The sequence below is a fragment of the Pelodiscus sinensis genome, chromosome 6 (assembly GCF_052426305.1).
Source record: "Pelodiscus sinensis isolate ZL-2025 chromosome 6, ASM5242630v1, whole genome shotgun sequence".
NCBI lineage: Eukaryota > Metazoa > Chordata > Testudines > Trionychidae > Pelodiscus > Pelodiscus sinensis.
Window position 1 is genome coordinate 53,337,880 of NC_143057.1, and position 144,179 is coordinate 53,482,058.

The following is a 144,179-nucleotide window of genomic DNA, read 5'->3' on the forward strand; positions in this document are numbered from 1 at the left end:
CTGTGGGAAGTGGCACTGGCTGGGCTACCACTTCCTGCAGTTCTTATTGGCAGGAATGGCAAACAGCAGCCAACGGGAGCTGCAAGCAGCTGTACCGGTAGACACTCAGTTAAATAAAGCATTTGGTGGCCTGCCAGGGGCTAATCCTTGCAAATTGTATCTAGTCTGCGGACAACTTATTGCCCACCCCGTCTTACAATAAGTATTTTGCATAAAATATTTTCAGTTATGCATATTCAGAAGCATATTCCAGAAGGCATATGAACAGACCCATGATAATACCTAATACTGGTAGGAGGGGGAGGGTCAGGTAATTGGACTGATTGCATGTAGGCCCCTTCTGTGTAAGTATTAGAGCAGTTATCTCAGCAAGATGCTTACAAAAAGTCTGAAAAAATTGTTTGGCTTATTCTAGAACCCCGAAATCCTGAGCCTGTATGTGGTATTTCTTTGAATCCCTGTTCATTTATGTCTATTTCTAACTATAAATTAGGCCCCAAGTTGCTCTGCTACCAGAGAAACAAGAAACAAAAATAAAAAAGTGTTACAGAAACCACAGATCTGAATAGCTTCAGAAGAGAATACCCAGTGTTTCTAAACAGGAAAAAAATAATATTCTGGATTTTTTTGAGGAGTGTGAATTAGTATTGTGCAAAAGAAAGGACCCTTTTTTTCTTCTCTCTCTGGCTATCTAGCAGGCAGTGGCTCAGGGAAGGAAGGGGAAATAAGTAGAAAAAAGCAAAACATAAAACAGCTTCTCAAAGTTTTGAAAACACAGATGTCCTTTTTTGTACAGACTCTTCTGGGCTTGGTGGGCTATCTTTGAGCTGGATTTTACTTTAAGTATTTTAGCTCAGCACAGCAATTATTGTAAAGCTCATTTTGTATTCTCTCTGTAGACCAAGAGGACACAGTTCTTTTCTTAGCTTACATTACATCTTTTACAACTTTCTGCTGAGACTGAGTGTGCTTTCAAAATGTTATGAGGAAAGAAAATTTTTTAAAAAGTTTTGAAGTATTCAGAGCTACACTAGTCATGTAGTTGGTCTGACACACCATGTATAAATGAGGGAGAAAGCAGACTATGGAAAAACATGCTTCAATCAAGAGTTGCAGATATCAACCTAGACTTGAAAGGTCTCTTCATAAGTAAATTATGTGAGCAGAGGAGGCAAGCGATGACTTTATGTACCATTCAATCATTATAACAAGCATCTCTATAGAATTCAAGTTAGACAGTAGGGATCAAGTAAATACATTGCTACAGGGTGTTTATGATAAATCAGCCTTACATGATCCACTAGAAAAAAATCCAAAGAGCATTGAGGGCTTATGGGGTGTTAAAATAGAGTTACTAGGAAGAAGAAGCTTACAGTGCCTGATGCTCTAGAAATTGTCTTTTATTTTTAAATCACCTATCTTAATCACCTCCCTAATAGGAAAAAAACTAGAAGGACAGGCCAGCTTCAAAAGTTTACAGAAGGATGGTTTTGTCTAATGCCCTATAATCTTATATCGTTAATTCAGGTTTGCTTTTTATCTATATATTTTATGGCCCCAATAATCACAGCATTTGAACACCTGATTGTAAAATGGGGCTAATACTATTTACCTTCCAGGAGTGTTGTAGGGATAATTTCTTTCATATTTGTGCAGTGAGTACCTACAGAGGGTTAGTCGGAAAATTATTCCAAGATTCACCTGTTTTCTTATTCTCTTTCCATTTCTTATTTTGAATACCTTCAGTCTGTTCTCTGCATTCACTTCCTCTCAATCAATTTATGGAATGGCTTTGGTTCAAGAAGCCCTTGGCTTTTTATTTTTTTCATTTTGTTCCTCAACTGGTTAACTTTTCCTTGGAATAAACACCAGTAAAAAGTTGAAGCTACTCAAATAAATAGTCCTTTTTGACACAGGCAATTGTAGATAAACATTTTTTGTAGCTGTGTTCATATATAAAATGGAAATGCGCACTGAGGTGATGTGACTGTACCACTCATAGTACAGTCTAATGAAGAAAGCCCATTCAACTGTCTGTAAATGCTCAAACAAAGTTGTGCTAAGCAAACATCAGAAAGTTAGCTGATTCAGTTTAGACCAGCATCTGAAAGTTCAGATAGTGCTCTATGTTTTAATAACAAAAGTATAGTCCAAAAATTGACTAAATTAATTAATCAAAGAAAAAGATCTCTATGGGTTTTCTCTGTGCCCTCCTTTGGACTAAAAGCTTTACTCTGGAGCAGCAGTCTACCTTCCATACTGCTCCCTCTCCACCCCTGTGCCCTTCTACAGTATAACTGGGACCCCATCTCCCATTTAGGAATATGGACTGGGCAGTAAGGTCAGGATCTCAGTACTAACATTGAGATCCAATGCTCTAGAATATTTATTTTTGGCCCAAATTGTACAATGTTTGCTCATTATTTCTATTTTCAGGACTGCTACAATTTCTTAGTAAACAATGGAGCATCCTTTGGTTTTCCTGTCCCTGTTCTGTTTGCTTCTTGATCTTTCTGGGCTTCTGATTACCCAGGACTACAGAGCAAAGTCTTCTCACATTACTGTGACTGTAGCCCTAAAGTTCTTGTTCCATCCCTGGTTACAGCACTTCTAAGCCCTTCTCCTCCCCTTACATGCACACACTCCTCGCCACAGAATTATCAATAGTATGACACCAAAAATCTTCTCCCAAGCAAAAGTGAAAAGTGGCCTGTTTAATGTTAACAAGGACTTTTTTCCCCTTAATAGTTCATCTGCTCTAGATGCTTTATTCCATAGATACAGACTCATTAACCAGTAAACATTTTGATCTTTTGGTTTATATAACATTTTACTATAAAAAAGAAACTAGCTATAAACAAAATATGGGAAGCTCAGAAACAGGCCTTCTTTCAAGATGGATTTTGAATATCCCAGTTTTGGCAGAGTATGAACTACACAAGAACAGCTTTTCTTGCAGTATGTTGCTATCTGTGCTTCTGGTACTGGATAAACCAGGAAGTGAAGAGAAACATGGAAATGTATTATTAGCAAACAGCATTAGCACTGGCTGTGTCTAGACTACAATGATCTATCGGAAAAAGGTACACAAAATGCGCTCTGCAATTTCCCTGTCTACACTGGGCCAAATTTTGGAAAATCCTCCTCTTTCAGAACAGCCCTTCTTCCTCGTGGGAGGAGGAAGATAGGGCTTCCAAAAGAGTATATCTACTCTTCCACCAAAAAAACCAAAAAAAGTGGAAGAGCAGACATTCCCTGGATGTGGCTGAGTTTTTTGGGATACCTGTGGTAAAAACCCATAGTTTAGATGTAGCCACTGTGGTGGTATCTCCATAGTGAAGGCTTCCAGGGTGCTAAAAGCTGCACACATTCAGTGAAACTGACAAATGTTAGTCATATGTTTTGAACATCAAAAAGCTCCTGTTTTATTCAAGTCTGTATTTGACTGGAGCTGAATTAGTTTATTCATCCTTAATTAAAAGGTTCATTGGTGCACGTGAAAGAATATCTGCTTGGTACTTGTGCAAAAAAAGTCAAAACATAAACAAAAAGAAAATATGAAAGTAATGAATTTTGTTACATTTATTTCATTTCTGTTGTACACAAATTAAAACAATATTTAGGTTCCAATCCTGAAAGCTTTTACTCGTGTAAGTAGCAAGCACCGTTCAAAGACTAACGTTCTTCCTTGGCAAATCCTAATTTAGGTGAAGAGTCTGCAAATCAATTATTGTAGAGGACTACAAGAAGTCCCATCAATATCAGTGTTTTCATGTATGCACGGTAGTCTGCCTACATAACAGATACAATAGCAGAACTTATACCTTAAGTACATTTTTGACTAAATTTCATCTGAATTTCTTTAATTACATTTTATAAGTATAGCTCTTAAAATTTGTGACTATTAACATTAATGTAACTTTAACATACGGTATGAATTTGAAGAGTCACTGGGATATTATATTTAGGCTAGAAAAGAATCAGACTCGCAGTAAAGTTAACCTTTCAGCTCACATTCCCTTCAAGTCCAGCTCTCAATTATGAATAAGAGATGGTTGTTTTTCAGAGTATTTGACATTAACTTGCTAATATTTAATTCCAGTTCCCTGAAAGTTGAAGGAAAGTCCATCATCTACACTCTAGCTCCTGTGGTGGCATCCAGAGGTCAGAAAAGCCCTTCAGAGGACTGGGAGAGGATTACCCACTTTCAGGCATTATGTTGGAGGACCCATCTCCAGCTTCAGAGCAAGGACATATGATGACAGAGTCTAGAGCTGGAGGGGGCAACCTGAGTTTCTCAGTCTTGGAGGGAGAACTGTAAGTTGGTGCCCATAACGGGGAGAGCACAAAGGTAGCTTAGTCCATCTCCCTAAGGTCTGCTAATTATATGCTGTACCTCCAAGTGGCTCAGCATAGCAGCTTTACTTTTTGGTTTGTGGTTTTATTTTTTTTCTGCTGCTCAAAGAATCATTACTGTATTTACTGGCAGTTTTCAGAGTACCTTAAGGACCTTTTTGACCAGACTGTTCCAGATCCATTAACTGTAACCCTCAGCTGATATTTAAATATTCTCCTTTCTCCTTCCCTGACATGTGCTTGCCAAAGACGAATGGAAAAATGAAAAACTGCAACCAAAACAAATGCCAAGTGTTGGACAAGCACGGAATATATTTAAAGTTCTACATGTGACATTTTAATAACCTACGCTTTCTCTTAACTAGAGAATTAAAAAGATAGACTAATGCTTAAAATGACACTAGGCAATAATAGAATTATTTTAATAGACTTTTATATTTAGCAGAAATCATCTGTACCTTCTCAGCAGTGTGTAGCTACTTTACATAAAGTCACAGATCTCCACCAAGTCCTGATACTCATTAGAAAACTTAAATGACCCATGAAAACATCTTCAGACTTTCAGGGCTTTCTACTGGAATGTGTGTTATACCCAGAAAACCCTACTTAAAGGGAGGCATGAGACCCAGATTCTGACATTTATATTCCCTGCTGGTAAAATGGTTCAATTTTTTTCCATGTAATGACATAGTTTTCTACTGTTCCAGTTCAGTAGAGCATAAATATGCCATTAATCAGCATTCTATTGATTGATATTGAGCCCTATTGGAAGAAAATATACCCACACCAGGTTAGTAGCAAGCATGTTGAAGTCGAGTGACGTGAAGAGAGTTCCATATATACCATGGTCATTGTCTGGAGGTGGGTGTTACTGGTTCTGCACTAGGAAGCTGAGGAAAGCTGGTTGATGGTGGTGCAGCAGCCTTTGACAAAGCAGTCAGTAGCTAGGAAGGCAGGAGATGTTGCATCAGGATTAGGCTCTGTGTGTACCCAGCCTCAGAACTCTGTGTGCTTCCATGGCTGGCAGGTGTGGAAATTCAATTTCTGTTGAATGGGGCCATTAATGAGTAATAAAAGGGCTACGTGCCTCAGCTAATATTAACAGCAGAGCTCCAACTGGGTGTCTAGAGATGCAAAAGTCATGGTAAATTAAGGCACATTTAATTCATAGCAGCATTTATTGCAATTGGTTAGAAATCCCACATGATTTCCATTTTAAGCAGTAGGATGTTTAAATTCTGGCAGACAGTGAATTTCTGGGATGCTGTCCATTTTCTGTCAAGAATACAAACAGTTTCTCTGATTATAATGTGAGAGACAGATGAAATGAAATTGCTTACCCTTGAACATACACATGCTCACTGCAAGAAATCATTTGAATACAGTTAATATTAAAAACAGTTCAGAATGCTCACCAAGTCAGATGACCTTGCTTTATTGAAGAAAGAGCAGTCACAGACCTCTGGCACTGCTATTCTCACATAATAATCTGCTTGATTAGTAGCATAAAGTTATATAAGCCAACAGATAAAAATATAAGCTATCATAAAACTACAGGCTAAGGCAACAGACTCATTAATCTCACAAAGAGCTCAGTTCAGCTGTGCAAAACACATAAAGTAGTTATTATTGACTGAAAGGCTTAGGGGGCCTGATTCATGTCTCACACCAGTTTTTCACTGGTGTGGCATCATTGGCTCTGGATTTATATTGGTGTAAGTGAGTTTGGATCAGGCCCCTTGATTCTGTTTAAACAATGGGATACAATAGAACATGCAGTTTCAGCAGATTATTGTTTGTGTTGGGAGAGGAAGGTATATAAGTCCAAATGCTTAAAAACTTCTGTCACTGTGTTGTAGAGTATTCCCCCTCCTGTCTTATTGCCTGTCTTATTGCAGTGAACAGTTTTCAATCACTCATTGAATGGTTAATAAATTCCCCACAATTCTTTTCCAAGGCAACACGTAAAAATACTTCTTGATAACAATTGACCATGCAGGGCCAGCCCACAACATTTTGGCACCTGAAGTGTGGAGCTCAAATGATGCCCCCATACATCCTCGCTTGGGCCAAAACTTTGAAAGGTCTCAGTTTTGCCTTCTTCCTGTTCTACTCCTCTCATGGTACTGCTCTGCTAGCTACCCCAATAAAGGAGAACTAACAACTTAAACTGCCTTGTTCAAAAAATTTAAATAACACTTAACTTTCAATCACCTGAACAGCAAAAGTAACTTTTCTTATCTGCATAGTAAACATTGGCATTTTTATCTGTTTGAATAATCAAAGTGGTGCTTTCTGTGCCTTTTTGGTTGCAAAGATTTGAGCTGCTTTCTGAAGATCCACAGTCTGGGCTAGCTCATGCTCTGTTGAGATGGTTGCAAGGCTGACCAGCCTGTCCTGTGTCATTGTGGAGCGTAGATGTGTTTTTATTAACTTCAGCTTGGAGAAGCTGTGTTCTCCACTGGCAACTGTTACAGGAAGTGTAAGAAGTATGCACAGAGCAACAAAAGCATTTGGAAAGAGGGTGGTCATCTTATTTGTGCACATACAGGCAGTCCCCGGGTTACGTACAAGATAGGGGCTGTAGGTTTGTTCTTAAGTTGAATCTGTATGTAAGTCGGAACTGGCGTCCAGATTCAGCCGCTGCTGAAACTGACCAGTGGCTGACTACAGGAAGCCCCAGGCAGAGTTGCTCTGCCCTGGGCTTCCTGGAATCAGCCTCTGATCAGTTTCAACAGGCTGAATCTGGATGCCAGTTCCGACTTACATACAGATTCAACTTAAGAACCCCAGGCGTCCCCAAGTCAGCTGCTGCTGAAACTGATCAGCGGCTGATTCCAGGAAGTCCGGGGCAGAGCAACTCTGCCTTGGGCTTCCTGTAGTCAGCCGCTGGTCAGTTTCAGCAGCGGCTGACTTGGGGATGCCTGGGGCAGAGCAGCTGGGGTGCTGCTGGGTTGCTCCAGTAGCGCCGCTACTGGACCAATCCACCAGCACCCCAGCTGCTCTGCCCCTGGTGTCCTGATTCAGCCACTGCTGAAACTGACCAGCAGCGGCTGAATCAGGACGCCTGGGGCAGAGCAGCTGGGGTGCTGCCGGGTTGGTCCAGTAGCGTCCAGAGCGGTGCTGTGGGACCAACCGGCAGCGTCCCAGCTACTCTACCACAGGCATCCGGAGAAAAGCCTGGACTGCTGGGGAGGGGGGTGTACTAGCTGCGCCCCCCCCAGCAGACCAGGGAGACGCGGGCGGGGGACCGAGACGCACCGCGGTCCCACCGCCCGGGTCCTCCGCGGCTTTGCTCCGCATCTCCCTGGTCTGCTGGAGACCAGCAGACCAGGGAGACGGGGAGCAAAGCGGATCAAAGTCGCGGAGCACGCCGGCAGCGGGACAGCCGCGGCGCGTCTGGGCTGTCCGCTGCCTGCGTGCTCCGCGGCTTTGCTCCCCGTCTCCCTGGTCTGCTGGAGACCAACAGACCAGGGAGACGGGGAGCAAAGCCTCTGCGGACGCTGGCAGTGGGACAGCCGCGGTGCATCTGGGCTGTCCACTGCCCGCGTGCTCCCCGGCTTTGCTCCCTGTCTCCCTGGTCTGGGGAGACTTGGAGCAAAGCCACGGAGCATGCGGGCAGCGGACAGCTCAGACGCGCCACAGCTGTCCCACTGCTGGCGTCCTCAGAGGCTTTGCTTCCCGTCTCCCTGGTCTGCTGGTCTCCAGCAGATCAGGGAGATGGGCAGCTAACCCCGTTCGTAACTGCGGATCTGACTTATGTCGTAACTCGGGGACTGCCTGTATATTCCAAAACAGTCTTTGGAGTTGATCCTGCTTAAGTGTATCTTGAAAGAGCTTTCAGTTCATCACCTAAATCACTCGCATCAATATTGCACATATCATAATGTGTCAACACTTTCTCTATTGCCCTACATTGCTGGTGTAGGTCTTCTTCAGATATAGTGAGGAGTTTTGGAATATCATACAACATCCCAAATATATTGCTATGTTCCTTGAGCTGCATGAAACGTTCTTCAACTGACTGTATTGCACAATCTAGCACCCGGTTAAAGAATTCAACTTTGAATTGGTGTTTGGGGTCTCTTATGGGATTATCCCATGCCTCGTAATCAAAATGTCTTCTTCTTCGGTGACTCTTGTATTCTTGAATGGGTGGGAAAATAGCTTCAGTGTGAAGTTGCTCTGCCAACTTCTGTGCACTCTTCAGAATGTTTTGAAATCCCTCATCTGACTGGTAAGACTTTGCTTTGTCCAGTTGTTCCATTGCTCCAGATATATCAAGGTCAACACCTTGGAGTCTCTTGCTTACAACATTTATTTCAAACAGTATGTCAAGCCACAACACTAAGCCACACAGAAATTTGAAGTTATGTATGTTTCTGGTGATTCCATTTCCCTCTGCCACTGTTCTCCCATGAACAGTTCCTGTCATAGCATTATCCTCCATAATGGCAACTATGGCATCATCTATCTTTCCAATTTGGTGTTTGATAGGCTTTATCGCCTCCACTCAACTTTCCCATCATGTGGCACTCAGTGGTTTCAGTGTCAGAGAGGATGTTCCCAGATGTTGCTTCAAAATTTTCCATCAATGAGTTGATGCAGAGAAAAATACATAGATACTTTGAATTCCATAAAAAAATTCTGCAGCCTCACTAGAAGCTGATGCTGCATCACTGATCATCAACTTCAATAAATGAGAACTTCATGGGACAAAAAATTCTCGAGGATTTAACTCTCGGATCCATGTCTGCACTCCTCTGTTCTTTCCTCTCATGTTAGCACCATTATTGTAGCCCTGACCTCTCATGTCAGCTATCGCCATTCCTGTATCTTCCAGCTTTTTAAGAAGCACATTTGTCATACCAGCTCCTGTAGTATCATCAATGTCAATAAATTCCAGAAAATGCTCTCTGACAGTCATCATTGTAGGGACATTTTCACTAGGCTCTGTTGTTGTTACAAAATGCACCATTAAAGTCATTTGTTCCGTATGGCTGATGTCAGGTGTGCAGTCCAGAATAACAGAGTAATAACTTGCTGACTTCAGATCTGCCACAATCTTCTGTTTGACTTTTGTTACCAGTAACTGTTTGATCTCATTTTGAATTGTTTTTCCAAGGTAGTGGTGTGTGTACATTTCATGGGTGATGACTCGGGTGGTGACTCTTCTTAGATGCTCCTCGAGTACAGCATCAAACTCAGCCATCAGCTCCACAATTTTAAGGAAGTTTCCATTGTTTGGCACATACAGCTGATCTGAAGTGCCACACAGAGGTAGGTTTTGGGTAGCAAGCATTCTCATAATGGCAATGAGCCTTTTCAGAACACTTTGCCAGTAAAGAAACTCTGATGCAATCTTTTCTTTATGCTGATCATCTATGGTGGCCTTTAACCTTAGTCTCATCTCAAGCTCTTTCCACCTATGGAATGCTCTCTGGTGATTTGCTGCCTTCTCATGGCATGCCAGATTTCTAGCCAGATTTTTCTAGTCCTTTGTTCCTGTAGAACCCAGCGTGGTTGGAACATTAGACTGGAAGAGTTTGCAACAAAAACAGTATGCAGCATTCTGGGTTTTTGAGTACATAAGCCATGGCCCCTCCACTTTGTCACTATTGGGGATTTCACTCCAGTAATGTGTTGGATGGAAACTTCTATTTTCATTGTCTTTGGGGAACATGAAGTTTTTCACTTGCTGTGGCCCATGCAGTATAAGGAAGTCCCTCAGGATACTTCTCAAGTGGGTCCACAGTCCTGGATCATCTAGACTTAAGGAACTAAACTCAGCAGCAGCTGTTTCTTGCGCCTTCACCACACTCTTCTCTGATCTACACTTTTCTTCAGGAATGTGCATGGTTACATCCATTCGAAATGGAGATATGGATGCTGCAGTAGCTGCCAGGTCACCTGCACTCTGACTAACTGGAAGATCAGGTATCTTCTCACCACTCACATCCTCACTGGGGCCGGAAGGCTCACTGTGAACATTTGTGTCTATGTATCTCAGGAGAGTTCCTTCCTGCTTAGATAGGAAAACTTCCTTTGCTTGCTTTCTTTTTCTGAATGCTGCCCAGAGGGGCGTTTTCTTCTTTCACTCATGACTGCTGTTCTGTGCCAACTATAGTGGCTCTCAACACTCAATTGAAGGGGACAAATAAGCAGGCTGGTAGCAGAGCCTGAGTGAAGGAAGATATCAGCGTGTTAAGGGCCTAACTGGCTCCTGCTACTTCAGTTGACTGCCTGTTCTCCTCAAGTGGGTTCAGGGAAGCAGCAGGAAACAGGAAGCTCCCTGAGAAGCTGGTGTTAATCAGGCTCTTGGGGCTGCTAGAGAGGTACATAAGAGGCTCCTCCTCCTCTCTCTCCGTGCAACTCCTGCTGCTTTCTGTTATTCCCTCTCATTTTTTCTCCTGCCTGCCTGTTATGTCTCTTGTGCCCTCCTTCCTCCAGCACAGCACTCCACCATCTCTGTGCATGTAGAGCAGAGAGAATACATATGCACCAGCAGTAGACACAATTTTCTACACTCTGGGTCCTAGTGGCGCCCCCTGACAGTCTGGCATCTGAGGTGGCCGCCTCAGTTTGCCTCATGGTAAGGCCAGCCCTGTGACCACGCAACTTGCACTTGTGAATGGAAAACCTTGGCCTCTCTGGGCTTGGCATTTCATAGCCCTGGCACCTCTGCTGCATAATTATGAATGTAAAAAAATTGCTTGAGCCCTGGCACTTCTTCCATTACAAATTAAGCTCTGCTCCCAACCATGCTGCTCCAAATTGTGGGCAGATACCTACTTCCTTGTAAACTGGCATCTTATAGTGGCTGAATGCAGAAACAATTTATTAATGGAAAAGCATGAATGCAAAAGTTAAAAGCTTTTTAGCTACAGTCTCTGTAAAATGTAACTTGCAGTAACACAACTATTAAAGGCACCATCAGGAAAATACCTCAACATGTTAAAGTAATCTTCCACTAGTGCAGAAGTCAATTTATTGTTGATAATATCTTGGCATATAATAAGATTTTTCACACAATAAAAGTCCTAGGCAATCTTTGAGAATCCCTTGAGATTATCAGCTCATTTGTTATAAAACACAAATGACATATTCTCTGTGGTCCTGACCCCCACTTGAGGGGTCCATTCAGCTTGTGCCACTTGCATAAAGTCCTGAAAAGTGTATTCTTGATTTAGCTAACCCAAGTTAAAATCCTAGTGAAGATAAGGTGGTTTGTAAACTCGAAATTCCCCACTCATGTTTAATTGAATCTATTAACTTATGTGAAAACTACAAATTACCTTGTATTCAGTAGGATTTTACCTGATGTTAGGTAACTTGTGTTAAAAATACTCCTTTTTATTCCAGTGAGGAAGAGCAATATCTTAGATCTTCCCCATCCCCATCCTGGCCCCGACATGCCATTGTCTTTCCTATCTTGTCCCTTACATCAGGAAGGAAGAAGGATATGAATGATAGGCAAAGCCAGGAGCCATCTCTTCTGTGAGGAGATCTCCGGCAACACATGATTTCTCCACTGACAAAAATCCAGACTATTCGAGCTGCCTGAAAGGAGCAAAGAGTCCGGATCATTTGCACTATTTTGTCTATGGAACTGGGATAATTGTTTGCAGTGTTGTAATCATGTTGGTCCCAACATATGGAAGAGACAAAATAGGGGAGATAATATCTTTTTTTGGACCAACATCTGCTGGTAGGAAGGTGCAAACTCTGTAGCTCAAAAGATTGTAACTCTGTAACTCAAAAGATTCCCAGAAGTTGCTGGGAAAATATTATCTTATCTGTTTTGTCTGTCTAATTGAGATAATGTTGTTTTATTTATTTACTTAACTATTGTAAAGATCTATGTCAGTGCAAACTGTTAAGAGCAGTCGGTAGGTAACAAAGGTGAGAGGGGAACTTGGGATTTAGTGCTGCCATGACTTAAACCACTAGACTCTGTTGCCCTGTGACACACATATTAATTTGCAATTTTCACATTTCATTGAAAAAAAATTCAATTCTGACAAAATTTTACAACCCCCCCCCAACATTTTGGGGTGTATGCTCTCACAAAATCAATGGCTAATAGTTTTAAATAATATTTTGAGGGGATTTTCCCCAGTTTTGCAAAACTCTTTTGGAGGCAATCAAACACTTGTGGACACAGGCACTTTTGAACTCATAGCACTTTTGAACATAGCATCTCAAGAGATGTGAAGCTAGTGTAGTTCTCACAGTATGACACCACATCTGTTTATTTAAGAAGCCTTTTTAATGGTGCATAGGATTACAAGCCATTACTTTGTATTAATATTTTTTTACTACTGCTATTTCTACTGCAAAGTGGTTTTCTGCCTGTGGGATTTAGAGCAGATCGATAATATTAATTAGGCTTCCATTTGTATGTGCTATCACTATTCTATGCTGTTGGAAAATTGGTCTTAATTTGAAAAGGGAAGCATACCAGACAACTGGAAGCATACCAGACAACTTTATTTTTATAGCATGTTTTCTCCAAAGCATCTCCAAAGCTGCTTTACATTAAATACAAGCAACTCAATTCTGCCACCTTTAATCTTAACTCTGGTTTCAGTGGGACTACTCATGGAGTAGGGTGTTTCTTCTCGTCCGCAAACCTGCCATCTCCAGATGATCAAAATATTGTTGCTAAAATTGTCATTTATGTCCACCATTCAGAGCATGTTGCAGTGGTAGACCCTTTCTCGATTGCTTATTTAAGCATGCAGGCCATCTCATCGATGTTTCAAATGCATTCCAAGTCACAGATAGCTGACATGTCACTTTCAGTAGTCAATGGTACACAAGGAAGCAATATGGCTAGCATCATGTTTGACCATCTTTGATTCCCTTAACCCACTAAGTTATGTACCCATTTGCAGCTGAATCGACTATTTACAGTGTTAAATACATGGTTACAAAGTTATTCATTATATATTGTATATACATTTTCTCTACCTAGCACAAAGATCAATTTGCTAACCCAGTTATTTACTTGGTCAGGTTGCTGGCTCACCTTTTTACCAGTCAAGCAGGTATTTTCTCACACATCCCAGAACCTAAATTATACATTCTGTACATTCCCTCTTACAATGAAATCAAATGAGACATGAACCCCCTCAATGGCTATCACACCAGAGTAAATTTGGAAAATACTATGGACATAAGTTGGCATTGTGGGTGCTCAGTACCTTGCAAAGAGATCCTGAGCTATTTGAAAAAGAAGAAAAGATGTGCTATCTATTCTAGCAATTATTCCATTTTTTAAAAGATGTATTATTACAAACTGATTTGAATGGAAAGTAGCATTTGCTGTCTCATTGAATGATATCTAGAAGCGTAGACAGTTTTTTGGACATGTAGTTTGCTGAGTAATAGAAGGCCAAGCTGGGTGAATCCAATAACAAATAAGATGACATTGTAATTCCATTATTTATAATATGTGATAGTACAATCTCAATCACTGTTAAGGTCATTAATGACATTTTGTTGGCTTTGGGTAATGGAGATGTATGCAGAGCAATTTGAAGCATTCAATTCAATTGATCATGTTTTACGATAAAAATTGAGAAGCTTATGGTTTTCATGCTTGGATGTTATCATGTCTCAGTAACATGGCAAACCACAGTCAAAGAATGGTTTTAAAGGAAGAAGCTTTCAGCTCCTGCACCATCACTCTGTTAGTTTTTGGTCACTTATTTTCATTGTAATTGTATACCATTGTTTCTGGTTTCATTTAAAATCCAGTCACCAGTTTACATTGTTATGCACGTGAGTATGAATAAGATCAAATGTTGACATGACATTAAGACTTAAATGATCGATAATGGAATATTGTGCTAAAAATGCACACATTAGTTCTCACTCTTGTTTGCATGTGTAAATGAGGTAGATGTGTATACAAACAACTAGCTATTACAGATGGTTGAGACATTTTTGACTAAATGTATGTTCATCATTCTAAGCCAAAATATTTCAGAGAGCTATATCTATTTCAACAAAGTTTTTGACAGTACTGGTTTCCAAAATACAGAATTCTCTGGTCAATTTTCATGAGAGGGAGAGAAAAGAATTAAAAAAGGTCAGGTTCTCAATCAGAAAATGGACATTTTGACAAAATTTCCTTTTGTGAAAATGTTTGAAAGCTTTTGTTTTCATTCCGTTGCTGATTGAAAACAAATTTGGAAATGTCAGAAGCTGTCTCAAACCAGAATTGTCATCCTCTGGCCAGCTTTGCTGGCTGGTGTTCGTTGGTTTACAGGGTATATAATTATCACTGTAATCACTCAAAAGACTTACAAGCCATTGTGACCAAAGAATACCCAAGCTACTTTCAGAATTTATAACATATCATGACTGAGAAGCAGCCAAGAAACAGACCCTGTCACCTCTGAGCTACCAACCCTTCATGGATGGGAGATCCCTCCACCCCATTACATCATCAATTACCTATCTAGCCTAGTGACTTTGTCTTCATTCACAAAAACACGTAGGACATGGCTTTAACTTTAAAAATGCTTAAATATGAGCTCCTTTTTGCTCTCTCCCCAAAACTGTAATAGCCAATGAATTGAATGAAGTTTTTATTTGGCTGGATCCTTATTTTTATGTGTTTATCTTTTAGGGTATGCCTACACTTCACGGCTATTTTGGGATACTGGAAGTATCCTGAAATAGCTACCCCACGTCTACACAAACTGCCCAATATTTTGAAATATTTTTTGAAATAATGGGCACACTATTTTGCTATTCTGGTAAATCTCGTTGCATGAGGGTCGAGAGATGGCTTGAAATAGTGTGTTATTTTGAAATATGGCACTGTGAAGCTATTTTGAAACAGATTTGAAATAAGATACGCAATTTGCCTAGTGCAAATTGCACATCTTATTTCAAGTTTAGGGTATTGTGTAGACACACCCTTATAGCGGATGTTGAGAGTGATTACCTTCAAAATGTAGCATGAACCATGGGTTACCTTACCAAAAAAGGTTGCTGAGTTCCTGCTATTCTTTCCCACTCCAAGTAGAAGAGGGAAAATATGGTGTCTGCTTTACAACCGTTAGCGAACAATCACTTTTTCTTTAAAGGAGAAGTTGATTTTTTTTAGCAAATCCAGAGCTTGTTGTCTAAAGTGAGATCAGACACTGGGCAGATGTGTCATGGGAGAATAATATTGTACAGGATGTCAATGGCTGGAGGTCACTCCAACTTCATCCCTTACATGCTGCCTATCCTGTCATGGCCTCCTCAGTCACCCGGCCCCATTTGCACAGAACTGCTCTGTGTTTTTCTGCCAAGGTGTCAGGATAGAAGGTCTGCAGCTAGGCTTTCTAGACAAAATAACGGACATGTTAGCTACATCTGACCTGCCAGATTGGCTGAGAGGAACCAGCAGGTTTGTTTTTAAACCTAGTGGCAGTTGGTAGGTGACCAAAGCAGTGATCACATCTGTGCCTGCCTTGTTTGGTTCCTGACTCTGGCTCTGATCCTCACTACTGCTCTGACAAGTGGATGCCCATGACCTGCTTGCTAACATAAGAACAATACAGGATCAGACCGAAGGTTAATCTAGCCCAGTATCCAGGCTTCCAACAGTGGCCAATGCCGGTGCTCTAGAGGGAATGAACAAACAGGTAATCATGAAGTGATCCATCCCCGGTCACCTATTCCCAGTTTCTGGCAAACAGAGGCTACCATTCCTGGCCATCCTGGCTAAAAGCCATTGATAGACCCATCCTCCATACATGAATGTTCTTTTTTAACCCTTTTATAGTCTTGGTTTTCACAACATCCTCTGGCAAGGAGTTCTACAGTTTAACTGTGTCTTATGTGAAGAAATACTTTCTTTAAAAAAAACCTGGTTCCTATTAATTCCATTTGGTGACCCATACTTCTTGTTTTATGGAAAGGAGTAAATAACTTTTCCTTATTTACTTTCTTCACTTCTTTCATGATTTTATAAACCTCTACCATATCCCCATTTACTTATCTCTCTTCCATCTGAAAAGTCCCAGTCATACTAATCTCTCCTCATGACATAAGATGTATTCTCAGTTGCAGAGAAGTGGTCTGAATTTCCCTTTAGCGGCCAGTTATCTTTTCATGTGGAGATACAGAAATGGGTGCACTGCTTCAACAATAATTGAGCAGAATGGTTTCTGCATGGTCTCTTTTGTAATTGCATTGTCATATTTACCATTAAGGGCTGCTTTCACTATGTGCATACTTCCAATGCATTTCAACAAGACTGCTGCACTCATTGTTCTTTTATCTTCATTACAGAAGAGGTTTTATGTATCTCTCCCAGAAAAAAAATGGCCATTTAGCAGCCTTTGATTTTAAAAAGCAAAATTTATTGGCTTGTTTTCTCCTTACTCTTTGGCATTGTCCATGTGCAGCTGCTTTCTGCAGATGTTTTCTGTGCAGAGTTGGTGACTTTTAAAACCTTGCTAATGTTGGCAGGGTTCCAAGTCCTTGCTATTCAGAGAGCTGCATCACACAAAATACATCTGTCCTCAATGAGTGCTGGCTCACCTCCTCACCTTTTAAAATATAATCTCCTACTTAACACAACAATAAGAGAAAACAGATCTGTAGATTAAATAAACAATCACAGATCTGTTACTACTATTGGTACACATTTGAGACAGCAAGGTAGGTAACACACAGCATTTTCATCAACAGTGTATGTACTGATATATAATAAACCAAAGTTAAACACTGATTTTTATTCCTTTTTGGTACTTTTCATTTTTATCTTAACATTGCTTTCCATTTTTAATTAGCATTTTTTGGCAACAGAATTCTAATCACTATTGTTCCTTTTATGTGCTCTTGATTCTCCTGTTTCTCTTCTTTCTCTATTTCTCCTTTCCTCAGTCTGTTTCCTCTCCTTTCTTTCCCCAACTTTCTCCTAGAAACCCCTACACTGAATAGATTGCTTCAGCACATCAGAATATATCTTTATGAAACACTTTCCCTTGCTGCCTGTGAGGGGTTTCAAATCTTCATAGAAATAGTCTCTTTACACCACTTATTTTAAAGAGTGTGATCTGTTGAAAGGCAGGTTAGTAGAAGAAGTGCTTCTGAAAATGAGTACATATTTGGTTATATTTATTTATTTGTTAGTATCTGAGTGGGATATGGATAACAGATGCATGAGGCTTGGACATCTGTGGAGGGAACCAGTGTTGATTTCTGCTCTCTGAAGTAAAAAGTAGCAGGCAAGGTTTGGCTCTTTAAAGTGTTTGGTGCCTCGAGCGAGAACATCTTAAGGGTACTTCTGAAATCCAGAGCAATTTAAAACCCCAATGACTGAGCCAGAGCAGCTGCTTTGTCAAAACAACAAGAATGTTGTTGGTAGAAATGGATCCAAGCACACTGCTAGTTCACAAACGTTGGAGCAGAATGCTAATTACAACTGTGATGATTATAAAAAGCAGTGCCTAAATCTATTCATTTCCTGACTTCTTGGAGACTGATAGTTTAAGCAAAAACCCTAGGAAGCAATTGATGTTTCAAAGAGCATGCTAAGTGCTATCTTACATCAACCATTGTAGAAAAGAGTGAAAAGGGCCTGCCATTAAGGTGGACAGAGTTTATCTGGGTGTGCCTAGACTACAAGGTTTTTCGAAAAAAGTGGCCTTTTTTTGAAAAAACTTCACCTGTGTCTAGACTGCTGCCTCGTTCTTTTAAAATTAAATTGAAAGAATGTGGCAGTTTTTTTGACTGAGGAAAACCTCATTTTATGAGGAATAAGGCCTTTTTTCGAAAGTGCTCTTTCGGAAAAAGGCGTTATTGAACGCAAACAAAAGAGAGCATGCTTTTTCAAAAGAGAGCATCCAGACTGCCTAGGTGCTCTCTTTTGAAAAAGCAGCTCTCTTTTTGGAAAATACTGGTTGCTGTCTAGATGCTCTCTTTCGAAAGAGGCTTTATTCTTTCAAAAAAGCCTCTTTTGAAAAAGAGGCTTGTAGTCTAGATGTACCGTCTGGGTCTAGAGAACAGTTTTCACTCCCAAGATGTAGGGAAGCCAAGATTTCTTTCAAAGGACCAATTTTATTGAACTCACCATACAAAAAAAATGGGGTATTTTACTTTTTTTTAAAATATATTTTTGTTTCTTTCTCTGTTGTAGGCTTCATAAGAACTGCTGAGTATATCTTTTCAAGACACTATTATAAATGATGCTTCAGCATCATTGGTTAAATATTTCTCATAAGTAAACATAGGTTTTTCGTAGAGAGGAATATATAGGACACCACTTGAAGCAAGTGACACAACTTAGTGAAAAGGAAGACAAAGGTCTGTTTTACATTACATAGTCTGAGAGAACTGCTTCTAGTAGAACTGTGGCAGGGTTAATGGATCTTAGCAGTATAAATTATATTACAGGGGTTGTGAGGTTGCCAGTATGTAGATAACTCTGCCAGGAATAGCTATGGCAGAGCTTTCCTTGAGCTATTGCTACTTGATTTGGATTTTATCATTTATACAAGGGATATTTCAAATTGCTTTCCTTTCTGTTAGAAACATGGATTTTTAAAAGGTGCTTACAACTAACCTAGAATTTGATATGACAGATATTTATATTTAATGCAGAGCAAAACACAAAATACACTTAACCTTTATTCAGTTTGCATTGTAAATGTATTCCACTTTCTTTCAACTGAAGTGAATTATATTAATAACTTGTTATTGTTAAAATGTCAAGAGTATTTTCTTTCTCTTTGAATTATCATTTCTCTGCTCAGGGTATTGGGTTTTGCTTATCGCTCCTGACATGGAAAGGGAGAAATGTAATCTTAAGTGAAATGTTCAGACTTTTCCTGAATAAGTAAGTTATTTCTTTTAGATTAGCTCAAGTAATAGTTGCAAAGCTGACATACGGAATGTGGAAGGAGACAGGAAGCAGACAATGCACAGAAATGGAAACTCCTTACTTAAAGATACAGTGTCACTGGGACTAACAAACTGATGTGCACAATGTATCATATAACAGCATCAGACACCTTTTAATTTTCAGTCAGCACATTTCAAGTGTATCTGATAGTAATATTCCCTATGTACAACCAGAACGCAATGTTTATTTAATGATACAATCTGAGATGCACAGGAAAAAAAGCATCTTTGCAAGTGATTAACATTTTCCACCCCCTTTACGGTGAGCTTAGTATATTTTATGGAAGACTTTGGTTAATCAGACAGACTTTAAATAGCCCCTTTAATTAGCCTCCCATACACCCTCTTAAAAACAGGTCACTCTGTCTCATTTGAGAGAGAACTTGGTTCCCAAAATGTAGCTAATTCACTACCATTCGGGAAAATGAAATTGAACATGTTTATGGAAAGAGAAATCTTTAACTTTGCTTTTTTTTGAGGGTTTTGAAAAAGTAAAACAGACCATAAGCATTGTCTGTAGTATGCTATTCATAGTCAGCACACATTCCTTCTAAATAGTTTTGCTCTAGCAAACAAAATCAAATTCAAAATGATACACGTTCTGATGAAGTTATTTGGCTTTAAGATGGATGGAATGTTTTATTTTAATTAGAGTCATTCCCTCCAGCTCCATAAATAAACGTACTGTTTTAAACTCCATCAGAAGGGAAAATCTGGCTACAAGGTTGGCAGCAGCAACAAAGCTTTCCTCCTGTTCTGAAGTTTGGCACAGATCAAAGTGTGTGTGTATGTGTTTGTGCATGTGTGGCCTGTCCTAATTTTCAATTTAACTCCACTGCCTTCCACTTGTAGCTATCTGTGGATTCGTACAGCTGTTAAATGGTAAAATGGCAATTCTTTGTCTTCCAGGATACTCTCTAATGCCTTATTTTTCTCTTTACAAATAAAAATGTTCAGAGTCTGTATGATTAGACAACAGTAATTCTTTTCACTAGACTATTTTTGTATTTGTGTGCTCAGCAGAAATGTCCATGTCATTTTTTGGAGCTCATACTGAGCTCCTTACCCAAACAAAACTCCAATTTTCTGGACTAAGACACACAGGATTAGACCCTGTAAAGGCAGTATTGATTTTCACAAGGAATATTTCCTTATCAATTTTTTCCCCTCTATACACAATATTTCATATCCATGTTACTTTTCTCAGTTTTCATTCTATGCAGTCATTAGTATTGTGCACTGTACTAGAGGGAGCTTTCCTGTACTTCTAAGACCTTGTTGAAAAGAGCATAGGCTAGAAACTAAAGTATAAATCCAAACACCCCAAGCTCTAGAAAAGTTTGTATTTGCAATTGAACTTCACAGCTTGCTACTTTTGCTATACCGGCTGGACCTTGCTGGTTCGGCAACCTCTGGACCTGACTCATCCTGAATGAGGGGATTTGCTGGACCAGGGGAGGTCCCTCCCCCGATGGGTTAGCTCTCCCCCCAGGGCTCCAGCTGAGCCCCGCTGCTGCCTGGCCAGCTGTGTCTCTCCGGTCCAGAGTTCCCTGGCCACTGGCAAGGGCTGGAGCTCCCTGACAGCTGTTGGGGCTGGAGGTGCACTGCAGGGGCTGGAGCTCCAGCTAGTGCCCAGCTGCTGGGGCCAGAACTCTCAACTGTGTGCCCCCCACTTTGACCCGGGGCTCACAACTGAATCACTGCAGCCGCGTGCTGCATCCCTGCCCTGCGACCAGACCTCCCTATACTTGAGCTCTGTGGTCTAGGAACATCTGTGGTCATGCTGGACCCTGGATGTTGCCAGATAGCATTCCCTTTAAGCTGACTTGGCGGGGCTGATTAATCACTTGTGAAGCTGTGCTGCCATACTTCTTAGAGGGAACACTGTTGCTGAACCAGAGAGTCCCAGTTAAGGGACGTACAACCTATAATAGGTTTAACTAAAACCTGAGTCTGAACACTCCAGAATTTTGGGACAGTTTTGATCCAGGGGCTCATTGTTGGGTCACCAGCTTTTCTCTCCCTCTCTCTAAAATGAGAATGTTAAAGTTGAAACTATCTTATTCTATGGAAATGTTACTCTGTCATTCATAAAGGATTTCTTTAAGTAAAGATATTGGACAAATGCACACTATAAAATGTATTGTTTTTAATTCTTGTCTGCTTTCAAAACACTGTGCTCCAGATACCTTCCTTTCATAAAGGAAACGACCCAGTGTTTTTGTTGTTGTTGTTGAAAGTTTCACTTTTACCATAGCTAGAAGCAGCTTTAAACAATATCTTGCTGGTTCTTAAATTATATAGCAGCAACCAGTTATTATTCATTGAAGTAAGGCTGGAAGATGAAGCACAAGGAAACAGCAACTACTTCCATCATGTTATCTTGTAATTGTAAAGCTGCCCACACTATCTTTCCTTTATTATGAGCCAGTTTCATGTGACAAATTATTCTTGTTTCTCCTTTTCCCCAAGAGTCTTTCACATTGATGGGTCAAGAGTTTATTAAGGAAATGTTTATTTGTATTACTACTGAGTTTAAACCCTATTAATAAACCTTGTCTTTGTAGCTAAGGATTGTTAATTAGCTGTTTTTTTCTAATAACCAATGCTTCCACTAGCATAAATAAAGTGGAGCATATATTTTTTCACGTAATAAAATATATAGTCTTTATTAGGCTTTTTAAAAAGAAGCTGACATGAAAAAGTACTGTGTTCCTAGGGACTGCTTTGTAGATAAACATGATTTTCTCTGGACCATTTATAAGACAGACTCTCGTTTTGATCCCTTTGAAAAGCATGTTAGCATTTGTGATAATTAGAACTACTGACCTAAAGTGTCTCCCTAACCTGCCCCATAAAGATCTCTGCTGGCAATTGGAGCTGGGCTAAATATTTATCACTCCTGTGGAGGTCTTAATGTGCCTATTTTTGAGTTTGCAAAATTGCTGTGAGATTGGAGCCAATTTGTAAAATGTCAGTGTTTTTAAGGAGCTTTTGCAGGTGACTTTTCACCTTCGGAATGGTTTTGAAAAATCTGAGAGGGATTTGGCTGCATAGGTGTGGGGTGGTAGGAAGGAACTCTAAAAGCCTGGTGGGCTGAGAGTCTATTCCCCATCTCCTCTGTCACTAATAATTCTTTGCACTCCAGACTTCAACACTTGCCAAACATGCTGTAGTTAAGACTCACATGAGCCCTATGAGGTAAATAAGTATTATTAGCTCAGTTTTACAAATGGGAAAACAGGCTCAGAGAGATTATGCTGCATCACAAAGCAAATAAAAATCAGAAACAGGATTAGAATCCAAGTCATCAGACTTTTTTTCCTGTGTCTAATCCACTAGGCCAGGAATGGTCAATTTTAAGATAGTAGAGGGCCACAAAAATTACTGAAACCCTTTGGTGGGCCAGAGTTATGACATCTCAGGGGTGGGAGAAAGAGAGGAGAGAACCCTGCTGTGGCAGAGGGGGCTGTTGTAACATGGGCTGAGGTGAGGTGTGGTAGGTAAGGTACTTGCTGTGTGTGGTGTAGGTATGTGAGTTAAGTCCAGCTCTTGGGGGCATATGATGCTGTGGGGGTGAGGGTGAGGGTGAGAGTTGAAGTGCCTGCTCAAATTTTCAGTTTTCACTCAAATTTACAGTTTTCAATATGAAGAGAGGTAAATATTGGTGTTCATCAGGAGTCTGTAGTGGGACCAGTACTACTCAAAATAGTCATAAATAATCTGGACAATACGGAGGTGGCAAATTTTGTAGATGATACAAAACTGCTCAAAATAGTTTAGTCCAAAGTAGACTATGAAGAGTTACAGTGGGATTTCACAAAACTGGGTGACAGGGCAATAAAATGGCAGATAAAAGCCCATGTTGATCAATGCAAAGTGATGCACATGGAAAACATGATCCCAACTATGCATATAAAATGATGGGGTCTAAATCTGTTACCCTTCAGTCTAACGCTGTTACTTCTCAACAGAGAGATCTTGTAGTTATTGTGGAGAGTTCTCTGAAAACATCCTCACAGTGTGTAGTAACAGTAAAAAAAGTGAACAGAATGTTGGGAATCATTAAGAAAGAGATAGGTAAAACAGAAAACATCATATTGTCTCTATATAAATCCAGGGTACACCCACATCTTGAATACTGAATGAAAATTTGGCCAAAAAATGATTTATTAGAATTGGAAAAGGTTCAGAAAAGAGCAACAAAAATTATTAGGATTATAGAACACCATCCACGTGAGAAGAGACTAACAGGACTGGGATTTTACAGTGCGGAAAGAGATGACAAAGGGGGAAATATGATAGAGGAAGCATCTTATGTCACGAAGGATATGTCTACACAGCAAAGTTATTTCGGAATAACAGTCTTTATTCTGAAATATCTATGCGAGTGTCTACGCAGCCATTCCATTATTTCAAAATAATTTTGAAATAAAGGGCGGCTTATTCAGAAATCTGTAAACCTCATTCTACTAAAAATAACACCTATTCCGAAATAGCTAAGGCGTATGTAGTTGCTCCACTGCTGCTATTTCGAAATACAGGCAGTCCCCGACTTACATGGATCCGACTTACGTCGGATCCCTAGATACGAACGGGGTGAGGCAACTCCTGCACATGCGCAGCAGCATTCCCGGGGCTCGCTCACCTGGGTCCTAGGATCCTCCTCCTCCTCAGGCCGGCTCCGACTGGGGTCCCGCAGAGCTGCTGGGCAGAGGAAAAGTGCCTCCCCATGCCCGCTGCCCCCCCCTGCCAGCAACAGGCTGCCCCCTCCCCTGAGCAACAGGCTGCCGAAGAGACAAAAGCAGCCTCTCTGCCCCTCCTCCCCTCTATACATGCCAGGCTCCCGGAGCTCAGCAGCGTCCCAGGGGCTCGCTCACCTGGGTCCTAGAATCCACCTTCTCCTCCTCTTCGGCCGGCTCCAACTGGCCTCTGCCTGCAGCAGCTGGCCACAGGGACAGGGATCCCGCAGAGCTGCCGGGCAGAGGAAAAGTGCCTCCCCACGCCCGCTGCCCCCCCCCCCATGGCCTCGCATCCTGCACGCCTCCCCCCTCCCCCCTGCCAGCAACAGGCTGCCCCCTCCCCTGAGCAACAGGCTGCCGAACAGCAGACAAAAGCAGCCTCTCCGCCCCTCCTCCCCCTATACATGCTGGGCTCCCTGGGCAAACAAAGACTCCACCAAAACAAACAAAGTGCTGGCCTCATTGTGTTAGCAAAAAAAGGACCCTCCTCCTAGAACCCTGGGTGGTGTGTGGAAATAAAGCTATTAGCTCAAAGCATGGTGCAGAGCTGTTTGGTATTTGATGAGTTACTCCTTTAGTCCTGAGTTTGTCACAGGGACAGAAATAGATGTGAAATCTTCTGAACAGGGGAACAGACAGCAAAACAAACATTAGAGGGGAGTTAACCTTTCCCTATGCTATCCAAAACTAAAAAAAATGTTTGGCTAGAGTTTCCCCTACAATATGTACCAGTTCCGACTTACATACAAATTCAACTTAAGAACAAACCTACAGTCCCTATCTTGTACGTAACCCGGGGACTGCCTGTAGCCCCTCACCAGGGCCATTCTAAGTTACTAGCCAATTAGCCCGTCATATGACAGGATTTTCAGGTCTCTCCTCCACATCTGTCTTCTCTCCTGAACCTCTGGGCTCTCACTCCGTCTCCGTCTCCGTCTCTCTCTCTCTCCTCCTCCTCCTCCTCCTGCCTCCCCCCACAGCTCTCCTCCGCCTCCTGCTTCTCTCTCCATTTCTCTCTTTCTCTTCTCCTCCCCCTCCTGCTTCTCACTCGGGACCATGGAGCCCAAATGGTTGCTTGTGCCGCTTGCTCCCACGCGGTGGCCCAGCTGCGCCCCGCCCCCTTTCGCCTCCCGTCGTGGTGCTTGGCTGATTTCTGTGCTGCTCAGCTGGGTCACTGCAGGGGAGCAAGCAGAGTAAGTGGTCATTTGGGCTCCCCCATAGCGGCCCAGCTGAGCAGTGCAGAAGTCAGCCAAGCGCCACATCGGGAGGCGAAGTGGGGGGGTGGTGATGTTCACGGGCAGGTGGCAGGACCTGGGGCAGCTGTCATGCTGCACGTCACTGCCCCGCCCCCCTTCGCCTCCCGTCGTGGCGCTCGGCTGACTTCTGTGCTGCTCAGCCGGCTGCCATGGGGAAGCAAGCGGCACAAACAGCCGTTTGGGCTCCCCCGCGCAGCCCGGCTGAGCGGCGTAGAAGTCAGCCGAGCACCATGGCGGGAGGTGAAGGATGTGACTCAGGCAACAGCGCCGCCCAGAGGGAACAGCCAGGGAGGCAACTGCACTCCCCAGAGGGAACAGCCAGCATTTCAGCATTACAGAGTCTCAGACATTGGGTTACTATATATATGATTCCTTCTGAGTGCCTCCTGGGGCTCTAAAATGAGATAGCACATCTTCATTAGGGAAGCCTGCTTTGGACTAATTTTGAGGTTTCCTTGTTGTGTAGACATGCTATTTTGAAATAAGCTATTTCTGGGATAACTATTCCGGAAGTAGCTTATTTCAAAATTCATGTGCAGTGTAGACATAGCCAAGGAGGGAGATTAGTAAGACTAGGACTTTTCAGCATGGTAAAAAAAAAACAGCTAAGCGGGACATGACTAAGGTCTAGAAAATCATGATGGGTGTGAAGAAAGTAAGTAAGAAAATATTGTTTACGCCTCATGACACAAGAACTAGGAGTCACCAAATGAAATTAATACCCTGCAGATTTAAAACAAACATAAGGAAGTATTTCTTCACACAATACACAAAAAACCTGTGGAACTCCTTGCCAGAGGAAGTTGTGAAGGCCAAGATTATCAGGGTTCATAAAAGAACTAGATGAATTAATGCAGGATAGGTCCATCAATGACTATTATGCAGGATGGGCTAGGGTGGTGTCCCTTCCCTCTGTTAACCAGAAGCTGGGAATGGGCAACAGGATGGATGATCACTGGATGATTACCTGTACTGTTCATTCCCTCTGGGGTACCTGGCATTGGCCACTGCCAGAGGACAGGTTACTAAGTTAGAGGGACCTTTGGTCTCACCCTTAATGGCTGTCCTTATGTTTGAAAGCCATATAACCCTCAGTAGAGAAGAAGGGTGCTTATAGGGAAATAGAATACGGTTGCTGCCTGAGGGAGTTGGAGGCTGACAAACCCAGAGCAGGGAGTCCAAGATGTAGGCAGGAGCCCAGGGAAACAGCATTCACAGGTGGGATTGTGGCTGCTTGTTATAACATGTCTGGGCTGGAACTCAGAGTAGAGGTTGGATCTAGGTTCTCTTTCCAGCCACTGGGGAATGGCAAGGGTAATGGAAGTGGCAGCCACACAGCAGATCTGGAAAGACTGAATTTTAGTGACATGGATAGGAAATGAGGGAAAGTTCACACTATGGAATTCTCCTTTCCTTAGTGCAAAAAATGGGGCATCAAAGCCACCTTAACAATGCCAAGGATTCGTGGCTGGTCACAGACACAAATTAGAGCACCCCAAAAAGCAACTTTGCCTCTCACAGGGCTACACAGCCCAAGAGGCTAGCTAGAGTGCAGTATGTTTTAGCTGTGTCCCTTCTCCTGCATGACTGGCATACCTTTCAAAATCCTGCAGAGTGTTGTTTTAGATTTAGAGCCGTTCTGGCTGCTCTCACCTGAGGTAGAAAGGTCTGACTTTATCCCATGCCTTTGTACTCTCTGATATTGCCTATTTTATCCTCTGCTACTTTTCAATTAGGCTGTGTCTACACTGGTGTGATCTTGCACAAAAATGGCCGCTCTTGCACAAAAATTTGCTGCCTGTCTACACTGGCCACGTATTCTTGCGCAAGTAAACTGACGTTCTAATGTATGAAATCAGGGCTTCTTGCACCAGAACTCTGATGCTCCCACTCAGGAATAAGCCCTTTTGTGCAACAGTTCTTGTGCAAGAGGCCAGTGTAGACAGGCAACATGAGTTTCTCGTGCAAGAAAGCCCTATGGTTAAAATGGCCAATAGACCTTTCTTGCGCAAGAGAGCGTCTACACTGGGATGGATGCTCTTGCACAAAAGCACATGCCAGTGTAGACTCTCTCTCCTAGAAGAGTTTTTGCACAAGAACTCTTCCGCAAAAGAGTTCTTACGCAAGATCATGCCAGTGTAGACGTAGCCTTTAGGGTTTTTTTATAGTTATGTTTTCTCTTGCCATGCATCCTGACATTTTTTACATGTCATCTGTTCATAATAAGTTTTGATATAGTGAACTATCTTTTTATACAAGTTGTTTTCCTTTGTGTTTTCCAGACCCTGTCGTTTTCTCAGTTTTCCACTAAATTATTATTTTCTCAGTATTACTTACAAGTTGTAATTGCTTTGTTATCTATAAAAGAAAGGTAGGTTCAGTGTACCTCTTTCATCGCTGACAGAGCCTTGGTGAATGAATCGCAACTCTGCTCATTACCATAGCTTTGTTCTGCTCAGTTTTAATAATAATTGCCCTTGTCATCATCTTGTAACATTTGCTGCTAAGTCTTGTAGTTTAAACACACACACACACACACACACACACACACACACACACACACACACACACACACACAAATAAGCCACAATATTTTGCAAAATGAGCTAATAAAGTTTACATTTCATAGCATTAAATAACTGAGTCAGAATTCAGTGAGTAAACATAGGAACACAAAAAAAGGATAGACAAAGCTACTTTGATCCAATAGATATAGCTGGAGTGTGAGTGAGAAAGTTTGTATTGTTTGGCCTCTGTGAAATTTTGGTTGGTTCAAAACAAATGCAATTTCCCCAGCGCATTAATTTTCTTTAAACATAGGTTCTTTGTCCTCAACACCAATGCTTCTCCAACTCTGCCATCCTGTTTCTTTTTGTCATTTCTTCTCTTCCCTACTCATTCCCCACAAAGAAATTGTTCTCCCCTACTTCATAGCTTTCAGTCTAAATCTTTTTCCCTCTTTGTTGCCCGGAAAGGATACTACTTCTCTTCACTTTCAATACAATGAAGCAGCATGCTAATGTGTAAACTTGCTGATTCTAAAAGTGTCACTTTCATTCCCAGACCTATTGCCCTAATTTAAGCAATATCTTCTGAATAGTGTCACTGCCAAAAAACAGCTGCCAAGTCTCATCTAGTTTCACTCAAGCATAGAGAGCAATTAAGAGTAGATTATTAGTGCAATCAATTATTTTAAAGCATGGAATAAAATATACAGCATTAATATTTAAGGCAAGTAAAATATAACTCAAAACTTAAAGAAAGCTTCAGTGTGAGTATAAGTTGTGTTTCTTTCAGTCCATTGCAGGAAGTCAGGCAAGACCAGCTGGAGGATGTTTTAGATCGAGGGTGGGGAATAACATGGCGGTGGTTCACCAAAGTTAGCCCCTGGTGAGCTGCCACCTATATACTTACCTCCATGACTGCAGGTATCAGCGATTGCATCTCCTGTTGGACATGATTGCTGTTCCATTGACCCCATCTTTAGTTGTCACCTATCAACTCCCACTAGAATCCACACAGGGTATCACCAGACAATTACAACCCATATTGGACAGGGACTACATCCTGACTGAAATTTTCTCCACATTCCTTCTTTTGCCTTTAGGCAGCCCCCTAGTGCTCCAAGCTCATTCAAAGAAGAAAACTCCCCACAGACCAGGGCACATCAACTTTGCCTCAGACACTATGGTTACTGTCCCCAGACCTAGAGAAGAGCTCTGTAATGATTGAATGTTGGTACTTTCCACCACTGGATATTGGTTCAATAAACTATATTCTCATTTAAATCTTGCAGATGACCAGCAAAATTCAAGGTAAAGAATCTCTGATACCTATAGCATTTCTTGATAGGCTTCAGAAAAGATCTGTTTGAAGAAAGGGCTATATATTTACTATCTTTCTAGATATATAGAACTTCTACGTCTCACCAGACCCAAGCCATAGAAAAGTTAAAAAGGCATCTTTTCTTATTTTGGCATCCCAGAAGAAATAGTCATTGACAATGGACCATTTTTTGCTACCTCTGAACTCAAGCTTTGGGGTGAATGAATGTTACTTTCCAGCCACTGTCACACACATTGTGATGGATTTGTGCGGAAACTGTCAAGGGTTGCTAAGAAAATACTGTAACAAAAATGCCCTTTGCTAGCTCTGTTGAACAACTGACTCCCATGTCAATCACTGGAGTAACTCCAGTTCAGTTACTTAAAAGCCTTACAAATAAATCTTTGTCTTAAAATATCCTGTTTTAAAGGATGAGAAAGTGAGAGAGGCTAATTCAGAGACCTCATGCTTTCTTTCATGGCTATCAGGATGCCAACTAATACTTATCCAAGCTCAAACCAGGACACCCAATCCTAGTAAAATTGGGTAAAGGAAAATATTGAACATCAGCTGTTTCCACTGTTTCAAGTACCATGGTTTGAAACAAATATAGTGATTCAGTAAGAGGTGACTTTTTCATCTGGTTTCAAATTCAGTTGAATTTCTGCTTCACCCCTAGTAACAAATGTACTCTCTTTACAGTCTGGTGAAGGGAGATGATTGAACAGGAGCCTACTGCACTGGCACTTAATTCAAAAGTATCAACTGGGAAAAACCCTCCTCAGGGCCAAAAGATGATCAGATGAGACAAATGTTGAAGCCAGAGTCTCCTCTGGATCTTTCTGTCATTATTAATCATAATCTCAATTTTCTTATGTACCTTTAAATCTGCTGAACAAAGTGTTCCCTTGGAGGCTATGTCTACACTACAGAGTTTTTTCAGAAAAACAGTTGTTTTTCTGAAAAAAACTTCACTTCACTTACGTCCACACTGCAATCGCATTCTTTGAAAAATATATTGAAAGAACAGAGGGGTTTTTCCAACACTAGTAAACTTCTTTCTATGAGGAAGAAGCCTTTTTCCGAAAGAGCTCTTTTGGAAAAAGGCATGTGTGGACGGGGAAGAGGGAGTTCTTTCTAAAGAAGAGGAAAGAGAAAAAAGCACAGGTGGCCACTCAGTCCATAGTAATCACAGCTTAAATGTGAGATAGCATTCATTCAGTGTGGACACTATCTTTCGAAAAAGCAGATCACTTTTTCAATGCGCTTTGGCAGTGTGGATGCTCTCTTTCAGAAGTTTTTTTGGAAGGCAAGAACCTCCTATTTGCCTCTGACAGTCTTGCCTCTTCTTCCCTCTCTCCTTCCCTCCCTCTCTCAGTTGAGTTTTGTATTTCTAAAGCTGGTCTATGCAATCTAATTGATGGTAGTGTGCTTTATGTACTAGATTCTAATATCCCATACCATATTCTTTTGTGAGGAATAGGCATGGAAAAGTGAGTCGAAGATAGGACAGAAAGACCCTGTCCCTGGAGGGAAACTCAGGTTTATATTGTTATACATCACTATAACCCCTCTAATTTATCATTGATTATCTTCAATATACCTCCTAATGTCCTATATCACAGCCCCATTCTCTCCTATGCAGGAATAAGTTGCACAGGAAAGACAAAACTCCATTATTTTAGTTTGTGGCATTTTTTGGCCATTTTTCTGTTGTGGGGTGATAGGTTGCCTTTTGCTCTCCCCTCATGAAATAATGTGAAGCTTCTACCCCATAATTTATGGATCTACATTGAACTGTGAGACTTGCAGAGGATTCAAATGAGGTAAGGAGCATTGAAGTACCTTCCTCTTACCTTTGGCTACATCCTTTAGAACCAAGGAGGAGAAGACAGCAACATATATGCAGATCACCACCAAATGCTACATGGAAGTTGTCTGAGAATTGCTGAGCTAGAAGGATCTTGTTTGAGAAGACTGTTCTCATTAGTACCATAGTTTAGAGAATATTCCTGTACTGTCCATGTGCACTTGACTTCCAGAGACTATGTAGTAACTGTGTAGAGAACGGTAATGTTATTTTGTGGAGGTTTTTGAAATTTGGGGGTTTTCTGTTGGGGGACAGAAACCAAAACATTAGAAATTTCCCAGAAAGGGAAAGCCATGAAGCTTCAGTGCACTCTACCTGGCTGATTTTCCCAGAGCCATGGACTGTCAAAGTCCTGGCTTTCCCAATTCAAGGGCAGCCCACATAGCCTTACAAATCTGAGGTACCTAATTTGGAAGCAGTCCAGCTGGCTGCTCACTCCAGAGTTATGGACCATGGAAACCCTGGAATCACCCACCAGCTGTGGGGCACTCCATTTGACAGGCTGTGGAGACATGGACCCTGGAAACCCCAGAAATCTGTACTGCTGATGGGCTCCTCGGGCAACATCCCTCCTGGGCTATGTCTAGACTGCAAGCCTCTTTCGAAAGAGGCTCTTTCGAAAGCATCTTTCGAAAGAGCCTCTTTCGAAATAGAGCGTCTAGACTGCACGGAGAAATTTCGAAAAAGAGCTTGCTTTTTCGAAAGAAAGCATCCAGTGAGTCTGGATGCTCTCTTTCGAAGAAGCCCTATTTACATTGAAGAACGCCTTCTTTCGAAAGAGGAACTTTTGAAAGAAGGCGTTCTTCCTCGTAAATTGAGGTTTACCGCCATCGAAAGAAAAGCCGTGTTCTTTCGAATTAATTTCGAAAGAACGCGGCTTGAGTCTGGACGCAGGGGAAGTTTTTTCGAAAAAAGGCTACTTTTTTCGAAAAAACTCCTGAGTCTGGACACAGCCCTGGTGAGCTCTGTAGGAATCAAGGAACCTTTGTGCTTAGCAGTTTGGTTCTAGGTTCTCTATCAGTTCACCTGGCAGGTTGCTAGATCAGGGAGCCCAGGGCCTTGATTGCCATACAGCCAAGAGGGAGAAAGGGAGTCAGGTTTCTGTCAGACCTTTGTCAAAATTAAACCACCTCCCTGAAAAGTTTTGATTTTGATGAACTGGCATTCTTTGATGGGAAAGTGTTTCACTGGAAAATCTCCAGCCAGTTCTATAACTGAGTGCCACCAGGACATGCAGCCTAAGAGAAGAGGAAGCTTTTGCCATGTGTGTGTTAATATTCTGTGTCATTGGTAGTAGACAGTTACTTTCAGGAATAGGTCTGTTAGAGAGAAATCAAGTAGCAGTTAATGCCATTTATGCTTTCACTAAATTAATTAGTTTTTCTGTCTGCTTCAGCTCCTTTGTACTTACATAAGAAAATGTGTGTTTTGGGACTGCTGACCCTCAGCCTATTTTGCTTTTTCTGTGTGTGGATATTTAAACCTGACTCTTCATTTTTTTATAGTAAGTGATATTAATCTAGGAATTAGCTCATAAAACCTACAAGCAATTCTATATTCTACATTTGCATGTGATATCCCTTTTTAGAAGGTGACTGGACAGAGAATTTGTTGGATGTTTGTAAGGGATAGATCTTGCTCAGTTATAATTCCATCTAAAAGGTGTTTATAGACTTTTGCCTCCTACATCTTTCTCTTCTTACATTTATGGTGCAAACAGAAATGGGATCATTTTCTTACTTTCTTATATTCTGAAGGGAGATTTAATGCTGACAAACAACAGGGGTACAGAAATGAAAACAAACCACTTTGGCAATAGTAAAAACCTAACCCAGATAACTTTTATAATTAATATGATAGTACAGGTCTCTGGAACAAAATATACAATATCTAATGATTGTTTCCATTTTCTGGCTATGTTATCTTCACTATTATTATAAAATGAGTATGCTACCTAACTTTAATACCTTTTTCTACTCTCCTTGTTACTTTTGCTTTATTAGTGGTGAACACAGGTGGAGTATTTAATAACACAGGTGGGCCTTTTGCTGTGCCGCCCTTCCCTTAGCAATCCCTATATAAGAACAGAGTGGGCAGCTGCTCTATTTTTAGAGTGTCAAAGTTATAAGAATGCTGTTGTAGTAATAAGATCTGGGCAGCTCTCCTGGGGAGAAGATTTCTGTAGGTGAGTGTTACTTAGGAACAATTCTTAAGAGTTGTTTATAATGCTGTACTATTAGTGATAAAGGAATTTAATCATTCAACAGCTCTACAAATCTCCCTGCTTTACTTTTGATTCCAATTAAAGGTGAAGTAGCAACTCACCTACAAATAAGCACAATTTCAGACAATTTATTTGAACTCTGAAGCCAAATAAGCTTTGAAGAACTAAGTACAGCTTCAGAATTCATTACATATGCTGATAGTTGTAGATGATATCAAAGGCCTTTTGATAGACATGGCCTTATAATGTTAGGGGCAGATTTCAGCTGGAGAAAGTTTTCATAGCTCCATTTACTTCAGCTGACAATTTAGGCCCTCCGAGGGTCTGTCCTATACTCTTTGGAATCTGTATTTTGTAATGGCTACTATAAAGCTTTCATTTTTCTAGTGTTTTTGATAATTTTAAATGACAATTATAGACTTTTTGCAAATTAGTAGCTGACTTTTTTGTGAGCTCATTTTACCATTACTCAACTTAGCTTCTCTTTTTTTCTTCATTTTTGGGCCTTTTTGTTTTGCAGCTTGTTTCTAAGATATAAAATTTCTATGAAGTCCTTTTTATTTCCTTAGCAACTCATGGTAATACAAAAAGGAGTGTGTAGTTAGTATAAATATGATGATCTAAAGTTTTCTTCCTTTTCCCTCTCTCTCTCTGCCTTCTGTAAAACCAACTGCATTTTTTTCAAAAGTCTTCTCAAGTGGCTCTTAAGCTTATGCCTTCCATTTTCACATTAGCCAGACAGCAGTCATTAAGTTTCAGGCTTATTTTTAAAATGTTTGAAGAGATCATCTTTGTTTGGTTGTTTGCGTTTTAAAGAGGAACTTGGTTCTGACTCCAGTTTCGTTGTACTGCACTTTCATATTTGGCTTCACCATTTTGATGGTCATGTTTGCTTACTTTTCAAGATTTCACTTTTGTAGTGATATTTCAACTTTGGTCTAAAATTGTTACCTTTTGTATTTTGTCTTCATATTTCTCTTGAGTATTGTGACTTTTCTGTTGGCGTTCGCAAGACGCATCTAAACAATTCTTTTGAACTGTTTTGTAGACTTGTAAAATACAAATCTCAGTTAAGAGCTTTTTAATTTTCAAGGCTTATATTTTAGAGAATTCAAACAAGTAGTCAGACAAGCATGTAGAGCTACAAGGCCGAAAACTCCTGGGCTACTGATGACCTACTGCTTAATGTTTTTCAAGTATATTTGATCTATGACAGCATTCATTTGCTGTACATTGGAACGGCTGTATACAAAGAACACTAGTTCAATTCAGCTATGTATTTCTTAGCTTTAATGAACACATTTCAATATATTCATGCTTAGAAAGGCCCATAACATCTGTCTCAGTGGAAAAAAATTGACTAAACTGAACATAATCTTATGTCTAAGCAAATTTCATACCGTAAAAATTGAGAGAGTCTCTCCATATGAGGCTTATGAGGCTTAGTAGTGGTGGTTCTAGTTCATGCTGGTGCCCTGTACTTTTTTCCCTAGGTAGATAGCTGGGCAATTTATCTAAAGAATTTGTGGGACTCATGGCACATTAGAAGTTGCTTAATAGAACCTGGTTCAATATATAAAAAGTTGTAATATCAAAAAGCAATTATAAAAGGTCTCTTCCAGATCAAAGCCACAATAGAACTGAGTTGAAACTTTTGTACATGGCAAATATCATTTCTTACTTATTGGATGATAAGTCACGGAAAAAGTGACTAATAGACTCCCCTTCTATGAATGGGGCAGTGAAGCCAATAAAACTCTGGCAGTGGAGTTAAAACAGAACTAAAAGCTATATTACGGTAATTCTTTTAATCATTTAAGATATTGAGACCTCATTGTCTGGGATTGCTGGGGAGTTTGTCTTTTCAAAATCTGTATGTGCTACTGTCTCAGTTTAGAGGAATGGGAGAGATTTCTGAAGCACTTCAAAGAAGAATAAGTTCAGAAATGGCTTTATGTTGCTATGTCTACCTCAGGAATTGATTCTGCTGTGAAATTATTTGCCCCCTTAAAAGTAATTTAGGGCTGACAATTTCAGCAGTGAAATATTTTCCTTACCAGCTTATCACAGTGATACACTGAAGTCAGCAGCTTTCTCTGATTGTTTAAAAGGATGCCTCAATTTTCAATGGTCTTCAGAAGCGCAACAATCTCCTTGCCTTTGAGTTTTTCCACCCTCATTGTCTCAGATTCTGTGAAAGAAATGTAGTAATCTTTGCTGGTATATTTATATTTCAAACTTGGGCAGATCTGCTCTACTCTACTGTTTTTCTTCTCTTATATTTATTAGCATAATTCAATGAAATAATTTTTCAGGTAACTTCTGGTATGTAGTACATACCCTTCAGTCCTACCTGCTCTTGCTCAGATTTTGCTGGGTTTTTGGGTTAGACTAGTCTACTGTGTGCATGAAGACCCCTTGTAGCGAACCCCGTGGTGCTTCAGGAAGTGGTGTTGGTGAGCCAGCAGATACGCTTCTCTTTTGAGCCATATTGAGTCAATATCAGTGCATGGTTAAGGCGCTATCGTACTACTGCAGGTAGTCTCTTGGTTGACCAATATAGCTGAACTCCTGGTTGCTAACTAGTGATTATATAGTATTAAAAATGCACAGTATTTCACAGAAAAGTGAGATGTCACCTTTGTCTTGCAATTAAGCTGAGCTATAACTTGATGGACAATAACTGCTTTGGGACAGGGGAAAAGAGGATGGTGGTCGAGGTAAAGATCATATATTTGCTTTGATAATATATAAATCCAGTGAGGATCCAAGGAGTGTGAGTGTGGGGTTACTTGAAATTTGTGAGCTTATGATCATTAAGGTACAATGCCATCTTACATATGAGTAGGAAGTTAAGTTTGATGTTAATTGAATTCTGCTACTCAAGTTTCACCTCTGATTTGTACTATTTTGGTGCATTGCTCTATAGGGGTATGTCTACATTACAGAGAAGATCAAAGCTGCCACTTGCAATCTTTCTGGGTTTGAATTCCCCTGTCTAGTGGGGACACACTAATTCAAACAGAGGGGCAGGCTGGTTGATGCCAGTAGTCTTGCTTCCAGGAGGAGTTAGGAAAGTCAAAGGAAGATTGTCCACACTGCAGAAAGTTGGAGAGAAAACAATGCCAGAAGGTGTTAAGGTACTTTGATTTCAGCTATGCAATTAAGATTCACAACTTCAGCTATGTTAATTCAACCTTATCTAGTGTAGACATTCCCTAGCGGTATTCCCGTCAGAGGGGTGTCTACTTTCATGGATGCAGTTTTCCTAATGTATAATTCTATACATCAATATGTTACATAGTAGTTGCAGGTATTTATTTATTAATATTGGTAAAATGCAATGAATATGTGTAGGATATTGATTAGTTTAAATGATCATTTCAGAAAAAAGGTGTTAATTCTTGTGTACAATCTTACTCCAGACATAAAATTCAACTTCAAGTCATTTGAGGGAGGTGGTAGGCCTCACTAGTGCTTTCTGCACTACCCTCTTGTATCTAGAAACCTGAATTCAAGTGTCAATTAACCCCGGTAATAAGGCTTTGTCTTATTCCATTCCATATAACCATTCCACAATGACTGCACTCCATATTTAAGGGCCACTGTGTAATACTAAACTTTGTGTGGATTCTCAGATGCTCTCTGAACAGAGGCAGAAGATCGTGATACCGACTAGGAGACAGATGGGCACTGGTAGTGATGTTCACTTTATTTCTTATTGTTAAACAATTGCTTTTAAAATAGTACAAATGGTAACTAGGAACAGATAATCAAACTGACTTGTTTCACACATGAGCTAGCCAGGATTCAGAGATTCTCAGAGGTGACATGGTAATAAAATAACTTTACATAGGCTCATTCTTTCTCTGCTACTTCACATGCCATTAAAAGCCACGTGTGCTAAGGGACTCTCTTAACCATGTTAGTAAAATATGTAACAATGCTTTTCTCCCCATAAGATAATTCTTAGGTAAATGGACACTTTAAACATATTACAAGTTGAAGCTAGAGACCTTGAGAGCCTGGCTTGCCAAATTGTTTCTAGGCTTGGAGTTTCCATTCAGCCTGCCAAGCAGGCTGTTGGAGCCAGGAGGGGAAGCTAGTGCGAAGTTGGAGTTCCATCTGGAACATGCCTGATATACCAAATAAATTAATGTCAGTTTGTGGGGGAAAATGTTCTGTCAGGAAACTTCTCACCAGCTCACTACCTTTTGAAGTTGCCTGTTGTCTTGAATCTTCTTCCATGTCACCCTTTGTGCATGGGGAAAATTCCACCCAGAATCTGTGGGATTCCATTGCTTCCTTAAAACTCACCTGTGCTTATTAGGCATTGCTAAAACTATCTGATAATGGGTGTGCTAGTGGCACTGTGGGATCACTGACTACTGCTAAAGGTAATACCTGCTGAAACCTCTGATCTTTGCTACCCTGTGGTCATTCCCCAGGTCCTGCTTGTTCCTCACCCACCCATCTAAATAGTGAGCTTACTGAAGTTGGAATGATCATTTACTATATGCTTGTATGGCGCCAACCATAATGATGGAGTTCCAAATTGATTGAGGTCTCTAGGAGCTACTGCAGGAGGATAAAAATTTGTATCTGCAATATAATCATCTGGTAGCTTGATAAAGGTTGTATCTTGGTTAGTTGGTGTTATTCTAAGTGAGTTTTGGATTCCAGAAGTGGAGGGCTAATATTTTATAGGCATTGTAGAAAACACATATTTTGAAGAAGGTGGAATTTGTATAAGAGGTGTTTCAGACCTGAGGGCCTGTCTGGTAGGCAGAATGGAATTGAGAATAAGACAGGAGATAGTAAAGCTGGTCAAAGTCCATTTTCATAGGAAAAATCTTAATACTCTTAGAGAGCTTTCCATTGAACTAACATTTTGTAGGATATCACTTTATGCAACACGCTTTCAGGATTTTTGTTTTTCTTTCTAGAAAGCATTTTGATTTTCAATCTGAACTGCAAGCCAGTTTAGGGGCAAATTTTGGCCCACATTAAAACTTTTCAAAACACATTTTTGTTTGGTCAAAAAGCCATTTAAATTGGAAAAGGTTTCAACAAAAAAAAAATTACTTGCCTTAAGTCAAGGGGTGTAAAGGTGGACAAAGAGATGCCCAGTGTAAGTCTCTATCTGCAGGGTCTTAAGAGTGAAGAGATGGGGATTAGAAGAGGCAATTAGTGAATGCCTTTAAGAAGGAGATGAATGTGATCAGAGGTAGGTGACTTCAATGTCTTTGAACTGGCTTGTCTGAAGATTGGGAGGTAAAATGGAGAGAGAAATTGCATTAATTGATATGATCCAAAACACATGTTGTGGTTTTAGCAATGGGAATAGAGGTGAATGAATGGACTGTAGCGATGTCTTAGCAGAAAATCTTGCCTCTTACAGCTACTGAGAACCATCCAGGAATTCAAAATGTTCTTTTAGAGATACTGTTGACCCTGGCTGTGCCTGCTTCTGCATGTGAAAGAAGCTTTAGCTCAGTAAATTCACTAAAAATTGTCTTGCTACGAGCAATATCAGATAGTTGCACTTCACCCTGTCCTGTTCTACCTACCGTGGGATCTCGTGCAGTGTTTTCCCAAAAATTCCTGGGAGGCTACATACTAGCACAATCATCACACAAATTTGTAAATATCAAGTAAAGTGATTTCTCTCGAAGTTTAAAAGTCTTTTGTTATCCAGTTTAGTCCGTGTCTGTCATAAGTTTATATGTAGACATTTGCAGGATTTTCTAATTCCCCAGGAAGTGGAAATGATAATTGAAGATAAGAGAGTGCTAGTTCTGAAGAAGCAGTCCAGGAGGAAGATGCATCACTGCTGAGTAGCTGAGAAGAAAACTAATATGAGTATAAAATTGGTCCCTATCTATCAAAGATAGTGGTGGTACCATATGCTCTGAGTGAATAAAACAGGAAAAAAGTGTCAGAGGAAAAGAGTATGCTCCTGGAACATCTGCTGTGTGACACTGGCAAAATAACCATGCAATGGCTAGAATGTCTGTGCAGAATTGAAAGGTAAAGAGTTAAGAAAAAGGGGGCATTGATAAGAGGACCAGCAGGCAGACCACTGTCTAAATTGGGTGCAATTCTTTAGATCTTCCCTATCTTTCTTTTCCTTATATTTTCAAGAATCAAACTGATGTTATCCACCAACTTATGACTATTAACAATGTAATCATGAATGGAAAAATTCTTACTATTAGCAAAGCTTTTGGGAAAACTGGTTGTTCACTAGATTAATTGAAACTGAAATATTGGCTATCTACTTAATATATTTTGCACTTTTTGTTCTGAGTGGCAGGTTTTTAACAAGTGGAAACTATCATTCATCTTTGCAAATGCTCCACTTTGATGTGTAAACTTCATTCTGACCTTCATAGGGAAACATATTGGTTAGTGCTCACATTGGAAGCAGGTCTTGCACTATAGAAGTTCTAGTACACTGGTTCTGTTGTGCTGGTTAGTCTCTGGTAATGAACTACAAAACATGTAGATGACTTGTATTTCAAGGTAAGCAACACTGCAAATGTCCCAATCATTCCGGTGGCTGCCCGCAAGATTCCATTTATGGGGTAGAGGTCTAAGAAAACACCTGATAAGAAGATAGCTAAGAGGCAAAACCTTTATATCCCAGCCAGCAAGTATAGGGGTGTGATGCGCTATATTCAACAGATTCTAACTGGGAGGAGAAGGATGCACTTTGCTACCCCAGTATATGTTGTGCCGTTTATAGAGCCTGTACTTAGGTTGGTTGTAATGGACAGGATATGAATAGCTGTCTTGTAGGAATGGACTGAAACTGATTGCACAAAGGTCATTAAACAGCTGTTAGATGGGAAACCATTTTCAGTCAGCAAATCTCCTTGTGTATAGGAATTCAAACTTTTAAAAATGCAACTCTGAGCACTTGAAATTTAATTTCTGTTATGCTCACATGTAATCTTGTTTTAGTTACAGATGTTTTCACAAGTGTAAAGTGTTTATAGCAAGAAAAATGCCATTAACCATCCTAATTGAGTTTAGGCTGTATTGTATAGTATTGTGAACTGCAGGAAGATAGAAGACCCCTCAAGTTATGGCTGGCAAATGTTTCAGGAAATTTGCCCTTTACTAACTTAACCACTATTTCTGACTCAATTCATTCAAAAGGTTTTGAAAGCACAGACTGGTAAAACAAAGGTGGTTATGTTTTTTTTGAGAACCAACAGCTGGGTGTTTGACATGTTCTATTTTATCTGAATCTTTAAATGGTGGGATTGTAGGGGAAGAATGGGTATATGGGTCTGGCTTTTCTCTCATCTCTACTTTCAAGAAGAGTTTTTCCAACAGAAAAGTCAAAGTGAAAAACTACTTATGGGGAAGTGGGAATTGTAAACTACCATTTGTTACACCACAAAAAGGATTATCTTCTACCCAACAAGTTTCTGTAAATCATTCTGATACTCAATATATTTTTTTATGGATCTACAAAATGAAAATGGGAGAAAAGGTATGGTTGAATGAATGTGGACAACTTGAAATGGCAGTACACTGCAAAAGTACTACAGAGTATGGAGGAGAAACCAAATATTACTTTTGCTGAACAGCATACAAATATTATGTTTTCTAATTAAACTGTAAATTGGGGCTCTCAGTTGACCTGCCTTAACACACACCTGCGATTAACACAGGACAAGATTAATGCATTAATTGTAGGCGTTAATGCTGCACTGCCCCTTGGAAGTGCTGTTCTGTCACTTCTAAGCAGCAGTGCAAGTGAAGCCGAGGAACAGCTGGAGTGCCCATCTGATCTCTGGCTCTGCTTGTGATGCCCCTTTGAAGAGCTATCACAGTGCTCTTCATGGAGCTAGGGTCAGCTGGGGACTCCAGCTGATTCCCCGGCTCCTGTGGTGTGGCCCCTTTGAAAAGCTGCTGCTGTGTTTCAAAGGGGCAGCTGCATTCAGCCTGGGGTCAGCTGAGGACTCCAGATTATCCTGTGTGTCTGCAGTGCTGCCCCAGCATTTTAAATGAGTAACGCACGCAATTAATTGCTATTACATTTTTAATCATGCAATTAATCATGATTAATTTTTAATCACGTGACAGCCCTCCTGTAAATGCTTAATACCACATGTGATGGGTTTGGTCTGAGTTCCCCTTGAGACAATCACCTGATGGTCTGATCACACCACTGAGCCTGCCTACCCGCTCTCCCCATCAAAGGCATGGAGTTGGGATCACAGACTACAGAAAAGCAACAGACTGAGAGCATCTCCACCAGGGAAGACTCTGTCATAGGCATTTCGTATAGCACCTAGGTGCATAGCTCCAATGGGACCCACACTTCAGATGATAAATCCATCTTATTCTGCAGAAAGTAGTGTTTTGTTTTATTACACGCACAGCAAGTTCATAAGTTGTTTGCTCCCTTTATCAACAAAAAGAGGTGCACAGCTGTTCTCCTCAGGTAACCATTCATTACACTGGGTTTAATGATAAACAAAAATGATTTAATTAAATGTAAAAAGTAGGATTTAAGTGCTTGCAAGTGATTAGACTAAGTTACTAAGCAAAACAACATGCCAACAAGTCTAATACATCCAAAAGAGCTTGTTCCAAATAATCATTTCTCACCCTAGTTCTTATTTCTGGTAAAATCCTTTGCAGACTACCGATGTCCTATATGACATTGGTCCAGAAATTCTTTCACCCCTCTTCTTACATTTCTTTTGTTTCTAGGTGTTTAGGGTAGGAAGGAAGTCTGAAAAGTCAGTGAAGATAATCATTGTTTACTTCCCCTTCCCTTGCATAGAATTTCTCTTGGGTGGGAAGTCGTCTTTTCCATAGAGGCATGGGGAATTGTACAAAATGCAAGATGGATTCCAGCATCCAGTGGCATGGATACCTAACTTTGTAGGACTAACCCTTGACCAGACTAACAGGAAAAGATGACTATCTTCAGATCATTGTCCTGTATACAGGGCCACTAAGTTCCTTGAGTACTACTAATGGTTATTAGCACACTTAGCTATAGAAACAAGTTTATACTTCATATTTCTAACTTCAACTCCAGGAGTGATATATGCATCGAAGCCTAATACATCCAAGAGAATGTATGCATTTGGGGGATCACAAGTTCTCCAATGACAGGTTACATGCCACATTTTGTATAATGCATATTTGAGTTGTTTTTGAATATGAATAAACCTGTTGGCATGATGTGCCTAGTAGTCTGATTTTTCTCACTAATAATAATCAGGGATTATTGAGCAGCAATTTTTTTCTGATCAACCTCTGCTATTGACAGCAGCAGACTGAGTTCTGCCTGACTGCTGCAAGTTGGCTGTTCTGTGCCATAGTTACATCTACGCTAACATATTTTGTCAATAAAACTTGTGACACCCAAAAGTTGACAAAACAAATCACCAGAGGGTATTCACACTTGTTCTCTCTGATCGATCATGTCTGTTGTACTTCAGTGGTCCATGCTGTCAGTGTTCAGTTTCTGGTCAGGGTTCTCGGGGGTTGTCCCAGTGAGCTCCTGACAGGACCTCTACTCCATTGGCAATGATAAACCTTTTTCAGTCCCCGTACCTCCTTGGCTTTAGTAAGCCTTCCTGTACCACCTTGGAAAGGAAATAAATTCTAGAATCCACAACTTTTTTCACTAAGGCTACCATTGGAATACTTCAATTAGGATAATCTAGTTATTTATCAACTCTTCCCTGTACCCTCTTGACAAGCTTCTCATACTCCCTGGGGTACACATACCCCAGGTTGGAATACCCTGATCTAGAGTGTTAGACCACATGCACTTGAGTCAACACAGGAGATCTGAGAGCCAGGAAACGACAGATGCAGGCAAGGGTAAAATCATCATGCAGGCTTATTGTCAAATGTGACGCACTAACAGTTGTTAGTCAAAATTCTCAACACTAAACCACTGTGCATTTGGCACGCGTTGATGCTGTACCAACACATAGCAGGCCTATTGCCAAATAACAGATATTAACAGCAGTTAGTAAGCCACTGTGCACTCTGTAAGTGTTGGCAATGACACCTGCCCTTTCAGATGCCTACTGCACTTCCCCTTCCCCTGGTCAGTCTGTCCACCATTTGTGGTGCACTTGTACAAACAACTTACCGTATATACTCGAGCATAAGTCGACCCGAATATAAGCCGAGGCACCTAATTTTACCACAAAGAACTGGGAAAAAGTATTGACTCGAGTATAAGCCTAGGGTAGGAAATGAGGCAGCTACTGGTAAATGTAAAAAATGAAGATAGATACCAATAAAATTACATGAATATTTATTTCAAAGAAAAACAATAACCTAGCTCTGTAAGGGGAAAAGGGGGTCAACAAAAACACTATGGTTCTGCAGGCACAGCCGCAGCTCAGCCCCCGCAGCCCCCACGTTCCGGCCCCCTTTCCTGCCAACGAGCCCCCTCTAAACGAGCCAGCGGGGGGGGGGGCTGTTAGAGACCAGAGCCAGGCATTGATGGGCCAATGAGCCAGCGGGGGGGGGGCTGTGCGAGACCCGGGCCAGGCGTCGATGGGCCAATGAGCCAGCGGGGGGGGGGGGGAGGCTCCGTGCGGGGGTGGGGGCGGGGGCGGATCCAGGCTCCCTGCCCACCCGCCCTCGGTTCGGGACCCACCGGAGCCTCCTGGGCAGTGGCGCTGGCCCTGGGCGCAGCAGAGCTCCCGCCGCCTGGCGGCGCCGCGGGCCGGTTACCGCCGCTCCCTGGGCCCGGCACCTGGCATGGGGCCTCCCTGTAGCCGGGAGGCCGGGGCCGCCGCTGCCGCCGGGGGGTTTGCGGTTGTTCCCGGCGCCCTGGGCCGTCTGCTGCTGCTGCTGCTTGAGGGACATGGCGAAGGGGCCGGGGCCTGCTGCACTCGCTCGCTGCGCAGGAGCCGCCGCCTCGGCCGGTTGCGCCCAAACAGTGTGAGCCGAGCCGGGCTGGGTAGGGGAGGGAGGGGGAGCGCGCGGGCAGCGGGGCGCGGAGGGATCCGGCAGGGGGAGGGGAGGGGAGGGGCGCTGCGTACCTGCCCGCCCAGCCCTGCCCGCTGCCTGACAGCGCCCTGCCCCGCGGCCCTGGCAGCCCGCCCAGGAGTGCTCGGGGGCCCGGCTCCGCTCCGTTCCGCGGCCGGGAGCGCCTCCGCGGCCGGACTCTTTACGGGAAGTCGGAAGGGTCTGAGCGGGGAAGCGGTAGGTGAAGGGGCAGCCGGGGAGCGAGGGGACGGGGGCTGAGAGGGTCAGGAGGGCAGGGGCCGGAAGGGCCAGGAGGGCAGGGGCTGGGGGGCCGGAGCTCCGGGCTCACGCATCTAGACCTGGCCGGTGGCAGAGACGCGCTGAGCCCGCCCGCGAGCAGGAGGCTGACTCAAGTATAAGCTGAGGGGGGCATTTTTCAGCATAAAAACTGTGCTGAAAAACTCGGCTTATACTCGAGTATATACGGTACATCATTTCTTTATGTACCAGGTTGCCACCCTCTGCCTAGTTATCATCCCTCACCTTATGGAAGGGAGCTTACCTTCTATCCTTCATCCTGTCAATTTTGATCTGGTTAGGAACCTAGGATGGTATGTACATTAGTTTTTGGGGAGTTTTTATACCAAGACATTTCTTAAGATGTTCCACTACTCCCCTTTGGCTCAGTCTGTACTTGGTGCCTCCCTATGTCCTTCCATGCTCCACCTAACTTACACAATTATCAAGAGGGCCTCTTTCTTGGCGCCTGTGTTACTGATCCAAAGTCTTGCTCCCTAGATTGCAGATCTGTTGCTGTTTTCATGTTACAGCCTTTATTCAGGCCTGTTGACTCCATATTATGAACCCTCAACTTACTACAATATCTGCCCTGTGGGCACCATCATCAACAGTGTGAGAAATGCACTCTGGGTATGTATCCCTGTGATGCGGTGGACCAGGCCTTGAAGTCCCCTCTTGGGGGCCTTGCCACACATCACCCTAGAAAAAGGACAATAGAGAAGTCCTCCAAAGAGGCTAGAGTGGCTGTAGAAGGAGGAGCCAATTGAGGCCAGGATGCCCTATAAAAGGAGCTGCATGTCCAGAGTCAGATCAGTGTTTCTCAGCCCCTGTAGATGTGCAGAATGAGGCTGGCTGAGAGCAACAGCACTGCAGATAGCTCCATGGGGAGAGCCAGTTATACTGTTGGACTATACTGGGACTTTATCTCAAAAGCCTTGTGATAAGGGTGTGCAAACTTTCTCCAGTTGCATTGCAGTGTGTATGTTCTTAGTTTTGTTGACAAAACTTGGAATTGTAGACTTAGCCTAACTGACTTTTGGTCCTTGCAGGCATCCCTTGTGGGATCATCCTCTCTGTGGGCTGGAACTCCCTATTCAGGCCTCCAAGAATACATGGAGGAAAACATCTCTGTGGAAGTGCTGGTCTCTCTTTGACCTTTGAAATGGCCAAACTAAACTGTTTAAACTATCCTATTCTTGTCACTTGTTTCAACAGGCTCTGTTCTCCTCACACTCCTAATCAGAAGTGACTTGAGATGCAGGCAGGGGGAAACTTCCTGATATTACCCACCTGATTTAAACAGGATTGCTTGTCAGACCAGTGTCCCTAAATGTACCATATGGCTAGGAAGACTGTTCCTGATACTAAAAAATGAGAGGTTAAGCTAGCAAATTACTTGTCCTTTGCAGATGTCAAACTGGAGAGTTAGGAAGCTAGGTACCCAAACACTGCTAATAGTGTGGGAAGAAACATCCATCCCTAGAAAGCATTATACTTATTCCCCCTCTGCCTTCTCCTACAAAGAAAACAAAGCATAGGAAGGGATGAAAACCTAAATAAACTGACAATATTTTTCTCAATAAGAGAAGAGTTTGAATTTGAATATCTGTGTTCAGTGCTTCCAGTGCCATTTGACTGGATACCAAATATGACTATATTTAGAATTCTAACAATAGTCTCATCACACATCTCCTATGTGCTGTTAGCCACTCTTGAGCAGACTGCCAATTGTCTAAGGACCAGAATGGGGGTATGTCTACACTGCGAAGTTAATTGAAAACAACAGCCATTATTCTGAATTAACTTTAATAGCGTCTATACATGCAAATGGCTATTTTGAAATTAATTCGAAATAGTGGAGTGCTTAATTCGAATTTGGTAAAACTTCATTCTAGGAGGAGTAATGCCAAATTCAAAATAGCTATTTCGAATTAAGTGCTGTGTACACATTTAATTTGAAATGGGGGGCCTCCAGCCCTTCCCAGGGAGCCCTGGTGGCCACTCTGGGCACAACCAGGAAAACTTACTCTCCTCTCCCCCAGCCCCGGAGCCATTAAAGGGGTAGATCCTGGCCACAGTGCCTGTGCCAGCTCCAAGCCTGCCAGCCCAGAGTCAGCAGTGGCCACCAGGGCCCCTACCCCAGTGGCCCCAAAACATGAGCCAGCAAGCCTCTGGCAGCCAGCCCTCCACCGCTCCCCAAGAGCAATCTGCCAGCTCCCAGGAGCCTGACAAGGGCTGGAGAAGGCGGGTGCCTTCCTGGTCCAGGGTGGAGATCATGGACCTTACTCAGGTTTGGGGGGGATGCCCCCCAAGGTCCATGATCTCCACACTAGATGGAGGAATGCGGCCATATATGGCAGGATAGCTGCCAGCCTGGCCACCAAAGGCCACGTGCAAACTCAGGGCACTCCAAGACAGGACTTTGCTGTCCCTCATTGAGGTAGACAAGCAAGTGGGGAACTCTGAGAACTGTCTGTCCGGGGTGAGGGTAGGGTCATTTTAAGCACAGGCTTCAGTTAGCCTCAGGCAGCAGCCCCACACACTAAGACCTAACCTGATGCCTTGCCAGCACTGGTTCCGGCCAGCCTTAACTTCGGTTCAGGGTCCACTCAATGTGGATGTGCTATTTTGAAATAGATACGTTATTTTGAATTAGCTTAATTCAAATAACTCAGATTAACGCTGTAGTGTAGATGTACCCTGGGGGAGTTGTTGGAAGAGTATTGTATCCAGTTCTGGGCACCACATTTCAAGAAAGATATGGAAAAATTGGAGAAGGTCCAGAGAAGATCAACAAAAATGATTAAAGAACCAGAAAACATGAGCTATGAGGGAAGACTGAAAGATTTGGGTTTGATTAGTTTAGACAAGAGAAGACTGAGGACATGATAGTGGTTTTCAAGCATCTGAAAAGGAGGAGGGAGAAAAGCTGTTCTCCTTGGCATCTGATAGGACAAGAAGCAATGGTTTTAAATTGCAGCGAGGGAGGTTTAGGTTGGACAGTTGGGAAAAACTTCCTAATTGTCAGGGTGATTAAACATTAGAATAAATTGCCTAGGAAGGCTGTGGAACTTCCATCGCTGGAGGTATTTAAAAGCAGATTGGATAAATATCTATCAGGAATGAGCTAGATGGTGCTTGGCCCTGCTGTGAGGGCAAGGGACTGAACTTGATCTTTTGTGGTCCCTTCTAGTTTTAGTATTCTATATGAACTGATGGGGCAAAATTTCTAATATGGAGGTTCTTAATCTGTGTGATGTCATGGGCATGGAAGCAATGCTTATGAACAAACAGTTTCATTGGATTGGTCCTGTTATGAGGATGGATGATACATGGATACCAAAGATGATCTTCTATGGCCAGCTTGCTCATGGAAGAGCTCTATCGGTGGTCAATATAAGCACTATAAGGACATCTTAAAGGCCAATATGAAGTCATGCGGCATATCTCCCAACGATCTGGAAACTCTAGTTCGGGACAGATTTTCCTGGTGATAAACCATTGTACAGGCTATTAATTGCTTTGAAAGTCAGCATATCCAGGCATTGCAGGGAAAGTTGGCAGCTGCAGTTGGCAGCTTTTTATGTGACATCTGTAATTGGCTCTGCCAATCAAGGATTAGTTTAGTTCATCAAAGGCATCATAAGATGAGATCCATTGATCGATGGCTGAGCCCAAGAGGAAGTAGTCTATGATGATTGTTGGTTGCATTTCATACAGCAGTTAGCATTGTGCCTTCCCAGACCAAGTGGTTTAGTCAGCTCTGAGTCCCTCACTTTTATAAGCATTGAAAACACCCTCCAATGTTTTTTCTAATTCATAAATATCAAAGCAAAGAGACCCTATGATATATGCTGGCTTTATATCCCAATTTGTATGCTTAACCAGTCACCATGTGTCAAAACTTGCATGAATAAGCTTTTGTTTGCAGCTATTCATTATGAAACAGAAGAAAGATGGAGGAAAAATGCAAATGTAGATTTCCACATATTGAGGAAACTTTTAGAAACTGCTTTCTAACATTATTTGCATGTCAATTAATGAAAATTACATATTCAAACACTGGAGTTAAGTGGTTAAAATTTTCTGAATTTTGCTGTTTTTTAGCATCTGTAATTCATGAACAGGAAGGTGATTTGAACTGTTCATAAACAGTTGCCAGTAGAAACAATTTTGCAGTGCACAACTTCACAATTTAATCGCTTGACAGTACCTGGAAAGTATGCTACGTGTTCTCGGGTGCTGCCATCTGGCACTTTCTCTGTGTTATTTATATATAACCAGTGCTTTTTTTTGTTTTTTAAAAAAAACACTGGTACTCTTTAAGAACCAGCCGACTGTCTGCCATTTTTCATTACAGAGGTGCCGGTACTCTCTGTTCTTTCCAGGTAAGCTCTGACTGGAGGTGCTGGTACTGCACACTGGGCCGTACCATCCAAAAAAATGGAGTACTTCTCTGACAATGAAATGTTAATATTTCAAAATATTGGTACAGGTTGTTCCCCAAACAGAACACTTATCTATAACTTCTCTAGCAGCTGGGGCCTGTCCATAGGGTGACCCAGGGCAACCCATCTGCCATTAGACCTGCTCCCACCCTTCCCTGAAGCCTCCTCTCCTGAGGAAAAACAATTTAAGCCAAAACCTGGGGGTGGGGCCCTAGCACAGGTAACAGCAGAGATTGTGACCCTGCCACACTCACTGTAGCAATGGGAGCTGTGGGAAGTGGAGCAGGCCAACAGCCTGCTCGGCCGTCTCCTAGCTTGGTCACTCCACTTCATGAAGGTGGTAGGAAGTGGGGGCACCCCGGCCCCAGCCTGCTCCCATGAGCCCTGTATCACTCAGGGCTATGTCTAGACTACAGGGTTTTTGCGGGATACTGCTGGCATTCCACAAAAACCCTGCTGCATCCAAGAAAGGTGTTTGCTCTTCTGCCTTTTTTCAGGGGAGAGCAAATGCTCTCTTTCATGGAGCTCTGTATACCTTGTTTCATGAGGCATAAGGACTCTGCTGAAAGGAGGATTTTCCACCATCTAGATGGGGCCAAATGGCAGAAAGCCTCTTCCAGAAAAATGTAGCACTTTAAAGACTAACAAGATGGTTTATTAGATGATGAGCTTTCGTGGGCCAGACCCACTTCCTCAGATCAAATAGTGGAAGAAAGTAGTCACAACCATATATACCAAAGGATACAATTTAAAAAAATGAACAAATATGAAAAGATGAACAAATATGAATTTTTTTTAATTGTATCCTTTGGTATATATGGTTGTGACTATTTTCTTCCACTATTTGATCTGAGGAAGTGGGTCTGGCCCACAAAAGCTCATCATCTAATAAACCATCTTGTTAGTCTATAAAGTGCTACATTGTCCTGCATTTTGCTTCAGCTACCCCAGACTAACATGGCTACATTTCTATCACTATTCTTCCAGAAAAGTGTGAAAAGCTATGCAAAATTCAGAGCGCATTTTGCGTAGCTTTTTCTGCAAAAATGCTGCAGTATTGACCTAACCTGAGAGCTGAGGCACTCTGCTTCCTGCCACTATGGTGAAGAGGGATGACAAGGCTGAGAGGCTGGTGGAGCAGAAAATTCAGTTTCCTGTTGCCACCGAGTGTGTATGTGTGGGGCACTGACCTCTGCTGCCTTCCATTCTGTGGCCGGGGGGGGAGACGGACTGACTCCTGCTGCCTTCCATGCCATGGTATCCCCCAGCTGCTGGGGGGACTGTCCATCCATAGGCTGGTTGAGGTGGCCAGCACATGTACAAGAGCTTTCTCCCAAGCCCATGTATGTTACACAATTTCAAGGGGTTGCGGTTAGTATGAGTTCCTCTGTGCTGATCCGTAGGTGTTGTAGGAAAAGGCATAAGGTTACCAGCAAATCAATGACACAGTTGTGTTTCCAAGTATAGTTGTCGTAGAATGACCTTTGTTCAAACTATTGAGTATTTATCACCCTTTTAAAAACTTCGGTGTACCAAACTATGTTCAGCTGCATGCTTTCCTTTTTACTCCATAAAGTGTTCCAGTTCAAGTATTGCTTTAGGGCTTTGGGAAGGAATAGATTTCCATGGAAATGCACACTCCTTGTTTTGAGGCATTCCTCATCTCTTCTCTGGAGTGATCTATTAGCATATTTTCAGCCACTTGCACTCCTGGGGATTTTTCCCTTCATGTTAGCTCCTGTCCTCTCCTCCCTCTCCTCTACTTACCCCAAAGTGATGACATCTTCATAATATGGACCCGTGACAGGAGACTCTTGAATTCCATAGGGATTGACAGTTTCCACCCCACTATCAACCACAGTCTGGACCAGTCCACACAAGCTCCTTGATGCTATGGTACAAATAAAACATGTTCCTCAAATGTTCAGTGGAATTAGTGATAGCTTCTTTGGGGCTCTGTCTGTAGAAGGAAGTAAACATGGGGGGTGAACACCCAGCCTTCCTGCTTCCTAAGGGTAAAGTGGAGACCTTGTCTCCCACCAGATTTAAAACCACTCTGCTTGAGATTTTCCCTTTCCAAGTATTTGTGATTGCTCATATAGATCAGCAAGAACTTCCACTGATTGGACCATTTTGTGCCTCCCAACACTGTTTCACATCATTAACTAGATCCAAGAACATTCCTGAACTGCTAAATCTCACATGCCTTGACAGCTTGGGATTCCTCCTCCCCCCACCCCCACTTATTTAACAGATCTATCATTTGATTCACATAAGCTACATTACTTAGTCCAGCCACTCTCAAGAGATCTAAATTTTGGGTGTAATCTGAAACTGTCTTCAAATAAAATCTTTAAATTTACTATTCGTTTGAAGCATTAGCAATATACCTCTTACTGAATATGTTCAAGGCTCTCCCTTTAAGTTTTGCAACCAGAGTGCCATCTTCTGATCTGCAGGAACTGAATGGATGATGCACAGTCTTTCAAAGGTGATGAAATACTTGGCAGTGTGTGCAGATTCATCATAAACTGGGCAGAGTCAATCCCACTTGTAGATGTTTGTAGGTAGAGCCTGCTGTGTTTGGGTCCTGACGACTCCAGTCAAGTACAGCCAGTTCATGCAGTCTCCCTTTCTTTCACTCCTTTCCCCTGGCCCTTTAAATTGCCCCTGGAGCACTTTATATAGTGCACTCTGGTTAACATTAAGGGTTGGCGGGGAGGGTAGTGTGCTCCAGGCAGTCCTGAGGCTGCCAGCCCCACCCTTTCTGGGAGTGTGGAGCCTGCACCCCCACCTTGCTCAGAGGTCTGGCAAGTCTGTCAGCTCCCCCTTTCTTCTTCCCCTCCCATGCTCATTAACAGCTCATTAGTGGTGGTTGATCAGTCTGAGACTATGCCAAAGTGCACTAATGAAATGTGACTATGAAGCATCACCACACAGGCAGTTCCTGGTAGGGTAGATTCATGCCCCAGCTTGCCATAATTAAATGCTCACTGTAGATAACCCTTTGTGTAGGTTAGATATGTGCATAGGATGATGGCCCTAAGTTAAGTTACTTTAAACTTAATTTTTATTTCCATATTTTGTAATGTTGGGAATCTTTAAATAAAACCTGAGTTGGGAAATTCCATACTGTATAGTGTCTCTTGGGGTTGGAAAAGACTAGAGTGTTCTTTAAATTGTTGATTTCTCTACACTATAGTCCTAAATTGATCTAAGTTCGGTAGACTTCCAGCCACTGCAATAATTACTGTGGGGGCTAATGTTCACACTGTCCTCTTCTGACAGTGAGTATCCTCACCAGGTGGTAAAGCTGAAGAAGGGTAATATGGGGGCTGAGCTAGAGCTTACAGCTCCATGCTAGGAACCTAGTTGTCACTTGCTACCCAGCTCTTGCCTTCCAGACTCCAGCTGCACAAAACTTTTCTACTGGAAAATGTGGGTTTTTTGTCAAATTGCTCCTTCCCCCTTTTTGCCATCCATGCTAAACTCTGGGTCTTGATGAATGCACACTACCCAGATGAAAAGAGGAAAGGGAGAAAAATTGGTGTGGAGGTGAGCAAAATAAAACTGTAGAGTTTGGAGAAACAAAACTCCCCAAAACAACAAACCTCTTAAAGTTGAAATGAAACTGTTCCCCCCCACCCGCCCCCCAGTTTTGAATGGTGTTTCCAAATGAAAAAAGCAAAAAATGCAGATGGCAAACATCTGTCAGGGTTGGATTTGGTATACTCAGTGCTTTTTTTGTGAGGGTACTGCTCGGTACTCAGTACCGGCACCTCCAGATGCAGTACCAGCACCTCCAGTCAGAGCTCAATAACTTTCCCCTGGAATACTGGCACTTTTTTTTTTTCATGCATGCTTGTGTGTTTAAAAAAAACACACACACAAAACTGGGTATACTAAATCCTGCCTCAGCATGAGAGCCTCTTGAGGTAATTTCCAGCCCTACATTTCTATCGGAAACAAATTCCTATGGAAAACGTCCATAGAAAAAAATCAAAGGTTTACCACTAGGGCACTTTGGATTTTCCAACAAGCTCTAGGAATGATTAGGAGCTACTGTAATACTTGACAATATGGAGCAACTCAAGCTCTAACATGTTAAAGCAAAATATAAATGGTTTTCTGGTATTTATCTGAAGACCAAATTGAGAAATACATGATTCGTCCTTCATTTTGTTGTACTGCATTATTTGTGTCAACTTTCTATGTAATGTCCAGTCTCTCTTCCTTTCTTTTCAATGGCTTCTTTGACTGTTCATTCCTCTCTCCCCCGAGTAGCTCAGGTAGTATAGTGCATCTTGAAAGAGAAGGAAATTTTGGCCAGTGTAGTAACTATCCATTGAATGAGGTAGACAAGGTTGAGTTTCTTGGACTCTGAATGGAGGAAAAATGCTAAAGGTGTCTTGTAGACATCTAAATAACACAACAAAAGCTCATCTTTCTGGTATGTTAGTAGTTGGCATGACTATTCTGCTGGAAGTTGAGCCATAAACTGGAATAAATATTTTGTGTCTTCAGCCCATGCTACTGTAAGACTGAAAATAGCAGTAGGCCTTTCAGGGATAGAACAGTGAAGAAGCATGTTCCCTGACTTGTTGATTGGGGGGGAGGGGGGGGGGGTAGTCCATCTTGGGGAAACTCCTAAAGGGTTGCAACTAATGATATAGAATGTGGTATCATGATACAACTCTCTAGAAGGAAGCCTCAGATTTACCTAAAGGTGCTATGCAACCCCAGTCTGTTTCCATTTGAAATCAATGTAGGAAAAGGAGAAAACAGACTTCAAACGTGAACAATCTAAGCTTGTTCGCTTGGAAGGCAGGTGGACTAGAGTGGCATTTGCTGCAGTTCAAAAGGCTTGAATGGTGTTGGGGACTTCGGAGAAGACAAATTAATACATTGTCAAAGAGAATGATGCAAACCCAGTCAAGAGCAGTCTGACCTAGAGGCTGCTCATCATTAGATGTTGGAACATTGAATGCCAGGACATGACCAGGCTAGGAGGAACAAGAATGAATGGTGTTCAGCTCTCTAAGTGCTTTAGGATGAAAAGAGAAAAATAACATGCCTATTGTTCAGTCAGTGCTTTCTTGCTATTGTCATAAATTCACAGATTTATTTGAGATTTTGTTGCGTAGCTTTGCTGTCTTTTTTTTAAGTACAGCAAGAAAAAGGCACATTTTCCATGAGTGCACTGGGGTTGAAGTGGTTGTGTTTGGTATTTAGAAATCTGCTGACAGCTTTTTTTTTTTTAAATATAATTATTGGTTCTGATGGGGCACTAACTTGCTAAAACTAACTCTGACACAGAAATAAATGTGGTCCTCATATAGAGATTTATCCCCATGAAACAAACATTTATGTAAAATCCTGCTTAGTTGAAGCAGATATGATACCATAGGAGTTTGGAACTCTTCCTTTTTTCCATTTAGTTCAGGCTATGGTTCCAGAATCAATCTGCCCATTCCTACCAGTCAGGTAGCTTTCAGGGACCTCAGTCTGAGGTAAATGGAAGGAATTAAAGGTGGCTATCCAGTGGATCATTACTTCCTTCCCCTTCCTTGCCAAACATGAGTCTTTTTTTTTTTTTCAATGTTTACATCTCTTTGGATTAGGATTTCCCTTCTCCCCATCTTCCTAACTCAAAATCCTTTCTTCCTATTTGTCTGCCTTATGTATTTACCTCACCTCCTCCCATACTTACTGATCTCTTAACCCTGTGGGCAACAAAATGGCAAACAAAATTTAATGTAGATAAATATAAAGTAATGCACATTTGAAAAATATAATCCCAACTATAAGTACAATATAGTGGGGGCTAATTTAGCTACAACTACTCAAGTGAGAGATCTTGGGAGTCATTGTGGATAGTTCTCTGAAAACATCCACTCACTGTGCAGCAGCAGTCAAAAAAGCAAGTAGATTGTTAGGAATAATTAAAAGGGATTGAGAATAAGACGGAAAATATTTTAATGCCTCTATATAAAACCATGGTACTCCCACATCTTGAATACTGTGTACAGATGTGGTTGCCTCATCTCAAAGATATATTGGCATTGGAAATGGTTCAGAAAAGGGCAACCAAAATGATTAGGGGTTTGGAACAGGTTCCATATGAAGAAAGATTAAAAAGACTTTTAATCTTAGAAAAGGGGAGATTAAGGGGGGATATGATAGAGGTCTATAAAATCATGGCCGGTATGGAAAAAGTGAATAAGGAAAAGTTATTTACATAGTCCCACAATATAAGAACTAGGGGTCACCAAATGAAATTAATAGGCAGCAGGTTCAAACAAAAGGAAGTTTTTCTTCACTCAGCTCAGTCAACCTGTGGAACTCCTTGCCAGAAGATGTGGTGAAGGCAAAGACTTTTAACAGGGCGCAAATGAGCTAGTTATACTCTTGGATGTTAGGTCCATCAATGGCTATTAGCCAGGATGGATAGGAATGCTGTCCCTAGTCTTTCTCCGGAGGTGGGTAACAGGGGAGGGATCACTTGAGGATTACCTTTATGTCCCCTCCCTCTGGGACATCTGGTATTGGCCACTGTCAGATAGAATACTGGGCTGCATAGACCGTTGGTCTGACCCCGTATGGCTGTACTATGTTCTTATGGAGGGAAGTATTGTTCTCCCCATTTTCAGATGGGGGCGCTGAGGCACAAAGAGATAAGCAATGTGCCTAAGATCTCACCGGATATATTCAAATACTAGGATTTGAACCAAGATGTCAAGACCCTTAGGCCACTGTCTTTAAACACAGCCTCTGTTGGATTCCTTTCTTAATTTCCATGTCCTTTATAATCCTTTTTTTTTTTTTTTTTTTTTTTTTTTTTTTTTAATGGTGGAAAGCCAAGAATACAGTCCAAAAGGTTTTCATTTAAGTACAGAAATGGAGAGGGGAAGTCATGGTTCTGGTTTTGCAAAAGTTGCTTTCCATTTTTGGTTCTGAAAAAGCAGAGTTGAATGCAGTTGTCTTCAATCTAGTTCTTATTTTATCTGAACCTTCTCTCTTGCAGGTATTAGAATAATGGTTCTGTTTGTGGTTTTTTTTTAACTTTTTATTCTGGAGGTTTTCAGAGAGGCGTACCATATCTAGTAGAATCTGTTGGAAGGGATCTGGGCCTACTGAAGCTTGTGGTGGAGTAGCATGCTGGGGGCGTATCTTTTGTGGGTATGATAACTAGAAGAATGTAGGAAATGGGGGTTGAATGGGCAAGAAGATATAAGGAGGGATCGGATTGGTTTAGGGACAGGAATGCAAGGACTAGAGAACTGGTGAAATGTGAAGATGGGTGCATTGAAACAGGATGGGCATTCAAACAGTGAGACTCATCTAAATCAGCAATCCAGTTTATCCATCGCTACCACCGACACTATCATGAGGATAGTCTTTATAAATAATGTGGCATGAGAATGACTTGCACTATTCCATTTTTATTTGTTTCTGGAAACAAGATGTGTCTGACTGTGTGGTTCTGTAAAGAGTAGCCTGACTTCAATAAGGTGGGCCAGTAATAGTCACATGTTGCTCTTTTAGCCAATTTGACTGAATATAAAAAGTGGCTTGGAATGTATACCCACCCAACACCAATCAAGTCACATTGTGGCTGGCCCCCAAAATGAAGTTCTTGTTCTGTGACAAGACTGAAACCTGTTTCAGTGCCTTCCCATTTTTGGGAGCATGCTTAAGCAGGAAGAGTAAAGGTTAAAGGAGAGCCCTTTTTTCCTGTATCAACAAATACAAGGCAACTGTTAGATGAGGAGAAAATGTCAGGAAATGTCCAGTTGTACAGCTGACGCAATCTTGGCAAGGCATGTGATGGTTTGGTACTCTAAGCTGTTTGTGGTTAGTATTACCACAGCTGGCAGACAATCACCGCATAGGACTGCTGACAGGCAGTAATCTAATCTGTCCTCCCATTTGTTCTTTGTTTTTATCTACTTAACTCATCTTCCTCTTCATTGACCTGCATGCTATTTGAGATTTGAACATTGCATTGCATCTGGTTGTCACCAGCATGGCAGAGGTGTTGCAATCAAAATCATGTATAGCAGGGTAAACAAGGGCAACAATTTTTCATGAAGCTGTATTCAGTTTCTAATCATTTGACTTTGTGCTTATCTCCCTTTTTGCATGCTTTGCCCATGAATATCAAGTAGTCTGGTGGCATCTTGGGTATGTCTACACAGCAGCGTTGTTTCAGAATAACTGACATTCTGGAATAACATAGTACATTATAGGCCTTTTTTATCAAAATGTTGAGCTGGAGGGTTTCTTACTATGACTCTTGGTAATCCTCATTTCACGAGGAGTAAGGGAAGTGTAAAGAAGAGCATTCTTTCTTTGACTTCCTGCTGTGAAGACAGCGCCAAAAGACAAATTAAGCTATTTCAATTTAAGCTATGCAATTCACATAGCTCAAGTTGTGTAGCTTAATTTGACTTTAGCCCTGCTGTGTAGACGTACCCTTGGAGACTACTAAAAATATATAGTATCATGAGCTTTCATGGGTAAAGCCCACTTCATCAGCCAGCTCATCTGATGAAGTGGGTTTTACCCACAAGCTCATCATATATCATTTTTGTTAGTCTCTAAGGTGTCCAGGATTAGTCATAGTCTGTAACTTTAACAAAAAAAAGGCTACCCCTGAGACTTTTTTGCCCATGAATTTCCTTGAAAAGAAATTTGCAAATACCCTGTAGAAAAGCTCCCTCAAACACCCAACTTCAAATAAAATATGAATAGTCATAGTGAGCACATGTCAAATTGTGAATCACTTTAAAATACAAGAACACATCTTTGTGTATGTATTGAGAAATTTCTTGTTAAGCTTATTTACTTGTGATTAATCGGATCTCTATCTGCATGTGCCCATTGATTTGTGTATGGTAATATAATATAAAAAACCCTGTTTTTCGTTACTTGCTGTAATTATTTAGTAAGGTAGTAGCACCCAATACCTGCCTGGTGTTAAGGCCACATATAAGGATACATCCCTGCACTGAAGAACTTGAAATCTAAAGACAAATAGATGGAGGCAAAATAGGAAGAGCTGGCTGCAAATAGTGTAATGGAAAATATTGGTTTTATATCTTTCAGTACAAGACAAACTTCTCTTAAAAGCTGTCCCTCTTCTGATTGCTCTAGGTGTGACGTATATACAGGCGGTCAGCGTGGTGACGAATGCAGTGGTATTAGATTTCAGTTTTACCCCTGCCCTTGTTAGATCTCTTACCTCCCTTTCCTTTTGCCCATTCCCATCATATGTAGTTTTGCAGCTGAAGGCGGGGATGGAGTAGAGGAGAAACCTTGCTGCTGCTTTGCTCTTGCTATCTTTTTTTGTGTTCTGTTTTTTTTTCTGCTGTGCATAGATTGAGTGGGGAAAGTTGTGAAGCTTCTGGATATCCAATTTTCTCTGGCATGCAGATATGCTGTGCATTTTCAAAGTAGTTCATTCCTCTCTTTTCTCCATAATCTGAAAGCAAGGAAAGTGAAGTGCCGAATCCCCAGTTACTTCATTTTTAGAGACTGCTTAAATCAAAAGTACAGTAAACTTGCAATAATCAGCACCTTTAGGACCTGGGGGTGCCAGATTATCAGATATGCCGGACTATCAGAAGGGGGGGCTATGAGGGTTCTGGAGTGGAGTGGGGGTTGCGCACCTTGTCGCTGCAGGACCAACCCGGCAGCACCCCAGCTGCTCTACCCCCATCTTCCCCGAGTCAGATGCTGGTCAATTTCAGCGGCGGCTGAATCAGGAAAGCCGGGGGCAGAGCAGCTCCACTTGTCTGGCTACCCGGAGCACTTCTGGGTTCCAGATGGTGCTGGACCATTAGGAGTGCCAGACTATTGGATGCTGGACCACTGGAGTTCCTGTAAAAGTAAATTAATACATTCTTGGTCTAATACAAAACAAACATTTCCAGCATGAATACCTCCCACTTATAATTACCCCACTGTTCTTAGCTTAAAATCAAATAATACCCAAGCCCAAAGCAACGTGCCACATCGTATGGCTACGTCTGAAATTTCAATAGGAAAAGAGCAGCAATGGAGACACTAAGTTGAAATATGGATATGTGAATGAGTTTTGTTCCTGTATGTCATTTCCTTTTAAAAATCAATAAAACTGTCAACAGCAACAAAAAAGTGTGTGTGTGTGTGTGTGTGTGTGTGTGTGTGTGTGTGTGATTAGAGAAATATTCTTTTAAAGCTGTTACAATGAGTCATTTGCATCTTTAAGAGTCTTGTCAGTTTTGCTGGCTAAGAAGGGATTCTAAGTCAACACAATTGTCCTGGCTTAATATTTGTAATTGTAAACCTTTTTGTGGAATGCCGGTATTTTGTCTTTAACTTGATGTGTTTGTTCATGCATGGCAACCAGAATGTGAATGATACTTTAAAAACAGAAAAAGGGACTTGTGTGTGGAGAAACCTACCAAAATGGAATTTTATTTTCTCTTGCCAATTAGTGGTTTGTTTTTTGTCTACTTAAATTATACTCCTTTCATTTGAGGTTTTAAAAAATAATCTACCACATTTATGACATCCAGATGATCTACAGCCCCAGTGGGAAAGGCACTCTTTGTATCCAAGTAGTCTGCCAAATAGACTTGGAAATGTAACTAAACCACAGTACTTTTCCCATACTTCATTCTTGGAGGAAAAACCAAGAATTAAAATGAGTCAAAGTGTATAGTTCATGAAAATGAGTTATAAATACCAAAACAAAATGGCTTTTTCATGTCATAAAGACTAAAACAAATTGGATCTAAGAACAGTTTAGTGGTTTTCCAAATGGTCCAGGCTGATAGACATAATGATCATACTTGGGACTTTGATAGCAGTAAACCATTATCTTATTAAAACCCTATGTCTTTGACAGAATACACACTGCCTTCTACCCACTGCAATTATGCTCACCAAAAAGGGAAAGATGACTTTAGCCTCTAATATAGGACTACACAAGGTACCAGAGTAATGCATATACAGGGTCAAATTGATCTGTTTTGTAACTTCTTTGAAGATAGTGAAATTGACACACAAAGCCAACTCCTAAAAGGAGAGAGTTTACCCATGTAATGCAGTCTTACTATACTACAGAAATAAGATATTAGCTTATTTTATTTTTAAAATTTATTTAGCAAAAGAGCAGGGGAAAATTAGGACTTTTATTGTAAAGCACAACCAAAATATAAATATCTTTGACCTAGAATGAGTATTGATCAAACCTGAAAATTTATGGATTTGGTTTATAGGCAGCCTTCTTTACAATTTTGAGCTTTGGGATTTTTTTTAAAGCATGGTTTTGAAGACTACATGTGATTTTGCTTAATACAAAGGATTGTTTCATATCTAGTCTTAGCTCATAACATTGCACAACCTCCTCATAGGCTGTGCCAATGTTCTAAAATTTAAGACTTGTAATCTCAGTTGTCCACCATGAAATGATTTCCTGAGGAAAAATAACACACAGACTGCATTTCAAAATGAACTGAAAGCTTAGTTTTAATCTTAAATTTGTTAAACTTTTTGAGTATTCATAAAGGAAGCAAGCAAAAGGTGTAAAAATGTAATCCTTTGAATTAACTCAATTGGCTTGCTCCCTGGATGAATTTTGTCCAATATCATACAATTCTACAAAATGGAGGAGGAAGTTATTTTTGAGTTTAGGGCCAGCTTAAATTAGTGGAGTTTTTCTTTTTCAGTAACCATGAAATGTTGTGGAAGTTCTATCCATTCTGTTGATGTGGATGGAAAAATAGCTTTATGGTTAAGGCCCTGGACTTCAGAGATCTGGGTTCAATCCCTGGCTGTCAGGCTGCCAGTGTGACTTCAGGGGACTACTTAGTCATTCACTTCCACATCAGTGAAATGGTCTGAATAATCTTTGGAAAGATATGTATGTAGTGTTTACATAACTTCTTTACCTTAATGAGAATAGCTATGCCATAAAGCCTGATTCGGAGATCAGCCTCAGATGGTCTTCCTTTTGTTTGCACCTTCAAATAATAAACACAAATAATTTCAGGTACAATTAATAGCACTGAGATGTCAGTTTACCCAGAACCAGGAAACTCTATTGTCCTAGTGATATTGTTCCAGCACACATTTTTAGACTTAAAACTATGCTTGGAACTTTTTGTTCCCAATATTTCTGCACATAAAGTGATGCAGGCTTCTAAATATCGTTGCTCATTCTCTGCTATTCAGAACAAGAAAAGCTTCTGTTTCCTTTCCCCTACTGCAATAGTCTTTTTTTTTTTTTTTACTTCATTCTCATTTATCATTGAATAGTTTGTTTGTATTCAAAAGGAGAACTAATATAATCGCATGGGGTGTGGTTGTGGAGCGGGGGGGGAAGTAAAATAGCTACCATTTATATGAAAATGGATGCAAATAAGTGTTTATGAATAATGCTAACTACTTATTCGACACTAAGTAATTTAATATGCAGACTACTATTGTACTTCATTTTGGAGTGCTTAAGCAAGAAATAATGAAATCAATTAAGTGCTTTTTTTTTTAATGGCAGTCTCTAGTGCTTTGAATTAACTAGTGGACTTCAGTGTTTATTCTTTGCCTAGCATAGACAAATCCTATTAAAAGCCTTGGTAAAATTTTAATCTTCAACCCAAAGGGAAGCATAAAATAAGTTGGTCTATAAGCAGTTGGCTCTGAAGATATCCAAAAGGAGGCAAGAGTTGGATCTCCTTCCTTTGCGAGTATATTGCCTTTACATTACCTAGCATAGCAATATATGGATTTATTGCATTGGATAAGTAGATTTTGTGCAGCTGCCATAACATAATATAGCACACTTATGACTTAATTTTTCTCCCCTTCCTGGGTGGAAAATGGAGATGACAGAGGCAGCCCTCTAATTACTGTTAAATTGAATAAGCCTGAAAACTTCTTGCACAGAGCATTTATATCTATTATATAAGCTTTATTGATACTTATGTTAAAGGTTAACTCTACTCAGTGTTAACTCTGCTCAGTGTATCACATTAAGTATTTAATAAATATTCCATCTGTTTTCATCATTAACTGAGATTTGTTTCGAGTTGCAGTTGTGCATGAGAAACTGCAAAATAAAAATTTCTTTTCTTAGCTTACAAATGTCTGAAGTCGGTTTTTCAATTAGTTCTAAATTCCTTTGATCCTTGATTGTTTTGAAACCTTTCATTCCTCTAATTCAACCATTGGTCAGATTCCAGGAAATATCAAACAAATAAATTAAAATACATGGAAAACACATGTTAAAACAAATGCACATGTAAAAAAGAATCCAATTAATGATACTCATCTCTTCCAGTGCTCTGTAGAAGATTTAAACGTGTAGTAACAAATTGCTTAGCACTTGAAATAGTTGATAAACCCACACTTCGATGAATAGAGCATGTGGTGTCTAAAGTCTGTCAGCTTCAGTTGCTTCTCTCCTGGATTGAACTCTGAAAAGGGACCCTTCTTGATCTCAATCTGTGCATGCACATTTGTGTGTGCAAATCAATTAGTTACACATGCATATTTTTCAGTCACTTTTGCAAACTTTAAGCACCTAAACTGTGCGAACAAATCCATTTGTGCTTTGTCTGCTCATATATCCCTGGGTTTTTAAGCGTGGAAATTCTATATAAGAATTGTATATTTGAGTAAGCTACTCAAATATTACAGGCCATGCTTGTAAAATGTCATATGGAAGTGAGGTATGCAGAACATATTAGTGATTAGACCTCTCCAAATTAAGGGCCTGATCTCATGGTTTCTACACAAAACATCTCTGCTGATGTCAATTGGAGTTTCTGATACACTCATTTTAGCTTCCTTATTTAGAATAATAATAGAAATGTAGCCGTGTTAGTCTGGGGTAGCTGAAGCAAAATGCAGGACTATGTAGCACTTTAAAGACTAACAAGATGGTTTATTAGATGATGAGCTTTCGTGGGCCAGACCCACTTCCTCAGATCAAATAGTGGAAGAAAATAGTCACAACCATGTATACCAAAGGATACAATTAAAAAAATGAACACATATGAAAAGGACAAATCACATTTCAGAACAGAAGGGGGATGAGGGATGGGGGGGGGGGGGGAAAGGAAGGAAGGTAAGTGTCTGTATTAATTATATTAGAGGTGGGGAAAGTTAGATGTCTGTGAGCTAATGGTATTAGAGGTGATAATTGGGGAAGCTATCCTGGTAATGGGTAAGACAGTTGGGGTCTTTGTTCAATATGCCCCCCCAGAGAGTGTCGAATTTTAACATGAAGGATAGTTCAGAGGATTCCCTTTCAAGTGCAGATGTAAAAGGTCTTTGTAGAAGAACGCAGTTGGTGAAGTCGTTGAGACAGTGTCCTTTCTGGTTGAAATGGCAAGAAATAGTTTTTTCTTTGTGATCTTGTCTAATATCTGTTTTGTGGGCATTAATCCTTTGGCGAAGTGTCTGAGATGTTTGTCCAATGTACATAGCTATGTACATTGGACAGACGTCTCAGACATGTCTCAGACACTTTGCCTGTGTGTGTGTGTGTGTGTGTGTGTGTGTGTGTGTGTGAGAAAACATTGTATATTAATACAAATTACCTTCTGAATGTTATTTTTCCAGAATTGTAGCTGTGTGTGGGTATGTAGGCATCACAGAAATGGAAAAATGATTTTGTAGTCTGAGAAGATGGATTCTGAGTCATGAGATCTGAATGCATTAGTCAGAAAGGCTCTGAGATATTCAATGGAAGTTACTATAAAAGTGGATAGTCTCCTCAGTAATGATCATTGTAATATAGTTTACATATAGAATAACATGCTATTCAAAATAAGATGCATTAAAAGACTTACAAATTGCAAAGTCAAAACCTCAAATGTTAGACAGTGAGAGAATGAAGGTTGCATGAAATCTTTAATTCTAGTTCCCTTGTGAATTATGATAGTCTTCTTAATTGTTATATGATCACATGCTGTCCTTGGCATGAAAATCTTCAGCCCTAGCATCTAAGGTTTGGTAAAATAATAAGTAGCTGAAATAGGGAGTTTTTGAAGAGCGCAAAAGGGCAATTGTAGCAAATGTGCACTCAGATGTAGAATGTAATGACAACATTGTGCATAAAAATAATGTACAAAATGCTTCAATTTAAATCTGTGTATGGTCCTAAAATTTTGTAAACCACTACAATTTTTTAAAAAGAGGACATAAATTTCTTGTCTCTTGCTGAATGTGTATATTTGTTACTCTATCCTATAACCAATCTTAGCGATGGCTTTCTGACCAGACAGACCATGTGCAATTCTGATGCTGCTTTGACAATCAATTTTTATAGGAAATTTTGGTTATGATCATGAAATAAAATACCAATGATAAGTAAGTGACAAAAGGATAGAATATAATTTGGCATTGAAGTTCCACACTATAAAAATTCTTACATTTTAAAGACTGAAATATATATGCATAAATAACTTGACTATATAGACACAATAATAGACATCACATGATTAAAAGTGTTGTGTTTTTTTACTTTGTCTGATTTCAAATATTTACTTTTTAAACTGGGTTTGTTGAGTTCCCTAACTTTGAACATTCACAGGGCAAGTTAAGTAACTTTAAATGGGCAGACTGTCTTCATGAAATTGAGATCTGGTTGAGTTTCTTTACTTTTGGATTTGGGGGACAGGCTCTACTTTATCCTTCTTTAAATTAAAAAAGAACAATTGTATTTTTTTTCAAATGAATCAAATAAGGACCTCTTACCTCCTTTACTGATGCCAATTCATCACACATTTATCTACACAAACAAGGTTTGGCTATAAAAATACGGTACTTGCCTTTGTGCATCGTGTCATGTTTTAGGATGGGCTAAAAATAACATTAGAAAGCAGGATATTGCCATAGTGAAAACATCTTGCATTTCAAACATTTGGAATCTATTAACCTTACAATCTCTCTTCCTTGAGAAGGTGTCATGTCAGTTTCCCTAACCTCAGAGTTGTGTTACAAGAGCTGAACTTGTGGCTGGTTAGCAGAGCACTATAAATACCACTTCATACTCTTGGAATTTGTCAGTGTAATTGTTGTAACTTCATATCTCTGCTGTTTGGGTTTTTAAAAATATATCTAGTGCTGATTGATTGTGCTTATGCTAGAAAAGCAATCTTACTCAAGTCAGGCACAGGGATAGTTTTATTATTTTTAAGATACACGTATGCCAATGGAAACTGTTGCACATCAATATATGAGCATATGACTGTTAAAGTATCATAAAAATTAACATTGGAACAGTCAGAGTAAGGAGAAATAAAAATCTAAATTATGTATATCTATTCTAAGTCTGAATAAAAAAACTGGTTTTGCCAGGCATATTCTGAAGTGAGACAGTTAAGAAAATTTGAGTTTAATCTGCCCATTTTTCAACTTTCATGATGTGATCAAAGTCAAATCAGTTAACCTCAAATCAGTATTTGTCTACCTAGTAGTAAGTTAGCTCTGATGTTTTACCTATATAGTGTTGAGATCGCTTAATGAATAATTTGTATAGTTCTTTGAGAACCTTTTATGAAGGGATATAAAGTCAAAGAATATTCTACTACTTCTAAATAAATCTACAAAAGAGTATAACCAGGAATTGGACAGGTGAAATATCATCTCTACTTTTAATCTAAATTTGTCAGAGCAGTGACACCATGAAAATCCATGTACCTGTAGAGTATCAAGAACAAGGGTTATGATTCTGTCCCTGGCCCAAACCTTGTAAGATGTTGTCCTCTGAATTGATTATAAAGATTTACATGGTATTTCCAGGAGAAGACATACCAGCACTCAATATCCAATGGCTGGTTAAGCTATATCCTTGGTTCACAGTATATCATGGAAAATGTCCACAATGTAGAAACAACTTGAGAAATCTAGACCACTAGTGTGTTTCTATAGTTGTAGAGCTATTGGAGATTGTCTAGTATCTTGGTGGTGGTTTAAAAGCTACAATAAGAGCAGTAGAAATAACTGATCCCAGAAATATTCTGGGAAGCCATAAAACTTCATCATAAGCTAATATGCATGGTTTTTCACATCACTTATGTACAATATGGACTGTAGCTTGTATACAATGTGATAAGAAAAAGTACAGTTGTACGGAACAGTATTAGTAGTATGTAGTCTATTAGTAAAACTTGCCTGGTGTTGTGTGTATTATGCAGGCCCTCTGCTTCCATTAAAGTCTCAGGGTACATCTATGCAGCAGGGCTAAAATCAAATTAAACTATGTGATTGACATAGCTAAAGTCGTCAAAATAGCTTAACTTGGCTTTTGGAGCTGTTTACATAGCAGGAAATCTAAGGAAGAACATTCTTCCTTTAGCTTCTCTTTTTCCTTGTGAAATGAGTTACCATGACTTGGAGTAAAAAGTCCTCCAGCTCAACATTATTTCAAAATAAAGGCTTGTTGTTTGGACAAGATCCCACATGCTTGTTCATTGACTTTTAAAAAATCCTTTGATTTGGTGGAACAATATGTAGCTTTAAGTGCTCTCCTTTCACAGGGCATCTCCCTTGTATATGTTAGAATCATACAAAATTCCATGATGGATGCAACTATGGAAATCACACTTTTTGAAGATCCCTTGAATCAGTTAAGTGAGGTGTAAAGCAGGGGTCCATTTGTTCACTGAAGCTGTTTGCCAGCATCCTGGAAAAACATCCTGCAGAAGATCGAAGTGAAAGATGTATTTTTGATTGGCAAGGTCCTTCAGATGTTCCCTTTCTCAGGTGACATCATAATTGTGTTGAAACCCGAAACATGGCCAACTCTCCTCAGTGACATCAGTAAGAATGCTAAGGAGATTGGCCTGACGATCTACACTGGAAAAACAAGATGGATGAAAAAAGCATATTGTTCAGAGTATGCCATGCAGATGGATGGACAGACTGTCAAGCTAGTGGATCAATATGTAGATCTTGAAAAAGCATTGCAGATGGAAAAGGAGTTGGACCAGGAAATTAGTAAGAAGAAGAGGTCGGCCTGGATTGCCTTGTGAGTCTGCACAACATTTTTTGTTGATATCAAACTTTCCACCACTGTGAAAGCCCATCTCTTTAACACCAGTATCCTTCCAGTAATGCTCTATGGCTACACAATCTGGAACACGATGCTTACAGAAAAATTAAAGCTGCAAATTACCGAAAGAGCAATGAAAAGATGCATGGTGGGGGTAGGTAAGCTACAGCATGTTGCTATCAATTATTTGTGCACAAGAAGCATTATCAATGATATCCAAGTTATGTACGATTGGACGTTGTGTGGTCCCTTTATGGAGGATTGATGGAAGGATATGGACAAGAATCACAAAACAGGATGGCATTAGAAAGTTGCTCTCTGCATTGGTGGCAAGACCATTCAGATGAATAAAATTCTGAATCTTCCATGTATCCAAGTAAGTGTAGACATGTTCTTTATTTCAGAATAATGGCAGTTATTCCAAAATAACGCTGCTGTGTAGATGTACCCTCAATGGTTTAGGGATGGGTACGATGTATCTTAACATATCTGGGTTTCTTTGGCTGATCTCAGTAACACATACCTACCTCTACTATAATCCATGATCTCTCGCAACATTTCAGGAAGTACAAACTTGGCTCAGTTGACTCTGGTTTCCTAACTTGTAGATGTCCAGTATCTTTGAAATCTTTCACCACCAGAACAGGTTATTTCTGTTGATTGAGTTCACTTCTTTGAAATGGTTTTAAGTGTAACAACTCGTCCTTCTATCAGTAGTAGTAGTAGTAGTAGCATATGCTTATGATCACAATTTCACTGTTCATTTATTAAGACAATGGAGCAAGTGAGGAAAACTAGTGTATGCCAGTGACAGGAAGAACAATTTCATGGTTAAACTGTGTAAAAATATTTTAGCTGTAGAAATATAATTGGCCTGAGGTAGGTAACATTTTTAAGGTGACCCTAGGTATTAGAAGCATGAATGTCACTAGGGAGATGAACTGAGCATTCACAGTTATCTTTCAAATGATAGTGTAATTCTGCATAAATCTTATAAAAACAATAAAAAGGCCTTGGTTTTAAGTGCCTGTGTTTCCACTTGTTGTTGGGGGGGTGGGGGGGGGGGGAGCCTGTTCTCTACATCTTCATGAAGCCTGAGCATGCATTAAAGTATTCCGTCCATGCTTCATAGACCACACGTATGCTGTAAAATAGAAGGACTTGCCATGCCAACCACGGGAGTTTACCTTGTAGTTTCTCATTTCATGCTGATCTTTCACAGTCAGGCCTAACTTATTTACACTGAATTTAATGACATGCAATACTTCATTTCTGAATAGATGCAAACAGCCAGCAAATTGGAAATACAAGCTAAAGAGATACAGGTGGCTGTTATCACATAAACAGTATTTGGGTCTCTGCAATTACAATTATGACACCCCTGGATGATCTCTGATCCTGCCATATTATGATGTGACAGATGTATATTGCTGTGATTTCTCCAGTGATGCTCATTGTTACTTCCTTGTCAGCTTTAATAACAAAGCAACTGGACAGATTAAATTGAAATGATTTATCCTCTATGAAAGTCAGTCAAAGCTTGCTGTCATAGTAACAGGTTAGGTTTCTGTAACAATGAGGTTATCCTGCATAATAGGTGTGTGCTGCTTGGAACCACATTGTGTCTAGCAGTGTCACTGATACCAATGTGTTCCTGCAAAATGAATTGTATGCAGCTTTTATTTCTGCTCCTCTTTGCCCTCCCTATTCCCTTTTGTATGAATCAAAGATATTATTAAATAATATCTCACTGCTTTCTTACTAGATCCTTAGTTCTGAGGATCTAAACAGAAGTTCATACTAAAGAAAGCTTATGCTACTATGCTCCTCAAATGGCTCATCTTATGGACAAGTGAGTAAGTTATAACTAGTTTGGATTTATTAACTGGGCTATGCAGGGGGACCAGGGCCATCCTTAGGATTTATGGGGTTCTACACAGTATTATTAAATTGATGCTTCTAAGACCAATGACAGGTATGGGTGCATGAGTGATTTTTTTTTGTTTGTTTTAAAGAGATGTGATTTTTTTTTTTTTATCTTCAGAAACACTAATTTTTAAAGCAAACTTTAAACTAAGATCTGTAGACTAACACAGTACATTTAGAAACTGACTGGCTACTTCTAGACTGGCAAATGCTTTTAACGGAAAAGTTTTCCATTTAAAGCATTTGCGGAAAAAGAGCGTCTAGATTGCCATGGACACTTTTCCGCAAAAGTACTTTTTGCGGAAAAACATCTGTGCCAATCTAGACGCACTTTTGTGCAAAAAAGCCCCGATCGCCATTTTTGCAATCGGGGCTTTTTTGCACAAAACAAATCTGAGCTGGCCCTTCTGTGCAAAAGCTTTTGCGCAAAAGGACTTTTGCCTGAACGGGAGCAGCATAGTATATCCGCAAGAAGCGGAAGCTGAAGCAAGAAGCTGATTTCTTACATGAATTTCTGCAAGAACACCGATGATCTCAAGTGGCCAGTGTAGACAGCTGGCAAGTTTTTCCGCAAAAGCAGCTGCTTTTGAGGAAAAACTTGCCAGTCTGGACACAGCCACTATGTATCAGGAGCTGGCAGATGCCTGTTAAATGGCTTCATTATCACTTGAATGGCTCTTGAACAGGTTCAATGTTCTGTTAATAGGTCTGGCAGTCTTTTTCATTTTAAGTTAACGTGGTTCTGCTTTCCCCAGAGGATCTAGAACAGAGGTAGGAAGAGGCAGGTAGGTGGAGAGTAAGACCCAGTGATGCCCCAAGATTTCAGATATCCTATGCAACTTTCTTTGCATGGGTAAGAAATGGAATCTTAAAATTGGGCTGAACTTAATTAAACATTACAAAAATGAATTTTTTTCTGCACTTGAATTTGAACAAATATTTAATTGTACTTGATTTTCACAGAAGATTATTATGATTTGGTAACTTTTTAGGTTTAGTGCCTTTGATATGTAGGAGTGACAATAATAACTACCTCCCTTCCCTTTCCTGTGATTGGTAAAACCTAGAATAGGTGCAGATTAAGCACTTCTCCTATTAGGAGTTGAGTTTAATTTCACAGGTGAGTTGACAAGGGTGGAAGTAGGATTGCACTCTAAAGGAGATCCCCATTTCAGAGTGTTAATCATTCCTTTTTGTTAACCGGCACAGGACAGAATAAGTCTTAGCTTCCATTTTCTGTAAACTAAATACTTACAAAAATTTAAGGTAAAGAGTTGTAGGAGGACAAGGAAAAAAGAACTAAATATATTAATTAGCCTTTTCAGCAATGGCCAGCTTAACTAGAGTGGAAAATTAATCTACTTGTTCAGCACAGTACCTGAGGAAAATACTGCTTTGTTTATATTACTCCCGAAGTAAAACCAGACAGGTAACACTTATGGAACAAGGGTGCTACTGATCACTTTAAAGTAGTGCTAGAATGTAATAACATTTTCACCATGGTGTTCATGTCCAAAGGAACAACTTCGCTCTCAGGATGGCAAGTGGAGGTTCTGGCTTTCAATTTATCAGGTCTAGCATAGACCCGTAAATGGAATGCTGGGGGCAGCTCTGGCCAGAGTGTGTACTCTGTGCAATTGCAAAGAGTATGGGAAGCTGATGGGAGCCTTTGCGTACATTGGCCTCCCACAGTGGAGATGATGCTAAGACAACTGACTCCAGCTACATATTCTACATAGCTGAAGTGGCATACATTAAGCCGTCCTTTTAGGTCTAATATAGCAGTCGAGCTTAAATCTGTCTCACTCTGCTCCACATTCCCCCATGTCACTAAAGAACTTGTACTGTGGCATAGGACAGAGCTGCACCCAAACTCCACAAGGGTTCTTTCTCAGTACTGTGGAAAGCTTTTAAGAAGCAGACACCTTACCTATTGAACACATGCAATTGTATATTCTGCAACCATTGGGATTTGGGAGCAATTGTCTCAAGAATGAAGTCTGAAGTGCAGAAATGAACTGAGTTTGGTGGTGGATACAATAAAGTATCAGGAACAAGAAGCAGCTTATGCTGTATTTGGCCCATCTCCTTTAAAGATATTTTTGTGACTTAATTATTACCACAGAAAGAGGCTTTGGATAGTCTTTCTGAACAGTAGTCTATTGCTTCTATGCTGTGCTTTAGATGTTACTATAACAATCTACTTTCCTTCGCAACATAATGCATTTTTCCAGTTCTAATAACTCTACCTAAAATTCCATAAAAATTGGAAACAGCACCCTTAGGTTACCATATGTCTAAACTGCACATTAATTTTGAAGCTTCGAGAGTAGCCAAGTTAGTCTGTACAGGATAAACTTAAAACAACAAATAGTCTGGTAGAACTTTAAATAGTGCATCAATACACACAATGCACATTGAAATAGCGGTTTGCTATTTTTGAAATAGTGTCCAACCAGTGTGGATGTTCTAACTCGCATTTTAAGGCCACCTGGAACCAGTTATCTCATGTAGCTGCTGTTGAGGCTCTCTGAGGCTCTTGCTTAAAGGAACCCCCCTGTACAGCAATGTCTCAGGCTCTTTCTGTTTGCCTACCTCCTCAAGGGACAGCAAAGCCTTTTCTTCTGCCTGCTGCAGTTGCCCTTGCGTAGACCTTAGCTTGCCAGACATACTGCTGGAGCTGCCTTTGGGCAGTCTACAGCTATTGCAGCTTGTGCTGCAGCTCATGCAGCAATTTCTGCAGGCTGCCTCCATGGCCCTTCAGGAGCCCAACTCCCAGCTCTTCTGGGAGTCCTCTTGGATCTCTGAGGTCATGGCTCATGCAGCTGGGTCCTGCCTGCCCTTCCCTGAACACCTGGCCCCACCACCCCGGCATCTGGACACCAGTGCAAATTGGTGGGACTGGACTGTCATGGAGCAATGGGGAGAACAGCAATAGCTACAGAATTTCAGGATGAGGAAGGACATGTTTCTGGAGCTCTAAGTGATGCACCCCTGCCTTCAGATAATGGATCTCATGTGAGTATCCCTCCTTCTTGAGTAACCATCTCCTTCTTGAGGCTGTCTGCCAGATAGCTACTAATCTGTGGGGAACCAGTTTGGCTTGGGAAGATTGACCATTGGGGCCCTGGTAATGCAGGTATGGCATTCTTGGGCTATTGTTCCAAGGGGGGGGGGACTGCAGGAAAGGGGTTTCCTAGGGAAACGGGCTGGGGAGTGGTGTTGCAAGCTCTCTTCCCAAAGGTTTCATTTCTGCCCTCAAAAAGCCCTGCCCAGATGGGGGGGGGGGGGGGGAAAGAAGAGTGGAGGAGTTGCTCCTGGTGAGTGGGGGGTGGGAGAACTTCCAGGGGCTCTGGCACCGCTATGTAGCTATGTATATTTGCCTATTTCTGCAGGTGGTGCAGGTCATTAACACCATAATGCTGAGCAGCGTCATCCACCTCTGTGACATAGACACCATCACCAGGTTTGCCAACATGGGCTCCCTCCCCTCACAGCTGGTCTGACTGGAGAATAAAGAGAGCTGGTCAGTCATCACAGGGGACACCATGTCTGAAGCCTACCCCTCATCTGTGAGTCCAGAGTGACTGTTCTCACCTCAGTTGAAGGTGAAGTGCTTGGAGCAAGGTGTGCTCTTGCCAGTGGGCCCATTTCTACAGAGGCCCAGATGTTCCTGGGAATGTGTGATGCCCCGAGAGTGTGGGTATGTGCGGGACTGCTGGGTGAGTGTCTGTCCCCAGCCTCCTTCTAGAGGCGGTTTGTGGAAGGAGAGTGACCTACCCTGAGGTCATGAGCGTGGCAGGCCTGTCCAGACGCCCTGTGACCAATAGCACAAGGGTTCTCTATGGCAGCCTCCTGGAGCTGTGTGGCCAGGAGCAGTGCAACACATGCATAGGCTGCTGTGTGATCCCCAGACCTCAAGGGCTGAATGAGGAGTGCCCAGCTACCCTCGCTACATACCCCCTCCACCTCATGAGTGAAGGGAATGTGACGGCACTCACATGATGTTCCTTCTCTGTCTTTGGGATGATGCCTGGGACATGTTCACTGGGAGGGGTACTGGCTCCAGGTTCAGGAGGTTGCAGGTGCTGGCTCCACCTTCTCCTCCTCATCTCTCTTCCCCGGTGAGGAGAACAACGTGTGTCTTGAACCCAGAGTCAACAACAGCTGTTATTCTGAAATAACTGTGCTGTGTAGACATGCCCATAATGTATAATGGCATAAGAGCAATGTTGTCGTTCAATATCCAAGCTGACGTGAAGAAAGGAGCAATAATATTTGATAACCTTATTTGCAAAAAGAATGGAAAGCCATTCTGGGTTTGTAGTGGTCAGTAGCATTTCTTCACTGCATTACATAACTCTATTGAGCTAGAGAATATATTTTACTCTAATTTCTTTTCTGTAGTACCATCAGTTTCTAAACTAAACTGCACATGGAGTGTGCAAAAAAGTCTGTCTTACTTTTCTGGGTGCAGTAAACAGATTTGTACTGAATTTTGGTCTTCAAATGATGTGCACATATGGATTAGCTTTAATATATTCATGTAGTTAGAATTAAGTTAGAGGCTTACTGAGCAATATATTAAACATTGTATTGGTGCTGTTAAGCAGCTAATCTGTAAATACATTTTCCAATCACATGGGATTTTTATGACTACAATAAGTTGCTTCACCAAATCTAAATTCAAGGTATATGGTGACTCCCAAATTTACAACCTATTTGGTTCCTGGAGAACCGTTGTAAGTTGGGCAGTCGTAAGTTAAACCCTTATTGCCCATAGGGGCAATGTTAGGAATGGAAGTTCCATTCCTGGACCACTTTGCCTTTTGAGAGTTGTAGTCTCCTGGAGCCAGTGGGATGAACGTCACCAGAGGCAACTGTGGGCTGTGCCGGGAGGTAGGTGGCCCCATAGCGCGGTACGAACGGCACACAGAGATGGCCGGGGGCTGTGCTGGGTGGTAGATGACCCTGCGGCTCCTGGAGCAAGGCGGCCATAAATGCTGGGGATCGCAGGTCGGGTGGTCATAAGTCGGGGGTTGTCTGTACTTTGGAAGCTAGATAAAAAAGGCTAGCTACTATATTTAGTGCATGGCAAAAAGCTGCAACTTCTTATGGGAAATAATGTTGTCTAATAGTTTATTTTAAAGGTCATAGTACAGTCATTCTGGTGTGTTTCTAATAAATGTGCTGAACCAGGTGGCTTTCTATAGAAGAGCACCTCTTTCTCCTCAAGAATGAGTGCTCATTATGCATGTTAGAAGGTAATACAAGCAGGCTGTACCAATAAGAAATCCATTAATTTTTAAAGTGTCTATGATAAATGTTATGTTTCTTTGGGAATTAGACCTACTCTACAACTCATTCTCAGTAATTGGACTTCTTATTCATCCCCCACTGTGTTGAAAATGTATACCATAATGACTAATTTAATTTTTTCTCTTAGGTTTAGTGAACGAGACAGTTTATGCTGGAAAGGGACCAGCTGGTTAATATTCATGCAGTGTAGACCAATACAAATCATTAGGTAACTTTGGTACAGAATATTCTGCATGAATTTTTTACCTAATCATGTCTTGAAGACTTGCAGTTGATATTTTAGCTAAATTATGTAAAATTTTATATTGTGCCTACTCAGAGTAAATTTATGAGAAAATTATTTGTGCTACTTGTAGCTAATCAGGATAAAAACTTCAGTTGCTCTGCATATTTTTGCAGACAAAGTCATATCCGAGTACTCACAAAAAAAGTGTATTAACACAAGTTGGCTAACCAAGCTGTCCACACCCAAGTGCCTTTTTCCTTCTGAATTCATTTTTGAAATGTGATAATACTTGCTTAGAAATTGTATGTATGCAAAACTAAAGGTCATACTAAGATATATCCTTTTTTTCACGTAAGTCAATTGAGTTATATAGATTGATCTGATTCCTGGCTTGTAGTCTTTGAAGTATATACGTTTAGTCATAAACTGACTCTTTATATGCACAGATTAGACAAATCAACCTCCTGAAGTCAGTTAAATTAACATTATCAGTTTTGCTATCCTTACACCGAGTAACAGTTTACTTCTTGCAGGTATGTTTACATGAATAAGACTCGCAGAAAACTATTTGATATAAATCAATCTTTTTTCCATGAAGTAGTCACTCTTGTTCGATTCTAGAACTTTTTTAAATTTAAAAATCTATATTGTTAGGTTTCAATCTTAAAATTTTGACTCTCATTGGTAACAATTTCATGAATATTCTCATAAATGAGCCCTGTCTTGGATTTCGTTATCTAGTCTGTAACAAGAGCTTTCTGTAGCATGCATTAATATAGCAATTCTTGCCTGACCTCTCAAAACATTTTGCAAAGATAGGCAAATAGTAGGCTATGCCTCAGTTTGCCTTTTCCAGCCTCCAAGTCAGTAGCAATATCTGGAAGAAAACCACTACCTCTTAGATCTTAACCTTATGCTCAGTCACATGAGCAATAATACCCTTATTTATGAGAATATGGCCTACTTGAATACTTCAATTTGTCCACTGTGAAGGTGTATAAAAGCTAAAGTTCTCTGAGCCACTGAATAATTATATGTTGATGAGATCATGGTATCTTTGTGACTTTTTCCCTTCTGTTTTTCCACAGAAATTCTGTTAGCTCTTTGGAAAGCTCTCCTAGAAAACTTTGTCGAAAAGGATAAGTTCCAAGGAGCTTAGGTTTCAACAAATGTGCATTTTTCTCATTTTTAAAAAAGTCTAATAAATTCTTGACCAGCTCCAGTGTTCTCTTGTTTTGATTATTGCCTGTAAACATCGATGAAATTATTTCCATTGGCTTGTCTCAATTGTTTTACCTAGAATGATCTATGAAAGTCATCTGTGTGAACCTCACCCTGCCCCTCACCTATTTTCCTTATTTCTTTTTGATCTGGTTGTTGTTGATGTAATTTTTCTCTTGTATCAAGAGATTTTATATCACAAAAGTTTGTTGGTTAATGTAAAAATACAAGACTAGACTTTTTATTCTAAAATGTATTCTAAAATTTTTCTTGTAATTAGTCATGTGCAGCTTAAAATAGCGATCTCTGTAGGCAATTTGAAGTGGTACATATTTCACGCAAATGGCAAAGTGGTAATAAATTCTCAGATTTTTGTCACTTTACAAAGAACTGCAATCACTTATCCTATGTCTGTTTTATAGATCATGAGGAGAACATATGAAAACATAATAGCCAGACGATCTCAGGATACAATAACCCTTCAGATGTTTTGAGACCTATCAAAATACATTTCTGTTTGACAAACAGTAAATGTTAATTTTTTTTAGCTCTTTTTATAAACACAGGAATGATCTATAAAGGGAATGCTGTTGCCCCAGCAAACGCACACTTGAATAATTCAAACCCAATTAATGATGATTTATATAAAATACTTTTTGAATATATTTGATTCAGTGACAACTGATTAACAGGTTTTCAGATTCAGCTGTTGAGAAGATTCCACCTTTCTTTTAACATAACAGCATTGATTTTTTTTTTACCAACACAAATTTAAAAACCTCCTCACCTGCAGTATAGCAGGCATACCGCATTTCTATTCTAGCACATACAAAATGCTTTAAGCACATATTCTGAGCTTTTTAGTAGCTGATAAAGTTAGTGGGTACAGCTGTTTGCAGTAGCCACATTTTATTACAGATTAAGTTTTCATTTTTAATTCAAACTAGAAGCATGTGTATTCTTTTAAAAGGATGATTATTCTCTCCCATTCTTATTTTTATATTATCACCAAATTAGATAGTAAGGCACTCATTTGCAATCTTAATCACAATGTACTTTGGGATGTGAGGAGGGGGGAAAGAGACAAATCTGTCAGTTGATTTTTAGTTAGCCTCCAAAATGAAGCAAGTTGTGTAAATTACTTAGAGCTCTGTTTCTGGCATGAGGCCATTGTGACTTCATCCCAATCAATGTTTTTTATGCTGCATATAATTGATGGAAATATCAGTTCCCCTGGAGAGAGCTACAAAACAGATGCCAATGTTCAGAGGGTGAAGAGAGATCTATAGAAAACATCAGAACCCACCAGACATCACCAACTCCTGCCCCTCCTGGAGAATATCTACTTAACTCTCACGGGCAGAGACCAACATCTTTCTCCCTTCAGACCAGGTTTGCACTGCACTGTGATTTCCCTAACAGGTCTGAACAATGTCCAGCACTTACAGTTAATCTTTCTCCAGTTACTCATGAGCCTTCACCAAGCAAAATACTTTTGCCCTAAGAATGAACATGTTACTGAGGCAACATAATCCTACCAAATGCTTACCAAGGGGATCACATCAGTCTTATACCTTTTTTTTTTTTTTTTTTTTTTGTGGTGAAGGTTCTCCCCTTAGAAAATAGATCCTGTCAGTTTTATGATTTTAAAAAGGGACCTGTATCCATTTAAACTTAGTCTTTTTTTTTATACCAAGAATCCTTTTGATCTGTTATCTGGAAAACTTAGTTTGAGCCAGTAAATATAAGCTGCCCTAAGAGGGAGAGCCCTCTGAAGCTGTGTACATTTTGAGTGACTAGCCTAAACCTCTCAACTCCAGTAGGAGCTGTGGTGACCCTCCTGCACTCAGTGGCACGTATTCCTCAGTCTTCAATGAAACCAACCATTCATAAACTTAATAAAATATTGGTCCTCCCCCCAAAGATAACGCTCACAATTACAATATGTCCCAACATGTAGTGAGTCACTCCCATGTATTTTAGGTGGTATTGTCACTTACTTTGCAGACCTGCTACAACAGTGAAATATTTTTTAGATAAATGATCTCTTTTTTATTCTTTTGTTGGCACTCTCTAAAGACCTCTTAATCTATGTAATAGCATGTCTCCTTTGCTGATACGCACAATCAGGACTGCAACAATTTCTTGACAGCAAGTTTCAGCTTCCATAGCAACACATCTGTAGTCTGGACAGCAAGTATTCTGAGTTAGCTCTGCCTCTGGATGCGTTTGCTGCTTTATGGTATTGGTTAATTAACTGCTGGCCATCTTTACAAGGAGCAGCTCTAAAATTTCAAGCCATCAAAGGCCTTTTCACTGATCTACCTCCGTGTCCCCTTCCCCACCCCCCGGCCTTGAAGGTATAGGTTGTCCACAGACAGCAGTAGTTTCTCCCTAGGTACTGATATGCGCTGATGGATAATAATTTGGGCAGCAATACAAATCCACCTAGAGTCTTGGATGTTCTAGTTTGGAATGAAAAATGTCTCCCTTATGCCAAATGAACTTCACAATCTGTAGTGTGTATCTATCAGGAAGAGGGAGGATTATGATGAGCGAGGTGCTCCAGGAACAAATTTGTATGATATGAAGTGGCTAATGGAATCAGCCAATCTAAGAAGAACCTATGCAATGGGTACCCATATCTGAAGAAAACTATTCTAACTTCCCAGAGAAGAATTCTCCATAGAACACACCCCAGAAGAGAGGACAGGCTCACATTTGGACTTTGACAATTCAAAACTTTGTGGTCAGCTATGAATAGAGGTGATTTGAAACTTGAAATTTCTCTTTTGCAAGAAATTGTGACAATTTGAAGTAGCAATAGGGTTGTAAACAAGACTACAAGTAATTCCTCTGCTCTACCCTGCACCAACTACACCTCACTTGTAGTATTATGACCAGTTCTGGGTGCCACACTTCAGGAAAGATGTGACCAAACTGGAAAGAAAAAATCCAGAGAAGAGCAACAAAAATTAATAAAGATCTAGGAAGGTACTTTTTAAAGGCAGATGCGTCAGTAATGACAACCTGCCTTTGTACTTCTCCTCCCACAGAGACTTACATATGATCTAGCTGTGGCTTATAGCACTTAACAATTCTCTAAATCTGGTCATTTTTTTACGCATCATTTACATGGCCTGTATCACTAATTTACAGAGGCACTCAAAGCAGGTGTAGTAGTCTGACCCAAAGTGCTGGCTTGAGTGATCTTTGAACATTCAGAATGTTTGTTAGAGACACAAAGGCGTCAATCACCATGCAACACACTCCAGTCCAGGCTGTTGGGGGAGTAGCCAAGCAGCTGCTGCTTCTGATTGAAGTAGGTGAATAATTAAAACTGATTCCCTCTCCACTAGTATTATCAAGGTTCCATTCAATCTTGCATACAATATAGTGGTTCCCTGTCACTTATATCCCTAAATGCACTACTTTGCAGAAAACATACTGCTTGTAAGATTAAAAACTGATGTCAGAGAAAGGTGATATTTGATGCATGAATAATAGGAAAAAACAAAGCTGGTAATTGGAAGAGTTTTGTGAAGGGGGTAGAGAAGAAGAGGTGGCTTGGGTGCTGGTGTGGCCTAGGACAGAGCATTTGCCTGGAGAGGGCCCGGTGGTGGGTTCAAGTCCTGCCTCTATCCTTCCCTGGGTGGGGTGGGATGGGATGGAATAGAATAATCAATACCCAGACTGCCCTGGTGGAAGGCAGGTGAAGTGATGCCCTGAAGGTAAATTTGGACCTGACCTTGTTTGTTGGATACCTTACCTGGCTCTAAATCTTATGAGGCTTTCTCATGACTTCAGGTGAAGTAAACCTCAAATGTATGGATCAAAACCATAAAACACACTGCTTAGCATATACCTGAAGCTTCTAATTAACAGGAGAAACAAATTCCTAACTTTAAAAATGTTATCTGTTAATACATCCGTCACATGCACAAAAACATATTACATTATTGTGGGGGCTTGCCCTCCTTCAAAATCATTCTTGGTTGAAAGAAGAATCAACAAACATATTAGATACTGTAAATAAACCACTACACTATTCCTAGAATGCCTTTTAGGGAAAAATTATTGTTCTATCAAAATGGGACTCTTCCAGAACTATCATCAAATATATAATCAGGAACAAAACTGTGATTTTTTTTTCTCCCTTCCCCCTCATCCTCCCAGCTTTCTAAACCTTGATGAAAGACATCAATAACTGCTGTGGAGTGCTTGACTTGTATTGTCAAAATAACCGGTGTTCTTTGCGGATGTTAAAAATGCAGTTTTATCCGGTGACTGATTTGAGTCAATCATGAGTCATAGCCATTTTATTTACAGGGATATATTTACTGATACCTCTTTTTTGCATCTGATACTTTGGAAGGGTCTGGTGCCTCTGAGTTTGCTTCTAACTCCCCACAGAATTCTCCTCAGACCAGGACACAACAATTCAGAGCATCAGACCCTGCTGGAACAACAGATGTAAAACTAGCAGACTTACCTCCACTCTTTCAATGATCAACACTTCTTTCAAGAGCCATGGGCTCTATACATATCTTTCCCAACATCCAGTGCAGCATCTGTCCTAATAACTATGGCTGTGTCCAGACTCAGGTTTTTTTTTTTTAAAAAGTAGCCTTTTTTCGAAAAAACGTCACCTGCGTCTAGACTGCAGCCGCGGTCTTTTGAAGTTAAATCGAAAGAACGCCACTTTTCTTTCGACGGCGGTAAACCTAATTACACGAGGAAGAACTCCTTTTTTTGAAAGTGCTCTTTCGAAAAAAGGCGTTCTTGAAGGCAAACGGGTTTTTCAAAAGAGCATCCAGACTGCCTGGGTGCGTGCTGTCTTTCGAAAAAGCGGCTTGCTTTTTCCAAAGCTGCGCTTGCAGTCTAGATGCTCTTTTTTCAAAAGAGGCTTTTTCAAAAGTATCTTTTTCCAAAGTATCTTTCGAAAAAGGCTTGCAGTCTAGACATAGCCTCAGTGGGTGAAACAAGTCTGTACTCTCAAAAGTACCCTTACAGAAAGATGACCCAAGACCCAACCACCATGTCACCTGTGAGTGCATACTTTTTCATAAAGTGATCACTCTATTTGACCTCTGAGTTCTGATCCTCTAAGGAAACATGCTTAACATATTGAGCATAGAACCTTAAACTCATAACTTTGCCAGTCACTAAAATACTTGGACTGAATAGGACACTCAATTTATGGTTTATTACAAAAATGAGTTGTTGATGCCCTTTGCCTTGAATGAAGCCTAAAAAATGAGTGGTCCTGTTGCACTTTTAAAAACTAAAACCTTAGTCTGTAAGGTGTTACAGGACCACCCCTTTAAAGTTTTTTAAAGTTACAGATTTACCACAGCTACCCCTCTGAGACTTTTGCCTTGAATTATCCCTTTTTGTACTAAACAAACACGCTTGTAGTTATGTTTCACCTTATATTTAGCTGTGACAGAAGATTTCCCAGACCCAAAACAAAGATCTATAATCTTTAAGTGTGTGTGTGTGTGTGTGTGTGTGTGTGTGTGTGTGTGTGTGTAGTTAAAAAAAACAAACAAACCCCATGTCCAATAAGAAAGCACACCTGACCCACCTTGTCTGTCCTAGGACATAATTATAGAAATTGATTTGTATGCGTATTTACAGGCGTTTTCTTTTTGTATATTATCCAATCTTTATTTTTACCTTGGATTCAAATAACGGCATATTATAATTTTTTTGTAGCAATAAAGCATATGTGCCTTTTCTGCTGTGTGCAAAACCTTCATTTGCTTTCACAAGTTCAGTCTTAAAGCACTTCACTTTTGTCTTTTGCCAGCATGGAAAGTTCCCTGCGGGTCCCATTTCAAATGTGGCACGGATTGCAAGACATTGTTAAACTGTTTTCAGATAGCAGATGCTCATAAATTAAAGCTATTTCTATCCCTCTCACTGGACTTAAGAGCTGAATTGTGTAATGGTTCAAGGTTTTGAAAAAATGGGCTTCTTACCATGAAAGATCCTAGGTGTCAGAGGCTGTATGGTTCTGTGAAATTTGGTCCATGATCACTTTAAAAAAATGTTTTTGTACAGTTCTGAAAGCAGAATACAAGGTGGGTTTTTTGTTTAACTAAAACAAACTACTGATGTCTCAGACACTAGACACCATTTTGTTCTAAGTATGTCGTAGTTGTCTGATAAAGTAGAAAAACAAGCATGTTACTGACTGATAAACAGAACAAAGACTGATGGGAGACTATATTGGCCTGATTCTTATGGGCAAAATGACACACTTGTGGTGGAATTTCATAATGCTTGGGTATCTTCATAAATTAAGGTGTATGAACTTGAAATGTACGGGGTTGACATTTTATTCTTGACTTAAAGAGATGGACTTTGCACAGCTTTATGTTCATGTATGTTCACTTTTTAAATGTTTTTTAAATTTATTGTACACGTCTGACTTTCTAACTTACTGACAGATCAATTTGATAAAAGAGGAAAACATGTACTTGTGATCAAATAAATGTGCTGTTACAGGTTCTTTTTATTCACCCAGATCTCATTATGTGCAAATAGAAAAATCCTGTCCTAGTAGAGAATCCCAGAAGCCATTTAATTCTTACCCATAGCATTTTGAATCCTTCAGTTGCCTTGTGAAGCTTAATGGTCCATTGACACCCAGGCAATGAAAATACTTGGCAAATGAGACCGTACTGACCCCTTCTTACCTTTAACGTTATCTTCTGCTTTTATGGAGCTCTTCCCTCTAAAGCTATTCTTTCAAAACATTTTTAATCCACTCAGCAAGAACCAGAACAACCTTTTTTGAGTCTTGTTCTAGACTACTGGTTAGTATATCTATTAGGAGATGTTTTAAAATTGCTAGCCAAATTGGTGTGTAAAAGAGTCCTCAAAGTGATCTAAGAACTCCTGACAATGATCCAATATGCAGTCTTGGATGCATTACTAACTAAGCTCAGAGTATGATTATACTCTAGAGCAGTGTTTCCCAACTTTATTTGGCCACGGAACCCTTTTAAACTCTAAAGAATTTTGCAGAACCCCTAATAACAGTCTTATTTATGGAGCTGAAAAAGTAGACCACAAATAAGTAAGGATAATAAACAAATGCTAAACAAGATCCATGATATATAAATTAATCTGTCATAGTCAATTTATATTTGTCATGGTTAAATTTTTAAATTCAAGAAATCATGTGACTATACTGCGGTAAAGTATTTGCGAGAGCATTGCCTGCGTACTCCCATACAAGCAACTGGCTTGACAGCTAAAGCTTCAACTTTGTCCAATGTGACACTAGCATATACGTATTCAGTCACCCATGTGACCCACGTTCCCTGAGAGCGAATACAGGGATTTACAGTGGCATATAAAAGGCTGTGCGCACAGCGCTGAGTAGTAACATTATCGTCCCCACTCTCTGGCTAAGCTGGCATTACACAGGGACACTTATTGTGGCAAACACAAATGAAAATTGTTTTCAATAAAATTCATAAAGGCTTAAATTATTTTATCATAAAACGTTATTGTAATGGAACTTTCTCATGGAACCCTTATTGTCACTTTGCAGAACCTCATTTGGGAAACACCGCTCTAAAGAGCAGCTCAACAGCAAATCTGATAGATGTATTGGCTTTCCCCTGGAATAAGAGGTAAGGATAGGACTGAATAGTAGTGAAAACTGTATACTTATTGGGAGTTTTTATAGACTGACTTGTTACTGCTGCTTATCTGAATGTGTAAGCAGTTCGATTTTTGAAGAAACATGCCTTGTCGGCAGTATTGCACTTCTTTTAGACTCTGATCTTATAGCTAGTAAAAGGTTTTCAACCTAAGAGTAAATCGTGTCTCAGTAAATAGCTGGCAAAAGGTTCTAAGGTTCTACCTCAGCCATCAAAAGAGAACATCAGTGTAGCAGTTGGTGATGTCTGTCTGAATGAGAGTAAATTTCATCCCCAAGTGAGAGACCTCTTTGCACCTTCTGCTCAAAGCATGAGGCTGATCAGTGCAGCCAAAAAAAGTATTACAACAGTCGGGTATTGGTTTAAAGGAATCCAATGGGTCAAGACTGGATTTGGGAGTTCAACATTAAACTTGCTTGGGGGACAAGCATGGGTTCTATTGGTAAGAAGCATAAACGTGTGTGCTTAATCTCCAAAACTTTATAGGTTACCAACTAACTACAAAAAATCATCTCAATGGAGAGCCCTGAAATGGGAATAGCAGGGGAATTTCAGGTCAGAATGCAGATGTATGCCCTTTCCTATAACTTTCCAGTAAGTCTCTTGTTTTAAAGGTTTTTTAAAAAAAACCAACCTTGACAGCTGTAATGATTTGTTCTGAAACTTAATAGTGAAGACTGTTAAATACAGTAATTGGGGGTGGGAGTGGTAAGGAATCTTAATAGCAGTGAGTTGCACAGCTGTGTACGTCTGTGTCTCCTTTCCAGTGTTTCCTACATAGGATTTGTGTAGGCAGACTTGTTTTAAGGAAAGACAAACATAAATATTGTCAACAGGCTTGACTTGTCATAAAATTCTCAAAGGCAGACAGTGTTTTCTTGAGCAAAATAACTGAAAACAAAATTGGTGGCAGTCTGCTCTGTTGAATGCATCTGCTGGAGCCTCTGCAGCACTTCTATCTGTGAGACTTCCAATCTAAAGGGGGAGAAACTGCCAATGCGCTCACTTTTCTCTGAAATAACCTTACGAGTGACTCAGTCCCTGCTTTTAGTTCTCTAACATGTTGAGAAGCATGAGTGTATTTGGTTTCTCTAACTAGCATAAATGGCAGCAATTTGCACTGCAAATTCCTTCTCAAAATACCAGATTAGTGACCAGAGGAAATTTGACATTCATGTGCTCTCATCCCTTTCCCCCATGTGTTGGTTGTTTGTTTTTTTTTTTAATTTCATGGATGAAATCCTGGCACCACTGAAGTCCATGGGGAATTTTGACACATACTTCAATGAGTCCAGGATTTTACCCAATATTTTTCAGTGAACCTGGCTTGTGCTATCAGTTGTGCCTTCTGTTGTATTAATTTCTTTCTGAGGGCTTGTCATGTCTGTCTTCCACCAGCATGTTTTCATGTATTGACATAGTCTCAGTCTGAGCATGCTCATGACAGACAAACTGGTTGCCTTCATAATTTTAAGCCACTCTGTTTTTTCTCCCCCCTCCCCGTGAATGCAGGTCTCTTCCAACACATGATCTGTTTGTGTTGCTTTCAAATGAGGCATTAGGAATAAATTTTTTGTGTAATTCAGATTTTAGTTCTACTAATTGGTGCCCAGGTAACAGTGGTCAAGACATACTGGAACGTGGGGAATGTACCATGTTTTTGCTCTGTTGGTACAGCATCTAGCACAGGGGCTATCGACCCATGAATGAGGCTTCTTGCTGTGATAATTTAAATACATAATAATTCCTCTAAGACCAGATTCAGTAGTGGGGAAAGGAAGTTGTTGGGAGACATGCTCTAACCAATGGTAGAAATAACGTCTTAAGGTATGGATACCGTGGATACCGTGTGCAGATGCTTAGTGAGGGGGTGAATCTAATCAATCTTCTTTCTCTAGGCTTTCACACCTCAATTGCAACTCAATACTGTGTTTGAAAACTGCATAATAAATAGAGCCCATACATCTGAGCCTTCATCAACAAGAAATTAAACCAAAACTGCCATAAATCAACAGTATGTAGAAAGAAAATTGATTTCAAACCTGGACTTTCTAAGGCCATATGGCAATTGGACTAAGGTGAAACTGTTGACACTTGTTCCTGGTAGGATTGCAGGTTGACATCACAGTCCCTTGGTCTGAATAAGGTGAATTGGCTTAAGTGTCTAATACATCCACACTTACTTGTTATAGAAATAGTACAGCAAGTCAGACTGACTTTTAGTGTTTAAAAAAAAAAAAAAAAAACTTTGACCCAGGTTGATCAGGCCTAATAAATTGAAATGGTCATGGATTTCTGGTAACTGCTAAACATATGTCATATATTGTGAGCTAGATGGTAGTAATTAATTTGGTACAGGCCAGATCGAGCTAGTTGAAAAGGAGTTAAGTTAGTTACAAGTTCCCTTAACTGACAACGGCTGGATGTAGGGGAGTTGGCAATTCACTTGTTCACAGTCCAAAGTGTAAACATAGAAATGGGATTGCTATTGCAGAGGACAAGAAAACCGTTACTTCTATGAGTAGGTGGAAACCCATGTCCAAGTGGACCGTAATAGCAAAGTTTATTACTATCTACAATATGCTATGCACATGAGTGAATTGTTCTTCCACACTCGTAAAAGCAGAGGAAGAGGAGGACCATTGGCTAGCATTGTACATGAGATATTAATGCAAATGTTGGGAGTGGATATGTTAAATTAATGAATAGCATTTTACCATATGGTATTTGGGCAGCAAATGATAAAGGGGAAAGGTTAAGAATTTTCTCTGAGAGGCATAATCTGGTGAATGGCGATACTTTGGTTTTCTCACAGATATGAGCAATGGAGTTCACCAGTTGGTCAAACAAAAAAACCCAGAGTGTTTACATGATAACGATGAACTTGGAATAGTATAAATGAGCACAGAATATGGTCCTTATGCCTCATTTTTAGTTTTGATCTCAATGCTATTTTCAACAATACATTATGATCTCTTCAATATAAATGGAGAGGGTTTTTTTTAAATTTAATTTTAGTAGAATTTCAATCATTTGTGCATTAGAAAACTAAGGGCTCATCTAGACTACATCAGTCTTTTGAAAGAGGGATGTAAATTAGGCAGACAAAGTGCAAATGAAGTGCGGATTTAAATATCCCACACTTCATTTGTATATTTGCGTCAGATTGCTGTTTCGAAAAAGGGTATTTCAAAAGTGAAACCACAGTCTAAACGTGGTTCTTTCGGGGGGAACCCTTTTTCGAAAGATCCCGTATTCCTGATAAAATGAGTACGGAATCTTACAGAAAGGGTTTTTTTCCCTGAAAGAACCACATCTAGACTGCGGCTTCACTTTTGAAATACCCTTTTTCGAAACAGCAATCCGACGCGAATGTACAAATGAAGCATGGGATATTTAAATTTGCACTTTCAATCTGCCTAACTTACATCCCTCTTTCAAAAGAGGACTGTAGTCTAGACATAGCAGCATATCTTGTATTGTTAGGCTATGGAAAGCACTACAGTTGTATGGTACTATGACACAATCTTTGAGTTAGGGTGTGAGAAAACATTGTTCCTGTGCATCCCCTGAACTCTTGCAGTACTAAAAGGTTTAAAGTAGTGATGAGGTTAGGTTTTCAAATTTTTATTTTACTTGGTATGTAAAGTAGCCCCTGAAATCACAATTAAATTTGCTCTATCAGAATCTGAAATAACGGTCTCTGTCAACAACTACATATGGTATCAGGAAAAAAGATGAAAGTGATGTATAGAAGTTAAGCTGTATGCAAATATAAGCAGGTCAATGATGCATGTGGTTTAAAAAAGCCTACTGATGAACAGACAACTGCAAAAGAAGTGAGGTAAAGTATTCTGAAAGGAGGATTTTGAGTGCTGAATTCTTTGGATACAAGCATTCCAGTCATACTATTTGAACAGGACTGCTTGCAAGGCAGAATAGTATCAGCACTAAACCACCATCAAAGGAGAAATAGAGAAGTGAAGCTGTTTAAAGAGGGAAAGCTGCAGGAACAGACAATATAAGAGCCAAGCTACTAAAAGCTGGTGAGAAGTGCTATGGAAGCATTAAGAAAAATTATGCAAGAAGATCAGGAGCATGAAGAGGTACCAGATGACTGGCTGGAGGCAGGGAATTGTGCCAATCCTGGAAAAAGGAGATCCTGCCAACTGAATAACTATTTGTGCAAGGCACAATCTTTATGAAAGTAATTGTCAACAGGTTTAAGATAAGTTTTAGAAGTATGGAGGAACAGTGTGTGACCTGAGATCAGGTTCAAGTTGCATCAGTCTGATATTCATACACTGACATCTGATGGTGGGAGCTCAGGGAAAAGGAGGGGACTAAAAATGTTGCTGTCTTTTATTGATTTAACGAAGGCATTTGATTGGGCTTGGGATGGAAGTTTTATGAAAATTTGTAAACTTGGAAAGCATGATGGCATTTATAAAATGTATAGGAAGACTCCTGTTGTGACAAAATAATTAGTAAGACAATAAGCAACTGGTTCAAGTCAAATTTTGGTATACAAGAAGGGGGATGGAATCACCATTCCTAAACTAGATGTTAAACTAGACAATCTGAACGATCTAGAATTAAGAATCCTTAGTTTTTACAGATATGGTACAAATGGCAGAGATTTGAATTAATGATACTTTGCTACTTTGGAAAATTGGTCTAGATGACTAGAACACTCATTAAATGCCAAGAAGACACCAGATTGCAACTCAGGTGGGGGAGGAGGGAAGGAAATGACAAGAGATGGAATGTTGAAATGCAGCAGTGGGAAAGAAATAGCAGAAGAATAATATTGTGTGTACCTCTGAAATTTGATCTCTGCTGACAGTTCCATCAAGAGGATGTTATGTTAGCTACAAGGGCTGTATAGATATTCACAAAATTGTGAACTGATAAGTTATTTTTTTATACCAATGTGGAAAAATTCTAAACCAATGTGCTAACTGTATCATTCTGGTCTGGAAGTAGCAGTGTTAATTGAAACTGGCATAGCAAAAGTAGACTTGAATAGGTAGTAGACTTAAGTTTATTTGTCTTTAAACAGTTTCTCTTTGCACCCTCCATTCTCTGAAGTTTAGAGAGTAGTTTGTGAAATAAGGGTACAAGAATTGATTCAATTAAAAAAAGATTCATATGAGGGACACTGGAACAGTGTGTCCAAGAAAATGTAATCAAAATCAGTCTGACCTAGATGCCGACTGGTTGAGTGGTAGGGACATTACAAGGAGGAGACATGGCTAGGCTGGGTTGATTTGGAGGAACAAAGTCATGGCTGGGAACAGAAACACTCCTGCTTTGTTTATAAAGATGCTCTGGGATACAAAAGAAAAATATTGAAATTGTTGAGCTAACTTAAATTTATTTCTATTCATAAAAAAAATCACTTTGAGAAAACTGGCAGTAGATTACTTGGACAACATGGAACATGATATGCAATTTAGATAGATGCATATATTCACCAACCATATATTAAATCATGTGATATGGCAGGGTCCCAATAAGTAAAGAACATTAATGCAGGAAGGGATGTCAAGCGGCAAACCCCATCATATATCACACTGACTTAATGGAGAAACATGTATATAATTTTTATAAAATTGAAAGTCCTCTTGACCAGTACCCAGTCCTGAAAGTTGTTAAGCATCATTAGGAGGTTGCTGAGTGCCACTGATTTACAGAATCCTCTTTTCTTCTCTCAATCAAGTCCTTGTGTCTTGGCAGCCTGCCTTGGCTGATAGCTCTCACTTTGTCCTGCATATTGGAATCGGTATATGTTGACATCTGGAATAAGTAAGAAGCTGTCTCATGTGAAATTTCACAACTTGCAAAGTGTCTTGATTTGCTTTTTTGACTGACAGGTATTTGCTAACATGGGTGTTATTGTTTCTGAGAGGGGCTTGGCGGCAGCTGCTGCTGCTTTCTTTCTTGACTAGCTTTGCCACAAAATGACGCACAGTAACAATCATAACCTATGTTCTTGCCGTTGAGCTGCGTTTTTGGTCCCCTCACTCATTCATTGTGACACAAGCTTCTTGGGGGTTCATTACTCTGTTAGCAACTCTTGTCAGGTCTGACATACTTGGTACATCTAACATACTGTCATGGCCTACCCAAAAGGCGGCATTGGCAAAACTAGTAATTCACTGATTAATATTGTTGCATGATCGGTGCTCAGGTGCTTACAAAGTTCTAAATATGTGCTAGAATTTGTTCTTAAAAATGAGTTTGACAAGCAACACAGACACATTATGCCTTTCACACGTGAATATGTATTGGCTTGTCTGACCAGCCTGGTCATCAGGCAGAGAAAATGAAGGTAATCTAAGCCATCAATATAGTGAGTGGTGATCTGAACCTCTAATTATGAGCAACTGAATCTCCTGATAGTTTACTTATTGTTACTCTATTGTAAAAGTGTTGAGAATGGTCTTTAATGAAAGCCAGTCACACACTGTGGATTAATATAATTGTGGATGTATGCCTCAACTCTGGGGAATTATTATAGAAACTCATGGGTATTGTCCTTTGTTATCTTGCCCTCACTTGTCTAGTTTAAACACTTTTTAGGTCACAGATTTTACAGGTTATCACCTGACAAAGAAAAGAAGCCCACATCTCATACCAGGTGTGGCCAAATTCAAGAGGCCATTGATTTGTATCCGAGATTCCATGAAGAGATAATTTGCATTGTAAAAATTTACTAGCAAAGGAGAAGACACTATGAAGTCCACACTAAATAGCTTGGTATCTGTACCCTGCAGGGAAAAAGAACTTTCTCTGGTCGTACTTTTCAAAGAAAACATTTCAAAAAGTTAAGCAGCTAGAAAAAGAAAGGGGAGAGATGTCTTTCATTGGGTGAGTTCAGGAACACAGAGCTCTTGTGCCCCACATTCTGTGGGTTTCTTTAACCAAAGCAGTTTCAGTCTTTAGAAGCAGACTATGGGAAGTGTTGAAATATTTGAAAAACTAAGTGATCGCTATACAGCAGGCATTGCCCTTGAAACATGTTTCCCCCTTTGTCCTTGCAGCCTAGAAAGATGATTGCACTGAACAGTGTGTATTGTTGTCTTTCTTACTCTATAAAAACACTTTCAGGGTCAGGGCTCTTCCTCTCTCCCCCCCCCCCCCCCCCAAGATGCTGATTAAGACTGTATGTAATGCTGATTTAACTGAAAACCAGCAACTAAAATGCAGCAAACAACAAACAGGAGTGGGTATAATTGTATTCATCATCTGTTTATTAATATTTGTATCGGAGTTAACTTTGCTAAATAAGGATTTAGGAAAAGTAGTAATAGATACGTGAATTAACATACTAGAATGGATAAAGGAGGTTACTGGTGCCAAATCATGGCTACTTGGAACATTGTATTGGGTGGGGGTCCAAGGTAAATGTGCATCAGCAATAAAATAGTTCATTTACCCCATCCACACTTGGGTCAACTGTTTCTTCTCTAACGGGGAGAATTTCTTGAGGCAAAAATTGTAAATTGCTGTTGTAGTCTGTCTTGGAAGCACATATTTTACTTAGGTTTGCTTGAAACTCTCTTTATTCCTTGTATGTTTGTATGACTTAAACCTATGTCTTTGTTTAATAAAAAGTGAAAACATTTATTATAGACCAATTCAGTGCACAGATTGAAGGGAAGGGTGTAGCTACAGTATACTGTCTCTTTAAAAGAGGAACAACACATCTTTTGTGAGCCTTCTAGGAGAGGGCTGGACACTGTAGGGAAGATGGCTTGGGGGAAGCTGTTGGGGTCATCCTCCAAAACGTTACTGTGGCGTGACCTATATGCTTGTACAGTAGCTATTGGTTCCAGGGCTGAGAGTCACAGCCATTTAGTATTAAAGCACTCAGAGTTGTATGAAGGGCAAGCCCTAAGCAGGACCATTTCACACTCCTGTCTTGTTTTCTAGAAACTATTCAGTGTTTTTTTTTTTTTTTAAATATAGCAATTGATGACAGTAAGATGTGGATTCAATTGTTGTAGATGGAGAAGGGTAATGCTAAAGGAAATGAGATCATTTAGCTCCAGACTAGTCTTGTTTTCACTTAGCAGATATATCTACCCTCCTCTTCAAACAGGAAAAAAGTTTGTCTCCTTACTAGGTCTGGTGGATAATTTAGACTGTGCTTAGATATTAAAGTATTCATGAAAGGGGCATATTTTTCACAGAAACCTCAAACCTCTAAATTTACTCTAATCTGGCATGCCTTTTGTCATTGCAGGCATAACTTTGCAAAAATTGTATTTTCTGGTGCATAGTTTTAACTTCTTCCGGTCTACCCCACCCTCCCTGGAAAATTGAATTTGGAATACTTGTTGGGCTCTTATCCCCAGTGTGACATTAACACTGCTTGTAGAGGAGAGAGCTAGTGAAAGACACTGCAGGTCACTTAAGCTGCCTCTTTGGAGCTATGCAAGAGAATTTTGTGGGCAAAATAACTACATAAGGTGGGTTGTATATTGAAAAGGGTAGATTATCATATGTAGTAGTGCAAGAGACTTAAGGGGAAAGAGGAGTCCCATGGATTACTAACTTCATGGATGCAGCCACTTAAAACCTGCATCAGAGCTAGCAGGAGGAGGTTAAATGGCCTTGAGTCTGGATTGGCATGTGGCCATTACAATGGACAAACCTGGAAAGAAAAAAAAAAAGGTGAGTATCCAATTTTGAAAATTAAAAGCCAATCTGCTAGGCACTTCAGGATGGGTTAAACAATGCCTTCATTTAAATTGGAAAAATACCTAGGTCTGAATAATTGCACCTGAAATACCTAATGACACAAAAGCAGCTCCTTTTCTTACATACACAAGTTATCCAGATCATATAGCTAGCCTTCATTATACCAGCATAGGAACAATTTTAATTCACCACAAGCTGTGTACACTCCATATTTAACTGGTAATGCATGTCATTAATTTTTTTTGGATCCTAATGTGCTTTGATCTAGTTATTGAAAAGTACTAGGTCAAAGTGCACTTATTGATAATACTGTGTGAACAGTGCTAACATGTATTTGGCAGGCTAATAATGTGTGTAGATTCACACCTCAGTGTTTCAGGTGCTAAATGTTCACATATATATGTCCTCTATTTAGCCATAGTCAGCATAATTCTGTGGACTGCAGCTTCTGAGGCTCTACCTAATCTACTAATCTATTTCTGTACGCCTACACTAGCCCCCTAGTTCGGAGTAGGAAGGCTGAGGGCAACTGAAGTTGCTAATGAAGCACGGGATTTAAATATCCTGCACTTGATTAGCATAATCCCAACCGTTTGCCATTTTGGAAACTGACTAGCCTGAAGTAACTGCCTGCGTCTATACACGGCAGAGAAGCAGGATTCTGAGAATTCAAACTAAGGGGTTCTCTGGTTCCCTTTAAGAGTTTCCTCCCATGAGCAGAATGAATTTTTGTATTGTGCACCAGTACTGAATTCATGTGGCTTGTTTGGATGTGCCATTGTGGCACCCAAGTTATTAATAAATATCTACCTTTCCACTCTGCTGCCATATCTCTTCCCCTTGCTCCCATCAGCTCCCCTGGTGCTTGATGCCTCACCCTCCTCTGCTGTCCTGACTTCTGCCCTTTTCACTACCCTTAGCCTTCCTGAGACCTGCCTACCCTCCACCAGCCCTTCTCCCCCCTGTGCCCACTCCTCTAGTAGCCCTACTCTGATCATGTGAGCTACCCCTCATCTAACACCTCCCTCGCCTCTCTTCTCTGGTGCTGGTCCCTCCCCTGCAGGTGTCTGCCCTTCTGCTTCACCCCCAGAATCCCCTGGTACCTGCACCTTCCCTTACCCCTGCACGCTCCTGGTGCCTGTCCCTTCCCTCACTGCCCCTGCCCCGTTTGCCCTTTTTTCCCTGATGCCCACCCCCTCTGCCCCCATTCCCCTCATGCCCCTGTGCCCTCACATGACTTGCTCCAACCCCACCTTCCTCATGCCCACCCCTTCTGTCAAGCTTTCTCCCAGCACCTCCCCCTCCAATCCCCAGTGCCCTTACCATCTCCTCTTTCAGCATCACCCTGTCCCCCCTCCCACTGACCCCTCCCCACCTGCCCTTTTCCTCATTGTCTCCACTCCCCCCCCCCCCCCAGCATTTGTCTCCTCTACCCTGTCCCTTTGGTGCCTTCCCCTTTCTTTCCCCTCCGTATAAGCCCCTTTCCCTTTCTTCTTCCTCCTCCACCCTCCCTCGCTGCAAAAGCCCCTTCTTTCCCCCCCCCTCCCCTTACCTTCAGCTTCTGCCTTACAGATTGCCGGGCTGCAGTCAGAGCCAGTCCAAGCTGCAGGGTGGGGGAGGGGCACCCCCAGGGCACCGCATGGTGCTGCAGGGCCAGATGCCATGTAGTGCTGCTGGAACAGACGGGGGCACCCCTGGGACACTGTGCGGTGCTGCAGGGTGGGGTGGGGACACCCCTGGGGCACTGCATGGTGCTGCAGGGTGGGGTGCCATGCCCCTGGGGCACTACGTGGTGCTGCAGGGCCGGTAGGGAGCGCCCCCAGGGTGCTGCACAGTGCTGTAGGTTAGGGCCCGGGCTGCCAAAATGGCTCGGGCAGCCGTCTGTAGTTGGGCCCCAGCTGCTTTTGGAGCTGGGCCACTGGGTTTTAAAGTTCCCGGCGTTTCCCCTCTCACCTGTTGCACGGCGTTTGAGGATGCCGCGCATGTGCTCTCTCTGCCCCACAGTGCCTAGTAGATGGCTGCAGGGAATTTAAAGTGAGGGGCTGTGGTGCTCCGTCACAAATCCCCCTGTTCCTCCAGTAGCTGGTGGCTGGCCCCAGACATTATGGTGTGCCTGGGTGCACCCGGCACACCCTATGTACACGCCTATGCCCAAAGCAATGATAAATTAAGCATGCACATTTTTGCTTCTACTTTGCCAAAAAAAAAAAAAAATTTTGAGTTAAGGACCTGAGCAATGCCAAGTAAATCTTCTAGATTACATTTTACATGAGTATTTAAACAGTCTTTCTACTTTCAGCATTCCAGGATGTACGACTCTGATGCTCAACAGTCAGAAATGGATCTAGCATTCAAGTTGAATATATATATTTTTTCCAGCAAAAAGGGACCCTATACTGCCTCCACTGAGTCAGCTAGAGTTTTGCCATTCAAGTCAATGGGAAAAGTGGCCTATAAATTTGTTACTGTAGCATATTAAATTAGCTTTTCCTATGTTTTAAGCAGTAAATACTGTCATAGCCTTTTTACTTACAATTGATCACATACACTGTACTTTAAAAAAAATCACAGAAGTGTGGGTTTTGCCATAGCATTCAGGGCCACTACAAATAAGTGAAACATCTGGAACATTTTAAAATGTTGTCACCCAAATACATGACTTAATGACTGTTTTATTGTTTTGTCACCATGCTGACTTGCTGTCAACAGGGAAGCTACTGTAAATAACATATTACAGTATACACAACACACAAATCCTTTTCATTGTGTTTAAGCTCTGACATTTTTTATAACTGCTTTTCAAAGTGCCAGCTTCAAACTCTCCTCCTTCTGTTTGTATTATGGAGGGGTATGCTTTGTGTTTCCATATCTCATTATCATGTGTTTATTACACAGAAAATGAGTGATTACCATCCCAAATAATGCAAACCAACATTAGATGTTACAATCTCTGTCCTGACACCTTTTTAGAAGTGTATCTTGGTTCTCCTCCTCCTGTTATTCTATTCACTGACATTTTGATTTCCTGTCACCTGGGTCTGTTGGAGAACAGCAGGAATAATAAGGCTTTTTACAATGACCATAAGGCCTTTCAGAATCTGAATAAAAAGTCTAGGTCTTTTTCTTTTTCAACCAGCCTTGTTTACTATTTTGCCTTGTCAGATGTTTTGCCATCAATGTTCTCATGGAGAATTCTGTTTTAATTTGGAAAAAATCACTAGCTGTAACACCTCAGGCTTGCATTGTTTTCTGTCCATTTTAAAAACATATTTAAGATTGGTTTGGGCTGTTTAGCCTGAAAAGTAAATGTGGAAATGCCATCACAGCTTGCAAGTGCATAATTCTTAGTTAAGAAAATAGTGACATTTAACTGTACTTTGGAACACAACTGTATTGTAAAAGCAAATCACATGCTCAGAATGGGAAAACAAAAATGGAAGTGATGAGTCAGACCACTTGGAAAAGAAGTGAAGATTAAGCCCCTTGTACATCAATTATTAGCTGAGACCCTGCATCATTGTGTGTAACCATTGTCAGTGGGTGAGGCCAGGAAATAAAGTCCATTCTTAGTAACACTCCAGAAGCATTCTGTAGTGTTACTAAGGCAGAGACACGAGTCAGCAGGACTTTGCGGAGCAAAGGATTTCAGTGTGCTCCAGCTTAAGCCTGTACAGCATTCACTGAAGTCTGTAGAAAGACTTCTGTTGACTTCAGTGAACACTGGATCAGTTCCAAAGGGAACAGCCTCATTTACAGAATTTTTAAGTGAGCTGGGTTTTGTGAACCTCCAAATCAAGGTTTGGTTTTTATTTTCAAGATGAAGATTCTTTGCTTTTGTGAACTAGCTAGAAGAGCTGCAAACAACTTAAAGCATTAAATGCTTTTCAGAAAACACAACATTCTAGACTTACAAGTCTCTGCCTTACTGAGGCCTGTTTTTGATGACTAACCATCTATTGTATTTGTAGGATTCATTTTTAATAAGCGCTCCAGATGCGAACTGGGGTGCACATTTGATAGGGCTGAGAGCAGTGAGGGGAGAAGATCACTTAACAAAAAGTGTGTGTGTGTGTGTGTGTGTGTGTGTGTGTGTGGAGAAGCTGCTTCTTCCTTGCATTACAAGGCGGAGTGACATGTACTGCAGAGTTTTCCGAGCACTGGATCCTTTCTCCTACCGCTGGTGGGGACTGGGGAATGTTGTTATTTGATGTCTTGGTGAGAATCCATGTTTGGTTCCCTGCTTCAGTAATAACCTTCTCAACTTTAATCTGGTTTCTGGATCTTCTTGAGGCTTGGGGCTAAGCTGAATGATAGTTTGGGGATCTAGAAGGTGGCATTCAGGCAAAATTGCCAAATTGATGTGTGGATGTTTACTTTCCATCTGGAGGTCTGGTCTTGGGGAAGATTGAAATGGCAATTGTCACTGCTTCAGTAGCTCCATGGCAGTTGATGAGAAAGCTGGGTACTTCGCTACACAGCTCTCAGTCAGATCCTTTCTAAGGAAAAATTATGCACGCTAAGAGGGTAAATAACTGTTTCTCTCAGAATGTGACTGCCATGATCCCCTCTTCCACAATGGAGATAGGGAAGGGAATGGATTGGGAGTGGCACTCCTTGTCCGGCCTGACTGTACATGGGAGTATGGCCTTTACACTAACCATTAAATTGATAGTACCCAAGAACATTGGTTCTTTGGGTAAAGTCCCCGTGCATGCTCCACTCTAGGTGTCAGGCTCGTCCCCATGCTGCAGGTTGGAGACTCATCAGCCGTGGTTCAGCTGGACTGCGCATGTCCGACAGTGTCACACGCCCTTTGCGCCGTTTGAGTTTGCACACGGTCTGGTTCCCACCAGTTCCTCCTAACTGTTCATGGTTGCAGGCAGAGCGAACCCCCTTCTCTTCTGCCTGAATGGGAAAAAAAAATCTGTAACATTTGTAAATTATTAGTTGTAGTTTTAGTCAGAAGTTATATAGTTTTATTCTCATAGTTCGTCATTTAAAAAAGTGTGTGTGTGTGTGTGTGTGTGTGTACACACACACACACACACACACACACACGTCATTTTATCTTCAAAGTTTCGGTTCTTACTTTAAATCACTCAAAATGTCAGGGTCCCCCGGTTTAAAAAATGCACAACATGCTGCGATGCAATGCTGGCATTGGACAGGCACTCAACCTGCATTAAGTGCTTGGGCAAGGGTCATATCCCTCAGAAATGCCCGCACTGTTCCAAGCTGATGGTTCGGAGCAGGCACGATCACGAGATGCGATTGAAAATGCTCTTATTCAGTAAGGCCTTGCAGCCCACTGACATTGAACCGTCCAGATCTCCAACATCCCCAGGAACACCAACAGGCAAAGTCATCTCCCCAACATATCTTTGGCTCAGAGACGTGTGGGTGATAAGCCAGGGACATCTGGATCGGCTGTTGACTGCCACGCTCAAAGGCATAAGAGCTGCGGCATGTCGGAGCCGAGTCCGACCCTACATAGGGAATCGATATTGGCATCAGCCACAGTTCCAAGATCTGACTTGTTACCGGAGCTGACAAAGCAAAAGACAGCAGCACCAATCAGGGCAGCACTGGCATCACAACAGGCAGGGCCGGCTTTAGGCCGATTTGTCCGATTCCCCCTAATCGGGCTCCGCGCCTAAAAGGGCCCACGCCCTAAAACCAGAGGGCCCCACACCCTAAACCTGGAAGTGTGCTGGGTGTATTGTGGGGGGAGGTGTTTGCCCCAGAAGAGGAATATGGTGGCTTCTGTGTGCCGCAGGAGGGGGAGAGGGCCCGTGGGTTTGGCTGGAAAGTGGGACTCTGCCCTGTAGATATAAAGGGTCTGTGCTGGGTTGTGTGGTTTTTTTGCTCAACCAAAATTTGGTTTGAATTGGGCCCTGTACTTCCTAAAGCTGGCCCTGACAACAGGCGTTGGAACCAACCACTGCACTGGTGCTGACATCAGCAATACTCCCAACATGGAGTCCGGCGGTACCGAGCGCTTCAGCACCACCCGCAGCACTCTGTGTGCCTCATCGACATCAAGCTCGGCACTGATCCCAACCGCACCAAGCTCACTTGATGTATTGGCACGGCAAACAACAGTGCCGCTTCCACCTACATCTTTGGCACCAGTACAAGATGTACCAGAGCACTGTAGACGACTTTCTCCCACACTGGGGAAAGCCAAGCATAAGTCTAGGAGGATAATTATGCCCTCTCCTAGCCCAGAACCAGCTGTCTTCTCTCCATAGCCTCATTCGCCAGCCTCCAGTTTCTCAGTGCCATCACAGAATGAGAGCCAGGCCACATTAACTAGCCAGCAACACAGGCACTCACCACAATATTCACCATCGCCACAGTGATACTGCAGGCACTCACACTCCCCATTGTACAGGAGGAGTAGATCTCGCTCACCTAGTTCCAGATATCAAGTGGCTAGAAGAAGGTACTTGCCTGCATATTCCCCAAGGAGGTATTACTATGACCGATACCATCGACATTGTGACTACCACCATTGACACTGCTATTCGTTAGACCACTCTTGTTCTACGTCCCCTCATTGCCATCAGCAGTGTTCAAATAGCAGTGTCAGGTTGCCAACACCTCCTCAACCACCCACAAGGAGACCTATTCCCTCAGGAGAGTCACCTGTTCTAGTACGACAACCAGAAGTAGAAGAGATACCGACATTGGAATGCACCCAATTCCCGACTGCATTGTCCAGAGGAAGAAGATTGATCAGTCTTTCCTGGTGACTCTTCCCCCAAGGATGAGATCTGGCAATTCCATGACGTGTTTAAGAGAGTGGCAGAGACGCAAGAAGTGCAAGTGGGTGAAGCACAACAGAAGCAACACTGTCGCAAAAGTCTAGAATGGCGTTGCCGTTAGACGACACAATCTTGGAAATCGCAAATGAAATTTGGCAGACACCAGCTTTCTCCCAAGCCATGTATAAGAGTATGGACAAAGTATTGTTCCCTCTAAAGGGATGGAATTCTTATTCACGCACCCATAACCTAATTTGTTGGTTGTTGATGCTGCTCAACAAAGAGCCAAGACCCCACAATACAAAAATGCCACCTCCGATAAAGAGGCTAAACATTTAGACCTATTCAGAAGGAAAGTTTATTCGTCCTCCATGCTAACCCTGAGAGTGGTGAATTATGCTGCCCTCCTCTCCAATCATAACTTTGATACAGTAAAACTCTAGTTGTCCGGCATCCAGGGGTCTGGCACTCCTGATAGTCCGGCACTACCTGGAACCCAGAAGTGCTCCAGGCAGCCGGACAATTGGAGCTGCTCTGCCCCAGGCTTCCCCGAGTCAGCCGCTGGTCAGTTTCAGCAGCGGCTGATTTTGGGATGCCTGGGGCAGAGCAGCTAGGGTGCTGCTGGGTTGGTCCCGCAGCGCTGCCCCGCCCATCCGCCTCACCTCACCCCACCCCAGACCTCTCATAGCGCCCCTTTCTGATAGTCCGGCATATCGCATAATCCGGCACCCCCTGGGTCCTAAAGGTGCCGGATTATTGGAAGTTTACTGTAATTATAAAGTTAGTGACTCTCCTAAAACTTACCCAAGGACAAGCATCAGAAATTAAAATCAGTAGTCCAGGAGGGCTATACTGCCTCAAGGGTGGCTTTACAAATTTCCCTCGACATCGCGGACACAGCGGCTCATACCACAGCAACTTTGGAGGTAATGCGAAGATCTTCTTGGCTCCAGATGGCTTCGGTGCTCAAGGAACTACAAACAAAGGTAGAGGATTTGCCTTTCGACAGGCAGAGTCTGTTTGCCGAAAAGACTGATCAAGTCCTCCACTCAGGCAAGGATTCGAGGATGACTCTGAGGACTCTTGGCATTGTATCCCATAAATGTTACATGCTGTGTTATAAGCAAAAGCCTCTTTCATACTCCACACCCAGATATAGGCAGTATGAACCACAACAGCGGGGGAAACCACTCCAACAGCTTCCTCAGATGGGTAGGACACCCAATCCTCAAAATAACAGGCAGACAGTTTGATGGTCTGGTTGAGGGACTTCAGACCATTCTCCTGAAATGTCACTCAGAATCACAGAACCTGTTTGACCATTGTCTACGACCGTACCAACACAGGTTGTTTGCCATCACCACCGACCATTGGGTCTGAGCTAATAACATCTGGCTACACAATACCACTTCTTTCTCTTCCCCTTCCCTCACCCTCTCCCCCATTCCCATCCCTCTTCAGGGACCTATCTCACAAGGCCCTCCTAATGCAGGAGGCTCTATGCCTTATACATATTGGGGCTGTGGAGAGAGTGCCCGAGCAATTTCAGGGCAAAGGATTTTATTCTCGTTACTTTCTCACTGAAGAAAAAATCAGGGGGATGAAAGCCTATCCTGGACCTTCAACGGCTCAGTTGATACCTATGAAAACACAGGTTCAAGATGGTGACATTAGCATTTATCATTCCAGTGCTTAACATGGGATACTGGTCTACTTCCCTCGACTTTCAGGATGCTTATTTCCATGTGACGATACATCTAGCACACAGACGCTTCCTCAGATTCATCAAAGCCATGGAACACTTTCAATACAGAGTCTTTCCATTCGGCCTATCGTCGGCGCCCAGGGTCTTCTCGAAGACTCTATCAGTAGTCGCTGCATATCTACGCCACCAAGGCATCATGATATTTCCTTACCTAGATGATTGCCTAATCAAGGCACCTACTTACGATCATGCACTTCAGGCCACCGATATCACGAGAAAGTTATGCACAGCTCTGGGCCTCATGATCCATGTCCCAAAGTCCTCCTTCACACCGCAAAGGTCTCCTGAGTTCATTTGGGCATGATTAGATTCTATAACAGCCAGGGCCTATCTTCCTCTGGACAGATTCCACAAAATACAAAGCCTTGTGCACACTCTTTCCATCAGCCCCAAAGTCCCCAGACTTACCTGCTTGCAACTCATGGAGGCCACAACTTATCTGGTGCAACACACGAGGCTGCATCTCAGATGCCTCCAACATTGGATAGTGTCAATCTACCGCTCAGGCAACCAGGACATTCACAGGCTAGAGGGGGCACCCCCAATAGTGCGACACTCCCTGACATGGTGGGCCTCTCCTACCAACATGCTCTTGGGCATTCCCTTCCACCGGCCACAACCCATAATACAGATTACAATGGATGTTGTAATGGGGAGCCCACTGCGGGAGATCATGCTCAAGATCAATGGACTGCACGGGAAGCTCTTCCACATATCAATCTCCTCAAGCTCAGGGCAGTATTCAATGCATGCAAAATATTGCTACCCACAATTCATGGTCATACTATTCAAGTCCTTACTGACATGACCACAGTTTACTATATCAACTGTCAGGGTGGAGCCGGAGCCAGATCCAAATCCCTCTGCGCAGAAGCCACGCAGCTATGGAACTGTTGCATTCAGCACCAATGTGAAGTTCCTGAAATACTGCTCCAGAGCAGGGCTGGGACCGAAGTCCCTTTGGGACGCATTCTTGCTGCAGTGGAGTTGCCACCTTCTCTACACCTTTCCACCAATTCCACTTCTTCCAAAAGGTACTGGAGAAGATAGCCATGGACAGAGCCACAGTCATAGTTATAGTCCTATTTTGGCCCAGGCACATATGGCTGCTTCTTCTCATGCAAATGTCCCTATGATCTCCATTCCACTTGCCAGAACGATCCGACCATCTGACGCAACGAGGTCTGGCAATGATGCACCCTCAAATCGATTGGCTACATCTCACAGCATGGCTCCTAGCTGGTTCCACCGAGCAGTAGTCATCTGTTCTCAAGAGGTGAAGAACATGCTAATGCACAGTAAACTCAATTCCACACTTAACAACTTACCTTTATAAGTGGCTTCGATTCCATACCTGGTGTACTGCCAATAACCTCAATACACTTTCCATCCCTATTCATCGTATCCTGGACTATGTACTACAACTTCAGCACTCGGGCCTGGTGTTACTGACCATCAGAGTTAATCTCTCAGCAATCTCTGCCTTCAGATAACCGATAGAGGGTTACTCAGTATTTGTTCACCCCATGACCAAACTACTTTTAAAAGGTCTCGCAAACCTATACCCTCCGCGCAGAAAACCTCTGGTGCTATGGGACTTGGAGGTAGTCTTGGACACTCTCATGTACCCACCATTCGAATCTCTAGCCATCTGTGACATGGCTACTCATGATGAAAGTCGTCGTCTTGCTAGCTATCATGCCGGCACGTCAGGTGGGTGAGTTGGCTGTTCTCTTGGCTGCTCCTCTTACACTGTTTACCAACCATGGAGTAATACTACGATCCCACCCTAACTTCTTACCAAAAGTGAACTCTAATTCCATGTCAACGAGCCCATCATACTCCCAACCTTTTATCCTAAACCACATGCCTCTCATCATGAAGCCCAACTACATACCTTGGATGTGCATAGAGCGTTGGCTTTCTATCTTGAGAGAACACGTCCCTTCCGACGGTCATGTCTATTGCTATGCATGGACGAACGAACTAAAGGCAAACCCTTAACGATGCAGAGTATTTCTAAACTAATTGTGAAATGCATCACACGATGCTACTCATTACGCAATAAGCCCATACTAACCTCAATGAAGGCTCACTCCACTAGAGCGACGGCCACATCACCGGCCTTCCTCAAAGGAGTCCCACTACATGATATCCGCTGTGTGGTAACCTGGTCCTTGGATATAACGTTTGTGAAACATTATGCTATCAATGCTCTTGTTCATGACTTAGCACTGGCGTCTGCAGTGCTCTCTATGGCAGAAATCATAATTCTGATCCCACCGCTGTAGACCAGGCTACTGCTCTGTACTTGCCTAGAGTGGAGTACCCATGGGGACGCTACCCGAAGAAGAAGAGGAAGTTACTCACCTTGTGCAGTAATACTGGTTCTTTGAGGTGTCCCCCCCCCCCCCATGGGTGCTCCACGACCCACCCTCCTCCCTGCTTCAGAGTCTCTTCTTTGCCTTTCAGGAGCAACCCTATTAGGAGGAACTGGCAGGAGCTGGACTGCATGCAGACTCCCAAAACAGCGCAAAGGGCACGCGATGCCGCCGTGAATGCATAGTCTGGCTGAACCACGGCTGACGAGTCACCAACCTGTGATGCTAGGACGAGCCTGACACCTAGAGTGGCACACCCATGGGAGGACACAGCTCAAAGAACCGTCGTTACTGCACAAGATGAGTAACTTCCTCTGCCTATTGAGGTCTACCCTTGAACCATCCTGCCAGGTAGCTTGGAGTGGTAACCTTGGTTGGGTAATTTAAAATAAAGTTTCAGCCTTCACAATTAATTGCACTGTAGTTTACATCCATGTTAAAAATTAGGTTACTATATTTTCTAGGTAAAACTCAAGTACCGCTGTATTCCAGAGCCAGTTATAATGAAAAGAAGATTAAGGGGGGACATGATAGCGGTTTTCAAATATCTAAAAGGGTGTCACAAGGAGGAAGGAGAAAATTTGTTCCTCTTGGTTTCTGAGGACAGGACAAGGAGTAATGGGCTTAAAGTGCAGCAGGGGAGGTTTAGATTGGACATTAGGAAAAAATTCCTAACTGTCGGTGATCAAATATTGGAATAAATTGCCAAGGGAGGTGGTGGAATCTCCCTCTCTGGAGATATTTAAGAACAGGTTAGATAGACATCTGTCAGGGATGGTGTAGTCAGAGCTTGGTCCTGCCTTGAGGGCAGGGGGCTGGACTCGATGACCTCTTGAGGTCCCTTCCAGTCCTATGATTCTATGAAAATATTGATGACTAATTGATTTCACATCTTCTAGAATCATGTGCATGTGATAAGGTGGACCAGAGGCCCTCTGCTGGAGCCCTCATTGGTTCTACCAGATGCTAGGTAAGGAACAGCGGAGCTAAGTCCTTCTAGTGACCTAAAGAAACTGCGGGGAATAGACAATCAGTGCCTAGGAAGGCCATATTAAAAGGAGGTGACTTGAGGACCAGAGGCAGTTCATTCTCATGGCTCCATGGTGCACCTTGGGCAGCTCAGTGCTGGCGAGGACTGGGGAATTTAAGTGCTCCTGACTGGCTGTTGGACCTGAACACAGGTGTGCTAAGGATGAAGCATCATTTAAGGCTAGGGCTATGGGAAAGTGGCCCAGGGAAGTGAAAGCAGTTGAGATAAAGGGGCAAGGCGGTATATGGGTGCTATTTTTTCGGGTCCCTGTGCGGGGACTTGGAGTAATGGGTGGGTATGGGTGTGTCCCCCTGCCCAGGACATTGGGAAAGCTTACAGTTGAATAGCAATAAATGCTCAGAAGGGAATAGAATTACTTAGCAACCCAGCCGGAGACCTGGAGCCAGAACGGACCAGAGGGCAAAACCATTGCATCCAGGCCAGGAGGAGACCCTGAGGGTACTGCCTGATACCAGGAGTGGAACTCTTTAAAGACTGCAGATGCACTTGAACAGGAGGGGAAGTGAGTGGTGGGTACCAGGATCTTACATTGCAAGTAGCAACTCTTGTTTCTCACTTCAGCAGAAAACCATCCCAGCATTCTACAGCATATGAATCATTGTGAAATAGCTAAATGAATCTGTATTCTTGTGATCTGAAAACTTTTTTGTTTCAGCAGCTGGGAAGACTTGAGGTAATGAAGTAACTCTTGGAATTGAACAAAAGGTTATAACTTCACTTCCCACATAAGCACACATAAAAGAGTAAACAGTTAATCTAGATCAATAGCACTCCAGTGAAAGTGAGTGATATTGCAAAATCACTGGCAGTCTATAGGAGTCAAGTATAATCTTTAAAAAACTTCATTATGTTTACGTAATGGACATGTTAGAAACATGCTTGAAACTTTCCCATAAGTAAGAATGTTTTACTTTAAGAATAAGATTACTTTTATGCTTCTGGTTGTACATTAGCATTGTCTGTCATTGTGCTTCAATATATTAGAATGCATTTAATAAGCTCCATATAATGTTTACATTTCAGGCCTACAAGATGACTTGTGTTATGTTATTTCATAAAGTTCCTATTCATGCCATATGAAATACTCCCATTGCTTAATCTCTGTCATGATCTTCACCAAACAGTGTGGCTGCATTTTTCCTAAGATGTGAGAATTAAATTGATCAATGAACTGACAAAAACAATGCAGTTTCTTTTTTCTTGTATTTGTGAAAATATAAGAGGGGAGCTTGGGGAAGCGAAGAAAGGGAGGTGTTGGCTTGAATCTCTAATGAGCCACTGAAACTCTGGAGGCTAAAACTGTAACCGTCTAAGATCCCTCCATATTCAGTATGTGTTAGTTTTTGTTTCCTCATCCAGGTCTCATAAATAACTGACAAATGAAAGTCTGTATATCTGGCTGCTGTTTTTCATGTCAAAGTAACTTTAAAAAAAAATCAAAGATGAAAGTGGCTTAAAATGAGGTTGTTTTAAAGTACTGCAAAAAACCTTGTAATAGCTTTTATTAAAAAAACCCTTCAAACAAAGGCTTTTATTTGTTTCCCTGATGAGTTGTGATGGATAGGAATGCTGGTCAACACTTGGTAACTAAAAGGTTAAACACAGGTACCAAATAAAATACATTTGAAAGCAAATAAATCCTCCCTGCACATCTCCATAAAACTCTCTCAGAAGATAGAGGTAGTCTTTCATTCTTCTCTCAATGTTGCTGGGGACGCCTGCCTTATTCCATCCTCCACGGATAGGACGTATTTCCATGCTACGTCAGCCATAAGGTCCATGCCTTTGGCCACATTCAGTCAACTTCTGCTCCATTATTCTGTGTGAGTCAGAGAAGACTGACACCGTGCATGACCAGCTGGATGAAGCAGGAGAAGCTATGTAACTGATACCACTGAGGCAGTACATGGCCATTAGCTCATCCCCCAACAAAGCATGGTGTGAGCCCCTGCCCTCCCACCATGTCAGGACTTCCTCCCTGTGCAGGCTTCTGTGGAAAGGAAAGTTGTGCATTCCTGGTTAACAGGAAGTGCCAAACACGAGAATCCCTGCCATGCCCGGGCACCCTCCTTAAAAGCATAACTTTTTCCTTGAACACAAAACATGCCTATTGTCTTAGACAGATGTTCTTTTATGCTAAGAGATTAGGTTCTACACTCCGCAATGGATCTCCTACACAGTCTGCCCTTCTCTTTTTTCATTATAGAGGGTGCAACAATGGGCCTGTTGCCTACTATCCTGGCTCCTTCAGCTGTTTACATTTTTGCCTTCAGGTCTGTGATAGCCAATCGCATTGACATGTTCAATGGGCAAATGCAGTGGACAGTGCACAATTAAATGCATGGAGGAGAATGACGCTGAGGAGATGTCAACAGTGCATGAGGAGAGGAGAGCATGCAGGGAATGCAAACTCCGGACACAGGAGGACAACTTGGGCTTATAGGGCAGCAAACAGAGCTGCTGACATGCCTGCTAGTCATACAAGAGGCAGATGGGCTGGAGGGGTGCTCTGTGCTATGCTGAACCACATGTCCTCCTCAGCAATCCTATGTCTACACAGCACCGTTATTTCAGAATAACGGATAGAATTGGAAGGGACCTCGAGAGGTCATTTTAGCCAGACATGAACCCCATCTTGCTTCTCCCCTCCCCCAGAGAGCAAGAGAAAGGCAGTCAGCCTTTGATGCCCTGGGAACGCAGGTGTGCTGCCTGTCCCTGACTCTACCATAAACAGAAACCAGACAGTAAATGGGCTAGCTGATGACCGGGGGGCCTCCCGCTGCCCTGATGGCTAGTACCAGTAATTGACATGCCTGCACTGTCCCAGGAGAGGAATCTTTGCCCATCACATACCAGAGGTGCCCATTGTCTGCATTTTCCCAGGTGTGAATTATGCTTTGCACCCTTTGTGGGAAACTTGGCGTTCAAAGCCATTTTTCCTAATTGGCCACTTGAGACCAGGAAGACCCCTACATGACCCAAGGGGTATAAAGAGGGGTTTAGTAGCCCACCCCATTTGAGCTCCAATCATCTATACCTGCTGGCAGGTATTGATTGTCTCCCGAGGTCTGTGGGACACCCAACCTCGCCCTACTTCTTCCCGAGGGATTGAGAGAAAGACGCTGGCCACGCCAAGTCTGGAATGCAGGGGTGAGAATATATACCTGCTAGGTGTCTATTTTGCATGCATTTAATAAGAGCTCAGAGAACCAAAAGGGTTTCATGGTACCTGAAAGAGACTTATTCCGTCCTGTCCTTTGTAGTGGCTGTGTTACCTGTAAAACAGCAGTAGCATTTAACAGCTAAGTTTACCCTGTAACAATAAAATAGTAACTGTTTAAGCTTTAACCTGACTCCTTCAGTTGCTGTAACAGAACCAAGCACAATTTAAAAGAACTTCAGCCGATCATAAGGGACAGATATAGGGAGAGCTTGAGTGTTGGATCGTGTCACTTCCAGGGGACAGATCCGTCGGGGAATCTCTTAGCCTCCCCAGACTGCCCGCTGCAAAGGGATCGTGTATCCTAGCAATAAAAATCTGAGGTGTAATAAGCTCTCCCTGTAAACTTGTTGGGGCGCCCGTCAACCTCCTCCAGGTTGCCCGCTGCGAAGGGACTCCGGTCTCAGCAGTTGAAGTCTCGGGTGTATAACACACACACGCCACTCACTGCCCTGACCGTCGGCTGACAGTCATTGAGTTCAGTCCCCTGCCCTCACAGCAGGACCAAGCACTGTCTATATCCTCTCTGACAGGTGTCTGTCTAACCTGCTTTTAAATATCTCCAGTGATGGAGATGTTCCGAAATAAGAGTGCATATACACAGCAAGCTATTATTTTGAAATGTTCAACTGGAGGACTTCTTACTTGGACTTCTGTAACCCTCATTTCACAAGGAGCGAGGGAAGTCAAAGGAAGAGTGTTCTTCCTTCGACTTCCTGTTGTGTAGACAATGCCTAAAGCCGAATTAAACTATTTTGACTTCAGCTATGTAATTGACATAGCTGAAGTTGCATAGCTTAATTCAACTTTTACCCTGCAGTGTGGACATACTCCACACTTCAGAGCCTCCTCTCCCAACGTGGGGGAGGGGAAGTCAAGGACAGCTTTCCACTCAACCTCCAGGGATGTCTCCCAGAGCAAAAGAGAGACTGACAGCCATCAGTAATAATTGAAGAGGTGAGGGGATTGTAGTGTAGACCAGGCCTAAGCTTCATATGTTACTAGCACCCTGAAGATGTGTATAATTCCTATGTACAACCTCAGCTCCTCCTAGTGAAATGCAGGGATATTTGGGATGAAACAATGCAAAACTTAAACAGTAAACAATAATATAATACAAAGCAGTTTTTATATAAAAGTGAAGAATCACGAATTCAACTGGAATTCCAGGGCTTATAGTTTAATACACTGCAAGGACCCAAGAGGAAAATTGACCAGCACTTTGAAGCTAAGCCTTACTCCCTTGCCAACATTGCAATGGGATATCTTGTGAAGTCAGGATATTATTTTTACACCAATTCAGTAAAATCATGCTTGCATCTGCACAGTTCCCTAACTGCTTGCTTAGATACTGGTATAATGCTGAGGTATTGATTTAATATGGATAGGAGAAAGACCATCCTCCACTGAATCACCCTCCCCATTTCCTAAAGCACCTACTGATTTCCTTGGTACCTGTGAGTCTTCTGTCCCAGACCAACAACCCTCAAGATCAAAGTATAGGCTGGCACTGCTGCAGGCACGCCTTTTGGATCATCTTCATGGCTTACACCATAAATGGGAAACAAATGTTTTTCCCTAGATTTTTATTGAGAGGGAACACACAAACAGAATCTGAGCAGACAATATTTCTTGCTATCCTAATATCTTACCAGGCTCATTGCAAAGCTAATAAGCTGCAGCAATCCCATTGCCAAGCATATCAATGCACAATCATATTAGATTCAACTGTGAAGAAAAAAATGTGAGAAGTTTCACTTTGCCACAGGATAAGACTGATTCAGCTTGAGGAAATATTACTGCACACGTGAAAAGGTTCAATCTTTAGATAATTGGTCAGGAACTTCTCTGGTTCCCTATTAATCTCTGGGCCAGCCAAGCTCATATCCCTAGTCTTAACCTACTATTATTTATCTGTGTTGTACTATTGATAAGAACCAACACGTAAACTGGGTCTTTATTTGCTATGGGTCGTATACATTGCTGGAGACAGTCCTTGTGCCAAGAAGTTTGAAGTGTAACTATATTAGGGGGGGAAAAAGAGATTGGAAGAAAGGAAGTATTAATTCCATTTTAAATATGTGAAATAGAAGCTCAAAGCACATGACACATGAACACAAATGTGCTCCAGAGAAATGTTGCATCCAATGAAGCTGGAGTTTAAATAACTGAGGAGTGGGATATTCATTAGTCTTTCTTCGTGTGGATCTTAGACCCTGACTAGACAGGCTATGCCTTCAGGTGATTGTGTTTAATCATATATAGATGCAAGGCCAATTCTTTTTGTCTCTCATAACTATACATTCCCATGGAGATCATGAGAGAAGGGCATAAGAACAAGAGGAGGAATAAAGGCCATGGGAAGTGGGAGGGGGAAAAAAATCTGGCCTTCTGGAAAGAGAAGATCAAATGACTATCTCAAATATATTGATATTTGCAGTGTTTCAGCTTTGTTGATCCCAGGATATTAGAGGACAAGGTGAGTGAAGTAATATTTTTACTGGACCAACTTCGATAAGTTGATATTGTCATGTAGTATCCTTCTGGTGGCTTCTGTTGGTGCTATACAAGTGATAGGCATTGTAGAAACATAGATAGTTGGGTTTGTGATGACCGGGAGAACCATATGGTCACTTGCCTGCCTGGTGCGAAGGTTACGGATCTCTCGAGGCATCTAGACAGACTTATGTGTAGTGCTGGGGAGGAGCCGGTGGTCGTGGTACACAAAAATGAGGAGGTTTGTTAAACAGAAATTAATAGGCACAGTGACTAGAGCCAAATCCCTGAAAGCTGCATGGAAACTTTTTAAAGACACCATAATAGAGGCCCAACTTAAATGTATACCCCAAATTAAAAAACATAGCAAGAGACCTAAAAAAGAGTCACCGTGGCTTAACCACTATGTAAAAGAAGCAGTGAGGGACAAAAAGGTATCTTTTAAGAAGTAGAAGTCCAATCCTAGTGAGATAAATAGAAAAGAACATAAACACTGTAAATCAAGTGTAAAAATGTAATAAGAAAAGCAAAAAAAGACTTTGAGGAACAGCTAGCCAAAAACACACAAAGAAATAACAATGTTTTATAAGTACATTAGAAGCAGGAAGCCTGCTAAAAAAACCTGTGGGTCCCCTAGATGACCGAGCTATAAAAGGAGCAATCAAGGACGATAAAGCTATTGCGGAGAAACTAAATGATTTCTTTGTTTCAGTCTTCACGGCTGAGGACATTGGGGAGACTCCTGAATCTGCACCGTCCTTTGTGGGGGGTGAATCTGAGGAACTGTCCCAGATTGAAGTGTCGTTAGAGGAGGTTTTGGAACAAATAGAGAAACTTAATGTTAACAAATCTCAAGGACCGGATGTTTGTCAGAGGCTGGAGAGGGATGGCAGGAGACAAATCGCTTGATCGTTGTCTTCGGTCCACCCTCTCTGGGACACCTGGTGCTGGCCACTGTCGGTACTGGGCTAGATGGACCTTTGGTCTGATCCGGTACGGCTGTTCTTATGTTCTTATGTAAATCTGATTAGTTACACTGGATACCAAGCTGCTTCTAGCCCTTACAAATCCACGTAAAGACCTCTGTGACAAAGGAAGTCTGAGGTTTGTCACTCAGGCAATGTCTACACTTGCGGCTTCTTGCGCGAGTAATATGCAAATGAGGCTAAGCATGGAATATTGTGGAGCCTCATTTGCATACCTAATGAGCTGCCATATTTTTCAGCAGAGGCGTTTGCGCAAGAAGGAGCATCTACGCTGCCCGTTCTTGCACAAGAAAAACCCTCTTGCGCAATGCCGTTCTTCCTGAAAAGTAACAGGTATAACGGCATTGCGCGGCATTGCGCAAGAGGGTTTTTCTTGTGCAAGAACGGGCAGCGTAGACGCTCTTTCTTGCGCAAGAGCCTCTGCTGAAAAAAATGGCAGCTCATTAGGTATGCAAATGAGGCTCCACAATATTCCATGCTTAGCCTCATTTGCATATTACTCGTGCAAGAAGCCGCGAGTGTAGACATAGCCTCAGTGAGCATGAATCAATATCAGTTCCCTTTAGTTTAGGTGATGCATACAGATTGAGAGCATGAGGTAACAGGAACTCTTGTCCCCTTTTCTGATCAAAACTTTAACATCAGTGTGAATGGCCAGCACCCTTCAAAGTAAGTGCATAAATTATCATTAATGTTCCTTGAAGAGAAGTCCATTACTTTGTAATTGCTGAAGGTTTAAACTTTGAAAACTTACTATAGAAAACATTGCTTCAGTTGAAAAAAGTGAATTGTTAAAATGAAGATTACTTGAAGTAACTTTAAAATATTACAACTTCTTTGTAAAGAAAGGAATGTATTGTATCTGTTCTGAGACTTTTGTCCAGAAGGTGATTTATAATGAAATTATTAATTTTTTCTTCAAAGTGCATGCATTGACTGTTTTTCTCTTCAACTTGTGAGCTGTAAAATAAGATTAATGATGCTAATTTTTGGGTTATTATAATACACAAGTTTAACAAGTCCTCTTGCCGTGACAAGCAGAGGGTTGCTTTCACCCAGATCTCTCTAACTTATACCCTGTATCATTAATCTCCTTTATTGGTTCTGGATTATCAGAAACCTGGTTTAGGTATGATATACAAGGAAAAATCTGATGTAAGTCTATTGAGGTCAATTCCAGTCTATCTTGCTCTAATGATCTGTTGATCTGGGAAGTCCTAATTTGGATTCATTTAGGTATGAAAATTCAAGGTTAGCTCCATGTTGTAGTAAAATTAGTTCGGGTGTTCATCTACATAGAACAAATATTGTGTGGGTGGTTTATGTGGGAGGAGAGTTGGGACAGCATAATCCAGATTCATTAAAGAAGAATGTATTGCTCAAACTCAAGGTAGTTACAGTTCACCAGTGCTCTAGCCAGAAATTCTTATTTCTTGTCCATTTGAAAATTAGAAAATATATGCCTAACTTTTCAAAAGCGGCTAGTTATTTTTGGCTATTTCAGTTTCTGGGTGCCAAACTTAAGACCCCTCCAAAGTGCCTTTATTTCATAGTGTGGCTACTCAACACTTTCTGTAAATCAGGCCCTTACAAGATGCCTGAAATTGGGCATTTTTGGACACTCTATGTCCGATGGTAAAATTATCCTAATAGACTTAGGAGCCCAATTCCAATTGAAAATCATATAGCTTAAAAATTTTAAAAATTTCACTCAATCACTTTTAGCCTAAATTAGATTAGTGTTCGTGTGCATAAGTTAAGAAAAGACATAGATTGACAGACTAAAGGTGTGTTTATTCATAAGAGCAAAGCTGAAACTGAAGAGATTAGAACATGATGTAAAGAACCAGAGAAACAAAAGGGAGGTGTGGAAAAAGATAGGCAAGAGTGTGTTTGACATCTTAGACTAGCTCAGAAGAGCCTTATGTTGGTAGGAAAGTCAAAACCACTACTTTTAAAGAAGATTTGAGGGGATGGGGATGAAGTTTAGGTTATACTGCTTAAAAATTATGGCAATGATTAGAGTCATTTACATAAGCATTCCACTATGTGTACAGTTTGTACCTTCAGTTAGCACTCATCTTTACATATAAAAATCACTATACTACTTGAAATTACTCTATTTCTAAACTACAAAATACACCGAACTTTCACTATGCACATGAGTATAACGTACTCATCATGGGCAATGTCAATTCCTTTAATTATTGGTGCGGTATATCAGTATTTAAAAATTGCACTAATCTGTCACTGGTTTCAGAGCTAGCATTTTTTGTGGCGTGAATGATTAATTTTCACCTGTCAATATTTCTGTTAATTGACTGGATGAACTTCAATAGAATATTTATGTAAACTATTTTAACAGACCGTTACCATGTTTCAAATTGCATGTAATCATTTTAGCTATAAAGTTCTTGCTATGTGTGAATCTTTTACTGTATTCGCTGCAGAAACCTTAAACCTTGCAAATTGCTGAGTTTTTGTTTGTTTAAAAAGAAATCTGAGCGCACACACTTAAGACTGGCTTGGCACAGGAAAACTTCTGCTTAGAAAACGTGTTATGCTCAGGACAAGGCTTTTAGGAGTTTGTGTATAAATCTTAAAACACTCAGGGTGGGGACTTAGCCCAATGCAGAAGGCCAGCATGAGACTTATGCACCATTTAAGTCCCTAGGGGACACACTTTTATATGCAGGACTTCCTAGAAAAAAAGTTGATGTGAAGATGGACAGTCCTGTAGTTGGGACTTTTTAGGATTCATAGAAATCTTTGTGCAGAGGTAAACTGACTTAGTGGTAAGTCAGTGAACTCTTCAAGATACATGTATCTAAAGCTTTAACCAGGAAGTGCTTAAATGACTGAGCTTTGGGCAATTTGCTTGTACAAGAAGTTGAACTTAAGAATCTTACTAGTAGCTGCTGAGTTCCTCAGGCATTTCAGTGCTTCCTTCTTATTTCAGTCAGTGCAATAGGTAGCTACAGCCAAAGATGTGCAAATCCTGAAAAGGGTCTTTTTGCGCTTGTGCGCACGCCCACACACACACACACACACACACACACACACACACACACACACACACACACACACACACACACTTCAGTGATGAATATTATAATTTTTAGTTTGTAATCAGTTATTTAATCAGCTAGTGTGTACAACTGCCTTTTCTTAAATGTTCCCCCTCCCTCCCTCCCCCCACAAAACACATAAGTTAGCATTAATTGGCAAACAGGCCAAGGACTGAATGGCTCATGATTTTATATACTACCTGTTTTTTAAAGTTACAGAATAACATGGCTACCCCCTGAGACTTCTATATCAGGTCACTGTTGAACTGTACATTGACTGATGGATATGTGATTGGGTATGAGTTACTGCTGCCTGTGGCTATTTGAATTTCTATCAGTTAGCTGAATATTTTCCACACTGCAAGCATCAAATTAGCTGTGCACAAAAGTCACTTACAAAGCATGAATTTACTAATGAACAGTGCTTGAATAGAAGACCTGAAAAATGAAGAGACATATGTAGAACACCTGGCTTTTGAAGCTAGCTGTTTCTTACCAGAATATACTACTTTTCATGTTTATGGGATATGATACCTTTAATTCCAAGCTTTTGTTTTTAGGAGTTTGTAGCTTATCTCTAACCTTAACTCTGAATTTCCTGACTATTACTTAGCCAGTGAAATCTCAGCCATACCACTGTAATGAGATAAGGTTTTGTGTTTTAACTTGGTAGTAATACTCATCTCCGGATTCATGAAGCATTCCTTCAACATAACTAAAAGTTAAGTGCCTCTTCATCTGCATGTACTTTACACAGAAGAGCCTTCCTCCTTTACTGAGTGTTTTATATTGCAAAGAGGTTATAATGGATTAATTGAAAGATAATGTGAGAAGAATACTTTTCAGCTGTTCACACTGTGGGATCTGTTATGCTCTAACAAAATGAGATTTAGTTTTTGCTCTGACTTCGGTCTGCCTCAGTTTTCAGATACACACAGTTCTGCAGTGATGGATTTTTTTAAATGCTACGATTTAGGAAAACTGACTCCATCTGCTTGCAATGACATAAATAACCAGACGCCTTTTTTCATGAAGCTATGTAGATTTGGCATACATCATCAAAGTATTGTGACTGAGAGCACTTAAATCTACCAATATCTGTAAATAAAAGAATTAACATGAGCTTATCACTTGTGTGCTTCTCTATTTCTGCACAGCATCTTCTGGAAACTGAATAGTGACATTCAGATGTATACAAGCAGAAGAGAATGATATAGCAAAATCTGTATCACTGGTGTACTTAGACACCAAGTTCTTTTTTTCTTTTCTCTTTTCAAAAGTCTGGTTTATTTGGAAACATTTCTCCTGATTACTAATGGAGTTTGATAGTTTCTCTATGCAAAGAATCAGGGTAGTCAAATTAACACAAATTTCCATACTGGCTGTTTGATTCTTCATCCAGGATGTTTTTTCCTTTTAGTTTATTGCATTAATAACTGTTGATTGCTGCAAGTAAGAGCCTGAATTCATATAATCCTCTCCAGTGTGTTTTTTGTTAAAAAAGGTGCTGGTACTCCACGGGAAAATTTGATGAGCAAAAAAAAAAAAAAGCCGGGGTGGGACATTTGCGGACAGAGGTGCCGGTACACTCTGTTCTTTCCAGGTAAGCTCTAACTGGAGGTGCTGGTACTGCAGACTAGGCAGTACCATCACAAAAAAAGCACTGGACATCTCAAGATTTTATAATGCTACCCATCATTGTACTATGAGAATCTTATCACGTACTCCCCTGTGCCTTATGGAAGTTGGCTTGTGAATAAGAATAACTTAAAAGTGCTTTATGCAAAACATGTCATATAACATCAGTTTTACATACATTCAGCAGATTGTAACTGTATCCTATTTTTGTGCATGTATCATTCTTGCATGTGCAGGTAGAACTATGAAGTGTGAATCTGTTTAGTTCTAAATGTGTTAATGAGGGCTGTTAGTGATACTTCAGGTGATACTCAGTACTCAAATGACTTCTGAAAAGTCATGTTAGTCCTCTAAACCCAAATTGTGGTTGGTCCTAGAAAGATGTGTGACCATGCCATCTGGTATTGGAATCCATCTTGAACCTGGTATTTTTCCATGGAAGTAAGAGATGTGGGAAAGTCTGTTTAAGCAATGAGAAAGCAATGGCAAAGTCTTTGTCTTTAACTGGCCTTTGAAACTGTCACGCTCTAAGAGGACATAGAACTTTGAAGAAGCTGTAGACTCAAGTCAAAGTAGAAGATAAACTCTGGCTTGAAGCTTTTACCTAAATAAAAACAGCAGCGTAGGGTAAGAATTTGTAATACGTTTCTTAGGGTACGTCTAGACTACAGGCTTTTGTTGATAGAGGCTTCGTCGACAGATACTGTCGACAAAGCTTCTGTCAAAAAAGAGCGTCTAGACTACAGTCAGTTCTGTTGACAAAGCAAGACGCTTTTTCGACAGTCTAGATGCTCTCATTTGAAAAAACAGTGTGGACGCAATAGTGCCTTTTTTGACTTAACTCTGTCAAAAAGACGTTATTCCTCGTAGAATGAGGTTTACCACCATCGGCAAAACTGCCCCATTCTGTCAACTTACTGTCAACAGAACTCGGCGGTAGTGTAGATGCAGGTATAGTTTTGTCGACAAAACCCTGTAGTCTAGACACTCCTCCCATGGATTACAACTAGTTGAGCATTTTTTGTTCATTTTAATTTAGTCCTTTACTCTGATCTCACTGTCTTCACTTGCAATTGCTTACATTCTGCTTTTATACTTAAAATGCTTTTGTTGATTATTAAACTGGTAATTATCCGGGGGAGGAGCAATCATTGTGCATATCTTTCACTGATAAAGTGGGCGAACCTTGTGAGTTTTCACTATGTTAAAACATTGACACAGGGTAAGATGGATTTATTCAGGGTTTTGGTCTCTTTTTGGGGACTGGTTCGGTGTCTGAGTTGCTTGGAATGTGGGTGATTACACCAGACAAGGTACAGAGATGGGGTTGACCAGAGAATCTGGTCTAAAAAGATAGGGAGGTGGAGGAGTCTCAGAGAACATGAAGGTGGGCATCAATGGTGTGATGATCATACCTGGGGACAACCCCAGAGGACTTCAGTGGTTTACCCCATCACACCTTCTTAAAAACATGAAGATAATACAGTTGCAGGAAAGTATCTTCTCTGAGAACTTTAAGCATTTTAGCTAGTTTTAAATGAATGAAGAAGTGCAGCCAACTGCTTTCTTCATAATCTTGAAGCAATATAAATGATTAAAAAAAAAAATTTACACAAATAAAAATATTAAATGCAGGGGCTGGCCTAAACCTAACTTGTATACCTGAATGAAACTAACTAACATGAAGTAATCTCTAATGAGTTCAGCTAGGTACTGCTTTGTTCAATTCATTAACCAGAAGTCTTACTAAAACAAGCAGCTGTCCCTGATGTGCTGTACTGTGTCTTTTATATTCTGGATAACTCAGAATGTTTCAAAGCAATTGTTAATACAATGAATGACTGTATAAGAAGTCAGTGTATGACCATGTATCCTTAATCAGATCTACTTGGAAATATTGGACAGGGCACGAGACCATCCCCACTAGTCTTCTAGAGAAACTTCTTTCAGATGAGCAGAGGCAGTCAAATGGGAACTTGTTGCATAAAACCCCTCCTCTGAAGGCTAATACACTATTCCAGTATGAGGAAAATTTTGTAAATTCTCCCAAATAAGATGTCTACTTCCATCAATTTCAGGGTCTCTTAACATTTTGGGGGGGGACAATTCCTGCTCCTATTGATGTAAGTGAGAGGTTGGCTGTTGACTTGGATGGGAGCAGCAAAAGGTCCTAATGAAGCAATACCTAGAATCACATATTCATTTTACAGTTAAGAGTGACACCCAAATCCCAGGCATATAAATGCTAATGAACAGAAAGGGAGCTACAACTGAGAGAAACCAGCTGAGCTCCATCTTCCCACCATGGTTTGCAACATTTGTGAAAAGGCTCTAATATTGTCCTTTTCCTTGTCACCAACCTCTCAAATGTCTCTTACAGCATCTTTTCTCTCATCTGTGCTATAATTATAAATAGGTACGTAATTCTGTGTAAATCATACCATTAGCAGCCTGAAATTAGCTATGCCTGGTCTTTGGGGCCACTAAAGGATAGGGAGAAGCCGTTTGTCTCCTTTAGTAATTACTGTGGTAATTTAAGGACTTGCAGCCAGAAGACAAATAAATTCAGATTTGCACCGAGACCCTAAGACCAAAGACAAACACGGAATTGCTTGCAGGTAAACATAGGCTAGAGTAGAAAAGAGTGAAAATTACTGCAGAAAAAGGAACCCTTTTAAAAATCAATTATAGACAGGAAGTGTGGGTGTAACTTGTGTGTATCTACTTCTGGCTTGTACAATAATACCAAAGATATTTTTCTCCATCACTCCTAAAAAGTGGACAGTAAGGTGGGAGTTCAGTATATCTTAGCATTACAAGAACAATAATCGAGGTTGTTTACTGAAGTGGTAATGTATGCTTCTTGTGGGAGTGGGAGGGGGAAACCTTTGTGACATTGGGGAGTAAATAACCTTAAAATGGGCTATCACTAAACAGCTGATTGAGTTACAATTGCCAATGCAAAATATCATTTATGTATTCATCAGAAGTGTGGTAGATCATACAGGAATCTTTCATTTTAATTTAAGACAAACATTAATTAGGTCTTTGGTAGTTCAAATTGTCTTCTGTAGAAGAACAATAGGGAAAGGCAGGATTTCTTTCCTTTCTTTCAGAGCAAACATTTTGAAAATATATACACACACACTTAGACACATCTGCTTTGAGATCTTTTCCCCCCCTCTTCAGGACTCTGAAAATAGTACTGGCTTAGCAGCTGCTTTAATGTTTCTTTAATGAGAAGGAAGAGCTGATGGACTGTAGTTTATCCGGGAAATAACTTTCATTCTATCTGAGTGCATTGCTTTTTATGCCCAAATTGTGTTTTTAATTAAGTGTGACCTAGAGATTTAGCTGGTAAAATTTATTCAGATAAGCTGCAAAAAACAATGAACTGCAGGATTTAGTAACATCTTTTTCTCCTATCTTTCCAATCTCCCACATTTCCCCCTTAAGTATATCCTTCTGTTAACAATAAAGAAAACAATCTTTTTTTTTTAAACCAAGAAAGAAAAAGTAAGCTTTTCCACAGTGATACAAATATTGTTGATATTGCTGGCAAAGTAATTCACCAGTGGCTCATTTCCATCCGCTTCTATTTCACAGCAATTGTAAAATAAACCACTCATAGCGCATGCTGTTAATCTCTAGTCCCTGGGGTGTAACTGCTGTTACACAGTATGGGTCGTGTGCTAGCTAAAGTGTGCATTAAGAAGGTAGAAATTAATAGTACTAGCACTGATTCTAAGCTAAATGGTATTCAATGGGCAATGTAATTCCTTTAATGGCCCCATACCAATATATTGTCTTTCAGGCTCCTTTTTAATTTCTGATTTTCTACAATAACAAAAGTAAATGCAAATTTTTTTTTTTAATGTCACTAAGGTCCGTAGACAAGACATTTAGGATAGGGCTGCACGTGCTTGTTGGTTGTCCGTCTTTTTTTCTTTACACAAACGTTTGCTTCAGTTTTCAGCGCCGGTGATGTGCTGCTATAACACTGTACTTAATATGTGCTTAAGATGTGCTGCTATAACACTGTATTTAATATGTTTGCATGATGTTAAGAATGGGCTAACTCATGCTTTCCTTGCTTGTGCTACTAATCCCAATAATTCAATGGAACACCTTGTTTGAATAGGATTCAGTCCTAAATCCGCATGTCTCCAAATTTGTAAGTGTACAAAAAATTGCTAGCTCTCTAAAGCTTCCTTTCAGGAGGTGGAGGAGATACTGATGATAAAGCACAAAGTTCTTCTTTTGTTTGTTTTCCAAATATTTTTGGGGGGCAAAATTGTCATTAATCAGTGCTTAGTCTTATCAAGCAGCTTCCCTCCCTCTTTTTATTTGATGGCTTCTATTTTATTTTTCATTCTATTCCTTAGGTTCCTTTAATTTTGGTCTATATAACACGTGCAGTAATGGAGTCTAATAGGAAGGGGTGACAGAGGCAGGGAATCATGATGAAGAATGTGTATGTGATGCTGAGGATACTTCTCCAGGGGAAGGAGCTCTACTTATTAGAAAGAGACAGGTAATAGTTATGGGAAACTTAATCACTGGAAACATAGCTTGGTTTGTGATGATTGGGAGAACCACGGGATGACTTGATGAAAAACACCCACCCACCTCTCATACTTCAATAGGAGCAAAGATTGCAGAGCTCTTGAGACATCTAGATAGACTTACCTGTAGTGCTAGAGAAGAGCTAGAAGTCCTGGTACATGTAGGTACCTATGACACATGGAAGAAAAGAGGTCCTGGAGGCCAATTTTAGTTGGGTAGTTTAGAGATGGAAGTCTAGGAGTAAAGACTCATGCACTAACCTCCACAGGCCCCAGGTTTGGTTCTACCTGTTGATGTTACACTTATATACAAATGCTAGAAATCTAAATAAGATGGGTGAAGTATAGTGCCTCATATTAAATGAGGATATTAGCTATCATGGAGACTTGATGGAATTAGGATAATGAATGGGACACAGTAATACCAGAATACAAAATATATCTGAAGGACAGAACAGGTCATGCTGGTGGGGGAGACGAGAGGAGCATTATATGTGAAAGAGAGTGCAGGATCAACTGAGGTAAAAATCTTAAATGAAGTAAACTTTACTATAGAATCTCCATGAGTTCCATGATCTAACAGTAATGTTGCAGTAGGAATACATTAATGACCAGCTGACCAGGCTGAGGACAGTGACCATGAAATGCTCAAAGAGATCAGAGAGGATACATCTATACAGAAGCATTATTTTGGAATTACAGCAAAATATTTCGGAGTTACAAAATGTGCATCTACACAGCAATCTGCTATTTTGAAATAATTGGGGTAGACTTCTTGCTCCAATTTCTAAAACCCTCGTTTCACGATGAGTAAGGGAAGTAAAAGGAAGGGTGTTCTTCCTTCAATTTCTTGCTGTGTAGACAGTGCTAAAAGCTGAATTAAGTTATTTCGAGTTCAGCTACGCAATTGATGTAGCTGAAATTGCATATCTTAATTCAACTCTTGCCCTGCAGTACAGGCAGTCCCCGAGTTACACGGATCTGACTTATGTCGGATCCACAGTTACGAACGGGGCTTTTCTCGCCCCGGAGGACGGGAGCGGCGGGACGCTCAGATGCGCCGCGGTCCCGCTGCCCGCATCCTCCGGGGCGAGAAAAGCTGCTCCGCATCTCCCTGGTCTCCCAGCAGACCAGGGAGACACAGAGCAAAGCCGCGTCTCCCTGGTCTGCTGGGGGGGGGGGGCGCGCAGCTAGTGCCCCCCCCCCCAGCAGACCAGGCTCTTCTCGCCGACAACGCCTGGGGTAGAGCAGCTGGGGCGCTGCCGGGTTGGTCCCGCAGCGCCTCTCCTCGGCACTACTGGACCAACCCGGCAGCACCCCAGCTGCTCTGCCCCAGGCGTCCCCAAGTCAGCCGCTGCTGAAACTGATCAGCGGCTGATTCCAGGAAGCCTGGGGCAGAGCAACTCTGCCTCAGGCTTCCTGTAGTCAGCCGCTGGTCAGTTTTAGCAGCAGCTGAATCTGGACGCCAGTTCCGACTTACATACAAATTTAACTTAAGAACAAACCTACAGTCCCTATCTTGTACGTAACCCAGGGACTGCCTGTATAGATTTGACCAAAAGCTGTAAAAATTAAAAAAAAAAAAAAATGAAAGGGAGATTTCAACCATCCCCATATTGACTAGATGCAGATAACCATAGGATGGGATACAGGCTATGTCTAAACCCTTTCAAAAGATCCTGCTCTTTTTTTTTTTTTTTTCTCCGAGTACGTGATCTTTCGAGAGAGGGTGTTTTTTCCTCCCTGAAAACTGCATCTAGACAGTGGTTTCACTTTTGAAATATCAGTTTTTGAAAACGTGTGGCTGCCATTTATGCAAATGAAGCACAAGAAATTCAATTCCCAGCTTCATTTGCAATTTCAACCCGTCTAATTTACATCCCTCTTTTGAAAGAGGGATGTAGTTTAGACATGCAATTTCTTGACATCTTAAATGACTGCTTCTTGGAGTGACTATTCCTGGCATCTGTAAGAGGAGATACAATTATTAATTTAGTCCTAAGTGAGCACAGGATAGATGAATATAGAAGGACCTCTTGGTAATAGTGGCATTATTAAAGCCACAAGAGCAAACTATTTCACTGCATGGGAAGTATGGCAAGAGACTACAGTAGCTTAATCAGGAGATCTTGAATGATGTAAAAATAAAAAATGAACCTTCAAAAGTGGAAAATAGGTCAAATTAGAAGATGTATATAAACAAATATGCATGAAAAAATTAGGCCAAGGCATAAAACAAGCTCATATTAGCTAGAGACATAAAGGGTAACAAAAATTCTACAAATATATTAGAAGCAAGAGGAAGACCAAGCATAGAGAGAGGGGAAAAACAATAACTGAGACTGTGGAAATGAGATAGGTATGTAATGACATTATTTTGGAGAATGCTGGTAAAAATGGGGTAGGTTCAGAAATTAAAATTGGAAAACAAGTTAAAAATTACTAAGGCAAGTTAGGAGTCTTCAAGTCACTAGGGCCTGATGAAATGCATTCTGGAATACAGAGTTTGCAGATGATACAAAGCTGAAAAGGGCTGCAGCTGCTTTGGAGGGTAGGATTATAATTCAAAATGGTCTGAGGTAAACAGGATGAAATTCAATAAGGCCAGATGCAAAGTACTCCACTTGGGAAGGAATAATCAATTGCATACGTACAAAATGGTAAATTACTAGAAAGGAGTACTGCAGAAAATGATCTAGGGGTCATAGTGGACCACAGATTAAATGAGTGAACAGAGAGACACTGTTGTGGAAGGGAAAAAAAAGCAAACATTATTCTGGGATGTAGTAACAAGCGTGTTGTAAGCAAGATATGAGAAGTAATTCTTCCCCTCAACTCGGAGCTAATTAGGCCTCAGCTGGAATATTGTCTCTTATTCTGGGCCACATTTCAGGAAAGAGGTGAACAAAGTGAAGAAAGTCAGAGAAAAGCAACAAAAATGATTAAAGGTCTACAAAACATAGCCTGCTACTCGGTAAAGCAAAATGCAGGACAATGTAGCACTTTAAAGACTAACAAGATGGTTTATTAGATGATGAGCTTTCGTGGGCCAGACCCACTTCCTCAGATCTGAGGAAGTGGGTCTGGCCCACGAAAGCTCATCATCTAATAAACCATCTTGTTAGTCTTTAAAGTGCTACATTGTCCTGCATTTTGCTTCAGCTACCCCAGACTAACACTGCTACATCTCTATCACTATGCTACTCGGTGTTGCTCAGGTCCTTTAGGGTAGAGGACCATTCATGTGACTGTTATTACATCCCCTGTGAATGGCAAAAGTTGTGAACATGGAGTGATGGACTTGTCAGCCACGGGGAACTGACCCTGGGGGCCAACAGGTATAGTGAGTTCCCCGGAGCTCCTGGAAATCTTTCGTTCTCCTCCACCCGCACTGATTGGGATAGGAGATTCTGGGAATACATGGAACTTCAAATAGTGATTCCTTGAATTGAGGGTGTCCTGTATACTTATTAAAAGGTGGGATCTAAACTAGCTGTTACCACTCATGAAAGAGATTCAAGATGGATTCCAGCACGGGGTGTCATGGTCACAGACCTTCTAGGATCAACCACAGTTTGAGCTTACAGGACAAACAAAACCACCCGCAGATTGTTACCTTGAATACTCAGTTATTCTGTTTCTGGAATATCAGTAATGGCCTTCATTAGCGCATTTTAAAATTATAAATACACACTTCATTTTTCTAACTTCACATACAAGAATAAAACATGCTCAAAAATAGATTATACACATTCAGCAGATTGTACCTTTAAAATGATGTCACAGGATGCATTCTGCCCACAGCATCTTTGAGTTATGCATATTCATAAGCCAATTTTCATAAAACATGGGGGGGTCCCCTATGACACCTGGGACCATACTTCTGTTTTGCAGAGACAAATCTCCTTATAAGAAACAGTACTGCTTTTTTTTGTTAAATCTACTCATTATGCAGGCTGCCTTTGTCCCCTCTCAAACAACCCGCCCCCCCCACAACTCCACAGAATCTTCTTTATCAAAATGTTTTTAACCTTTGATTAAAAAAACTGATATGATCTGTAGACCACTGTTTTTCTCTCTCTCTCTCTCTCTCTCTCTCTCACTCACTCCCACACACACACCCCCACACACACACACACACACACACACAGTCACTCCACAGAAATGATCCTTTCAACTGTTTTCTCTGGTTGTTCTTTTGCCTGTGGATTGGTGCCAGTTGACACATTCGTATCATGAATGGCTTGAGATGCTCAGATGTGGTAGCAAGGAATGCTTTAGGTAAAGCAGCTGCAGAATTTAAGTAGCAATAGTAAGTCTGGTATAACTAGCCTGTTGGTATATTCACTTTCTTCCTGTCCCCATCTTTATAAAGTGAATTTAGTCAGGCAAAAATCTCAAGAGGAACTTAACACCTGGAACTCCCATTAAAGTCAGATCATACCATCAAGAACTCAGCAGCTGCTTATACAGCTCAGTATTTAGCCCCAGGAAAGAGTACCATAATGACAGGACTTCAATTTAAGTCTTTTTTTCACTGCAGAACATATGCAGCAGCCTTCTTCACAGTGCTGCACCGTAGCTTAGCATTAACATGAAGAGACTGTCTAGTAGTGAGAGGGACCATAGTTCAACCCACAGCCTCAGGACAATAGACTGGGGGGAGGGGGAGGACACTTTGTCTAACATGAAAACAGCAGTGAGTTCAATAATGTTGGTCCAAATAACCCTTTAAAAGAGGTGGTGGTGGAGAGGGGGGGAAATCACCCTAAAATACATGGTTAGTTTACATAAACTTCCATTTAATGTTTCAGAGGGGTAGCTGAGCCAGTCTGTAACAGGAAAAACTTAAAAAACAACAAATCTATTAGCACCTTAAAGACTAAATAGTTAAGAGTCTGATAAGAACCATTAATTTGTACTAGGAAAGGAAGAGCACTAACTGGTACTAACTAAGAATACTAATCTGGTGTTAGTACTCTCTTTTCTAGCGCAAACTAATGGTTCTTATCAGACTCTTTTAACTATTTAGTCTTTAAGGTGCTAATAGATTTGTTGTTAAGTTTTTCCTGTTAGACTGGCTCAACTACCCCTCTGAAACTTATCTACCCAATGTCTTCCCCCCCCCATCCAATTTCCCGCCCCCCTCCCTGCTTATTTATTCTTGGTTCTGGACTTCCAACACTCGGGTCATCTGAAGAAGTGGGCTGTGCCCAAAAAGGCTCATGATACCATCTACATGTTTTGTTTGTCTTTAAAGTGCTACCAGACTCTTTGTTGTCTTAAGTTTTTTTCATTTAATGAAAAGTTCCAACAATACATTCTAGCCTATAAATAATGCCATTTAGTCTTTGGCCACAGAAGATACATGGCAATGGAACTCAAAAGTAATATTCAAGAGGTGAGCATGCCAAGGGTTTACAGGCAATAAGATACTTTCTTATTGTCTATGCCTTTTTAATGATTCCTAACATTTCTGTTTGCTTTTTGAGGGCTGCTGCATGTTGAGTGAATGTTTTCAGATAATTATCTGGTATTTTTCCATGGGGATGGGAAGATTAAACAAAGGATTCCCATCCTGTGGAAAGTCTCCATTTAAGAAATGGAATGGAAAGAAGTCAGTCTTTTGTCTTCAGCTGGCTTTAAAATTGCCCCACCTAAACTGAGGAGGAAACACAAAGAAACCTGAAAACAAAGTATTCTAAAGACATAAAGAGCTGTGAACTCAGACCAGAGAGAAAATTCTTCTGTCTTGAAGCATTTTAGCTAAAAAAAGAACAATGGTGTGAGGGACATTCTCTGAAACAGTTTCTCTTAGGCTATGTCTACATTGTGCTTTCTTGCACAAGAACATATGCAAATGAGGCAGGGCGATGAATGTTGCTGTGCCTCATTTGCATACTTAAGCTGACATTTTGCGCAAGAAGGAGCAGTCTACACTGCTTCTTGCTTATTTTCAGGAAGAACAGCTCTTGCACAAGAGGGAGGGTTTTGTGCAAAAGACCCTTGTGCAAAAACGGTGGCTCATTAAGTGTGAAAATGAAGCGTGGTGATATTCATCACTGTGCCTCAGTTGCATATGTTCTTGCGCAAGAAAGTGCAATGTAGATGTAGCTTTAGAGTATTAAGCTTAACTGGTGAGTTTTTGTTTATTTTGGTTTAACTTATTTGATCTGTTTTCACTTGCATTAACTTAAATCTTACCATACTTACTAAAACACTTTTTTTCTATTATGAATCCCAGTGTAAATAACTGGCACCTGAGGGAAACAACCACTGTGCATATCTCTTTCACTGATAGAGAGCTAAATTTGAGCTGTCCTTGTTGTATAGAGTAAGATGGATTTATCCAGGGATTTAGTCATCTTTGGGGCTGTGTTCCTGGGTGCTGTGAAACGCCTACACCCCAGCTCTGCGCCATGGCTGGGGGAGACCAGACTGCTGATCCAGTAGAACAGGGAGGTGGGGCATCCCAGAGGGCTGGGCCCAGTGGTGGGATCAGCACATTAGGTGATCGTCCCAAGGGTACATCCCAGTTACACTAGGATATGGACAATGGGAACTCAGGTATGCTGAAGCAAAATAACAAAACCAATATATTGGTGTAGTCAGACTTCAGCTGATTACAGTTTATATTGTGTTTTGCATAGAATTATATTTAGCAGATACTCACATACTTACCCTTTTATGGAATTTAATGAAAAGGTCGTTTTTTAACCAATAGCTATTTTTCATGACTAATCTATATTGCCCTGAAAAAAGGCTGAGGTAGCTGTGTTAAGCTATAACTTTAAAAACTGCATTGCTATGCTAGTGTATGTATAACCCTCATTTCTTTTTCTTTATTTCATGATGTTTGACCAAAAACACTTTTCTACTGTTTTTACTAGCTCTCATGGAACGTGGCAGTGTAGAGCCATGAGTGACTGCAAAGTAGTAGTTGCTACTTCAGCTTCCACACAAATACTGACTCTAGTTAATTTCCTGCACCCCCTTTAGTGTGCTGATGTGGGAGACCTCAATAAGTGCAGACATACAGTGCATCACCCTTAGAAGCTGAAGATCCTAGCCATTCAGTACTAAAGTTCTGTCAGAGGTACAAAACTGAAAGCCATTTTGATCACCAGTCAGATCCAGCCAAGCTCTGCAAGGAAGAGATACCAGTGGTACTAAGACTGAACTTTGGGTGTGTCTTAGTACAGTTTCATGTTATCTTGCACAACTCAATCTGAGCCTGGGAAAAGAGGACACCATGTAGAGGAATTGCAGGCTGGGGGCCAAACGTTTTCATGAAGTGCACTATATTGTTGAATCGGACTGAGAGAACCGAACAACTACAGTAATTAAGTGTTCTTGAGTGGATGCTTAGTACAGTAAAACTTCAATAGTCTAGCATCCAATAGTCCGGCACTCCTGATAGTCCAGCATCAAAATGGCAAGAGCCTAGTGAGTAAGCTTCGGCAAAAAATGAGTCACAAGGTAACAGCGGCAGCAGCTGAACTGAGCAAAAAGGGTAAAATAATATAAAAATAAACCTGCTTATAGTACCTCCTGATAGGTGGTGCCGGATTATCAGATATGCCGGACTAAGTCCCATAGGTTCTGGATTATCAGAAGTCTACTGTAGTGTGGGTGCAGAATTAAGAGCAACTAAATATTTTATCAGTCTACTACCCAGGACGAGCCAACATGAAAACAAAAGATCTGATTCTTTGAATTCCTAATTTCTGGATGTGTGTGTGTGTGTGTGTGTGTGTGTGTGTGTGTGGTTTTAAGCCTTGTTTTATTAATTTAAAAGGCAAATAAAAAAATCTATATTGATGTTAGCCTAGTGAGGGCACATTGTAACCGCTATGTTGTAATGGCTTATCATAAAAAAAAAATGAAATCCTTAATTGTGTACATTACTGTCTTATGGTAAAGACTATTACTAAATTCCTAAGAAAAGGAAAAGTGAATATGGCATTTTACTCTTGTACTATTTGGAAAGATTTCTATAGAAAATCCAGCTGTGGGCTTATGCAAGGATAGGAATTAATGGCCTGTGCAAATATTTTAAGTTAGAGAGAGGACCTCCGTAGCACAGAACTGGTAAATAAAATAACCTACCTCCCTTTTACATAGTTACACATCTATCTCTTCGTTTCCTATTTAAATGCCAGACATTGATTTCCTTTAAAAAGCCACTGAACCGAAAACTTTATTTTGCATATGTTCTACCATTTCAAGGTCTCAGCATGGAAGATGGCATCTTTCCACATGTAGAAATATTTCCATGCTCTATAAGAAGGGTCCTACCAGGTCAGACAAATGGTTCATCTACCTCAGTATCCTGTTCTTAGCCACGGTCTGAAGCGAACTGCTTTAGAAAGAATGGACAGAACAGGGCAATTTATCAAGTGATCAGTCCCAGTTTTTTAGTCCCAGCTTCTGGCAACTCTCTGGGGTTAGGTAGTTAGACCTTAAACTTATGCCCTAATAAATCTGTTAGGGTATGTCTACCCAACGGGATAAGGTTGAATTAAGATATGCAACTTCTGCTATGTTAATTGCATAGCTGACGTACAAGTACCTTAACTTGAATTTTGGCACTGTCCATACTTCAGGAAGTCTCAAAGGGATCACACTCTTCCTCTGACTTTCCTTGCTCCTTGTTGAAGCAGGACTACCGGCATCGATTGGAGTGCCCCTCTCAGATCACATTAGCGTGTCTTCACTAGGGCCTCTAAGTTGAACCTTGGAAGATTGACAGTGGCAGCTTCAATCTTCTCTGTCATGTGGACATGCCCCTAGTCTAAAGTGCCACTGGACTCCACATTTTTGCAGATATAGATTAACATGGCTAGTCCTCTGAGACTAACCAATCCACGATGTTTCAAGATGGGAGAGAGATCTTTTATTGGATCCATTTCTGTTGGTGATTGGTCACCTTAAAAGTCTGTCTCAGAGCTCTTCTGGGTATTTCTAGCAAAAGGAAGAAATAAACAAAAAATAACAACCCTGAGAAAACAGCACTTATGTGATGTTGAACCCACAAATACAGAGAGGTCAGGATAAATACTTCAGCTCTTGAGTTCTCTTGCCATATTATCAGAAAACTTTGAAATCTTGTCTATCGCTAATCTCTCTGTATGGACCTGATCTTATTTCAGCCAATGACAATACTGCTATTGATTTAAATGAAAACTGTATTGAATTATAAATGGTCAGTTTATAAGGACTCAGTCAATTTGGTGACCTCAAAATATAATCCAGGATCTCCCCTCTTCTAAGATGTTACGTATATGTGTGTCTAGCTCCTAAAAGCGGAGCTTTTCAGCTCCGCTTTATCTTCAGCTGGGGTCTCTATTGTTTTTAATCAAGTACAACTTCCGTTTATGTCAAGGATTTTTTCTTGCTTAAATGCAGAGTAAAGGACCACAGGATATGCTCCATTGCTAATTAATATTTTCTATTGAGGAGAAATCTGGTTTTAAGAGGCGAGAACATTAACATGTCTCTATGAATTATTTATCAAATTGGCTGCTGATGTTTTTTAATGGATCAAGTAGTCTATCCCAAAAGGTGTTAGTTGATTACACACTCCAAAGCTTAGAAAGACTGATCTCTTAGCACTAAAACCGATCTTATCTAAGGGACTTCACTGTTGGTTTTTGTAGTTGTGAATGAAGAATGACTAAATATAAATAACACAAATTATACAAACTTCAGAGGCATCATCATTCCAAGTTGTCATGTCTGCTGAACACATCTGACACAAATGTTTTCAAAGTGGTTGTTAGGGAATGTGACTTTTATTAATCCTTTTCTTTCTCTGCCAACTCCCTTAACAAAAAGCTGCTTTTTCCAAGTGTCTTTGAAATTGGTGGTATCACATGCTAAGGCAAGTGGTGCCTTAGAACATCAGATGGTAAATCCAAGCATATTAATTACATCATTAAAGTAACATTTGGTATACCACTGAGATACATTACAATAACAATAACCTTCATGTATAATAAGATGCACAGCCAGCATGTAATGCCGTAGTAGTACACAACTGAGAGATTCCATACCATCATTTCATGGGGTAATTGAATAGTCAGAACCAACAAAGAATGATATTGCCATAAAAATGGCACAGACCTATTTTTGCCTATGTATAAAAATTGTGTGTGTGTGTGTGTGTGTGTAAATAAAAATATACTGTGTGATCAAATGTATTGTCATATTTTGAAAGCCAGCTAAACTGTTCCAGAGAAGTCAGAATTGCTTAGCTACATCTCTTGAAAACAATCTGTGCAGTGTAGGGGAGCTCATGTCAGTGTAGTAATTATCACAACTGAGATAAAGCCTGTGCTAAATGTCCTCTGCAGCTGACAAACACATGAAGCCAAGCACTGTTAAATGATTCAGTTGTTCTGAGAGTGCTTAGCTCGACTTGTGGGCAGAGACATTTGTCCCTACCGTAAAACAAACACAAAGAAGAACAAAGAGGCAACTCCTAGGGAAGAGAGAAAACAGCCAGCTAATGGAACTAATCAAGTAGAGAAAAATGTCACACAGACCTAATGGCAGTTCCTGCCAGTGCTGTTAAGCATTCCTTCTACAACTGCAAATTGCTTACTAGTCTTAGGAATGCAATTTCCTACAATTTTAGATAATACTTAAGAGAGCCATGCAGACTGGTGACAAACAAAAATATTAAACATAACATCTTCAGTAGCTTGCCTGACTCTGAATTATGCACAGATCATGCAACTTTTTTAACAATACTGCTTCTAAAGTCATTCCAATATCTTATTCTTAGTGGGGTTTGAAGGAAGAGGTGATCATTTCCCATAGCACTCTTATGTCCTCAGTTCCTTGTATTTAAGCAATTTGATTTTGTTTTTTAAAAAGAGCCATCCTTCCACACAATTCTCAAGAAATTTAATTGGGAAATAATCACCATGCATAGGAATTGTTTGACTACTGGGACAGTTTATCCTTCTGAAAAAGCTTTAGGCAAATCTTGATGAGTCCCCTTCAAATACTTACACTTGGTAACTTGAGGCCAAAGAACATTTCTTTGTGAAAGCTGGGAAGGCTGCCTTTGTGAAGATTGGTAAAAGATTGGAACTCAGGGAATTCCTAGGTCCACTATAAAATTCTTGTGTGATGGTGAACATTCCCAATAGCTGAAATGTAGAAAAGGAACCCATGGGAGCTAAGTGTTCAACTACCCTTGTATATCACTGAGAATTGAGCACCTAAGTCCCTGGGGGTCCTTTGAAAACTTTCTTCCTCTGTAAAAGGGAAATAATGATGCTCCCTTTCTCCCACCTTTTGGTTTGTGTGGGAAAACATCTATTTAGCTTGAAAACTCCCTTGTTTGTATAACGTCTGGCACAATGGAGACCAAAGGAGACATAATACAAGTAATATATGATCATACTATATTCCTCTGCAAAACAGAGGGAAAACTGATTGTTGAATGGTATCATTACTACGAAGAGCATTCATTAAGTACATATGGAGAAGGAAGAAATGCAAGTAGGTCTGTGCCAGAGTGTCTGAGCTATATAAACTAGGAATAAGTATTAATATGTTAAGTCATTTCTAGCTCTTGGAAATTTCTGTGTATGTAAGTGTAGCGGATAGTGATGCTTTTTTGAGTATTTTCGGTTTCACATTGGTAATGCTTTTTCTCCTTGCATGCCTTTGCTCTGATCTGGCGGTAACTGAATTAAAAATTCTCTTCTGTAAATCCACTAAAATGTCATTCCAATTGTCAAGTAAGATCTTATGTGGAGCATATCAAGGAAAGTGCAGGTATGGGCACACATAACATACAAAGGGATAGGGGATGTACATTTCACAGACTGTAGTAACAACTTGACATTAATATAAGATTACACACAAGATAACATAAAAACATGCTGCTTTTGTCAAGTATATCAGACAATAACTATAGCAAAGTAATAGGTCAAGCAGGGTTTCCCTTTGAATTATGGGAAATCTCTTGCTCCTTTGAGTAAGTTACACTATTCCTGTTGCTTAGCTTGGAGAGAGACCACCTTGCTTAAAGTGGGGTACAAGAGGAAGGACTTGTAAGTAATGTATCAAAATGAAGAGGTAATACTGAAAAATTTGTTAGTCAAATTAAGCTACACAACTTCAGCTACATCAATGGCATAGCTTAAGTTGAAATAGCTTAATCTGGCTTTTGGCGCTGTCTACACAGCAGGAAGTCAAAGGAAGAACACTCTTTCTTTGACTTTTTTCTTACTCCTTGGCTACGTTTAGACTGGCATGATTTTCTGCAAATGCTTTTAACGGAAAAGTTTTCCGTTAAAAGCATTTGCAGAAAACATCCGTGCCAATCTAGATGCACTTTTCTGCAAAAAAGCCCTGATCGTCATTTTCGCGATTGGGGCTTTTTTGCGCAAAACAAATCTGAGCTGTCTACACTGGCCCTTTTGCACAAAAGCTTTGCGTAAAAGGGACTTTTGCCCGAACGGGAGCAGCATAGTATTTCCGCAAGAAGCACTGATTTCAGAAAGTTAGGAAGTCAGTGTTCTTGTGGAAATTCAAGCGGCCAGTGCAGCTGCTTTTGCAGAAAAACTTGCCAGTCTAGACACAGCCCTTGTGAAATGAGGGTTACCATGAGTTGGTGTAAAGTCCTCCAGCTTGATATTATTTTGAAATAATGGCTTGCTGTGTAGATATGCACTATGTTATTTCAGAATGACATGCGTTATTCCAAAATAATGCTGCTGTGTAGACATACCCTTCATAACCAAGGGAAAAACCAATATCCCTTCTCTCTTTTATACCCAGAGTTCTTCACAACTGGAGGTTTAACTACATATTCAGTGCTGTAATGTTGAGCAAAAGAAACAGCAATCTAAGTGGCAGCATTTTTCTTCGTAATGAAATGTTTATGTACATTGATGCCAAAGCTGTGTAAAATGGAGATGAAAAACTGCAAGTTTTAGAAATATTAAAATACTAAACACTTTTACTTTTACTTATACAAGTAATATATCATTGCATTTATTTGTATTAGTAATATATATTTCTGTAAAATGCAACCACCCAGAGAATACTTCCTTCTAATCTTTTTAATATGCCTCTAAAGTGTGTTTTTTCTGGTATAATGAGAAAGATTAAGTATTTGTTTCGGGGGAAAACTTCGCAAAATTACTTTTAAGATTGTGCATTTAACCACAGCGAATGTTTTTGTGCCTTCGGAAGAAGACAAAGCTACCTTCAGAAATGTCTGACTGAAATGTATGTCAGAAGCTTTTAGAAAAAACATATGCCAAAATGTGTCAGTCCGAGATCGCATCCTCTAATCACCTTTCAAAGTCTTCTTTTACACCAGAGCTTGTTGGCAGAAGAGGGAGGGAAGTAAGGAAGGAAAATGAATGTGCACTAGGTAAAGAACAGATAAAAGGTATATGATTTTTGCCCAGGAGAGTTGCCATGTTCTAGCCAAGTTAAGATTAATATTACTAGTGGACAGTCTAAAGAATTTTACAGTAGAATACATTTTTCTGATATTATAGAGGCCAGTGGGATGATAAACTACTAATACAGGTTGGATCTGACAAGTCCCAGATGAGAGACTTTTGCCAGACTAGGGAAGGTCATATCTGGCCCCTGCCAGCAGCGGCCCTAGACGAGCTGCTGGCAACTGGCACCCTAGGCGAAATGTGCGATTGGTGCGCAATTGGTGCCCCCTCCTCCAAAGCCTTCAACGGCCATTTATCTTGGTGCCGTAGGCGACTGCTTAGTTCGCCTGTATTGACGGGCTGCCACTGGCCCCTGCTACTGGCTCCCCCAACCCTCGCCCATTTGTGGCCTCCTGCTGGATCCTCCCATCGCCAACCTCCCCCCGCCCTGCTGATGCCCCACCCCTTCCCTGCTAGTCTGGGCAGCCTAGTTCCAGCTTTGCTGCCGTGTGTTGGGCTCGTAGACTCTCCACCAGGCAGCCCTCTGCTGGGACTCTCACAGATGTTGACAGACCAGCGTGTCCCAATTTAGAAAGGTTCAGCCTGTAACTCTTATCTATAGCTATAGTTTTTCTTGCCACATGATAGAATGACCTCATCCGGCTCTAGGCAGGGGCTGGCAAGCATTATGAGCAGGGTTTTTTTTGTGGCCAGAGAGTGGGGGTTTGGTGAGTGTAGCGAGCAGGGGAAAGCCCCATAGTATAAACTAAGATGCTTTTCTTTCAATATGCTTGCTTTGGGATCTTTGCTAGCCCCGGAATATTGTTTACTTTTCTCCTTTTCAAGTGTGCCATTTTTCAGACTGATCCAGTTTCATGGCTGACTATAAAACTGATTTACGTAATGTAACAAGCATATGTGCTGTCTAGTGTATAGCATGGCATATGGGGGATCAGAGTACCTTAGACCTAAAAACAATCTCTCAGATTGGTCAAAAGTAAGGACACCGCATTTAGGAAGACTTCTAATGTACTTGGGTTAGTGCAGGCTGATTATGAACTGGAGATGACATAACTGGCGACCAAGGCTGAGTGATCACTCTGTAGTTGCATTTATACTCCTGTTAGTTGATCCAGAGAGCATCTAAGATTCTGTCTGGAGGTGAGCCCAGACAGAATCTATCCATCTGGCATATACATATGGTGACAGCAGAGGCAAAACAGTAGGCCTTGGTGGACAATTTCAATAACAGACAATTCAAGTAAATTGTTATAGGAAAAACTGATGGTACTTCTGATCCCAATGAAATGCCAAGTAATAATGCAGGACTAATAGGTTATGAAAACTGACCAGTATCCAATAAAAATAAAAAGCCACATTTAATATTAGAAATAGAAGGGGGGGGGGGGGGGAAGATGATAAATTATGGATCAAAAGTGCAGTTTAAAAAAAAAAGGTTTTTAATAGTCTGCAGGGTATGGTTTGTTTCTCTATTTATGGGGCTTCTATACTATTTTTTCCTATGGTACCTATAAAATATTTGACAGGGTAACCAGCCATTAGTATAAATTACTGTGGCACATGGTAAAATCTCCTTCTTTGAACCTTCATATATAGTTTGGAAGCCTCTCTGAGAGCGCCAGTCTAATTCAACCATATACAGTAGAACTTTAGGCAGGAATTGTTGCCTCACAAGCAATAGAGTTTTAAGCAAGTGGTCAGACTAAATCATAATAGTCCTGTCTGACCTAAAGCTAGGAAATTGCTGCTAAGTACTTTCAAATGGCCTTTAAAACAAATGTTAAAGGGAGCAAATTTTGCATCCTTTGTTACCTCAAATTTCCTGAAATTGGCAAGTGATTGTAATTGTGGGAAACACAAACTATGGGTGGCATCAAAGCTCCAATATGACAATGACCAAGAAGAATGTTTTATTTGTTTGAGACAGCAATGGCCTATATACCATGAAGGGCTTTAAAATCAATAAATATGGCCAAATTGCCACCACTGTGTGTGTGTGTTTTTAAAAAAAAAAAAAAAAAAAAGGCAGTTGTAATATGATGATGCTTCAAACCTGTGTGCACCAAGTGCTGTAGAAGCACTGCTGGGATCACGTTACAATAGGGAGTGGTTGTAATCTGCTTAATAGCAGCACATTTTGATAGTAGTCAGTACTAGTGTTGCTGTGATTGGACTGAAGAATTTAACTTGTGTTTACATAGGGTCATCTGGTATAAACAGCTTGCTTTTCCAGGCTAGATCTGTTGGACAGGCAAGGTGACTAGAAGTCTGAGACAAATGTCTAACTTTTTTTCCCTCCTTTTATCACATACATTTAGTAGAGCTAGGTGGGCGTGAGAGTGGTGGAAGAGCATGAGAGCCAGAACTTCAGGGAGCAATAGTAGATGAACTTAGACTAGATCAGGTGGAACCCCAATACTGTCTAGGCCATGAACACTTGCCATCAGTCTCAGAGTTATCCATTTTACAGCGCTAAGTGTTCCACCATTTAGAGACTCTGAACCTAATGACATTGCACCCTCTTAACTGTGAGGCTCAGTCATCATAAGACAAACACCCCAATTAGTTGTCTTAGTTTTTAACAGAGAACTTAGCTGAGCATATTGAAAATGGCAGAAACAAGCAAATATTGTTTCCGTTTAGGAAATTTGATTATAGCATGTGTCAGGGACTCCATAGTAAGGTCTATTGTCTATCAAAACACTTGGGGTGACTGTTGCCATCAAGACTCTTAATAAAGTATACTAGCTGTTGTCAGTACTTCCAATTATTGTTGGGACGGTAAATTAGAGCTTACCATTTAAACAAAGGTTTAGCAAGTTCATTAATGTCATTTTAAAGAGCAAATACATGACTTGGAGTCTGAGGTAAACCATTGCCACCTGCCAAGTTTCACAGAGAAGCATTTATTTTTATAACATTAAAGAATGGAATAACATCAAGTTAATTCTCAGACAAAAATAGGCCAGGAACACATTGTGACATGTAATAGACACTAAATTACTTTTTACAGAAGAGCAGTAATGGAAACTTACGTTGCTTAGCTATTATCAAGCCAGTGAGTTGTTTACTTGAGTACTCTTTTTGTAAGGACAAGTCACTAATTCAGAGTGAGAAAGTACTTGGAAGTATGATCTATCTTCCTCTTTTCCTTTTCTTTTCTGTATTTTTTTTTAAAAAAGGCAACCAACCAACCTTTTACTACTCTGCCAACATTGTCTAGACTAGAGGAAAGAGCCCCAGGAATGTTATCCACACTCAATGCCTTTAAGATGAGCACCCTTTTAAGCATTGATCTATTTGTCAGAGTTGTATTTCTATTGGTAGAAGTTTGAATATGTAAGAAATGAACATTTATAATTAGCAGTAATTAATGGGGATGCCTCTTGTTAATTGCCAGTAGAGGAAATCATGAAGTAAAGAACATGTGATTTTTTTTTTTTTTTTTTTCCTGTTACGGGTCACCTTTACCAAAGTTTTCATTATGCTCACAATTGTGAGCAAAGACAAAATACAAAGAGTAGACATTATTTCTGTGTGGTTAGTCTTTCTAAATATGAGTAATATGAGCTTATATGCAGCTTTTCCCAATGATCTCAAACTTCTCTACAAAGTTGTGTAAACAATATTATGGAGGTCTTATAAACTGGGAGACAAATACCAAATTTAAGTAGTCGCAAAACAGAGTAGCAAATCTGGGAATAAACCTCTTGTCTTGATTCTCTGTTCCTGGTTCTAACAACTACACACTAATTTTCATATTTTATTTAATTCATGTAAATGTGTGAACAGAATAATTTTGGCAATATAAAAAATAATGCAACATGCAAGGGAATTAGCATAAGTCATAATTTCACTGGTACAGTTTATCTTAGGCTATTGCATCATAAAAATACTATTTCTTCTTTGTCTACATTAAATTTTAAAGGCCTGTTGCAGTTTTCAGGAATCGTCAAAATAGCTCAGTCTTCTACACACATATAGAACTATATTAAAAGAAAAAATCTTGATCTGCTTAATTTCAACTTTAATGTACTTTGCAAATGGAAATTTGCTTTGCATGGGGCTGGACTTATGACCTCTGGAGGTCCCTTTTAGCCCTACATTGCTATGATACCATATTAAATGGAAATCTGAGCTGCTGCAAATAGTGTTGCAAAATTAAACCCATATGCATGTGAGCTTTTTCTACAATACCAGGAGCATAAGGATATTTAAACAGACTGAAGATTTGACAGACTCTTCCAAACCTTAACTTTTATATTTTTTGTCCATCATAAAATAAAAATAGGAAAAATGGTCACTTGTTGTTTTTGATTAACTCCATCTAAGTTATGTTGTCAGAGACTGGACTAATAGTGAAGAATGACCAATTGATTTCCTGTTGAAATCAATTCTCTGAATTATAGTGTGTACAGATGCTTATATCCATAAACTCTTTTTTATAAACTTGAGTAAACTATGAAATATTTCAAACTTCAGAATGTAGCTAAATATCTGGCTATTAGTGCCTACCACACAAGTCTTTATCTGAGTTTTATCAGCAAAACCTATAAATGGTTCTTGATTCAAATCACTGGACTTTAGCAGGAGATGTGAGAGAGATGGACTTTTCTGAATTGCCCTTGCTAGTCTGGGACAGAGGGAAAAGCCTCAGTGCTACTGTGCTCCATCAATCTACCAAAACACCCATCTTGCTCCCATAAGCATCTGGAGATATTTAAACCAAACAAATGGCTGCTCTAAGTTCCACCTGAAACTATATCACTGTTTAGCTAGTCCAAGGAAAGGAGAACCTGAAAGTGTGCTTTTCCTGCTAACAAACTATCTGAAATATACACACATGCCATCATGCAGCTTTTAATATAATGAACTACACTGAAAGGCCATCCCCTAATTCTCAGCTTTCTGTATTGCTCTGTGATGACAGGGATTCACTTAATCCATGGTTTCCTCTCACATTGAGGTAAGGTGGTTCTCACAAGTGTTCACTTAAATTTTTGAACAAAACCCAGAAATGTTGGTTTCTCCTTAGTGATGAGCAATTTCCCCTTCAATAATTGCATATAAACTACTGAACTCTTCACTCCAGTTGCAGAATATAAATATTTTGATCATGCAGAACAGAACTGTTTTGTCAATACAAATAACTTAAAATCTGAAAACGACATCAGGGATGGGAAGAGACCATTTGAATTAGGAACCCGTAAGGCAGCATGTGAAGTGTTTCAGGCTTAGCTGTCATGCTATTTTCCTAACTATCCACAGAGGAGAAAGAGTGGCTAAAAACCTCTTCATCCAAAATACTCTTAACTGGCATTATCTGGGCCACTGTAAATTACTCTGACAATGCTCTTTTGGCAGCCTTTTATTTTTCTTGACAAAATTCAACGAACTTTACCTGAAAAAAGAGGCAATAGCAGAACTTTAAGTTCTCTTGTTTTCATTCTAGTGTTTGTGAATCAAGTTAGGAGGTGTTTTTTTTGTATTTGTTTTTGTTTTTAGTCCCCACTGAAGAATGATTGCTTGCTGATCAAAAATTACTTAAAACCATTTCTTCACCAAAGCAGGCTCATCCATGACCCTGGGTGTAAGTGTTCTGAAAATTTGATACCTTTTTTTATAATTAATGTCTACAATAGTTATTTCTGGTATCATTGTTTCTGGACCATGTCTTCAGCTGTTACCGATCAGCATAACTTTATTACTGTCAGGTTGACTGCCACTGGAAATGTGCCACCCCCTCCCCCCCCCCCCCCCCCAGTTTTAGTCTGCTCTAGATTAGAAGTCTTGGGGGAAGTTATAAAATATTTCTTCGTCTGGATGGGAGTCGTCATATTAGAGCTGTGTAAACAGATCTTCCTGCCTACAGATGTCTGTCTAGTATCTTTTCTGAATTGAAGATCACACTTTATTTCTGTCTATCCACAAAGAATCACTTGTTGTGATATCACTTACATTATGGCATAGCTTTTGAAAAAAGTGGTGGAAGGAAATCACTGGCATATCACTGGAATATGTACTGTGGGGTCAACCCTATAATGCCTATTGCTTATAAAAGCCTTTTCCATCTAACATCTGTGTTCTGTTACTAACTTGAGAATTGATCGGAGGGAGGAAAAATGAATATTCTGTCCAAAAATATGTTTCCCTTGGGAAACAGATTTCCTTAATGCTCTTCAACGTTCAATACAAGTCACTCAAAGATAACACTAATCTCTTTGGAAGCTTCAGGAGTGGCCGAGTTAGTCTGTACAGGATAAACTTAAAAAACAACAAATGGTCTGGTAGCACTTGATAGACTAACAAAACATGTAGATGGTATTATGAGCTTTGGTGAGTACAGCCCACTTCTGATGACTGGACATCTGAAGAAGCGGGCTGTGCCCACGAAAGCTCATGATGCCATATAGACTAACAAAACATGTAGAAAGTGCTACCAGACCTTTTGTTTTTTTTTTATGATTAATCTCTTTGTAAAACGAGATAGTCCAATAAAACCAACCATTAATAATGTAAACAAACCCATGAAACTTTCAAGGTTCTTTAAATCTCAGTTATGGTGCCTGTCTTCAACAGGATTGGTTTTAAAATTCTGTGACAAATTTCTACCCTGCCTTGCATAAATGCACTTGGCTGGGGAAGAAAATGAAAGGGACTCTCTGAACCTGGAAGGATAAAAAGATACCAGACTCACCTACCGGGGGGTTTCAATACCCACACCCAGCTCGGCCTACAGCTCTGAGGAGGCATTGGTTGCAGGTGTGAGGGTACATCCAAGTCTTTAATCTCTGTTTATATCTGTTTGTAGTATGACATTAGAGAGGGTTGAATGCTGCTCCATCTTGAAACAGGCCCTCCTTAAGATTTATGATGCCCAAGGTGGGGGCTGCTTAGTTGGGGCAAAGGCAGGATTAAGGTAGGGAGGCATAGGTGCAGGAACCGGGAGGAGAGCGGAGAGGGGGACATTGCATCAAGAAGATATACTCCCATATTATATGTGGTTTCCCAGCAGCCACCATCCCTGCACCCAGGGTCCTGGCCTTGAGCTTGGGACTCTGTCTTCTGTGCACAGATCCTGGATGCATCCCATCCCAGGGCTTGACTCCCATCTCTGTGCCTGCTTCCAGCTTTGGACCTCCAGGCCTGTGTGGGCAACCACCTCTCCAGAGATGTGGCCCTGCTTTGGGCCTCTGATGAGCAGTGTCTGGGTGAAGCCCATGGTAGGAGGGGACTGGGACTGGCCACTAGAGCTGGTATTGCCTTGCTGTCCCATCCTTGCAGTGCTGGGCATAGCATGCCTAGGATGCAGCTGCCTAGGATGCCATTAAATTTGGGGCACCAGGTTGTTGCTTAGATTGTTTTGTAACATTTAAATTGAAGAAAAACTGGCAAAGCATTTCTCTGAAGTATGAAATATCACTGAACAGATACACACTGGGGTTGTTGGCAGTGCTACTTTGCCCTTAGTATGCCAAACTCTGACCGGTCCATAGAAGAGAGACCTCTAAGCCATAGTTTTACTGAAGTGAGTGAAAGAAGCCTCTTCTGATGAGACCAAAAGCAGAAGGCAGAAAAGAAATGTTTTCTTGGAGTCCATTAAAAATATTAACATCCCTGTTTACTGAGAGACCAGCTTCCGTATATTCTAATATATTGCAAGAATTCCTGATTGTATTGTCCCAAACTCCTGGATTGGAGCTGGGGGAAAGCTGTGGCTGAAACGACCTTGGAGGTGAAAACTGCAAAAATGGTGTCAGTGAAACATTCTGCAAATTCACGTGTGTTGTGCCAAATTGTTTTGGTTTAAAAAGTCAACATTTTAATTTCAATCCAAAACAACTTTTTCAAAACTTCCATTTACTTTCTTACGCATATATTTAGATTTTGAGCATTAAATGTTTTGTCTTCAGTCTATTCTCTCCTCCCACCCACCCCCTTTTTCCCAGCAGTCTGAAAAATCTGTTCATTCTGCTCAAACTTTAAGCCTTAGCCATTGCCTGCTAAAATGGTCTGACTATTTCTGAGCTTCAGAGGGGTAGCCAAGTTAGTCTGTAACAGGAAAAACTTTAAAAATAACAAATAGTCTGGTAGCACTTTAAAGACTAACAATATGTAAATGGTATCATGAGCTTTCATGGGCACAGCCCAATTCTTCAGGGGCTGTGCCTGAAGTTTTGACTATTTGTGGTTCAGCATAAAGAGGAAGTTAGTATTGATCCGCTTGTCTAAAGGAAAAGGGTTTTGGACTGAAAAAACTATAGGAGGCACATGAGGTTAGAGTGTATGAACTGTGAAATCGCTGGATATGGTCAAAATAAGTCACAGAAGCAATAAGGAACTCCTATGAAGAAAAAATACATTATGTATCAAGAAAGTATCTAAACAAGTAGGAAATGCACAGCCTCAGGGTATGACGGTACTTGGTGAATATTCCATATGGCATACAAAATCAAAAGCCTCAGGTTTTTTACAGATTTACCCATTGAAGATGATGTGCAGAAAATGATTGGACTCGTGTAGGGGTTCTCCCCCTGTGCGGAGGGGCTTACGTCCGCCCCCCTCAGTTCTCTGATTATGAGCGCCTTGAAGTGACTGATTCCGTTCGGTTTTGTTAGGCGGTTGGGGGAAGGGGGTCCGGGCCCGCCCTCGCTCCGGCCCCCAGTCCAGGGCCCTAAGGTCGGGGAAAAAGACTCCCCACCTAGCAGGAGGGGTCGAGACCCCTAAACTCCCCTGCCCTCAGGGTCCGCGTCCCTGCCCTGGGCTGCTTCTTCCCCCAGGACCCATAGGCTCACCTGGGCTCTTCCTCTGATCCTGCCCAGGGCCTCCAATAATAACATCCACTCGCCGGTTCTCGGGGGGGGGGGGGTGCGTCTCCTCGGCGTTTCCCCCTATGGCTGGTCCACTGCGACCTTTTAAACTACCCGCCGGTCGCAGGCAGATTACGTCACCCCCCTCGTCGGCCTCCGGCCCCTCCCAGGACCGTCCTCCCCGTGAGGTCATCGCTACGTCAGCTCGGCCCCGCGCCCTCTCTGCGCTGCCGGCCGGCCCCGGCTCGTCACCCGGCCGGTGTGCCGGCCCCCCCGCTCGGGGGCAACGGGCGGTGATCCACTCCCCTCCGGGGGGTGAGCCTTCCCCCCGCGGTCGCGGCGTCCCGGCGGTTTCCGGGAGGGGCGGGACTACCCCGCCACAACTCCACACAGAGTGAGTCCTTGAATCACATCTTTTATGTGTAGACACCATTCTAATAAAAAAAAGGAAAGCAAATGTGGCTTTGAAAATACTGGAAAAGAGAACAACCCTTGCTGAGATTAAAGCTATAATTTCAGGCAGACTGTGGCTTAAGGTAGTAGTAAGTGTCTTTAGATTGAGGACCATTTTCTTTCTCACTTGAGTTTATCCATCTGATGGTACAGCCTTGGAGATTGTTGCTCTTAATTTGCTAAGTAGTGCAAAGCTGCTTGGTTTCCTTGCCATCTAATGAAGTATCTGTCAATCTGGAGGAAAAAATTCTGGAATTACTGCTGGTTTCTCCATCACACTTCCAAGCTCTTTATTTAGCATTTTTGAATTCACAGGCTCAGATTGGCTGTTGATGTGGCCAAGATGTCGATGGAATGATGGACACATTTTAGATCTTCTGCAGCCACATGAGAGCATTGCATCTGTGCCAAGAGTGGAGAGACAGCTCAGCACCACTGGCAAGGTCCTGGACATCTGCTGCATGGCTTCAAAAAAAGAGCCCATTGAGGCCATCTGGAATGCATAATCTGCTTTTCAGAAGCACTATAGTAAAGCCTCTGATGACAAGATCAAAGATCTAAAACAATGGATGACTCTACAGTCTTCTGAAGAAGCAGAGCAGGCCAGCCTTCATGTGATGCTAATTATAGCTCAGGAAATATATTGAAATTCATCCATCTTCGATAGTTTTGCCAGACTCTGGAAAACAATGTGGTACTTTGACAATGACACCAACACCTTGACATCTCTCAGATCTGTGTGCCTGAACTCCTGGTGTGTGTGCGTGTTTATATATGCTTTAGGCACAGAAGAAATCTCTGCAAAAAAATCTAACTTAAATCAGATGCCAATAGTACAATTGTCTTGAACCTAGAAAGATTTTGGAGGGATGCCATGGGGCTTGAGAACTGACAACTGCAGTTGCAACAATTCTCATTTCCACAGCTGGATTGAGACAAAATTCAACACCACAAACAACATATATCCCATTCTCTCCAGCCTCTTGGTTATAAGCTTGTCTGCACTGGTTTGGAAATCCTATTGAGACACCTGTCAGCAAGTGTGATCCAACAAAACAGCAGAGTATAGCTTTAGAGTGAACGGCAATTAGTTGATGTTATTGCATGTGGGGGAGGGGAGGCAATCACACTCTACTTTTGAGTGGCTTATTTTGGCATCTATCTCAAATGGATAGAGGTTGGTGGAGGGGTGGCATGTGAGAATATCATTTGTTTTTAGTCCTCCCTCTTGCCCCACTTCTTCACTAATGCTGATTATAAAACACTAAGAATGCTTTCACAATTCACATACTGATAGAAGTTTTCTGCCTGAAGGTGACATAAGAAAGCAGTGTGTGTGTGTGACCAACATGTTTGTATGGTAAGCATCAAGCCATTAGCTGATTGTTGAGATCTCTTCTTTGTTTAGTAAACTCTACTTGACTCTGATATATCAGACAAGCATTAGCAAATAATCCTTTAAAATTTATGCAGCCGTGCAATGTTAAAACTTACTCCTCAAAATAAATG

The 144,179-nt window shown here is 41.0% G+C and overlaps 1 long non-coding RNA gene across 1 annotated transcript; it reads left to right on the forward strand.

Annotated features, from left to right (window-relative positions):
- The first annotated feature begins 33,052 nt into the window (after positions 1-33,052).
- Positions 33,053-103,721, forward strand: LOC142829868 (uncharacterized). The gene is made up of 3 exons (XR_012904746.2): positions 33,053-33,147; positions 83,211-83,292; positions 103,036-103,721. It is a non-coding gene; the product is annotated as an uncharacterized LOC142829868 (long non-coding RNA).
- The last annotated feature ends 40,458 nt before the right edge of the window (positions 103,722-144,179 follow it).